The sequence below is a fragment of the Sciurus vulgaris genome (assembly GCF_902686455.1).
Source record: "Sciurus vulgaris genome assembly, chromosome: 7".
NCBI classification, from domain to species: Eukaryota; Metazoa; Chordata; class Mammalia; order Rodentia; family Sciuridae; genus Sciurus; species Sciurus vulgaris.
In genome coordinates this window covers 136,022,511-136,166,689 of record NC_136467.1, presented here as the reverse complement: position 1 = coordinate 136,166,689, position 144,179 = coordinate 136,022,511, and the positions used below count along the sequence as shown (strand labels likewise).

Sequence of the window (144,179 nt, the reverse complement as noted above, 5' to 3'; positions counted from 1 at the left end):
TATGCGAAGTGAAATTCTGCTTGCCGAAGTTAAATTGTCACCATCCGTTGGACACCAATCCTCGCTGCCAGCTCCATCCCCTGAAACTCCAGCTCAAGAATGAAAACACATTCAAAACCAAATGCTAAATGTCAAATGAAAAATATAAGCAAGAATTTTCGAAGGCCTGGGTATGGCAGTGAGGAGAAAAATGAAGGCTTTTTATGACCTAGTCAGAGACAATTAGTTATCGAAAAGTCAGACATAGAAACAGAGTTTTCAACAGCAACATCTCAGAAACTGGCTTTCTTGTATCTTCAGGCTGATTTTGCGGGCTGGGAGCAGTTCCTCCTGTTTGGGACGTACAGTGGACCCTGCTTCCCTGGAGATGTGGTGGTGGTGGAGAAAAGGTCTTAAAAAGGAGACTGTGATTTCCTGTCTGAAAGTGGAAGTAAAGGGACATTCCAACTAGGCAAAACCCTGGAGACCTAACCCAGCTGAGCGGGGAGATAATATCTGAAAGGTGGAGCTGTATGAAAGAGTCATCTGTACTATAAGTGACCACCTCTATTCAGAAAGTGTGGAAAAGCAGGATGGAAAGAAGCAGAGCTGTTCCCACAATGCCCAGGCAGCCTTATGTCTGTTTTGGAAAATAAAACAACTATAACCAAACACCACCGCGCATTCGCCTGGCTGGAAGCAATTACCGAGTTAAAGTCACTTGAATGGACGAAGGACAAGCAAGCGTTGTATAATTGATTGCAGCTGTGGCTCAGGACTTTATGGCATCACCAATGATGGAGATGACAGCTGGCACCCATGTAGGTGGAAAGGCATCATCCCAGGCTGCATGGGAGGCTCCCTGCTGCCTCCTACAGGCCTGCCCTGAGCAGAGACCTATTTCCAGGGAGTCAGGATACAGAGGGGCTGCAGCTTAACTCATGATCAAAGAAGTCCAGCACTGGTGGGAGGAGGCCTGAGTTCAGTCACCCCTCCAAGGGAGGAGCAGGGCTGAAACCTCCCCAGTGTTTGTCTTATGACAAGAAGCAGGTTTTTCTTCACTGCTTCCCTGGGCCTCTACCTTCAGGACAACTTGGAGTGGTCACAACCAAGGTCAGTGCATCTGGTGGGGGACAAGGAATTATTTCTGTGAATCAGAGGCTTCTAATATTTCAAATGTTCTCTCCACCACAGTTGCAGGTGCCCTGGACTTTGGAAAGGGTGTCTGTCCTGAGAAAGGGACACATGAGGAAGGGGTTAAAGTCTTACCAAATCCTCAGAATTCAGTCCTACCAGTGATCCAAGATGCAGCATGTAAGTTGCTCCCTGTACACTGGCTTTCTCTGAAAAAGATGGTAGTGGGGGCTCAGACACTTCACAGCTGGGCTGAACATCTTCCCAGGCATAAATTACCCAAATGCAAAGTGCATGTGAGATGAGAGGATGAATTTGAGGACACAGAGTTCTTGTTTATTTTTACTTTAGAGAACTGTTCAGGAGCACATTTCCACTCTGCCTTTCTACTGTGACTGCTACTTTTGCTCTTATTTATGGTGTCCTCCCATAAAACAAGGTGAAGTGGTTGTAGACCTTTGAAAGATTAATCATTTGGCATTGGGCACACCATTTCTTGGCAAAGGTGCTATGACCAGCACGCCTGATGCTGCCATAGTTGCAACTGGAGGAAGATTCTTCTACCGTGTTGACCCCTTCCTGTGAAGTATCTGTGTCTATTTTGTGTTGACACAAAGAGCCATGGAATAACTCTCGTTGCAACCCATGGGCATAAGATGTGTTTTCCAACACTCCAGCAGAAGTACAGTTATCTCTCTTCCCACCTTAGCCACAATTTTGCTTTCTACAGTTTCATTTACCCAGGTCAACAGTGGCCCAAAAATATTAAATTGAAAATTCCAGAAACAAATAATTCATAATTTCTACACTGCATGTGGTTCTGAATATCATGATGAAGTCTTGAACTGTCCCACTCTGATCCACGTGGTAGGTGAATTGTAGAGACATGTTTAAGCAGCTCTAAGATGGCTGCTGGCGTTGGGCCAAGAGGTGGTGCATAATTAGTGTTAACATGGCGTGATCTCTCATGACCTTTTGCCTGATTGGTTGATGTCTTTTCTGTGCTAGTGGTCAACAGATTCTTTCTTGATTGGTACCGTGGTGCGTGCTCCAATCGTGCTACTTAATCCTAAGCTGATTGGCTGCTTTAGTGTATATAAGACATTGTCTTCACCTCGGAGGAGAACACACCTCTAGATCGCAGAATGAAAGACGCAGCACGCAGGCCACACCACTAAGAAGCACCTTTGATAGAAAGCACCTCTGACAGCACGCACCTCTAGCATGCACCTCTATCACGCATCTCTAGCATGCACCTTTAGGACGCAGGATGCAGGACACACCTCTAAGAAGAAGCAGCAGAACTCTAAGAAATAGCTCCTCTGAAAGCGTAGCCTCTCTGATAAGCGTAGCCTCTCTGAAAGCATAGTAAAAGCAAGCAACCCTCTCTTCCTCTATAAACTAGTGAACAAGCAAGCAAGCAAGCAAGCAGCCCAGAAAAAGATAATAGAAGTAGTTCATTCCCAGTCTGCCTCCAATTCCTTCCTGGGGTATTGTTGCTGCGGGCGGCAACAGTGAATCATACCTTTTCCAATGTGCATATGCTACTCTTCCAATAGTCACTTAGTGGCCATCTTGTTTATCAGATTGGCTGCTGTGGTATCACAGTGCTGTTGTGTAGCTTTCAGTATCATTCGAGGTTTTGGACACCTATTAGAAGTCTTAAAACATATTCCCCATAGGTAAAAGGGATTACTGTAATAATTTTCTAGTCAACTTGCATTGAAATTTAACCCAAGCCTGCTATGAGAAAAGGGAATTGTCAGAGGAAAGATGGCCTTTTTGATCAGGAGAGCTCTTGGGATATGGCTATGGCAATAAGGGTGCTGTATCACCCCTGAGTGATAGAGATGACCCCCACTTGGTAGTGTGAAAAATCCTTATTCGATGTTGCACAAATGAGTATCACCATTTACATGTATGTCTTCTTGTTGTCTCTCACTTACAAATGGAATGATAGGGTACTTGTCAAAAAAAATCCCTTCCTATCTCACTCATTTGGTAGACATTTGTCTTATCTACATGCTAGGAGCTAGTGAATCATTGACCCAGGATTGGAAGTAGAGCCTGAATTATCTGACTACTCTTATTGATATCACTAGTACAGGTTTGCACTAAATAAAATACTTGTTGAGTGGAACATATCTACTAATTAGCCCAGAGATGAAGGTTTTAGTACATCAAGTTCACTGGAAAAAATTTCATAAAATTTTCATAAATAGTGAAATGAGAAATAGAGTATGATCTAAAGTATAATCATAATATATGGTTATACTTTATATAACCATATAAAAATAACCATAATATCAATATAATACTAATAATTACTTAATATCATAAACATTCATTTAAAAGATTTTCTTATCTCCTAATCTTTCTTTTTTAATTTGTTCTTTCTTTTTTTTTTAAATATATGACAGTAGAATGTATTTTAACATATTATACATATATGAAGTACAACTTCCCTTTCTTCTGGTTGTACATGATGTAGAATTACATTCATTGTGTATTTGTATATGAATATATATGAACATAGGAAAGTAATGTCCAATTCATTCTAATCTTTCTTTTAATAGTTCATTCCAATTATAATCCAAAGAAGATTAAATCATTGTAATTGATTGTTATAACTCTGATGTATCTTGTAATTTCTAGTCTTCCTACCACTGTTGGAATATATCTCTTAAAGAAATCTAATTTTTATCCCATAGAACCTGGATTTTTCTTATCACACTCATGTAGTATCTTGTAACATGTGTCTCTGTCTCCTGTGTTTCTGGTAGTTAGATCTTGGATTCAGTTCTTTTGTGGGGTAGTCAAGAATACTTTGCAGACAGTGTTGTGTGAGGAAGTAATTATAGTAGAGTCCATTGGTAGATCACCTGACATATATAATCTCCCTGTGCTAGTCTCTTTTGGATACTGTTACAAAATACCTGAGACCGGGTAATTCATAAATAACAGAAATTTATTGCTCACAGTTTTGGATACTAGAAAGTCCAAGATCATGATGCCAACAGGTCTGGTGTCTGTTGAGGGTTGCTCTCTGCTTCATGGATGATGCCATCTTGCTGTATTCTCATATGGCAGAAGGGACAAACAAACTCCCTCTTTCATAAGGCAGTAATCCCACTCATGAGGTCTCAACCCTCATGACTGAATCACCTCCCTGCCTCTTAATACTGTTGCATTAGGTCTTAGGTTTTAACATATGAATTCTGGGGAGACATGACATTGGACCATAGAACTTTCCTCTTCTGTTTTCTAGTAGAGTCGTGATTCTGCCAAGATATTCTACCTCCCCCATGCAGCCACCTGTTTAGGAAAGATTCCATTTTCACATCCCCAAGGTCCCAATGGGTCTGAGTCAGCTGTGGTGACCTCATATACCTTGCCATTTGTTTAAAGATGAACATGTGATGCATTTTGTACAATGAGACCCAAGGGACAGACTGATGGGATGATTTTAGGAAAGACTTTTTTTCATTCTTAACCAGAGATATAAGGAAGCCATGGTCCCTCTCTTGTTCATGTGAAATAGTCACATCTGGATATTTTACCTGCTGCAGCCATCTTGTCAACACAGGGAGAAGCTAGAACGCTGAGGGTGGAGAAGAAAAAGACGTCGATGATCCGAGTCCTTGGTGACCCTCTTAAACCTTTGCATCAGTGAAGCCCTGGCGAGCCCTGAGCTCTTGACATCAACTTCCCCTGCTCTGTGATTCCCTGAAGGTGGGGGAGCTGAACTCGTTCTCAGAGACAGACAACTGCAGGGCTCTACTTGAGGATGTGCTCCTGAGCTCCTGTGTTCCAGCACCTGGAACAGCCTGCAAAACAGCGGGCACTTAATAAACAGTTGTGTGATGATGAGCGAAGGGACCTAGCCTGTGGGTCACACAGGAGGTAGACAGATAAGCCACTGATGTGTCACCTTTAGAGGCAAAAGGGATGCTGGGTGTCTGCATTCTCAAGAGTCACCAGTCTCAAGGAAGCTGCGTCTAACAGTGAGATGCAGAACACAGGAAACCGACTGGGTAGAGGCCCAACAATGAATGGCAAAGAGTCAGCAGAACGAAGGGCAAATTAGAACGATTAATAGGAATGCAATCAGAAGCGCTGCAGGAATAATGGAGAATAATAGATCATAAATGAAAGTACAGGATTGGCTCAATGAGTGTATTTCCAACTCAGCAGGCAGCTTGCTATATTCATGCTTTACATCCACAATAGTCAGAGAAAATAGATAATGATTTCCCAAAACAATGGGGCTAACTAAGCAGGCGTAGTTAGTCTTTTCAGAAAGAAAGGAGGGAGCCACAGCTGAGTAAAATAATTTGACCACTCTTCACTTCCAGCTGGGGATTTTAGAATAAAGCAAGAACAGATTTTTATCTTTTTCATGTTAACTTTGTAAAACTTGCTATGATCGCTAAAGTTGGGAGAGAATCCTAGGAGAAGGTGCTTAAGCTGTAACCAAAGGTGTGCCTTAGGTGTTAGAAGAACTGCTTAGAAATTTCATCAAGTAGGAAGCAACTTATATTATTTTCCTTTCACGTACAATAAGAAAAGAGAAAGTATTAAAGTCCAATTTATAAGCACTATAGCTTTGCAACCATAAATAAAACTGATAGGGCACAGAGATAAAATAATCAAACACAGTCCTGGTCTTCACGCAGACTGTGGAAAGCAGCCTGCCAAGAAGAAAAATCACATACTTCATCTCCCAATAGTGGCTCTTTTTTTTTTTTTTTAATTTAAAAATAAATGAGGCAAGCAAGTTTGTACAAGATAGATTTTGAGACTTGCAGATAAGAACGGCAGCAAACCTGGATAAGAGTGGGCCCTGGAATCTGGTAAACATTTTTCTTCTGGTTTTCTCACCCCAACTCTGGAGGGAGGCAGGCAGGGTCCTGTCTTTACCACAAAATGGTCCAGTTGGTTCCTTTCTGGAGGAAGAATACCACTGGTGGTCAGAATTCTGGGGCCAGGAAATCTGATGCTTGAAAATTTTACCCAAGGAACTCCCTGATTTTGAGAGTTTCCTTGGTTGATTGGAAAAAAATTACTTGACTTTGATTGGTAGCGAGCACTCTGATTAAAAAACCAGGATCTGGAGCCTGAGTCTGAGTTTGGCTTTCACCACTGACCAGCCTGTGTGACTTTAGACAACTTGCTTAAGCTCTCTGAGCTTTAAATATTTGTAAATTGGGATCAGCGAGAATACTTCTTAGGGGTATTGTGGGAACCTGTACAACACTTAAAATTGTTCATGGCCCATCGTGAGTGCTTACGACATCACCTGTGAGGCCCTAAGCTCGGATTTATGGCACATCCAAGAAGTGTCACAGTACGGAAGGGCCAGGTCCACCTGGTAGGTGTCCACCTCTGTCAGGGCTGCAGGCATCATGGCACAACTGATCTCCACAGACACTGACAGAAGGGATATGATATTGCCCACTTCAGGATTCCTCATTTTATTACCTGAAGAAAAAGTGAGGCAAATCAAGGTGGAAAATGTCAATTCTTGGTTGTTGGTTAGGAAAGTGTGCAACTCCAACTGACACTATCCCCATGACTAGCCTAACCCAGAATGGGTGTATCCGACTCACAAAAGAAGTCTCCAGGTGGCCAGGTCAGAACTTGTGCCGCTGCCCAGAGAGGCCTCCTGGACGGAGTCTCATGTGCTTTCATCCTCCATTCTTAGCTGATGGCATTTCCCCTTTGTGCTTTTCACTTCTGGTCACAAGAGAGCTGCTGTTCTTCTGGTCTTCACAATTGCATTCCAGGCAGAGGGAAGTGGAAAGGATACAGGAGCTGCCTTCTTCTGGAGGGGTGTTGCCTTTTGTCGGGAGAGGGGTTCGCCACTCTAGGGATTTCCACCTGCGTCTCACTAGCTAGAATTGTAGCGCGACCCCCCACCCCCCACCCCCACACCATAAAGCCTACAGAGTCAAGAAAGGCAGGAGGGACAGAGTTGTCTGTGACTTCTAGGAATACAGTCCATAGAATCATCCACATGTGACACTACTACAGAGAAATATACTTGCCTATATTTTATTTTTAAGTCACCAATACATGCTTAACCTTTTACTATGAAGGACTGTCTGGTTGGAGAATGTTTTCGTCCTAGGAAAGGGCTAACACTCTTGTCCTTGGGAGCCCAACATGGAATCCTTACATGAGAAAATATTTCCTCTTCCAGTTTTATTCTACTATGAAAGTTTAAGCTGAAAGTACAAATTCCTTTGACATATGCAATTTGTAAACTTAAATTTAGGCATCATAGAAGAACTTCTAGAACAGAAAATGTCTTGAGACAGGTGTTTAGTTAGGTGATCTGCACTGGGGTGATGGCAGCTTGGCCCTAACTATAAAATCTCCTGCTCCACAATTTTGCCCCAAAGAACATTTTCACCAGCTTGGCAGTAATGTGGATTTATTTCAGGAAACCAGAGATGATCAGAGAGAGTGAGTTGAAAACAAAATAAAAACTTTGTTCAGACTAAGTCTTACAGTAGGGTTGGCATGAAGGGCCCAGTTGTTCTGGTCGATGGGGTTGGGCTAGCATTTCCTCCACTCACCCTTCCCTTCTTTACATCGACCTGGAGTTGGAAGATTCTGTGTTGCTGGTGTGTGTCATTCGCCAACACAGCTATGTGCAGATGCAGAGTGTTTTGAGAAATTTTTTCCAACTCTCTTTTTTTCCCTCTTTTCTTCTTCTTCTCCTCTTCCTCCTCCTCCTCCTCCTTCCTCCTCCTCCTTCTTCTATTTAAAAATATAGTTGTTCCTCTATATTCTCAGGGGATTGACTCCAGGATACCCCTGTGGATACCAAAATCTGAGGATGCTCAAGTGTCTTATAGGAAATGGTGTAGTGTTTGCATATAACCCACATGCATTCTCTGTATACCTGAACTCTTCTCTAGATTGCTTATAAAACTAAGGCAATGTGAATACACTCTGAAAATAATTGCTACTGTATTGTTCAGGGAATAATGACAAGAAAAGGCCTGTATGCGATCAGTACAGATGCAATTTGTTTTTTCCAGTTGGTTGAGTCTGTGGATGCAGAGCCCGTGGTTGGAGAGGCCCACCGCCACTGTGTCTTTATTGAGGTGCTTCCCTGGGAATCCCAGATCCAAGGGCCATGGCAGTTGGTGTTCAGAATCCACAAGTTGTACACGCTGCCTTTTCTCTGAAACAGGGATTCTCACACTTTTAGTGCACATAAGAATCACCTGAGTGCTTGTTCAAAATGCAGACCTTGCGCCTTGTTCCAACTATTCTGGGTGGGACCTGGAAATCCACATTTTTCACAAGGAGCTGAGATGGTTTCAACTTAGGTGATGTAGGAACCACACTTTTGAGAAATCTTTTTCTCTAACCTGGCGTTGTAGTCCATTTGTACTGCTGTAACAAAATATCTGAGGCTGGATCATTTGTAAATAATTGTTTTCTTTGGCACATAGATTCACTCTCTGCTTCTCAGATGCGCCTTGTTGCTGGGTTTTCTGGAGGGGATGAACCCTTTCTTCATGTGGTGGAAAAAAGGTGATGGAAGGGGTGAGCTCTGTCCTGCAGGCCTGTTTGTAGTTCTCTAATCCTACCCATCTGGCAGAACCTTCCTGGTCTAACCACCCCCTACAGGACCCACTGCTCAATACCTTTGCATGAAGGATTTTTTCCAACATGAATTTTAGAGAGACACAAACATTCCAACGACAGCCTCCGGTAATTCCAGTTGCTTCATTTCCTCCATGTGTGGTCACACCATCTAAGTAAGAAATGTGTTGTTTGCTCTATTCCCCTCTGCATTTGTTTGCTAGAGCCGTCATAACAGAACACCACAGACTGGATGGCTTAAACGGCAGAAATACATGTTCTTACATTTCAGGAAGCTGGAAGTCCAAGATCAAGGTGTTGGCGGGTCCTCCTGAGGCCTTTCTCCTTGCCTTGTAGAAGCACTTTCTCCTTGAGTCCTCAAATGGTCCTTCCTCTGTGTGTGTGTGTCTCTGTCTGTGTGTGTGTGTGTCTCTGTCTGTCTGTCCTAATCTCTTCTTCTTGTAAGAATGCCAGTAGATTGGATTAGGGCCCACCCTAGTGACCTCACTTTAAATTCATCACCTGTGTGTTGGTCACTTTTTCTCACTATGACCACAATACCTGACAATGTCCATGGTTGCCGATTCCATTACTCTGAGCCCAAGGTGAGGTAGCACATCATGGAAGAAGGGTGTAGCAGGGAGAAGCTGCTGGGAAGCAGAGAGAGAAAAGGGCAGGTAGGGCCACAGGGAAGATGGCCCGCCTCCTCCTGCCACGCCCCACTGACCAGCCAGTCTGTCCATTCAAAGTAGGATGGACTGATTAGGGTACAGCTCTCATAAGTGAATCATTTCACCCCTGAATATGTCTGCATTATCAGGAGCTTTTGGGGGACACCTCATATGTAAACCGTAATAACCTCTTTAAAGGCCCTATTTCGAAATGCAGTCCTGTTCTGGGGTACTGGAGGGTAGGCCTTCAGCCTATGAATTTGGGGTGGGGGTCATAACTCACTGCATAACTAGCTCCCAGCAGACCCAAAGCTCATGGTAGGCAGTGCAGCAGCCTGGGCTGTGGGCTCCTGGTAAAGGCAGCCCAGCCCTCTGCACAAGAAGTGGACAGAGGTATTAAAAATCATACCCACAGAAGACAGCAGGGAGCAAACAGGACATTGAAGAACCAGGAGAAAGAAATGAAGAGGTGAGCATGGGTGGGGGTTGCTTCCCCCGAGGGCTCCCTGTGAGAGGGGCACCCCTGGGGTACTGGACACAGCTCACATTCTATTCCCTGACTTGCTGCTGATTCTTAGGTGTTTTTAAATTATAGTGACTTATTAAGCTGGACATTTAAAAATTTCAGTCCTTTTTTTCTTTTTCATGTACATTGCCTCAACAACAACAACAAAAAGGTCATTTTAGCAGGGCACAGTGGCACATGCCTGCAATCCCAGTGACTGGGGTGCCTAAGACAGGAAGATTGCGATTCAAAGCCAGCCTCAGCAAAAGCAAGGTGCTAAGCAACTCACTGAGACCCTGTCCCTAAATAAAATACAAAAAGGGATGTGGCTCAGTGGTCAAGTGCCCCTGAGTTCAATTCCCAATACCCCCAAAAAAGGTCATTTTTAAATTTTAAAATGACTGTGACAATGCATAGACTGGGGTTTGAGGGTCAAACTCCACTACTTAGTAATTTAAGTGTTTGTCCCACCACCTCATCTCTTTAGGGGCAAAATGTGGAGTGTCTCACAGGCTTGTCATAAGACATAAACATCAACCTGACGAGAGGCTGGAGGGTATTATGTGCCAGGAAACACCAGTAATAACAATGGATTGCCATTTATTGCGAATCTATTATATGTCAGGCACTATAGTAAGCTCTTTAGTTCTATCTCAATCTGTGTGGTTTACGCCGTTTCATAGATAAGCATGCCAAGTCTCAATGTGTTGGGCTAAGTGTTTATGTCTTTCTAAAATTCATAAATTGAAGTCCTCACTGCCAAGGAGATGGCATTAAGAGGTGGGAAAGAGGAAACCTCCCATGACTGGGATCAATGCCATTATGGATAGAGACCTCAAAGAGCTCCCTGGCTCACTTTCCATCATGCAAGGACACAAAAGAAGCCAGCAGTCTGCTACCCAGGTGAGCCCCCTCACCAGAACCCGACCGTGCTGGCACCCTGATCTTGGATTTCATTCTCCCGAATTGTGGAGAACCGTTGTTGATAAGCCCCCAGTCCACGGCACTTTGTTATACCAGTCCAAGCCTGCCAAGGTACTCGGCCTGGTGAAAGGCCTTGCATCACAGGTAGAAAATAGAGCCAGATTCAGACTCAGGCCCTGTTCCAAAAGCAGGGTTGGGGACCTGTTTCTGGCTGGCTGATTACTCATTGTCCTGAGAGCACCACTTCACTTCCAGCTGCTGCCCTACATTTTCACTCAGTGAATTCAGTCTTGAGGCTAACTTCTAGAATTTGGCATGGCTGCATCGTATTTCCAGTTGGCCTGAACTACATTTATTGGTCACAAATAACTCCCTATAAGGGGGAGGCATTTTTAACTTTCTCTCCTCTTAGGATGAGATTGACAAACACAGTAAGTTGGAAAACAGATTCTATCCCAGTAGAGCCAAAATAAATCTTCATCAAGTTCAGATGCGACTCAAATGTCCATTAGCCTTAAAACAACAAAACCAAATTCAACTGTAAGAGCTTCCATTTTTAGAGCCAGAGTGGAAAGGGCTGCAGGGCAAGCTGGAGATGTGATGCCACAAGCCATCCCAGGGCAGAGTCCAGGAAGCAGCTCCTGGAATGTATTGCAGCTCCCAGCAGGCCCACGAGCCACGTGAGCCCTAATCTGCTTCAACTGGTCTGGTCTGCAGCTTGGCCTCAGGCCCCTGGGCACGCATGTGAGGTAGGGAAGCCAAAGGGGCCGGCACGCTGCAACCCCAGCCAGCCCTGTCTGCGGTGAAGTTTCCATCACGCTGGGTCAGGTGCCTTTGCTCTGCAAGCTGGTCCTTACGTACCTCTGCACTTTATTTTTTGCTTTTGTTTTTCCCTTTAGTTGCCTAGTAAACATTTCGATCGGAAAATTCCAACCTTGCCTCAGATGAACTAAGAGGAAAAGCAGTGTGTCCACACCCAGGCCGCCTAGCCAAGGAGGGCAGAGGGCCCCTTGAGGACGGGCTTTGTCAACGTGGCCACAGCTGCAGCTCAGCTGGACCTCTAAGGAGTCTGTGAGGAGGGTCATGGAGCGAGGTGGATGTTGGGTACCGGGAACTCTGGGGACACAGGCAGATATTCCTCTGGAGAAGCCAGGTTGTTTCTTTTTTCTCCTCCAACTCTTCCTCATTGCTGCTCTTGGAACACAACCATGGCGCTTATCACTTAGGTGTGTATTTACCCGCTCCACTAGACAAGGTCTCAAAGCCAAAGGCCGTTCTTGTTCATTTCAATATTCCCAGTGCCTATGTGGAGATGAAATCATACATACTAAATGTTTCTTGCATGGAACCAAATGGCGCAATATTGAAGTGTGTGTAGGGAGTCGGCATGAACAACCCCAACTGCAAGATCTTCCGTTGTCAGGGCCAGCGTGGAAAGGACTTCAGTGCACAATAGGGATGCGGATGCCATGAAGATTCCAACAAACCGAGGAGAAGGGCTGCTATGGGAGGTCAGGGGTGTTCCAGAGCACCCTCCCGGGAGAGTGAATTCGTGCTTCTGAGAGCTTCTGGTAGACCCAGTGCTACTAGCAAAGGAACTCAGGGTTACTAGATTTTAAATTATTATTTTTAAAAGTTGAAAGAATGTTGTGAAATATACACTCACAATGCATTTGAGTCCTGTAGTGGTTAAGGTGGGAGTGCTTAGCAGGTGAGTCCTCTGGGAAGGATGTTGGGGCCATGCACCCTACCTTGCGAGCCCCGGGGCCTCTCCACCAGGTGGCGCTCTCCTCTCGGGCTTAGTTCCTGCCAGCGAAACATTTGTCATTTTTTAATGGCTGCAGAAGAACCATTATATGTGGACTTCCATTTCCAGAATTAGAAATTTACATGTTCTATTTCCCTGGGACCTGGGACATGGCAAGTGCACCCGCATTTGATATTGAAGTCTGGTGAGACTTTAGGGGCACAGTACAGTACGTCACACAAAACCCAGCTCCCTAAGTGAGCTCAGGCACAGGTATGTGGGCAGTGTCAGTGTGACTGGTTTGAGTGACTCACTTTATAGGACATTTGACCCTAGCTAGGGAACTGTTGTCCATATTCCATGGCTGCTCTGGTCACCCACCACATTGTCCTGGTCACTGTAAACATGCCTGGACTTCTTGTGTTTGGTCAATTTACAAAGGAAACATGTTTGATTTTTTGAGCTTAGTTGAGAGGAGTTGAAAAATAATGAATAATTGTGAGGAGCAACCTCATATGAAACAGGGGAACCCCTGCACCATCTTTTAAGCCTTTACACCTCCCCTTCTGACACAAGGGGCCCACTTATCCAGAGAATTGTTCTATGATCAGAAATAATGTACTCCATCAAGTTGCTTCCCTTCAACACACTCTTTCAAGACCTCCCAAGAGAAAGCTGCCCAGGCATTTTATAGAATAACAAGTCAAATCCAATGGCATTAATCTGGCCTTGTTGCTAGATGGCCAGGATCTTCTAGTGGACCCCAATTCTCACCAGCATTGAGAAAAGTTGCAGTAGGCCTTCCTTACCTTGTGCCACAGGGTCAGGACACTCAGGGTGCTGAGACGTTTGTCATTCTTGATGCAGCGGTTTCATTTCATATGAAGGTCACCGGGGGGGACAGTTCCCAATTCTAAAACCTCTAAAGCAGTGTGCAAACAGGCAATCTTTTCAAATGTCACCAGCAAATGATAATAATCTGTCATGTTTCTGCAGTGTCCTACCATAAGTATGCACTTACATCTCAATGAATCCTGACCACAGCCCCATGAAAGAGCCAGGAGTCAGATCAAAGACGGTGGTGATTTGTACGAAGTCACCAAGCAGGCACATCTCAGAACTGGGATTAAAACCTCTGTCAACTGAGTTCTGGCCTGCTCCTTCCTTCTGGAACTTTGCTGTCTCTGGGTGCTAGGCCCTCTTGCAAATGTTAAGGAATGTCAGTGGCAAATAAGGTCTCTGCTTTAAAGGAAATAAGAAAAGAGTTTATTCTGAGCCAGACACAAGTGACCATGTTTCTGGAACATGTATTCAGTCACCCTGAGTGACATGTTTCACCGCAGACAAGGTTACATGAACTTTCATAGTCATGGAACCTAGAAAGTCACGAATCAACCCATTTACCTATTACATAGGTGAGAACATCTGGTAGGCAGCTACAGCAAGGCAGGGAATCTTTTCTCTTGGTTTCAGATCTGCTATCGTCTTAGCTTTAGGGTTGGTGGAGGCTGGGGGTCTGCTAAGCTTAGCCAGACATTCCGAGAAGCTGATCTATTAGTTACAAGAATGTCAGGTCAGACACAAAAGTTAAGGTAACTGGCTATTAAAGGACTTCAGATAACTCAAGATATTTTTGACTCTGACCTGCGACATCCCATTTCTCCGCAATCATGATGTTCCAGTCAGCCAAGGGCAAGAAGTCTGCAAGATCTTTAATATGGATGCAGCTTCTTTGGAGAACTTCGGTTCACAGGAACAGAGCAGCAAACAGATCCACAAAACTTCTGCTTTTGTGGCGTTTACATTCTAGTTGGGGAATGTGAATACCCGGATGTGAGAAAATTGGTGTTGTATCATCAAAAGGTGGTAAGAGTTTTGGAGGAAAAGAAAGCAAGAAAGTGGGGTGCCTAGGAGTCTGAGTAATATGCTCTCCGTAGTGCTGCCACCTCAGCTAATGGGAGTATTGTCATTCTGTATAGGAGTGTCCCCATCTGAGGTTTTACCTGTGGTCCAAAAATATCAAATGGAAAATTCCAGAAAGAGAGAGACAGAGACCACATTCACAGAACTTTTATTAGAGTATATTGTTATAACTGTTCTTTATTTTTAAAAATTTTTAAATTGTATTTGTTCTAATTAATTGTACATGACAGTAGAATGCATTTATACATTTCAATAGATCATACATACATGGAGTATAATCTCTCATTTTTCTGATTATACATATTGTAGGATCACATTGGATATGCAGTCATATAAGTACATGAGTACTGTTTTTATTATTAGGTATTATTGTTACTCTTTTACTGTGACTGAATAATAATTTAAATGTGGTCACAGGTATTTCTCTGCAGGAGAAAACAGTATACATAAGATTCAGTGCTCTCCGCAGTTTCAGGCCTCCTTTTGGGGTCTTGGAACACATCCCTTGTGAGTGAGGGGGGTCAACTTTATCACTGCTGCAGTCACCTGTCACACTGACCTGGCCACAGAAAACATGTCTGGCTCTTTGTGCTTAAAAAGTATTATTTTCAAGAGAAAGCGTGTGGTCTCTAAGCTCCATGACAGGAGTTTAGATATAAACCACGAGGAGGATCTTTTTATTATCTTTTAGGCCTTTCTTGACAATGGGGTCAACGGGGCGTACAGAGGACTTTTCATGGAATTGTCCTGGGAATGGGATAGAGTTTACATAGGGGGCTGGGCCTCATTTGACCAGAGGCCTAGACATGGGGAGGGAGTCAGGCGGTAAACCGGGGGAAGAGCTTCCAGGCAGAGGGAACACCACTGCCAAGTCCTGCGGTGGAAGTGGCTGGGCATGTCCCTGGGAAGCACGGAGGCCAGAGAAGTGGTGGGTGAGGAGGCCAGATGGGCTGTGGAGGCCATCAGTGGAGGGACTGGGAGGCCATGGTCCTGGTCCAGGCCTTTCTTCTGCCTGAGATGGAGACATTGTGGGGCAGGGACTCAAGACGACATGTGATGCATTTCTTATATCTTAACAGGGTTACTTTGGAAGTTTCCTTTAGAACATAAATTGCCAGTAGAATCCAAGAAAACAGTAACACAAAGGAAATAGTTTTTGCAATTAGGTGCCAATGCCAAGGACTGTTTTGGGGGCTTCTGATGGGTGAGGTACTTGGCAGGGGGCTGTCTTTACCCAGGTAATTTCATTCTATACTTGCAGTTGGCTGCATGACATCATTGCTATTATGCCATTTTACAGGTGAAAAAACTGAGGCTGGCCACTGATGGCCCTTGAGCCTTAACTCTACTCCCTCTTGCCTCTCCTGTGAGCTGAGCTTATCAGTAGAAGCTGAAATGATCTTTTCATAGAAGAAAATGTGACCCTTGCTAGCATGGGTCATAAGAAATACTCTTATAAAGAAACCTGGAATTTTATTTTTTATTTTTTGCAGTGCTGGGGATAGAACCCTGGGCCTTGTGCATGCTAGACAAGTGCTCTTCCACTGAGCTGCACCTCCACCCCCCTCAATGGTATTTTAAAAGTTGTTTAATTGTTTAAAATTGGAGTGTCTTTTTATGCCATTTAAATATGGCATTCAACCTGAAAATCTTATTTAAAAACCTAGTAATATTTAATGATCTTAAGAGAGGTTTTTGGTAAATCTTTAGTCATACTAACAAAATAAATTACATTACATTAAACATTTTGAACAGTTTTTATAAATGTAAACATTTGACTTCCTCAATTGTCTGATTAATACACAAATCTTCCCAAATACCTTGGTAATAATTCCTATACATGTAACAAAAAAATCTGCACATGTTAAGTTTTACCTGAATTATCAATGTGAAATCTTTATAAGTTAATTTTTTAATTGTTCTTTTTAGATGTACAGGACAGCAGAGTGTATCATGACATATTATACATATATGGCGTATAACTTACTCTAATTAGGATCCTGTTGTTTTGGCTGTACATGATGTGGAGTTTCACTGATGACCAGTATGAAATCTTGATCTAAATGATTTGTCAACTATTCGATAGCACATTTTAATTTTAAATTAATATTACAAGTTTGACCAAACACTCTTGCACACAAAATCCTCTTACACATAACAAATAAAAAGACCAAATATCTATAAATTGTTTCTTAGCCCCAAGTTACCAAAATAAGACCATCATTCTTATGCTAAATTCTGTAATCTTTCAGGATTACAGGTCATCTGCCCACTAAGGAAACAATCAGGGCTGGGGATATATCTCAGTTGGTTGAGTGCTTGCCTTGCAAGCCTTGCCTTGCCCTGGGTTCAAATCCCCAGTACTGCAAAAAAAAAAAAAAAAGAAAGAAAGAAACAATCATATCATTCTTCATAAATGTGGGACTGAATTTTCAAGTGAATTTTTAGACACTCCTTATCAGCTCTCTGAGATTGACTCCTGAGCAGAGATGTTAGCTAGGACATATGAGTTAGGGGAGAAGTCCAGGGTGATTTTTCTTGAGTCTGCACTTGTTAAGTCACTGTCTTGTGAATAGATTGGCTCACAGTCCTGGTCTCCTGCATTCAGGTATGTGCCACCTACTTCTGTCCCCTTAGAGATGCCTGCAGGTCTCTGTACTACTTGTCTGGATTGAACAAGGTTATTTCTGGCTTAATTCTTATTCTGAATTTTTTTCATATATCAAAAATTATGCTGCATCCATAACTTGGACTTATTTAAAGGATATTGGATTGGATTCTGTGCTTTTGGAAGTCAGGGTCAGAGCTGCAAAAATGACTCGTGTGTGTGTGTGTGTGTGTGTGTGTGTGTGTGTGTGTGTGTGTCTTGCTGAATGTGGCCACAGCCTCTCCTTATTTGCCTCAGGGATATACAGGAGGAAATTATACAAACAGAACATTGGCATGTTTGAAGGGTGGCATCCTCAGAAAGATCTGGCTAGTGCAGTAATATCATGAAACTGGAATATTTTTCAGTCCAGAGGAGGGGGAAAGAGCTACAAATGAACCTTTAGGGACTGGTCATTATAATGATCTGTTTAAATGGCATTTTCTTTTTACCTTAAAGTACATGCAAAATATTGACGTAGTAATAAAAAAAAAAATCTCATTTTTTTTCCTTTTAAAGCAAGAAGACTCTTGAATTTGTATCTGTTTTGCTATTCAAAACCAAATCCCTGAGGCAAACCAATGCAAATACGAGTTCTTCAGAACTCAACATATTTCTGTGGTCTCACGGGCAACTCCATGGTACCCACCTAGCTTGGGAAGTCCATTGAACTTCTGGGGCTGCAGAAAGTGGGGAAAACAGGAGCATGTTGCCATGGTTCTTTAGTTTGTCAAGGCTCCAAGCTGCCCACACTTTGTGCACACTCATGGGCAGGCCTAACTACGCCGACAGGCCACGGGATGTTCTATCGCTGCAGGCTGGCCTCCAGCAAGGAACTTTTCAAAAGCAGAAGCCATTGGCATGATCTCCCCCTCACCCCTTATTCTGTTTATAGAAGAGAGTTGCCATACACAGAAAATTATAGTTCCCACACATGTGGGTTTGGATTTTGAACAAGAAGTTACTTTACTCTGGAAACACTTTATCATAGCTTAAAATTACGACTTCTTTTCTAGACACGATTTCTATTTGCCACGTTACCAAGATGCACAGCGAGGAAAGTTCTGGCTTTAGGTCTTTAGAAACTCGAAAGCCACATGGGGAATGGGGCAGTCATCAGAGCCAGCATCTTGTCTGGAAATAATTATGCCCCATGAACGAAACAGTGGAAATCTGTAATGCCTAAAATACAACATCCATGCAAACCCAAACAAAAGGAACCAAATTCCCTTGTGTTTTTGGACACAGCTGTGCCTTAGACTCCTGGAAGGTAGAAAGCAAATTTTTACCTAAAACCCTATTACTTTGATTAAAGTCAAAGTCATATTCATTATGCTATTAAATAATGACAGATTTATGAGTAATGGAATTTCTAAGAAAAAATGAAGAATTATATTGTGCAGTTTGGGACTTTAATTCTTATAGTATTAAAACAGCTTCAGATTCTTTGGCATGTTACTTCTGTCTGTACCAGGAGCATGTGATTAGAAAAAAAATGTAGATATGCAGACTCCATTAGTTAGTTGGGAAATTGAGACAAAAGAGGAAAAGAGGGGCATGAGGTTCCTTATTTGGTGTGGGCTCAGTTCTTTTCCTAAATCAAAGAAAACATGCCATACTGCGGATGCTGTGAAAGGGTTATTTTAATGTTTGCTGTGTTTGAGGTGGTGGGAATTACAGGATCCTACAGGATGTCCTATTTCCAACCTGAGTTTCCTCTCTGTTTTGCACAGCAGAGAGACCAACTGGAGTTCACAATGCCAGGCCCGAGGGGAGTAGCTACACAAGTCTTTTAAAGAACAAGCCTAGATGCATATTTAATTTTGAGATGTACAAGACAGTGTCTATCTAGGCTGATAAAATTGCAAGCCTTAGAAGGCAGATAGGAAAATCTTTAATTCTATCTGGTTCTGTTTCTGCCATCATGTACATTTGAGAGCAGAAATGATAAGAAGCCGGGGCCTGGCAGGTACTAGGGGCTGGGGCAGGAGGGAATGAGAGGTAGAGTTTGAAACGTATGGAAGTTCAGAGTGGGAAGATGAAAAAATTCTAGAGATGAATGGTCATGACTGCTGTGCCACAATGTGAATGTATGTAATGCCACTGAACAAAGTATATCCAGATGGTTAAGATGGCACGCTTCCTGTTTGGTATATATATGCATGTGTGTGTTTTTATGCATATACATACACACACATATATGAATGTAAGTATACATAACCACAATTTTAAAAAGAAGCAAGGGGGATAATCTAACTCAAGTAGACAGAATTCCAGACAGCCTCATGATTCCTTCTGCTGGTGCATGTGGTCTGTATAATCTCCCTTTGAATGGGGACAGAACTCGTGAATACATTCAGCCCTCCATAGCTGCAGGTTCTGCATGTGCAGATTTAATTAAGCACACAGTATAGAAAATATTTGAAAAAAAAATTTATCTGTGCTGATCATGTACTTTTTTTTATCAGTCCCTAAACAATACAGTGTAACAACGATTGATACAACATTTATATTGCATTAGGTATACATGTCATCTAGACATGACTTAAAGTGTACAGAGGATATGCATAGGTTTTATGCAAACACTGTACCATTTTATAGAAGGGAATTGAGCATCTGTGGATTTAGGGATGACTGTATAATAGTATTTTATTATAATTCAACTATATAATGGTATTTCACTTCTGTGATTATGTTACTTATATGATAAAGTTAAAGGTATTTAAAATTATTTAAGTCCCTCATTAGTTGACTTTGGGTTAATCCAAGGGGTGATTCCCCTGAGTGAGCTTGGCCTAACCAGGTAAGCCCTTTAAAAGAGAGCTTCCTGAAGAGAGGGATTTGAGGCAGCAGAGACCCTCTCTAGAAGGCCTTGTGCGTTGCATGGTAAGAACTGCAGGTAGCCTCTAGGAACTGACAGTCCTTGTCCTATGACCACAAAGGCCTGAATTCTAACAGCAACCAGTGAGCATGGAAGAAGCCTCTGGGCTGCCACCTGAATTTTAGCCTGGTGATGCACTGCAGGCGACCTTGCTAATTGGGTCCCTTACCCACAGGAGCTGAGAGTTAATACGCTTGTGTGGTTTCAAGTGGCTGTTTGTGGCCACTTGTTGGCGAGCAGTACAAATGAATGCACCTCATAGTTACTGGAAGTTTCACGTCAGACAACTACCTTGGTGTATTCTCCACATCCAAAGTGCCTCCGTAGCATCTCTGCACTGGGGGAAGGGGCCTGATGCATCCACCCACTGAGAGGGAAGCACCACGTGGGAGTCAAGTTGCCCATGACCTTGTTTCAGTTTGATTAGATAAATATAAACCTCAGGGGATCCAAAGGAAAAATCCAAGGGCAGTCAGCTTGTGTTGTACAAAACTCACAGGAAATAAAGGCATGGGTTTTAAAAAGTATTCTTTAACGCGTTATGCTAAGTCTTGCAAGAGCGGGTGCAGAGGGAGAGACCGCTTCTCACGCAGTCAGGCGTGCAATTTCAATTTTACGTGCTTATGAAGACACCTGCCAGGGAGGAGGGAGGGACTGAGCTGTGAGTGTTTGCAGCTGAGAGACATTGAGGTGGAGGCTGGATGTGGGCAGTATCTGTGACCCTGTGCGTTCACATGGTTTCCCGGTTTCTACACCTTTTCAATGTGAGGACCAAATGGGAGCATTAGCTGAAGGGATGGGGTGCACCCAGGATCAGAGGCCACACCTTTCTCATCTGAAAGATTTTCCTCCAGAACTTCACTTTTCAAGGGTCAGACATCTCTGAGGTCCTCGTGGTTGTTGACACTACTCAAGCATGGACTGGACCTGGGACTGAGGAAGGGAAGCCGGACTCCAGATCCTGTGAAACTGATCCCGCGTGTCACTTAACAGCTCTGTAACAGAGTGCAGCTGAGTGAGGGACAGAGTGAGTGAGTGTAAGCCATGTTTCTGTCACTCTAGTTCAGGAGCTGGGAAATGGGGTGAGTGAGTCCACAGCTTACAAGGCAGACACGTTTTGTTCTACCTCCATTCCTGTCTTCCCATAATTGACTCTCTACACAGTCACCAGGGATGGTTTACAAATACAAAGCAAATCATGGCACGTCCCCACTGGAAACCTTTCAACGCCTTCCCAGCTCATCAAGCATAACTCCAGGCCAGGCCTTCAAGTCCGTTGACCAGTTCACCACATGGCAGTGGCCCTGGCTCCAGCTCCTGTCTTTGCTGCTCCCTCTGCTTCCCCTCTCATCTACGCTCCCTCCTCAAAGAGGCCTTCCCTGGTCAACCTATCCAAAGGTGTCCCTCAACTGGGAAAGGGGGAAGGTGAGAAAGAACCTTCAGGTACCTAATTGAAATTAGATAAAATGGCACACGCTTCCATCATGTACAACAGTGGTCCCCTGGTATCTATCTGTAGGGGATTGGTTTCAGGACTCTGCCCATGGACACCAGATTCCATGGATGCTCAAGTCCCTCGAAAATAGTGCAGTATTTGGTTAGAACCTGCGCATATCCTCTTGTACACTTTAAATCATCTCAAGGTTATTTATAGTGCCTTGTAAAGTTTAAATGCTATGTTAAGACAATATTGTATTGTTTAGGAGGTAATGACAAGAAAAATAATCTGTACATGTTCAGCACAACTTCAGTTTAAAACAAATTTTTTGCTGATTGGATCTGCAAATGAAGAACCTACGAATATGGAGAGATAACTGTGTATTTAAAACAAACTTTTTCTTTTTTATAAGTTAATTATCTCAATTATTTTATTATAGTGATGGAAAGCTGAATGATGAAATGGTATGTATGTTAATAAAGAGAAAAGCAATTAATTTTTTCTCTCAGAAATCTTTAGTCTATCTTTTAGAAATCTTAAAACCTAGTCCCTTAGAAACTTAACAGTTTATTCACTTGTTATTAATTATTGATACGTACCTAAACATATAATGTGACATAATTAAGTATATTCATCTGTTTGATGGAATTTGATCATTTCCTTAACGTATTGGTTGAAGGTAACATATTAGTTGAATAGAGCAGATAAACCCCAAGGAGTGAGTAAACATACTCTATTACAGAAACAGACTCAAGAGACATTTAAAAGGATATAGGACAACATTAGGTATTACCCTCCTTGGCGCTGGGACTTGAGATTTGAGCTGCCACATGAACCACCTTGCCTGTCTCAGAATAAAAATGTGGTCTATGAAGAATATTTTCCAGAAGATGATATCCTCTCTTTGTATAAAAGTTTGGGTGAATTTTCAAGGTAGATGCAAAGTCACCACAAGGTCAGTGAAGGGACAGAAGAAAAGTGAAGCAATGTTTGTTTGTTAGAGTCAAATCCATAGGGAGGAAGTCCCACTGCTGGTCACTACTAAACAAATAGAACATTCCAGGGAGGTGGGATTTGCCCCACTCCTTACCTGGGAACGGTGCAGACAGGGATGAGAATCTGGTCCTTATAAAAGGACAACTTCAACCCTGAAGACTTAGGACATGATGCCAACACTTCAGAAAGTGTCTGACGCAGGCCTAAACAGCACTCAGTTTCTCTTTTACTTTTTCCAAATGAAAACACACTGCACAGAAGTTGTTCTTTCCTTTTTGTCTTTTCTTCTTCAAGGTGTCTTCATACACCTTTGCTCTCCCGTAAGTCAAAGCCCAGCCCTGTGATTTCCCCTATTTTTTTTTTCTTGTAACTGGGGAAAATGCCTTTCCCTGACACTTTCCTTTCTGCCTCTCATTCTGAAAATTACCCTTTAATCTGGGAATGTGAATTAAAAATAACATTAGGCAGAAACTAAGAAAGGAGAGCAGCTTAGAGGCTATAAAATGTGCAGAACATGCTTCAAAACTAATATTCCAAAATTTGATACAGCAGAGTCTTGAATTTCTGAAGCATGAAAATTCTCATGTCTCAGAAAGTAATGTGGCTGAAACACCATGAATCTGGCTCCATGTTATATTTCTATGTTTATTGGCCTTTTTCCTCTGCTACATCTTAATTTCTGTCATCCTGTTGAATTTCACATATCCTCCTAGTTTGTCTGAAATTCTGCTTGTATGTGTCATATCCACGTCACCAGCTAATTTAGAAGTAGGCCTTAGTTACTGTTTATTTACTACAGAATCATAGATAGATACTCTTTAATATCAAAATCACTTCCACAAGCCATATGTTGATAATATTCTAGGTCATCTGGGAAGTCATATCTTGTTAAAAGTCAGACACATACAAACCAGATGTCCAATAATGGGGAAATGTTTTAGTAAATTATGATAAACTAAGATTGTGGAATATTATGCCAACATTAAAATTATAATTATAAAACCTATCTTGAGACACAAGACAGTGGAAAAATACACTGTAATTATAACTTTGCTAAATATGAGAATCTGGTCCTGGAGAAAGTTAAGGTAATAGGCAAAAATGATGAGAATATGCATTAAAATTTTTGAAAAATACTTTAATCTTGATGGTACATTATCTTTACACTTTCAAAAAAGAAACACGATTTCTGAACTTTGTGAAGGAAAGTGTGACCCATGAGCATGATCTCCAGCTTAATTGTTTATGCACTGAGTGCCTTTTGGTCATAACATTGCCTGAAGATGCTAGGGAATGTTCTTCCTCTCCGTTTGTCATATTTTAAGTCTGTAAAGAGCTTTAAGTATGTCTGATTTGCCCAGAATTTTAAGTGTGATGTCAATCAATGAAAGTTGGAAAAATAGCATGCAAACAGTATTCATTCAAAAAATATTTATTGAGACACTCACACCCTGTGCCAGAATCCAGGGGACACCAAGGCAACACAGTTTCTCCCCTCAGGGGTTCTTGTGTTAGCCAGGGAGACTCAGTTCATGGCAGATAGATATGTCAAGTTCACATTGCAACTCTACAGTGTTTTCCCGAGGACAGGCATTTAGGTTTCAAGAGCATGGTGGGTGTTTGACATCCTTTCCTGCCAGGCATCTATCCTTCAATTCTGCCCAGCTGCAGGAAGCCTGGATGGGAGGGTAGATTCAGAGGCCTTTCTTCTGGTACCAAAGAGGAAGGGGTCAGATCATCATTCTTTCTGTTGGATGGGTTCCCGGGGACAAGCATGAGCCCCAGGCATGCTCATCTAGACTGGACCACGACTCCTAAGCAAAGACTGGGAGCGAGGGTTAGGGTTGTTTTCAGAAGCCGAGGCAGCAAGCCTGACTGCCTGACCCATGGGGACATGGCTGTTGTGTCAGGATTTCCAAGCCTCCTGTTCTCTGCTGGTTCCCGAGCTTGCTGCTTCCGTCTTTTGTGGATTCTATGAAATTCACTCACACTTCTCACACTCCCCACACCCCCTTTCCTTCCAAAAAATTTCTTTGCTCATCTTGGCCAGAGTCAAGAACTCTAATCAATACAAACAGAACTGCAATCTATTTTGTTTAGTTTGGAATAAGGCAAACTGAAGGTCAAATCCTGCTTCAAACACTTAGAAATCTGGACGAGTTACTGACGTTATGAATGAATGCTATGATGTTATGAATGTTTCCTCATCTGAAACTACAAAGAATAGCACCTGTTTCCTTAGTGAAGGCTCACTGAACAAAGGTTGTGAACTCATGTGAAAGTCTACCAAGAGTTTGAATCACTTTGATCAGAGAGAGAACTTTCTAAAATAGAACCCAGAACTCACCCTGATGGGCTGCACTTGAGCTAGCTCAGAGCTCCTCTGAAGTTGACCCATTAGTTATAGACTCAAGGGCTTTGATGTTCACCTGAATCAAGCATTTTAGGTTTCTCTGTCTTAAACCCAACCCCTTCATTGTTTTCTTAGGAACACGGTTTTGCTTTTGCCCAAATCTGTCTTTGAAATTGCAATTCCTAAGACCCCAATAAAGCTCTTTTATTACTTACAGCCTTGATATTGATTAGTGGTCAGAAATGTAGTCTGGTGGTATGTCTTGCACCTTCTAGGATACTGTAAGGTTTTCTTATTTCCCTCAAGTACATGCTACAAGAAATCCATTGGTTGGTAGAACATTAAAACCAAACCAAGGAAATAAGAACCTGCAGTTCTCTGCTCCCAAGCTCCTAGTTTTCTCTCTCCTAATAAAGTCTCAGGACAATCACTGGTAGGACATTTATATTTACACAACCGGAAAATGAATTTAGAAATTCTCAAAACAGCATACAAATTGATAATGGAATAATACACATATTTATTGACAATAGTAAAACATGTAGTAATGTGCTTTTGCAGACAATATTGAAAACCAAACTGAATAAACTTTTTCATTCACTGTAGCCAATTCAAGGAGATATAGGGAATTTGCTCCATGGTTAAAAGTCAATAGTATTTAAAACATATAGCAACGACAGCAAAAAAGTTCTAAGCTGCCTTACTGACCTGTCAGGGCGCACTGGTCCTACCCTTTAATGTATATCAGAGAAACGGAAGGAATCATTGTGGTTCCACCTGGAACCTTCTCTTAAATTACCGGAGGATTTACAGATTTGAGTTCCTATTTCCATACACTTCTTACTGATGGAGCAGTGCAATCAGTCTGTTTAGGAAAAAATTAACTGGATTTTGTTTTGTAAAAGGTAAATGATATTCACAGTCTCTTTAAGCCTGTGGAGGTCAGTCAGAGCCATAAATAATCAATATATAATCAATCTGAATTTGCATATGACTGAACAAGGGACTGAGACCCTCTAGGAGGGTCATTAATTTGTGTTTTGATCTGGCTAAGCAAAGAGGAGCTGGTTCCTTAAAGTTAGAATCTTATTGCTTTGGAGACAGGGGCTTAGTTCACAAAAATCAGGCTGTGACAGTGGAGACTCACTTCGGAGACGGCATCTTGTTCCACCATATACCTCGGGGGCAACATGCTGTCTATCCACTAATTGAAATGTTATGAATAATTTCATTCCACAAGATAGTTTTATGTAATAAGTAAATAATCATGCTGATCTTCATTTTTCTCTCTTGACTTAGACTCTGGGGAAATGTTCTCAAAGATAGAAAAAGGATTTGCATCTCTGCTTCAAATGGACCAAGTATTCAAATATCAAGATTAATTATAGTCATCCCTGTGTCTCTGCAGGGGATTGGTTCCAAGACTCCCCTGAGATTACCGAAACTTAAGGATGCTCAAGTCCCTTATATAAATACTAGCATGGTATTTGCTTAGAACCTACATACAAATTCTCATACACTTTAAAGCATCACTAGATTACTTATGAATCCTAGTGCTATGTAAGTAATTATAGTGCTATATTGCTTAGGGAATAATGACAAGAAAAAGGTCTGTCCATGTTCCAACAAAAGTATTTTGGGAGGGGATATTTTAGATCCTTATTTGGCTGAACTGGCAGTTGTAGAATCTGTAGAGATAGAGGAGGGTTGACTATACACCTTGCTGGTGAGCGTTTCAAATATATTTGGGAGATAAAATGAAAACAGACACAGATTGGGCTAGTTAAAATGTAAGGAAGGAGCCAGATGACATGGCACACACCTGAAATCCCAGTGACTTGGGAGGCTGTGGCAGGAGGATAGCAATTTGGAGGCCTGCCTCAGCAACTTAGCGAGACCCTATGCAATTTAGTGAGAACCTGTCTCAAAATAATAAATAAATAAATAAAAAGGGCTGGGGGTGTGGCTCAGTGGTAAAGTGCCCCTGGGTTCAATCTTCAGTACAAAAAAAAAAAAAAAAAAACTAATGAGGAAACTAATGGTGGTCAGAGACTGAATTAATGAGCACTGATGGCTGTTAGTTCATTACTCAACAAAAAAAATCAGTTGAGCAGATGACCTTTAAACCTAGTGTCCTTTAAAACATAATAATTATTTATTATCAGTCATGGTTTCCAGGGGAGAGGAATTTGACTTGGAGTCTCTCATGAATCTGTAGTTTTGGGGCAGGCCCACGGTCACCTGAAGATTGACAAAGACAGGAGCATTATGTAGGCCCTCCTCACTTGGCTAGCAAGTTGGTGCCAGCCACTGTTCTTTTCCATGTGCTCTTGTCACATGCTGTTTGCTTGTCACTTCGCTGGGTGGCTGATTTCCCCCTGAGCTCACACACTAAGTAGGTAGATCTTTACCAGGGTGGATTTGTACTGTCTGGAGACAGTTTTGAGTTCTACAACTGAGCAGGGGGTGCAACTGGCATCTGATAGGTAAAGGCCAGGGGTGCTGATAAACACCTTAAATATGCATCACAGTCCCCAATAAATAATTATCTGATCCAAAAGGTTAGTGATGCTGTTGTTGAAAAACCCTGGTTTTGGGTGGAAGCTGCAATGTTTATGGTCTAACTTCAGAAATTTCATATTGTAACTTTCTCCATGTTCTAGTGGCCATTCAAAGCCAGCCTGATCCCATGCGGGAGCGTGCTACGCAGGAGTGTGAGCCTGGGAAGCAGGGGATGTTGGGGCCATCTTGGTACTTAGGGAGCAACACCAAAGATTTTGTGTGGTAGCACTGAGTGTCCCCTCCTTGTGCCTTTCTGCTTGTCTCTGTTTTTTAAATTTTCTGGAAGAGAGACATACTTATATATAATAATACACACACATCCTATATGCACTTTTATATATACAAAATTAAAATGATGTACTAAATCCCTTTAGCACTGCCTAGAGCTTTCTGAAATATTATCTGTTGAGAGTTTCTGGGTCATTGGTCTCAAGTAACTTACAGAGTAGCCTCCCAGGATGTTTTTGATAAGAGGACCAGACAGCAGCCACAAAAGGTGGCTAGGATTCCTCTTGCCCTATTTTCTGGAGTAGATAGAGCAGTTTCTCCCAAGCACTAGAGACCACTTCTTGGAGCTGAGAACTAGAGCTGTTCTTGGAATATATTTTCTCTCTAAATCCTATTTGCCCATAACAACATTTTAAGCAAAGTCAAACTACCAAGCAGCCCTGTTGTAGGCCAGCGGTTTAACTGTGTGTAGACGACACCTTCCATCCTTTTTGTCTCACCTCAAAAGTTTTTTATTCAGCTTCTGTAAAGCTTGTTGATCTCACCCTGGGGTGTGAAGGATCTCAACTCAGCTCACCTCCTTTGGGACCTATCTCCACTGGCCATTTTCCATTCTCTTGTTTTATTCAACCTTTTCATTATTATTGGCCCTTTCATCTCAGCATAAACACAACACTTAAACTTTTCCATCCTTAAAATCGAAAGATGCAATAGCCTTCCTCTTTCCAACATCCACCATGAGGATCACAAGTTCAAGGCCCAGCCTCAGGTATTGCTCAATTTCTCTTCTTCCATCTATAAACTTCTTTAAAAAGACATTTATACTTAACTGCCACCACCTCTTGTCCCTCCTCACCAAGGTAGTAGGCAATGGGTTCTGCTTTTGTTTCCGAGAGTCACTTGAAGGTCTGAACTGAACTCTGGGAGTGGGGACTGACTGACAGGACTGAGGATCTTAAGGAGTGTCCCTGTGACTCTTGTTCACCAACATTTTTCTTTTCTTTCTTTTTTTCAGTATTGGAGATTGAAACCGGGATCCCTTACCCCTGAGTTACAACACCAGTCCTTTTCTTTTTTTGATTTTGAGATGGGGTCTCAGTAAGTTGCTGAAGGTCTTTTTCAGTTGCTGAGGCTGACTTTGAACTTGTGATCCTCCTGCCTCAGCCTCCCGAGTCACTGGGATTTCAGGCATGCGCCATGTATTCACCAACATTTAAGAGCCACCAGCTCAACTTTCAGGGTTGGCCTCATAGATGAGTTGGCCCAGCTTCCAACACACTGTATTTTGGTGACTCATTCAAAGGCAGAACTGGATCTAATTTGCTACAGAAATTCTCATGATGTGAAATCGTATACCATGAGAAAGGAAAAAGAGGGAACACAAACATATGTTTTTGTGCTGAAGAAAATGACAGAGATTTGAGCTCACTTCTTTTTTTCCTGTTTGGCTAACTACTCATAATTGAAATTGAGATTAGTCTGGGCTTCTTTAGACTTTACATCTGAAAGGCGGCAGTGGTAGAGATTTGAATCTCTTCTGAATAACACAGATCAGAATGATCCATCTGACCCAGTTAATAACTGGCACAGGGACGGTGGCACTGAAGGAAACAATTGTGCAAAGCCGGAAGTGGGTTTGGAAGATGAAAGCATTTATCTCTAACTCTGTCACTTCATAGCCAACAGCATCAGATTTTATCGGTGGCATTAGATGGTTGATACAGTCAGAAGTGTACTGTCTTGGAAAATCATATCTCTCTTTAAAAAGAAGCATTAAACTAACATGCGGACCCCAACCAAGGCATTTTTTAAATCTGAAAGTTGTATATGGGGTCTGAGGGGGATGGGGGGATGTGGCTGATGGGGTTCCCAGGGATGCAGATATGGGGGAGACTCAGGAGACGGGAAGGGTGGAAATGTTGGCTGAGGTCAACTTCAGCAGGAAACGCAGACTCTGGGGGACTCTGCTCTGTGAAGGAACCCCAGTAATCCTGCTCTGTCCTTATCCAAGTCTCCTGTGATACTGATCAAGCAGGGTCCTGCGTGCAGAGTGTTGGCCATGTGGAAACCTGCTCCTTTTTCTCTCTGCAAACAGAATTTTGTAGCATGGATCCAACAGCTGGGTCCTTCTGATGACAACAGAGAGTGTTCACTCTTTAGCCCCAATCATAAGGGACCCCCCTACAGGAGGAGACTGCCTTTGTGCAGGCTTCCAAGGCTGTTCTGGGTCCTTGGTTCCCAGGCATCTGTAGGAACAGGGAAAGAATTTATCGCATGCCACCTTTCCTGGCCCAGGACAAACCCTGAAGCTTCCCACTTACTGCTTCATTGAACACACTCATTCAAAGTCACACAAGGGCCTGGTTTGAATATCACCTTATTTTTTCCTGGTAGGTTCATAAAATGGCTTTGGAAGATCTTAGTGCCCTGATTTCTCCTTGTCCCCTTGTGGTAGGGGGACAGAGGCAAAGCTGTCTCTACATACAGAAATAGAATTTAAGCCTTTAACAATGGCTAGAGGGGTAGGGAGAAGGGAAGGATGTTAGAAATAAGAGAAATGCACATTAATGTATGAAGGTAATGATCAACTTAAAAAACAAACCACAAACTGAATGTACAGTTTAATGACAAATGCAGACACTAAGTAAACCACACGTGATTGTGACAAAAATGATCCGAGGGGGGAAAAATATCAAAATAATAACAATTGTTTCCTCTGAGTGGTGTAGAATTATGAGGGACTCATTTCTTTTCCTGTATTTAAAAAATTCTCTACAATAAGCACATATTAGATTTACAATATGAACAAAAAAACTCTATAAACATCAATTTAAAATCATATACAAAGTCTAGAGAAGAGGCCAGGTTAAATCGCACTCCAGGATGGGGAAGCCAGAACTTTTCCCCTGAATCCCCATCACTTCCATCATGTTCTTACTGGTGAATGGACTAATTCATATTCCAGTCATGGCCTGCTCCTCTCCTTCCTGTGTGGGGCAGGAAGTCCTCAGCACTCTTGATGTCAATCAAGTTGCGTAAGCCCACAGATGAGCACATCCCATTTGTGATAGTACAGACGTTAGACGTGGCCCTTTAGAAGAAGTGAGATGAAGCCAAAGCCACTTGACCCAGGGAAGAATAAGGAAAGTGTCAGAGCCCTATGTCTCTGCAGAGAAACAAACAACCTCTGTTTTCAGATTCTCAAGGTCAGCAAACCCCTCCACCGTCCTTTCTGGAATAGGTTTACTCATGGTCATAGAAAGGCCTTGTCCATTGCTAGGACAGGATCCTCTTTTTGAATGAGTCCGCAGTCTAAACAGTGATCTCTGTCGTGGTCCATTTGTCACTTTTGCATGTCAGCTGGTGAGTCCATCCAGATTCAATGAAGTTGTCCTTCTCAGGACTAATCTTAGGTCCAGGGCTGACTCTGTTGGCTACAGGGACTCAGAAGCAAACTTAAGGGCAGTGTGGGGTTAAGACAGTTGCTAGGCGTTTGGGGGTTCCTGAAACAAGAGACTGTCTGCAAAACATGCCTCTGGAAGTTCTGTGAGGAGAAGTTTGTTTGAAAGGGACTTATAATAGAAATTCCTTACCTGTGTTTTCACTTTCTGGGGAAAAAGTTACCCTCTGGTAACCATGGTCTAAAAATATTAAGTGGAAAACTTCAGAAACAAACAATTCATAAGTTTTAAGTTGCATACTATTCTGAATAGTGTGGTGGAATCTCTCATCATCCTGCTGTGTCCATGTGGGACCTGAATCATTCATCTGCTCACTGTATCCACCTTGTATATGCTACTCACCCATTAGTCACTTAACCATCTCAGTTATCAGATAGAAAAATACGGTATCACAGTGCTTGTGTTCACAGAACCCTGATTTTACTTAACATAAGAGTAATGATGCTGATAATTCAAAATAATGCCAAAGAGAAGGCATATTTTTTTCTTTTTTTTATTGTAAACAAATGGGATACATGTTGTTTCTCTATTTGTACATGGAGTCAAGGCATACCATTTGTGTAATCATAAATTTACATAGGGTAATGTTGTTTGATTCATTCTGTTATTTTTTCCCTTCCCCCACCCCTCCCACCCCTCTTTTCCCTCTATACAGTCCTTTTCTTAAAGTGAAAAGTTTGAAGTTCTAGTCTGCGATCTACAATATAATAAGATATTCTGAGACAGACCACGTTCATGTTATTTTTGTTATAGTATGTTGTTTTCATTGTTCTCTTTTATTATTAAGGTTTTTTAAAATTAAGATAGTTAATCTTTTACTGTGCCTAATTTATATAAATTAAGCTTTAACATAGTTATGTATGTATAGAAAAAAACAGTATATTCAGGGTTTGGTGCTATCTTTTATCTCAGGCATCCACTGGGAATCTTAGAACCTTCTCCCATAGATTAGGGGGGATGACTATAGACTTTTCTCTGCCACCATCTGCTCCCTTCCTGCTTTCTACCAGTCGGCAGTCACTGAGCTCCGTTCTCTTTGCATGTTCTCATCTCGTTCAACTAATTGGTCCAGGAGTTGACTTTTCTTTGCAGAGGGTGTCTTTGTGTTTCTTTGCTTTATCAAGTCTCAGAGACGACTCTGAGTTTTGGCTTTTGAGAGCACAGCACTTCAAACTGTGGCTTAAGACACATTGGAAGAGAGAGAGAGAGAGAGAGAGAGAGAGAGAGAGAGAGAGATTGGAATAGGAATTGATGAATTGAATTGATAATCTCAGTTTATTGCATACAGTAAAGGATAGTACCATCTGCCCATCTGCTAGAACTTGTATGAAATCTTGATTTTGTATATATTTTTTGTACTTGACTGGAATGTAAAACATATTAAGGGTCAGGACTAAGCTAGCTTGTAAACCTCTGCTTTAGGTGATCACTGTTTACATGGGGCTGTGATGTAAGAAGAGATATGGAGATGCTCCTTGACTCAGGATGGGATTAAATCCCTAGAAATTCGTGGAAAATTCATTTTTAAGTGGAGAAATATTTTAAGTGGAGAGTGCATTTACTCCACTTCACCTGCGAAACATCCTGGCTTAGCAACACAGTGCAAAGGGGAGCTTGGGTTGTTCCCTGGTGATCACGCTGCTGACTGGGGGCTGTGGCTCTCAGTCACCGTCCAGCATCAAAAGAAGAAAATAGGAAAGGAGAGAAGGGAGGAGGAGAGAAGATGAGATGAGATCACTGTCCGGAGAAAAGATCCAGATTCAGAATTCCAAGTACAGTTTCTACTGAAGGCAGATCAGTTGCCAGGTCAGTTGGTGAATGCAGGGAGGTGCTGAGAGCGGGGCACACTCAGAAGGGACACGGAAGCTGGGTCCCAGCCTTCCCACCCATGCCTCACCCTGTACCTGTCTTCCATTTGTCTGTTCTTAGTTGTATCCTTTATAATTAACTAGCGAATGCAAATAGAGTGTTTTCCTGAGTTCTGTGAGTGAATCATCAAATGAAAGGTGGGCAGGTCATGGGAATGCCCAAATTTGTGGTTGCCTGGGCAGAAGCGCTGGGGAGCCGTGGCACCCATTGGTGGTTGGCATCTGAGGTGGAGGCAGTCTTGTGAGACTACGTCCTTAAACTGTGAGGTTTTTCTGCCTCTGGACAGCGTCAGAATTAAATGGAATTGCAGATCCTCAGTTGATATTGAGAATTTGTTGTGGTATGGGAAAGGCCATGCATTTGATATCGGAAAGGAAGTTTAGGAAACAAACCAACAAAGACAACACAGGGACCAAGAAGGAAGAAGTCTCAATAAATGGGAGACTCAAAATAAAAACCTTCTCAACAAAAGAAACAATCAATAATGTGAAGAGAGAGCCTATAGATAGAGAGAAAATCTTTACCACATGTACCTTAGATAAAGCATTAATCTCTAGGATATATAAAGAACACAAAAAACTTAACACCAAAAAAACAAATAACCCAACCAATAAATGGGCAAAGGAACTGAACAGACACTTCACAAGGGAAGATATACAATTGATCAAGAAATACATGAAAAAATATTCATCATCTCTAGCAAGTAGAGAAATGCAAATCAAAACTACTCTAAGATTTCATCTCACTCCAATCAGAATGGCAATTTTCAAGAATACAAATAATAATAAATGTTGGCAAGGATTTGGGGGAAAAGGTACACTAATACATTGCTGGTGGGACTGCAAAATGGTGCAACCATTATGGAAAGTAGTATGGAGAAAACTTGGAGTGGAGCCACCATTTGACCCACCATCCCATTCCTCAGTTTATTCCTAAAGAACTTAAAATCAACATACTATAGCAACACAGCCACATCAATGTTTATAGCAGCTCAATTCACAATAGCTGAACTATGGAACCAACATAGATGCCCTTCAACTGATGAATGGATAAAGAAAATGTGAGATGTATACCATATATATATATATATATATATATATATGGTATACACACACACACACGCACACACATGCACACACACACACACACACACACACACCATATATGATGAAATATTACTCAACTTTAAAGAAGAGAGCTGGGGAGATAGCTCAGTTGGTAAAGTGCTTACCTTACAAGCACAGGGCCCTGGGTTCGATCCCCAGCACCGTAAAAAAAAAAAGATGGAATAAAGAAGAATGAAATTCTGGCATTTGCTGGTAAGTGGATGGAGTTAGAGAATATAATTCTAAGCGAAATAAACCAAACCCAAAATACCAAGAGCCAAATGTTTTCTCTGATATGTGGAAGCTAATTCACGATAAGGCAGTGGAATAGAGTAGAATAGAGTCACTTTATATTAGGTAGAGGAGAGTGAAGGGAGGGGAAGGGGTGTGGGGAAAGGAAGGATAGTAGAGTGAAACAGATGTCATTACCCCGTGTACATGTATGACTGCATGACCCATGTGATCCTGCAATATGTAGTCAGAAAAATGAGAGATTATACTCTATGTATGTGTGATCTATAAAAATGTATAAATGCATTCTGCTGTCATGTACAACTAATTAGAATAAATTAAAAAATTAAAAAAAGAAGGAAAAAGTACAGAATAGCAGCTCTGTCATGATTTGCTTGGATTTCTCTCTTACTTGACAGGTTGGCGATGGCCATGATTTGCCAGTTCAGCATCTTTCTCTCCATTTTATTTTAACACATTTTATTTAATACAGTAAATAATATCAAAACATCATTTCAACATGTAGTCAATATAAAAATGAGATATTTCACATCAGTTCAGGGTCCTAAGCCTTTGATTCTGGCATGTCCTTTACACAGACAGCATATCTGAGTTCATAGTAGGCGTATTTCAAGTTCTCACGAGCCATATGTGGTTGCTGTCTGTCAAACTGGTGCAGCTCTACAGTTACTTAGCACACAGGAGGCGAAGTCACTTGTCCAAGGCTGCCGGCTGGTATGTGGCAGAGGCAAGATTCACATCTGGATGACCATGCCCTGAGCCCATGTCCTTGGTCATTTTGTTGTCTGCCTGAAGATTCAGTGTGGTCATGGCCATGGCAGGGTGGTTTCCAAAGGTCAAAGGCGGGGTTCTTGCATATGGAGAGGGTCAAGAAGCCCAGAATGCACTGGTGCAGAAATGACCGTAGAGTGAGGCCAGCACTCCAGAGATGGTCCTGAGTGTGAACTGAAGGTCATACGGAAGTCAGATTAGGGAAGGTCAGAGGGCAATCAGAAATGGACATCTTGAAATTAGAGCAAGACAAGTAATGTTGATCTCTAAGCCGTGGATTGCCAAATGAGTGGTTGAAGCAGAGAGGAAACCAAAGGCATTGGAGTTGAGGAGGCCAGGTTGTGAGGCCAGGTATAAGATGCAGGCAGGAGACCGACAGAAAGAAAATATGTAATCAGGTACAGAAGCCCTTCCTTGAAGCTTATTAGGGAGAGAAAACACACTTGAAAACAGAGCATGAGCTTTGACAAAGGAACCCATCAGTGAAGATAATATATGTAAGAAATTAATAGTCCCAGATGTGTCTGGGCTGCCATGAAGTGAGTTTATAGCAGAAGGCAAGAAATGATGGACGGATGGTATTTGTGTAGAAATGAAAAGCTTCAGTACAACAATATAATCACAAACAATGTTAAATATAAACACTGAATAAAACACTGCAATATGAAGGAACTCAAAGGAAAACACAGAAAAAAGGTGAACAGTGAATAGGCATCTCACAGAAAAACTATCTAAGGGCGGAAAACAAGAAAAAGAACGTCAGTTTCCCTTGGAATCCTATTCAGGATTTCAGAATTGAAATTCATCCAGGTATTGAAGTGAATCTTATCACATTGGCAAGTTGAAAAGTAAAAGTATAGGTATGGGTTTAGGAAAAGAGGCACTTTAGTAAGCTGTGGCTGAGAATATAAGCAGGTATAGTCTTTTGGAAGAGCATTTCAGTCATTTTTTGCTGTGTGTGTATCAAAGAACTTCCAAACTTAGAAGCCTACAATGAATGATATTGACACGTGTTTCATTGTCTCTTATGATTCCCTGGACTTGGTTGGATGATTCTTCTCTGAGCATGCTGTTGGCTGGGCTGCAGTCATCCGGTGGTTCATCTAGGCTGGAGCATCCAAGATGGTGTCCTCACATGGTTGACTGATGGCACTAACGGAGGGCAGGGAGCTCAGATGGGGCTCAACTGAAGAATTACACGTGGCCTGTGTGTGTAGCATGGCTCTTCACAGTAAGGTAAGGAGATGTTTAAGAAAATAAGAGATTATGTCTCAAAAGCACATATTGCAAGAAGCAGGAAATGAAACCTTTTAGGCTATTAAAAGCTCCATTCATGGGTTGTATTAATTAGGGTTCTCTAGAGGAACAGAATCAACAGGAAGTATGATTATAAAATGGGGATTTATTAGATTGACTTACATGACTAGAAGCTGGATAGTCCGTAATGGTTGTCTGCAGCTGTAAAGCTGGAAGAACCAGCAGCTGTGCAGTCCAAGAGGTGGAAGCCCCAGAACAGGAAGGATCGACAGTGCTACCGTAGTCTGAGACCAGGGCTTCTGGAAACTACCTGGAGAATCACTGGCAGAGTCCATTTTGGAAGAGTGAAGAAGTGAGAGTCTAATGTCCTTATATGATCCAAGCAGTAATCAAGAACCTGTTCAAGAAGAGCCGAGCTTGCATCTGCATCTGCTTCCTTGTTCTTCCCAACTTTTATTCCATCCAAGCCACCATCCGATTGGGCGGAGCCTCCCACACTTAGGGAGGGTTTTCACTTCAGTTCACTATCCCACATTTCAATCATTCCTAGACACGCCCTCACGGACACACCCAGAAGCCTCTTAATCATCGGCGTCTCTTAATCCAATTCAAATTACCATTACGTGGGTACACTGTTACTACCTCCTTATTGCACTGGCGTTATTGTGATGTTATTTGAAAAATTCAATAGGGCACAAAAGATATTTGGGCAAGGTTTGTTAAAATCTCCAGTATTTGTATATCCTCTTGTCGTGGAGAAGAGATGTCTCCAGAGAAGTGTCCAAGAAGTTCCCAGAGGAGATGGGGAGTTTGACTCAGGACCAGCAGGGTTCTTGGCATATTTGACAGAAAAGAATTTTAGCATGAGCCAGACAAAAGCATAGACAATTTTAAGAAGCAGATACACATTCGAGGGGGAATTTGGGCTATCTCAAGAGCGAGAAGTCCCTCCATGGGTTGGGGTCCAGTATTTATAGAAGGCCTGTAAATAGAGCCAGACTGGATGGAGGTGGTTCAAGACAGAGCTGCATAATTTCAGGCCAGTTTCCCTGTGCTTGGGTGTTTTCCTTATTTTACAAGGGTCTGGGCCAAGGGCCTGTCACTCAAGATTTAAAACTGTGCTTTCTGCATCTCAGTGGCTCATGGGCATTTCTTTTAAGACTCAGGATATTTTTCTCTTTATCCAAAATGTTCCTCTCACTTTGTCCTCAGAAACTCTGCTTCAGAAATTTATGTTAAATACATAGCTACAGATATTTCTAAAGTCTGGGCTATTAGGGTGGGCATTTCAATTTGGGTTTTTAAAATCTTCAGATCTGAAGATCTTCTCATGTCTCCAAATAAGAATTGATTAGTGATGATGGACTCTTCTGTCTGGAAATAATACCACAAAAATAATACTCAGGGTAAAGCATGCCAGTACTAATCATTTTAGGGAAAGAGCATGCTGGGATTTTTTTTTTATAGGAGTCTTGGGCATACATCACTGTACCTATGTTACGTTGTCTGAAGTTTTCAGGGAAACGTGGGCAAACTTGCACATGGGTCAGAGAACTTTCTAAAAGGAAAAGGGGTTAAAACTCGACCCAGTCACCTTTGCAAAATGTTTATTTTAAAATCCAATCAGGTATCCATCACTAAAGCCATGAAAAGTGACTGGAATTTACTTGCTACCAGAGTCTTCTCCCTCATGGAGGACAAACTGCAGAGTGGAGAGATTATCCCCCACTGAAGTCTAGGAAGCCCTCCTATTTAACATAAATGGTAGAGAACCATTTGATTTTATCAGTTATGCCTCTCTTTGCCCCTTTAAAGAAAATCATTAAAAATAATCTGCCAATGTATCTTGAAGTTACCAACCTCCTCCTTGAAAACCAGGCTTTTATCAAACACTTAGGATATGTTTGCAGTTTGTAAAAAAAAAAAAAAAATGAGTTTGAATTTTAATTATGTTTTATATTTTAAAAGCTTACACATTTGTGAGGTTTACAATCCAAAAGGTACAACCAGATAAACTGTGAAAAGTCTCTTTAACACTCTTGTCTCCAAGACATCCTGTCCCCTCCACAGCACTGAACAATAGCTTCTAGAATCTTGTGTGCCCTCCCAGAGACATTCTAAGTACAGCATATTGGAGAACATTCCTGTTTCCTTCTTCCTCTGTCCTCTTTAATAAGGGGTGGCATACAATGCATATTGTCTTTTTATCTTTTTTTTTTCCTACTTAAAAAACATATTTGGAAGCAGAGGCAGTAAGAAAAACTTGGGGAAAACTACCCTCCAGAGAGATTTCTAATAAATGGGGTAAAATTGGCAAAATCTGACTGATAAGTCAGAATCTCTGGAGGTTGCTCCAAGTACTTACAACAAATTGAAAAAGCATATGTTCGGCAAATCTACAGGAATAGATAAGTAAGAACAGTGGGAAGCGGTGGCACTTGAGCTGGGGGCTGAATACCCTCCCACAGCTCTGCATTTTGGGAGAGTGGCTCTAGAGGGCTTGGAAGCCACTGGGCAGCCCCCATCTCCCCCAGCTGCCTGGGGTAGAAGAGCTATTCCCAGGGGATTTGGCCCTCAGTGCGCCCTGCCCACGGCTCCCTGCTGGCTGCAGGAGTCCTGCACTGCATGGGTGCCTCGAGCAGTAAGAGAGGAATCAAGTTTGGTTCCAACAAGTGGATTTTATTCATGCAATGCACACTCAACTTAACATGAATAGCAAGTCACAAATGCTTTGAAGATTCACTCCCTTATTCGCCTAGAGTCCAATCCCCATGGACTTACTCAATGCAACGTCTCTTAGCCAAGAAGTCAATCAATAAGACCGAGGGGATTCTTCTCAGCAGTAGCCTTTCTCAGCACCTCTGATGTCTTCGGATGTCCTCGGGTGTCCGATAAGCCAGAGGTTAGGTGGCAGTCGTCGTCACGGGAGAGGTGGTCAGTCATCTGGCCTCGGTGACAAAGGTCGATCAGCAATCAGCAATAGTGTGGACAGCAGCTGGGGCAGTCAAGAGACAGAGCGACGTGGAGTCCTCTGGTCACGGTGCTGGGTGCTGCTGACAGTTTGCTCCAAAGTCCAGGGGTTTAAGTAGTGATTTCCAGCCCAGTCATGCTCTGGTCTTCATTGATAAAGACCAGAACATGACTAGACTAGGAGCTCCCTCTCAAATCACAGATAAAGGTTCATATCGCCATCGTTCAGGAGCGTCATCCTGCCACACAGCAAGTTTGTCACCAGGCACCTTTTATGATTTTAGTTTTACAAGTCCAGGTAAATACCAAATGCAGCTTATTATTACTACATAACACACAACTATAGCAATTTCTATTATTTCCTTGTCTCATTGCACTGGGTGGTGGCAGCAGGAAGTAGTGACTGTTTTCCCACAGTGCCTGTTTCCTTCCAACACAGAAAGGATCTGGTAAGTCTGATGAAAAGTCCAGTCCCTATTCTTTCAAAGCACCATCTTAGGGAAGAACTGTCTTGCTGAACTTAGTGGTTCCTATTTCCTTCAGCTTCCTGAGTCTGAAGAGCTATTCCAGATGGATTCGGCAACTGGTAGCATTGGCCAATCCCATCCCCAGCTCTGGGCTGCAGATAATCTATACTGGGTGGTGGCGGCACAGTTTTTATCTCCTATACACACAGAGCTCCTGTTTAATAGGGAGGATCCAGGTGGTGCAGCTGGTGATGCATCAGTTCCCCATCCAGATCCACAGTGTGAAGTTTCTGCCAGGGATAAGTTGGGGCTAGCATCAAAACTAGTAACACAGCCAGGCTCACTGTGGTGCAGGCCTGTAAGCCCAGCTACCCAGGAGGCTGAGGCAGGCTGAGGCAGGAGGATCGCAGGTTTGAGACCAGTCTCAGCAATTCCCACCAGGGAACAATTTGTGCCCCCAGGTCATTATTGAAATAATAGAGTAATCAGGTAGCAGTTAGTGGAGAATTACAACTTATTGTAATGCTAATGAGGCAGATTAGCCAGAAGCTTAATGGAGAGATCAAGGGAAGAGTCACAGAGACCTGCTAAACCCCTACCAGATGATCAGGAGCTCAGTGCAAGTCCAAGGCTCACTCCTTTGAAGAGAAAAGTGGGGGAATTCTGAGCTCCTAGTCTCTAACAGATTGTGGGGCAATCTCACAAACTCCCTGAACCATGAAAGCAGTCTCTAAGTCATACATAGATTCAACAGTAAAAGATGAACACCTTTCTGGTTCATGGGACTTAAATACAACCTCTGGCAAATTAGGAGCTTACTGATAACCAGGTTTAAGGATAAAATTGAGGGGAAAAAATTGGAGTAAACATCAAAGGCTGCACATGTGCAAGGAAAACAGATGTCATTGAGTAGCCAAGTCAAGCCACTACACAAAGAACCATCCCAGCATGGGGAAACCACTATCCAGAGTTGGTACAATATATTAAAATGTCCAGTTTACAACAAAAGTTAAGTGACATGCAAAGAAACAGGAAAGTGTGACTCATAAGAGGGGAAAATCACGGACAACAGGAACTGCCTTTTAAGTCCGCAAATGTTAAGCAAAACAGAAAAAGACTTCAAAGCAGTAATTATAAATGTGTTCAAAGAACTGAAGAAGGTGGGGCATGGTGGTGCATGGCTGTAATACCAGCTTCCTGGGAGGCTGAGGCAGGAGGATTGGAAGTTCAAGGCCAGCTTGGGCAACTTAGTTAGATCCTGTCCATAGATAGATAGATAGATAGATAGATAGATAGATAGATAGATAGATAGATAGATTATAGATGATAGATAGATACATACATACATACAAAGGGATAGGATGTTGTTCAGTGGTAGAGGGTCCTTGGGTTCAATTCCCAGTACCAATAAGTAAATATGTAAATAAAATGTCTAAAGAATCAAAGAAAGGTATGATAATAATGTTTCATCAAATAGAAAAAAATAAAAGAGACAGAAGTGATAAAATGGAACCAATTGAAAATTTTAGAGTTGAAAACATTATAATTGAAGTGGAAAAATTCACTAGTGGGACTCAACAATAGATTGGCGCTGGCAGAAGAAAGAATAAGCAAATTTGAAGATGGATCATTAAAGATTAGAAGAGCAAAGAAGAAAGAAAAAAGAAAGAGACTGGGCTTCAGAGGAATATGGGACACCATTAAACACAAAAACATATGCATTACGAGTGTACCAGAGAGAGAAAGGAACAGAAAAAGAAAAATGTTCAAAGAAGTAATGGCTGAAAACTTCCCAAATCACTGAAATAGTCTACACATCTAAGGAGCTCACTTAATTCTAAGTAGAATTGAAACAGAAAGCCACACCCAAACATCATAGTCAAAATATTTAAAGCCAGCAGTAAAGAGACAATCTTGAAAGCTGCAAGAGAAAAATGACCCGGCATACACAAAGGAACCCTAATAAGGTGAGTTGACTCAGTCCCTACAAGCTGATTTCTCATCAAAAACAATGGAGGACTAAAGGCTGTGTTCAAGATTATTCTCTCCAGCCAAGCCTGAGGCTGAGTTTCCCCAAAACCTGGGGCAGAGGAGTCACCAAAGGGACTGTCCGAAACCATCTTGAGATGAGCCAGTGGGGTTCCAGAAAAGAAGCACTAAACGTCGGGGAGATCGTTCCAAAGCATTCCTGGTGGACATTTGCTTTTGTAGTTGTGCTGCTGTTCCCACCACAGACAGCAGGAGGCATGCTTTATCTAGGTGTGTCTACAACAAACCAGCATGGTGTTCACAGCAGCACTTAAGGAATTTGGCTCAGGGTCAGGGTCAGTTTCTTTCAGTGTTTTATGCAAGAACCTGAGCACCTTTAACAGTGGAAATGTTTAAGGACCTGGTGTAGGTTCAAGGCTGTAGGGTAAAACGTGCAACTGGTAGGGTCACAGAACAGTCAAGGTGCTCTGTGTTTTTCAGGTCGGGACAGAAGAATGAAACTGTATCCTCACCCCATATCATATATAAAACGACTCAAAATGGACCAAGGGCATAAGTATAAGAAGTGGAAGTATAAACAAAGGAGAACAGGAGTTAATTCTTCATGAACTTGAATAAGGCAATCATTTCTTACACAAAATATACTGGAAACAAAATGATGAACTAAACTACAATAAAATTAAAAACTTTTGTGCCCACTAACGCTATCAAGAAAGTAAAAATATAATGTACAGAGTGGGAAATGTATTTGTAAAATATATATCTGATATGGTATATATCATATGTGTGTGTGTGTATGTGTGTGTGTGTGTGTGTGTGTGTGTGTGTGTGTATTGAGAACCCCTATGAGTCAATAAAAACACAGGTAACTTGGTTAAAAAATGGGCAAAGGATTTGCATAGACATTTCTTCAGGAAAGATATACAAATTGTGAAAAATACAAAATAAATGCTCAATATTAATAACCATCATGGAAATGTAAATTGAAATCAGGAGATATCACTTAGTCACCCCAAGAGTGACTCTAATAAAAATGATGGGTATTAATGAGTTTTGGTGAAGAGGTTAAGAATTTGAAACCCTTATATACCTCCGCTGGGAATGAAATTCCAGCAGAATTCCAGAGAATTGAAGACATGTTCACACAAAAACTTATACAAAAATATTCATTAACAGCACTGTTGATAAAAATTAAAAAAAAATGGAAACAACCCAAATTTCTACAAACCAATAAATGGATGGATAGATAAAATGTGGAATACACATATATTAGAATATTATTTGGCCATAAAAGGGAATGAAATGTTGATACATGCTACTTCATGGATAAACCTTGAAAATATTATGGCAAGTGACAGAAATCAGACACATAAGGCCAAAAATTGTCTGATTTCATTATATGAAATATTCAGAATAGGCAAATCTATGAACACAGAAAATAATTAGTGGCTTTCTAGAGCTGGGGATGAGGATGGAAGTGGGATAATGTCTGGTGATGGGCACAGGGTTTGTTTTGGGAGTGGCGGTGATAATGTTTGCACAACTGCATGAATAGACTAAACACCCCTGAGCCACACACTTAAATGGGTATAGTATGTGTGTGAAGTCCATGTCAATCAACACATAGTTTCATTACAATCTCTCATGGGGCGAGTCAAGTTCTTGATTGGGCTGTAGTCGTCTGAACACCTGATGGGGCTTGAGGCTCTGATTCCCAGTTTGTGTTGGCCGTAAGTGGATGGCCTTAATTCATTATTCCTTGCCAAGTGGCCCTTTCCACTTTCTGATTATCTGCAAACATGGCAGCTAGCTTTGCTCAAAGTGAGCCATCTAAGGGAGCAAGGTACCTGCATTTTATGACCAAGTCTTCTATGCCACACACAGTCATTTTATCAAACTTCTATTAACTGCATAAGGGTGGGAAACCAAGAGGAAAGAATCACTGAGGGTCCTCTTGGAAGCTCGTTCCCAAAAGTGGGAATTAAATTCTGCTGGCTTCTAAGTGACTTCAGCTTCCCCAGCTCATTAGTCATAACTACTATTCAACACCACCCTAATTAAAGACGCTGTACCACTGTGATCCCTGAGGCCTATGAAGGAGCAGTTTGAGTTTCTGGTGGGGATTCAAATGCACATATATACACACATACGCACATGCATAAACATGTTATTTTTTAAGTTTGACTTAATGGATTCTCCTAGAGAAATAAATTCCCAGCACAAGTTAAAGATGAGAAACCTCATATGGTTTTTCTTTTTCTTCCAAATAACCATTTACTATGACATTTACTTGGCAAACATATTTCTCCATAGGACATGCCTTTCCCTGCTGCAAGCCTCTGATCAGGAACATAGAGGATCCAGTTTCTCATGTTGAGGAATCAAGGAAAACACAAAGAAGAGCCTGAGGCCGACCCCCAAGGAATGTTTTCAAATCAATTTAGTGGCACCTGCTTTTATCAGGCGAATTAAGGGTCTGTCAATTTATCAATATTTCCTGAAGTAACTCAGGGTTTTGGGAAAAGATGGATGATTTTGTGATGAGCTCCAAGAGTTCATATGTAAGTGAATTTTGCCCCACATGATTTTATGGGGAGACACCAAGTTTGAGCAGTTTATCTGCTGACCCTAAGAGTGTTGCTTTGTCCTTAGGGCATGAAGATTACCTTCTCCATTACGAAAAGCAATTGAAAATGAATCAAAGCTTTCTAGTTGGTAGAGGGAGGAGACACAGAAGTACCCATTAATGAATGGAAATGTCAGGAGAAGGAAAGTATAGAGCTGCTTAGATGCTGGGACCTAGGCCTACGACTGATGGATTCCTCTTAGCACCTGACATCAACCTGAGACCTTGACTCTCCTCAAACATTTTTGTGACTCATCAGAAATCTCCCCCAGTGAGACTGCTGGTAAATCCAGTTTTCTTCATATCACACCAGTGTCCCTGAGGTGGGATGATTATGGTTTGGGTATGAGGTGTCTCTCAAAAGCTCATGTGTGACACAATGCAGGAATGTTTAGAGGTAAATGATTAGATAATGAGAGCTGTAACATAATCAGTGGATTAAACCAGTTAACGAATTAATAATTGAAATGGATTCATGAGTGGTTAACAGTAGTCAAGTAGGGTGTGACTGGAGTGTGCCCTTGGGGGTTGTATTATCCCTGGCTCCTTGGTCTTCAGCTCTCTCCTCTTCCTGGTTGTTATGTCCTGAGCTGCTTTCCTCTGCAACACCCTTCCACCACAATGTTCTGCCTCATCTTGGGCCCAGAGCAATGGAGTCAGTCAACCACGGACTGAACCTCTGAAACCATGAGCCAGAATAAACTTTTCCCACTCTAACTTGTTCTTGTTGAGTATGTTGGGTCACAGCAACCCAAAGCTGACTAACACAGAAGGGGAGAAGGGAAACAAACCTGGGCATCAGAGCTGTCTGGTTCAGTGCTGGTTTTTGTTTGTTTGTTTGTTTTGTTTTTTTTTGCTAACCAGCTCTATGACCTTAGACAAGTCATGTCTCTGCAATAGGCCTCATTTCTATTTGGAAAAATGAGAGAATGTGACTGGCTCAGAGGTTTCTAGATCTCCTGAGAATGTCTAGAAGTTCCACGCAGTGATTATTTTTTATTATTGCCAAATAAAGATTTTTTTAACAAAAATTTAGCATCCACAATGATTATAGTTCTGTTATAAAGAATGTTAAAAACCAAAAAAAGAATGAAAAATGCATATCTCTAAACAAATGAATTCCTTAAAGTAGAAAAAAATTATTTTATGAAAGACTTAATATTCTTACTGCTTTTATTTCCTTATAGACCTTTGAAAATGCCACAGAGCAGCATTTGAGAATCCAGGCACAGGCTGCGGGACCCCTTCTGCTTTTACATTCCAGAACTCTCTGAGAGCCTGTGTGACCAGGATGGTGTTTACCTAAGGCTGCAAGGCCTCCTGTGCAGGCTGTGGGGAACAGGGCTCCTGGAGGCAAACCAGGGACTAGCCCATGCTAGGCCCTCCCGCTCAGGGCCCCCCCTGACTCCCCAGCCTTAGCTGCCAGATCATCTCAGAGATGTTAGTAACTAATGGTGCTAAATTTTACTTGTCCAGACTCCTCCATTTTATTTGGAAATTTTCGAAGGTAAAAATCCCTTAAGTCTGTACCCAAGTGCCTTTTCACCCACTGATATGCCTCACCAGCACCACCTCCTCTTCAGGGTAGCATAGTGCTGCCCTCTGCTTTTGAGGGGAGTGGATGATTTACCACTTCCTCTTAAAATTGATTCCATGGGTGGCATGGCTGTATGGCCCAAACCCCTACAGCCACTGATGAGTGCTATTGACTAAGTTGTGTCTCCCCCAAAAGTTACATGTTGAAACCCAAACTCCCAGTGTGATTATATTTGGAGGTAGGGCCTTTAGGAAGTAATTTAGGGTTAGATGAGGGTGGGCTCCCATGAGGGTATTTGTGTCCTTCTAAGAAGAGGCGATGGAGAGCGTCCTTTCTCTTGCTTTTCTCCCTCCCTCTCTCCCTCTCCTAGCACCACACAGCACACAAGGCACATGTGAGGAAGAGGATAAGGTGGGTTACTCAGCCTGAGGTATGGCATACCATTCCTCAGCCACTTGGAGTCACATAGAAGTAACCGCCCTACCTCCTGAGTCACAGAGAGCAACAGTTAGGGCGACATGGTGATTCTCCAAAAGAAAAATTGAGGAATGTATGCCTGAAAGAAAAAAACAGTATGTCCAGTCTAGAAAATTACCCATGGTCATCAAAATGGCTGGACCACAATCTAAATGAAGGCTTGGTACCAAAATTGAGGCAGTGAATTGTAGGGACTTCAATCCTCATCTGTCCTTATTAGCTGTATAACTTTCTGGAAGTTACTTAAGCCTTTCTGTTCCTCATTTGTAGAGTGGGAATAATATAACCTGTCTCATAGGATCTGCATGAGGATAGAATTAATTAAAATAGTTCCTGCCCTATATTGAATGTTGGCTCCTATTATGCATAGTGTTTTGTAAGGTTCTTCAAGCTAAGGATTGGGCAGCTGGCCAATAATACACAAGCCAGTAAGAGTGGATTATGAAAGCAATGCCTGGGTCAGAACACAGACCTTGTCTCAGAGGTGGTGCAGTGACCAGTGTGAGCCTGTGGTGTTGTCCTGGGGTTAGGAGAATGGTGTTGTCCTGGGGTCAGAAGATGGGCTGGCTTCTGAGGACTATTATCAGTACCACCTGAGGAGGTACCTCTATTTTTCTGGCTAGATTCATTTGTAAGGGAGCCACTAAAACTATGTCTCCTATCTACCTCAGTCTTGAAATCTGCTCAGAAAGGTTTGGGGCCATCTGGAATCTGGGCACGAGCCGTTCTTTTTGCGGTAAGGGTATCTTTGGGGAGATTTTGCCTTCCTCCAAGTAAACAGTTTCTGTGATCCAGGCACTCTGGGAGATAGGAATCAGAAAGCCTTGGCTCCTGGGCTCAAGGGGTTTGTAAAGGAACACAGAGATGACAGAAAAAGCACAGCCCAATACAGATCACATGACAAGTACACAGTGCCTTGGAAAATGTATGAAGGCAGGAGGTTTAGTCAGCTTTTTTGTCATTGTGACTAAAAGACCTGACAAGAAAAATGTTAGAGGAGAAAAAGGTTATTTGGGAGCTCAAAGTTTCAGAGCCAGCTCCATAGATAGCCAGCTCCATTCCTTGGGGCTGGAGGTGAGACAGAACATCATGGTGGAAGAGGGTGTTGGAGGAAAGCAGCTCACATGATGATCAGGAAGGGGAGAGAGAGAGAGAGAGAGAGAGAGAGAGAGAGAGAGAGAGAGAGAGAGAGAGAGAGAGAGAGAGAGAGAGAGAGAGAGAGACACTCCACTTGCCAGAAAAAATACATATACTCCAAGGGCATAGCCCCAATGCCTTCAGTTACCACTCAGTTAATCCCCATCAAACGATTAATTTGCTGATTCAGTTACGGCTGGGGTAACCAAATAATTTCACCTCCAAACCTTCTTGCATTGTCTTACACATGAGCTGTGGGGGGGCACCTAATATCTAAACCATAACAGTGCGTGAACTCACATCTGGATGAAGACTTCTGAGAAAAAGAATGAGAAATTGGATGACTCAACAAAGCCTCTGTCTTGGAGAAGAAGCCCAGTTTGATGGGGCACTACTCAGAGCAGACAGCTTACAAGTGCAGAGGAAGTGAGGGGTGAAAAGAAAAGGGAGGCAGAACTGTCCACTCCTTCGTGGAGAGTTGGGGGGGGTTGTCTTTGTGGTTTTCCTTGGTTTAGTGTGATTACTCCTACACTTGAACATCTGCCGAGTTTGTTAAGTAGAACTACCAAGAAAGGAAATGACAAGATTCTGGAGCCATGCCTTTAACATTTTGAGAGAAAATTATTTCTATTCTGCTGGAATTTCAATTATGTAGGAGAGTAAAGGGAAGTAGGGTTTGGCTATTCAAGCTCTAAAAACACTTCTCAAACATCATTGATCATAGAGCAATGGGGAGGTATATACCATCAACCATGATCATCCAAGATCTAGAAAACACGTGATTCAATATGAACACCCAAGATCTAGAAAACACGTGATTCAATATGAACACCCAAGATCTAGAAAACACGTGATTCAATATGAACACCCAAGATCTAGGAAACACGTGATTCAATATGAACACCCAAGATCTAGGAAACACGTGATTCAATATGAACACCCAAGATCTAGGAAACACGTGATTCAATATGAACACCCAAGATCTAGAAAACACGTGATTCAATATGAACACCCAAGATCTAGAAAACACGTGATTCAATATGAACACCCAAGATCTAGGAAACATGTGATTCAATATGCCAGGGGTGGGGGTTCTCAGGACAATAGTGGGGAAAGTTCTAGAGCGTCAACTATGCAGCAAAGAACACCCAACCCAGACTGCACTAAGTCAGAAGACTTCAGAAGATCTCTTTTCAAGAATCTGAAATTATTAGAATGCTCAATGTTCCTAAATATTGAGGTGGGGGGACTTCTGTTTTCCAGTTTGGTATGTAAAGGATTTAGAAGTCAGAAGTCACCACGCCCATCCTAACAACAAGCAAAAAACTGAATGACTTGAAATTCGACAACTCCTAGATCCATCAGAGGAGGAGAACCATTTGATAAACTGCTGGCCCAAAAAGTAGAGAGACAGACAGATGGATAGAGAGTCAGAGGTAGCCAATCATAAACCCACAGTGCCAGGGTAGGAAAACCTGGACTGTAATTGTCAAATTGCTGAAGGTTTGGTGTAGACAAGTCTGCACATTAAGAAACTTCAAGGAGACCCAGTTATGTGAGGGGCCCGCACATTTGTGCTTTACCTCTAAGAGTTTGGCCAGGTCCTCATGGTGGGTGTGGAGGAAAAGGCCCTGCATGCTTCTGAAAATGCCAGGGGAAAAGGAAGCATCTTAAAGTATGCCAGAGCACTCTGTTCTCCTCAACTCCTTAGTTTCTCAACCAGAACCTAACTTGATGGGTTGTCAGAGGCTATCTGACCAGAAGGAAGGGAAATATCCTTAGTCCAGCCAACTCTGGACTCAAAAGTTAAAATGTTGGTCCCCAGTATAGCCATGTTCACAGGAGGGGGGCTTTGGGGAAGTGCTGGATCGTGAGGAGCTCGGAGTCTATCAGTAGAGTAATCCAGTGATGGCGTCTTAATTCAATGGCATCATTGTGAGGTGGTATAAACTTTAAGAGGTGGGCCTAGTTGGAGGAAGTGGTCACTGGGGGTGTCTGGAAGGGAATGTGCTTTCCACAGCTCCCTTGCCCTCTCAGCTGCCATGAAGTAAGCAGTTCTGTTCTACCACATGCTCCCTTTAATGATCTGCCTTGTCAAAGGCTCAAATCAATGGGACCAGGTGACCATGTACTAATATTTCTGAAATCATGAGCCCAAATAAATTTTTCCTTCTTTGATTTTCTCAGGTATTTTGTCACAGTGATGGAAAGCTGGTTAAAACAAGTCACCTTGTCAAACCCTGACTAAACAGATTTAGGCCACAAAGGGAAGGTCCTAAAATATCATTTGCCTCACTTCCTGAGATAATCCTCCATTTCCAATGCTGTCTGTGTCTTAATACAATTTATATAATTCTCTCCATCTTGCCTTTACAAATCCTTGCTTTCCTTTGCCTCCCTGGGTATGACTGTGGCATGATTCACAATGGCACTACCTATCCCAGACTACTGTCACTCACTCCAAGTAAACCTGTTATCTTTAGAAGATCTCTCTCTGTTTGTTATTTTAGGTTGAAAATGCTAAGGGTTTTATTTAAAAGGGATGAAAACAATTGACAGGAAATATGAAGTTGATTTAATAATAAGAACAAAGAAAGTTAATCAAAATAGAAAATAATTCCAGAAAAAAAACAAAAGATTGTTGATAATAAACAAAGCTGCATATTTATAATGATAATATTGTAAACATGTGAATATTGGTCCAATCAGAATGACTGTTGCAAGTTCCTGCAGGGTCCTGAACATAGGGTATCTAACTCTGTGCAGTTGGGGTTCACCACCTTTCCTGCAGTGGATGAGTTCACTACCCAAAAGTTCACCAAATCTTGCTGTTCAGGAGTTTTACTACAGGTTCCACCTCCTTCCTGGAGTTTTTTGGATGAAGCTGAAGTTTCCAGTCCTCTAATCACTTGGTTTTTCTGGTCATCAGCTTCATCCTGAAGGTCATCTTGGTATAAGTGACCTATCCTAAGTCATCTAATTAGCATAAACTCAGGTGTGATTGACAGATGCTCATTATGAACAACATGAGCTTAGGATGTCTATGCTTAGGAAATTCCAAGGGTTTTAGGAGTTCTGTGCAAGGAACCTGGGACAAAGACCAAATATCTTTCTTATTATACCACAACATTCCAGTTGCAACATAATTCCAGTGGTTTAGATCCACTGAACTCAATTTCTGAATCAGGTAAATAATACAAATAATTTGTATTGCTGTGATTATTAAGATGAAATATGGTTTATCAAGTAATCTGACTTATGTGGAAGTCTGAGCATGTATTTAACCCCTTCCTACCCAGGGGTTCAGTCTTGTGGTCTCCTGCTGCACATGGGAGAGAGATCATGTACCTACCATGGCTGTGGCAGTAGGGAGATCTTAGGAGAATTTCAGAAGGCTGGTGTGTCTTAGTGCATCTTGTTTTGCTAAAACAAAATAGCAGTTGCCAGATAATGCATAAACAAAAGAGGTTTTTTAAGCTCACAACTTCGGAGATCCAAGAGCATCATGCCAGTATCTTCTCAGGTCTGGTGATGGCCCTCCTAGCTGTGTCACAATGTGGTAGAGAAGCAGAAAGGGAATTGGACATGTGCAGAAAGGATCACATGGCAAGGCAGAAAGGCTAGCTCCATTTTTTATGACCACCTGCTTTCTGGAGACTCAGTCTTGCACGAGCTACCTAATCGCTTCAGAGGGTGGTGATTTCACGACTTAACCACAAAACACAGAAAGAAATGTACCACGTGTTCTCACTTACACATGGAATCTAGAACAATGGAACTCATGGGAGCAGAAAATAAGATGGTTGATTGCAAGGGACTAGGAGTAAGGGGACAGGGGAGGGGGCATCAAAGGTAGTAAAGCCTCAGTTAGATAGGAAGTATAAGTCTGATTTTGGGGGGACCAGTTGCACAGCATGCTTAATATGGCTAATAATTGAGTAGTGTATATTTTAATATTACTAAGAAGGTAAATTTCTAATGTTCTTATAACAAAAAATGTTAAAATATGGAACCGAACTAGATGCCCTTCAACAGATGAATGGTTAAAGAAACTCTGGTATTTATACCCAATGGAATATACTATTCAGCTATAAAGAAGAATAATATTATGGCATTTGCAAATAAATGGATGGAATTGGAGAATATCATGCTAAGTGAAATAAGCCAAGCCCAAAAAACCAAAGGCCAAATGTTTTCTCTGATAAGTGGAGAATAATATATAATGGGAGTGGGGGTGGGGAATGAGAGAATAATGGGGGAACTTTAGAATATGTAGAAGGAAATGAGAGGGAGGGGGGTATGAAAAATGGTGGACTGAGACAGACATCATTACCCTATGTACATATATGATAACACGAATGGTGTGACTCTACATTGTACACAACCATAGAAACAAAATGATGTACCTCATTTGTGTACAATGAATCAAAAGGCAGTCTGTAAAAAATTAAAAGCTAAGGAAAAAACAGAATGAATCAAACACCATTACCCTATGTAAATGTATGATTACACAAATGGTATGCCTCTACTTCATGTACAGAGAAAAAAGATGTACCCCATTTATTTACAATAAAAAAATTAAAAAATTAAAAGCTAAATAAAAATAAAAAAACACAATTTTTCACCCCATGAATATATATGACTAATTTGTCAAAATATAACAAAATAAACAGCAATAATAATAATAATAATAAGTAGATGCAGGAATCAGACTGTGGTTAGAATATCAACTTCCAAATTAAAGCTGGGTTGAAGAACATGGCTTGGGCCTACAAGTCTAGGGTTAGCATGCCCAAGTCTAGGTCCTAAGATGGCATGCTGGAAGTGCAGGCCAAAGAGCAGACGTCTGGCTAGCCTGAGGTTCCTCCGATCTGAGTATGCATGTGAATCACCACAGGGTCCTGTTGGCACACATGTTCTGATTCAGTAGACCTGTGGTAGAACCTGAGATTCTGTTTTCTAACCAACTCCCAAGAGCTGATTGTGGGCCAAGGATTTCACCTCCAGTAGTAAGGACCTGTTTCCACTGAAGTGAATTAGAATCAAGGGTGTGTCCTGGGCCTGGACCCAGGAGTGCTTGCTGCATGGAAACTCAGGGAGGGATAGAAGGTGTTCAGCGTTTGTCCAACCTGACTGCACATCAGGGGAACTTCAACTCACCATGACATCCACATTCTGTTTCCTGAGATCTGGCCCTGGGTGCCTGGGGATTGAGAAGTTTGAAAGCTTCCCTGACGATTCTGAGACCAACCGAACTTTGGAAGCTGCTCTCCTGGAAGGCCAATGTTGGCTGGAAGTTCTTGTTTACGGTTTGGGGTAAGAACTCTGAGAAGTGTCCCTCCTAGAGTCCACGCTGGGACTAAGGTAAGTTGAGAGAGGTACCTGCCTTGGGCTGTAAGGTTAAAGGGGAGGGACGCTTAAAAACTCAGTAACAGATGAACAATATTTTAATATAATCTTTTTTTAAAATCAAAATTAACACAGAGTCAACAATGAATGAAATATAAAAATTTTAAATGAAGGCAATCTATAGCAGTGCCTTGTGGAGTCAGCCATATTGGAGTGTTTGGCAAAAAGGAAATTGACATACTTATCCTTTAGACATGTGCCCGATTTCCATCCTCCTAATCCCTAGGGCTAACCAACCAGCTAAGGAAAATCAGAGGTGGGGCTGCTGTCCCAGCTATGTGAGTCCCCTCCCATCTCCTAAACACTGATCCTGGGTATAGTGATGGGCCACCTTTGGCCTCAGACATTTCAGAACTGGGTCATAGCAAACCTTTCAATGAAGTAACCAAGACCATAAGAATAGCAGACATTTATTCAGTTCTAAGCATTTTACAAATAGTGGCTTTTCTCCTCACATCAGTGCTCGGAGGTAGGCACTATTGTCATTTCCTTTTACAGGTGGGGAAACCGAGGTACTGGAGTTTAACAAGCTTGCCCAAAAGTACACAGTAAGAAGCAGAAGTGGACAATCAAATCCAGTCATTCTGGCTGCAAAGTCCATCCTCATAGCTTCTTGGCCAAAAATATACCCTTTATATTACTACATAATGTATAACAGGGCCATGCAATGAAACCATGCGACAACTTAAAAAAAAAAAAAAAAAAACTCTAAAAAATCAAACAAGTAACCAAAGAATAACATCAGTCACAGAATGACCAAATTCAAATAATAGAAACCCCTTGTCTTTATTAAATTTCAGGTAAGAAATGAAGCTCGTCAAGTGATGTTAGAAGTTACAGGGTCTAGAAATCTGAGTATTTCCTTTGCAGGTGAGTCCTTCCTGGCATGGGCAGAAGGATGCCAGGGACCGTGGCGTGCCTGTCATCGGATGGTATACTTGTCCCATTTCTTCTCCGGATCGTAGGGCTCCCAGCGGCTGGCCGGGAAGATGTGCTTGTTCTTCTCGTACCAGCTCCGCAGCACCACCTTGCCTGCGTGCGACTCGTCCTTCTCCATGGTGGCGTCGCTGAGCAGCCTCACGTCGTCGTGCACGTCGAAGTTGAAGAGCGGCCCGCTCTTGCCCCGGGCCTTGGCGATGATGAAGTCGTAGAAGGTGTGGTAATGCGGCAGGATGAGGTCCTCCTTGATGTACATGAGCTGCTCCACCCCGGCCGAGCGCAGCTCGCGGAAGTCCTTGCGCAGCCCCTGCAGCGCCTTTTTCAGGAACTGCTGCACCGTGCTGCCCTTGTTCATGCGCACCGTGCGCCGGTGCCCCGAGCCGTCCCAGTAGCTGAAGGTGATCTCCATCTCCTCGCTCTTCACCTTCTCGCGCTTGGCCTCCCACTCCTTGCGCAGCTCCTCTCGGAGCCGGTTCTCCTCCTCCTCGCGGTCGCGATCTGGCAGGAAGCTCGTGTCCACGTCGGGATTCTTGCCCAGGTTCTTCTTGCTCTTGCTGGCCTCAGCCCTGCCGCCTTCCTTGCGGTCGTCGCCGTCGCCGTCATCGACCGCGAAGGACAGGTTGGAGATCTTGCGCTTGCGCTCCAGCCTGCGCTCCTTCTCGCGCAGCAGTTCCAGTTGCAGCCGGCGCTCTTCCAGCTGTTCCTTCTTGGCCAGCTGCATTTCGCGTTCCCTCAGCAGGGCCTCCTGCTTGGCCTTCATGTCGTTCAGGGTCACCAGGCCCACAGTGCTGGACTTGAGCTCGGCCTCCACGGCGTCGTAGTGAGCCGAGAACTTTTTGTCCACCTTCGACTTCATGATGGTCTCTTCGGCGATGCGCTGCTTCAGCACCTCCATCTGCTCCTTCTGCTTCTCGCGCTTCTTGATCAGGTGCATGGCCCTGCCGGCCTCCCGCATGGTGCCCTTGTACTGCGCCATGCCTGGCGCTCAGCACAGCCCAGGCTGCTTTGGGTTCAGTTCCTTTCTCACACCTTGGAGTTCCTGGGCTAATCCATGAATTCTGCAGCAATGAAGAAAAAAAACACATGAACTTGAAAGAAATCCACATAGCATCTTTATTAATGGCCTAAACCAGCACCTTATGAAAAGAACTTTCTGCCATGTGCTGACCGGGTAGGGTAACCCATCAAGTGAGACCACTGTACACCGGAAGTGCAGCTAGAGTCGTCCAGATACTGCGTTTTCTTTTTTATTTCTATTAATTTAAATAGAAATAACCACTTGTGACTGCTGGGCAGTGCAGGGCTCCATTTTGGAACCTGCACGTGGAGAAGGTTGGCCTACAGGGTGCATTGATACCCGTGCAGGTGCCAAACACAGAAAAGTAAGAACCAGAGCATCAGGAGAGCCTGAGCCAGAGTTCTTATGTATTGAGCAGGGGGGTAGGGGTGGGGGGAGAGTTTGAGAGGAAAATGTGTCCCCTGGTGGGAAAGGCTAGCCTGGAGGAAAAGCACCTGTCTCTTCAGTTGAATTGCTCTCCTCGGGGGAGATCATCTGGGTGCTAGCAAGGGAAGAAGAGTCAAATGGAAGCACCTTCCAGAATGCATCTCTGTAGAGGGTGGTGATACTAGCTCAAGTTCCGAGTTATGGGCAGGGCAAGCCCGAGTTCGTTGCTGTCCCTGCTTCTTCCTGAGGAATCCCTTCTACAGTGACTGTTGAGTTTGCTTGTGCAGATGGTAAGTGGACCCAGTCAGTGGACCCAGAGTCACTTGCTATGGGAAGTAGGGTATCAGAGGAATCATCTACAGTAAAGGAGGGCTAAGTACAAAATTGTCTTCTTGGTTTCAGCCAAAGCAGAGTGAGGCCTCTTCAGGATTTTACTGGACTCAACTTGAGCTAACCATCTTTCATCTGGACCAATCTTCTTCACCCTGCAGCTCCATCATCTCTGATGGACTGTCATCCCCAGGAACAGTGGGTGTCCTTTCATCCAACCTGTCCCCACCCCTCCCACACTCATAAACCCCTCCACAGTGCCTTCTGGAAACTCTTGGAACCTTCCCTTTACCTTCTGGTTCTAACTGGAGCCTGGCTGTTCCCTGAGGGCACCTCTTGTTCCTGTGGCTCCCTAAAGCCAAGGTTCTTTTCCTCTGATATTCCACATCTCTAAGTTTAATGCAGGACTAGGGTTGTTGTTTCAAAAGCATTTCTTTTCTTTAGTGTTCTCAGCTCCTCTGAAGCTCAATCACCTTCCTCTCCATCTTGCATGCACTGCGGTTCTGGGTGCCTACAGCACCTTGATCTCTTCTAATAACCTCTTAACTTGACTCACTCCTCTACCCTCGTGGCTACACTCCATTATCACTACCATACGTGCCTCATCGTCAACATCTGAAGTCTTCGGTCCCGTCTCCTTTCCTTTCCATTTCTGTACTCCAGTGCTCCAGAGCACAGCTGGCTTCTGATAGCTCAAGAGCTCCTGGTCGAAAGGCTTGTCCTTCTCCAGGATCATCACTCCCTCATATACTTCCTCCCTCCCTCCCCTTCAAAGATGGAACCTATTCCTAACACCCTCATGCCCCCTTCCCTGCCTTGATTCTCACCTGTAAAACCTTATCCTGGCTAAACCCAGCCCCTGTCTTTCCAGCAACTGAATCCAGGTAACTGACTATTGTTGGAGAAAGCAGTACAAACTGTAGCTGGTTGTTCTCACTTTAAATTCATGACCTCTGCTGCCTAGGGGCTCCCTTTGTTTTTATCTCCTGGTGCTGGAGAGCTGGGGATGGAACCTAAGGCTTCACACGCCCTACCACTGAGCTACACCTGCATCTCAGAGGACTCTGCTGTCCTGCTTTCCAAGACATTGATTTTTGTACTTCCTCCTATGTCTCCTCACATCTTCCTCCTACCCCAAGGGGGCTAATAAACTTTTTGCCAGAACACTACACAACTATTCTTCAATAATGGAATCCTAGCCCCCTCTCAATGTCATAACACTGAGACTGCATTCAATTTGTTAGATCTCTTCTACACAGCAATATCCCCAAATATGTGTTCTGTGAAAAAAGGAATTCTAAACTCAAATAACTATGGGGAACTCTGAGTCACTGTACGCCTTTAATATGTTTGTTTCCAACGTACCTTGCCAAGGGACCCTGTTGGGGGACAGGGGTAGAGAATTTCATGTTTCTACCTGAAAAGTACAGGATTTTTAAGTGTTTCTACCCCTTTAGGATATCTAACATTTGCCAAAACCAATGCTTTGTATGACTGAGAGATTGGAACAACAATATATGCTTCCAGTCAAACCTCTTCTAGCAGTGACGCCTGTGGACACTACCTTGGTAAGAACCTTTTCATCATATGATGATAAAACATGGTACCTACATACCACGAGGAAACCATAGGGACCACTCACCAAATTGTCCAAACTAGAAACTTGGGCATTTCTACTCTGGTACACATATAATCAATTACAGAAAAGTCTTATTAGTTTTTTATCTCTTTGCCTGTCACTTGCCCTAATCCAGGAAATTGGCACTTTTTCTCCCACCTGAAGCCTTCTCACTGTAGGCCCAACAGTACTATCTTCTCATTCTCGCATCTCTTCTGTATGCTGTCTACTGGGATCCTGATAATGTCACTCTCATACTTGAAGATTTCTTCCAACTGTCCCTCAGGAGGACTGAATCAGGATCCCTTTGTCCTACAAGGTCTCTAGGAAGTAAAGCCACCCACGCATTCCCCAGCATTCCATGCCAGGCAGAGCCACATAGAACAACACTGTTCCTGGATAGAAAACGCCTTTTCATTACTGTTAACTTTGCACATATTCAAAGTCCTGTCCTCCCGTGTGCCAACCTTCAGGCTCAAGTCAAATGTCACATCCCTTTCTTCTACCACCACCAGCACCAATCACAGATGCACATGGTTACCAATACTCTCCCAATTACCTTTATTTCAGTTGACATAAGGCAGACTGCCTGGCCACCTCTTTTTCCATTTCATAATCTAGTCTCTCACACTTTCATCTGCACCCATTAGAATTGTCCTTTCTCCAGTAATCTGAACTTGAATGTCAGTGTCGTCCCTAAACCTCTTCATCCCTTCTCCCAATATCTAGCATCCACCCCCTTAATTTAGTCATAGCCTCCAAACATCATAACCAGGACCCAAATTAAAAGGTTTAGCTTGGAACGCTTGGAAAAGTTTAACAAGGGGAAAAAAAAAATATCAAAATGAAACTGAAAGAAGCAAATCTACCCCAGAACTCTGACATCCTGATCTTTAGACTTTTCTCCATTTCCAAGATGGTAAATTCCTCTTGTGGCTGGATTCTCAGTGAAATGTTTCCTACCAAATTAAAAGCTACTGCTTTAAACTGTTTTAAATGTTATCAACAATAACAAGGATGATATAATAGGGGCAGGAATAGCAATATTCTCCAATAAGCAGAAAGTATTGATTAAATGTGCAAATTTTAATTTAGAGAAAATGTGAACTCCTTCAGGCTTAGTCACAAGGTAAAACAACATGCAAACAGCAACTTTTAAAAAAAAATCCCACAAAATGAAAATTTTAAACTATTTTAACAGGAAAAAGGGACTCTGTTTTTGATGTAAGCAAAAACAGTAAATTTTAACAGAGAACTGCTTTGCGATAATCAGTTTTCAACTTCCTATCCACCAACTGAATTCTGTTTTAAAATGATTATTCTCCAAGTGGCAGATTCACAGCGCTATTCTCTCCAGAGTCAGCCTTGAAATGAAACAGCTGACAGCAGGCCAGGGTCTGCCCTTCCCTAACACCCCAGATTGGGTCTAGGGTGTGTCCTGATTGCGTTCTTGCTCAAGGATTCTCTCCAACACCATCACTGAATTCTGAACTCATTGTCAAAGCAAAGCCATAGGATCTCAAATCAACCAGATGCCACAAAGAACTAGTATGTGGCCTCTACAGAATTCTGACATCAGACCAGGAGTCCTTCACAGGATATTTAAAGATGAATATAAAGCTGAAGCTGTTGTGTGCTTTCTGATGGGAGGTTAAACAGACATTCCAACATTTGCTTGGTAGAAAGCCAATATTTTAGCATGCTACAGGGTAGGGGAAGTGCTCTCACATGTTCAGAGACAGGGAAGTACAAAATATACTAGCTGACCAAAGCTTAAATGAACAACCCGTGACTTCTAAATGCATTCTCTGGAGGAAAAGAAATCCAGACCAAGCAAGGGAGAAATTAAACCTAAAAGAAGATGTTACAGATTTCAAAATAGATTCTGTACCATAAATGTCTCTAAGTTTTGTGAGATCAATTTTTTCCTTAGTTTGTTCAAAAGAGTATATGCTTGATAAAAAAAAGTTTTAAGAGAATGCGAAACATTTTGTATTCTTGATTTAAAATGAAAGTAATAGTACAGGGATTAACACAAAGTCAAGCAGTTCTTTTATTACCCTCATTCTTAGAGGCAACCACTTTCAATCCTTTTGGATGTTTCCTCTGGCATTTACCTTTTTAAAAAATAATCCTTATATTGCTATTTTTGTGATGAATCAATTTTAGATTTTACTTATTGACTTCTTATTATGGTGGATGAAATTTTAATTTTTCCCTATGAGAGATAAAAATGTCTGGCCAACTACATGAAGAGGAAGTTATTTATTATGGAGGTTGTCAATATTTAAGCCAGATAAGAAAGATGCACAAGATTAAATTATACACAAGACCTAATTATGAATATAGAGACAGAAGAACAATCATGTTAAGGCAACATTGTTTGCATCTACAAATAATTTATTCATTAATTATCATAGCTCTTATATTCTGCTGGCAATTGTGATCATTACTAAAAATAAAAAAAATAATAAATTTGGTTCTTACATATTTATTCATTCACACATCTTTGTCTATTTTCATAATCATTACTTCATGTCCATACTCTTTTTTAAAAAGATTTTTAAATTCTAATTTGTTGAACATGACAGCAGAATGCATTTATACATTTTGATTGATCATACATAAATGGAGTGTAATCTCTCACTTTTCTGATTATACATATTGTCCATAATCTTTTATCTGCAAAAACACCTTATGGCTTGTTATGTTTTAGAATCCGGTAGTCCAGGCTGGGTGGTTTCCTAGCAGGTTCTGGAAGAATACCTACTGTTGATGACACTAGTATATCTAGAGGAGACCTATTTATTCTTTATATATCTAGAATTTTCTTTTGTGATCTTGTTTTAAAAACCTAAGTAAAATAATAACAGGGATGGGAATGCAACTCAGGCAGAGCACGTGCCTAGCATGTCCAAGGCCCCGAGTTCATCACCAACACCACACACACACACACACACACACACACACACACACACACACACAGATAATATCAAATTGAATATAGAAAGAGAGAGGGATAAGAGAGCTCATCAGTTAATCTTTATATATATCATTTACCATGAATATCTCCATGCTTGCAGATACAAATTTTTTAAAGAACAGCAAACTAGACCTAAAAGGAAATTTCCTTAACTTGATAAAAAGTGTTTTTGAGAAATGTAGGGCAAATGCCACATTTAGCAATATATTTTTATGTCCTTTGTGATTTTCTGAAAAACAAAATCACGGGGAGTTTTGTAGCTAAATGACCACAGACACTCCTCCACTTACCCTGGGGTCATTTCTGGACAAACCAGTAGCAAATTGAAAATATCCTGAGAAGAAAGTGCGTTTGATGCCCCTGACCTCCTGGCACCCTGGCTTAGCCATTCAGCCCACTGAAGAGCATCAGTGGCTCCCCTCATGATCTTGTGGCTGATGGGTGGCTGCAGCTTGCTGCCACTGCCCAGTGTCACCAGAGGGGATCAGGCTTCATATCGCTATCCCAGGAAAGATCCAAAGTATGGTTTCTACTAAATCTATGGCTTTCACACTGCCAGAATGTCAAAATATTAAGTGGAGCTGTTCTAAGCCGGGGACATGTGTGGAGGTGGGGAGGAGGTCATGGGTCTGGGAGCACTGGCTGATGATGGGCAGAGATAGCAGGAAAGCCATGACCCTCTCTCAAAGGGGGCGCGTCTTTGGATTTGAGATTTCAAAGCATCACCTGACACCACGTTGTTGAAAGTATCGCCAGGGAAATGAAGGGGCATGACAGAAAGCAAGGCGCTTGAGCCTGCAGAGGAAAAGTCAGAAAAATGCAGTCGGAGGTCAGCTGTGTTAGGCAGCTTCCCGTCACCGTGACAGATTCCTGGGATAAAACCACTTATACAGAGGAGTATATTTTGGCGCAGAGTTTTGGAAGTTTCAGTCCATAACTGATTGATCCCTTTCTTGGGGGTACCTGTGGCAGAGGAGTTGGGTTCACCTGTGTCCCATCATCCCCTTTGAGGCCATGACTCCAGTGAACTAAGACCTCCCCCTAGATCTCACCTCTTAAAGGCACCACCACCTCCCAGTCATGCCATGGGCTGGGAACCAAGCCTTTAACACATGGGACTTGGGGGCCATTCCAGATCCAAACTGTAGCATCTGCCTAGAAAAGGAAATGTTCTAAACAAGTTAGGAGTGACTCCCCTCCTGCAGTTCCCCTGGTCACTTAAAGGAAGAAGGGGAAGTGTTGCCTAATGGAGAAACAGAAAGCCTTACAGTGTGACACTGGCCAGTTGTTCCCAGGGCCTTTTTCTGTTTATGAAAGTGCAGTGCAAGTGCGTTTTTCATCAGCATTGCAGAGTGAGGCCTGATTCTGCTGACATTTGTTTAGGTGATTTAAAAATGTGCATTTAAGGCAACTCTGGCACTCTGCCAATCTCCTTTTGTTCTAGATATTTCCACCAGTGAAGACTGTGGGTTTCTAAACACGACCATGTCCTTCTTGCTTTGCGAAATGGTGAGAGCAGATGGGTCAGATCCTGGGAAAAGGACAGCAGCAGCCTCACTGCCTAAGAACTTGAACTTTCTCCCAACTTGGAGTGGTCCTGGGTGAAGAACCTCATCAGAGGGGTGATTTGACTGGAGCTCAATGGTGGCCACAGATCATACTGTTTGCAGCCAGTGCTAAGAAGTGTCACAGTCCAGCATGCCTAGGGATGAACTGGGTTTGCAGCAGGAAACCCTGTTTCTGAGGTCATTTTCCAGAATGGCCATCATAGGATTCGTGGATGATGAGACAGGTAGAGGGAAATTACTCTGAGACACCAACTTCTTGGCACTTGAATGGGGAATGATTGCCCAATAAATTCAGGAAATTCAGTGCTGACCTTGAATGAGCTGGTAAAGGACAAAGAAGCCAGCTGTGATGACATGCACTTGTAATCCCAGTGTCTTGGGAGGCTGAGGCAAGAGGATTGCAAGTTTGAGGCCAGCCTCAGTAACTTAGCAAGGCTCTGAGCAACTTAGCTGAGACCCTGACTCAAAATAAATAACAAAAAAAGGAGTGAAGGACATGGCTCAGTAGTGATTCAATCTCTAGTATCAAAAAACATTTTTTTAAAAGTACAAAGCAATCCCGGGGATCCTGAGGATGAAGCAAACCAGAAAAATGCTAACTTCTCATAATAACCCAAGAAGTCTCAGAGTGTGAACATGCACATTGGATTTTTTACAGTGTCTGACCACTTTATAACAATCAACAAAGACTGAAGGTGCTACTTACACCATGTGACCTTGTTCTCCTAGGTTTGTCACTGTAGAGAACTCCCTCACACTAGGGAAAACCTTAAAGCAAACCCTCCAGCTTTTCTTGCTCTTAGTTGACTTAAAAATCACTAATTTTGGAGGTCATACAGCGGGGAGCTACATTGCTGGCCCCCACTGGTTTGCTGTAGGTAACATCTCTGGCGGGCAGGTTATGATGGGAATGTGGTCTAGGTTACTCTCCACTTTTGTAGAACACACCGACTCTTCATGTGGGCCTGTGGATATCCGGTGGGTGACTGGAAGGGTGAAGAGGCCTGGCATCTGTTTTCATATTGTGACTATCTCCTTAGATTCCTTGACCTTTTGTCAGAATCTACTCAGCTATGTGCAGACCTGCGGCAGAACATTTAAGAATGTTTTGTCCCGAACTATAATGCAGGGCTAACTTGACCTAGACTTGCTTAACCTCTCTCCTCCCCATTCAAGGCTACAGACACCTTCTAGCCACCAGGACTGGAAACACCAGACCATGAAAGGAGTAAAAAGAGGTGGCACCCGAGTTCCTGGAAGACCTCTGCCTGTTCCCAGAAAAGACATGAACGTCTGCCCCATCTGTTAGCCCAGTCTCTCTCTCTCCTTATTCCTCTCCTACGTCTGTGATGCCTCAGCCTCCCTGGGACTGACAAGCTGATGTGTGAGCAAAGCTCCCTCTTCTCCATTCTTTGGCCACTGAATAAAGCCCACCTTTCTCCCCAGCACTCGTCTCTCGGACTTTGGGTTTTCTGTGGGATGAGTTGCCAAACTGGGTTGGGTAATACCAACCAGAGTGCCCCAAATGTCCACCCGTGATTGCCTGACCAGGGAATGACCACCCTGGAGCACCCTGGGGCTTTTGAGAAAATTCACTCACACTCAAACTTCATGGAACACCAGGCCAGTTAACTTTCCCAGAGCTATCAGACCATCCAGGGATCTGCCAGTCCCGGGGGGGTTGATATCCTCTGTGACTACTGCTGTGCATTTTACTTGGCTTATCATTGTTAGGACTTTTTTCTTTAAACAGACTGCAAACATGACAGGAGAGTTGTGTGATGTATTAAAAAAACAAGTAATGCTGAGACTCCCAACTGGTCAGACTGCCCTCCTACCTCCTCCATGTTTAACCTCTCTGCAGAATTTAATTTTCTGTCAGGGGTCCCAATGTTTGTGGGGATAAATCAAATCTCAGAAGAAACAACTTCCTGGTATATATCTTAATATCACCTTAATATGTGGCCAGAAAAATGAAAAGGCATGAGCTAGTTGCTTAAAGTTTATCTTTATAGATTTTTCCTTAAAGTTTTTTTCAATGAATTTTTAAATGTTTATAGAGTGCAATTCACTTGTTTTGATGTGCAGTAATGTAAGTTTTGACAAATGTCTACATTTCTATAATTTTTGACAAAGTATAAATCATGCTCATTTTTCACTTCATTTTCAGAGGTGCTGGTTGGGGCACCTGTGGTGGAAAATTCCTGTTACTCATCCCAGTTGACAAGAGGTTCAGAAGCCTCCTCTGGGTCCTATGAGCCGATTTTTCTGATGACGGAATGGGGGGTTTGCCTGCTGAGATCCACAGTACCCAGCCCAGCCCTTAGGTGGCGCTCTGCCCCTCTACACTTTGAGGGTGGGACAGGCACACAACTCTAGCTGATGAGATCCTGGACTCTATGGTCATCATATACTGTGACCCCCAAGCCCTGGCTATAATAGCACATTTTGTGTTACCATTTATTCTGAAGAAACTCTGGCTTATGCCTTCCTGCCTCTCTAGTGCAGTCTCAACAAATTGATTGTTGGCTTAAACTTCTGGGGAAAGGGAGAGAAGTAGGATGCTTGACTGTTGCTTCCCCATGGAAATATGTGTGCAGTCTTGTTGAAGTCCTATAATAAAAAACTCTTCTCAACATCTTTAAAAGTTTTTAAAATTCAAATGGAGTGAAATTGACTCTTTTCTGGTATGTAGTTATCTGAGTTTTAGCATATATAAAATCACATACAGTGGTTCTTCTTTATACATGCTGTTCATGATTTCAATTAAATGCAGTCAACCATAGTCCAGAAAATATTAAATGGAAAATTCTAGAAATAAACAAATCATAAATTTTAAATCTCATGCTGTCCTGAGTAGTGTGATAAAATCTCTTGTGGTCTGCTCCATTCCACCCTGGATGTGAGTTATCTCTCAGTCCAGTGTATCCATGCTGTATACACTACCTGCTCATTAGTTATTCAGTAGTCACTTACTGTGGTGGTATCACAGTGCTCTCGTTCAAATAATTCTTATTTCACTTAATAATGGCCTCAAAGCACAAGAGTAGTTAGTTATGCTGGCAGTTTTATTATAGTATGTAGTTATAATTGTTCCATTTTATTATTAGTTATTGTTGTTCATCTCTAATTGTGCTTGATTTATAAATTAAGATTTATCACAGGTATGTATATTTAGGGGAAAATATAGTATATATATGGAGTTTGGTACTATCCACAGTTTTAGGCATCCACTGGGGGCCTTGGGATGTATCTCCTATGGATAGCAGGGGATGGCTGTCATCATCACAGTCAGGAAGAGAACAGGTAAGTCACCCCAGAAAGCTCCTTGCATTTTCTCTTTGTGATCACACTCTCCCCCACTTCTTCCCCTGACAACCATTGATATGCTTTCCATGCCTTGTATCTTTGCCTTTTCCAGAATGTCACATAATAGAATCATACAATACGTAAGCTGTTGAGTCAGGGTCATTTTGCTAAGCATAATGCCTTTGAGAGTTCCCCTTGTTGTTGCATGTACCAGTGGTTCAATCCTTTTTATTGCTGAGTAGTATTCCATTGCACAGAGACACCACTGTTTATCCCTGAACACAGTGAAAGACATTTGGCTTGTTTCCAGTTTTTGTTGTATGAATGAAGAGTCACTAAAACATTCCTGCAGAAGATTTTCATGTGGACATGTTTTCATTTCCCAACCTATGAACAGGATGGTGAGGTTTTAATAAAATCTACCAAATGATTTTCTGCAGAGATGGAATCATTTTGCATTCTTAATGGTATGTAGGAGTTCCACTTACTCTGCATTCTCATTAGCACTTGGCATTGTGTATTTTTACTTATTTTTAAAATTTTAGCCATTCTACTCAATAGATGTGTAGCGGTATTTGTGGCTTAAATTTATATTTCGTCAAGTGACAAATAATTTGGGGTATATTCTCACGTGCCTACTTGCCATTATACATCTTCAGTGAAGTGTCTTGTTTTAATCTTTTGCTCATTTTTAATTGGGTGTTTACTACTCTAGAACTTTGACATTTCGTATTCTGAGTACAAGCCCCTCATCAGACATAGGATGTACGATAACTTCTATCAATATCTAGCTTCTCTTTCATTTTTCAGATCCAAAAGTTTTAACTTTGATGAATTTCAATTTACCAGCTGTTCATCTATGGATCATATTTTTGGTGTTTATGCCTTAGCGAAGGTCACGAAAATGCTCCCCTGAGATTCCTTCTTAAAGTTTTATGTTGGGATTTATGATCCACTCTGACTCAATTTTCATATTTTAAGTTCAGTATCATTTTCCCGTCACCTAAATGTTAAACTTCCTTCAACATTGTTGGTTTTAACCTGTCACCCAGGTTTCTAAAAAACCAGCTGAAACCTGCCCTCTGTTATGTGAGTCTGTGTTGGAGACAGAGGAGTTTTACACGTCAGAATTTTGAGGTGACGTCAGAGACTGCAGAAAACAATGGGAGACACCAGCCAGGACGTGTCCCTCTGTCCTTGACCCCAGCGCACAGTCTGTTGCATGCTAAGACACACAGCCATCTGCTCTGAACTGTGTTACTGTTCAGACCACCAAGGGCAGCCTGCCTTGGGACTTCCCCAGATGCTTCAGGAGAGGCACTGGTGGCCATTCTGACACTAGGAAAGCCCATTCTCAGTCCCGCTCTGCACAGGATGTTGGTGTGAGGACTGTTCATCTACAGCCATGCTTGCTCTGTGACCAAAATTCACTAGCTGGGGTTTTGCTGAGTCAGCAGGACTATCCGCCATTGTCCCGGGGTTGGATTTGGGTCTTGGCCGGTAGGTGAGGATGCATCTTGTCCTCTCTGGCATAGCGTACAGTGAGTGTCTTAAGGATGCTGAGAGTCCAGAGGCAGATGAGATGTAAGTGGTGGTAGTTCCTTAGGTTTCCTAACCGGGTCTGGAACTGCGGGAGACCAGCACCCGCGGCCACCAGTCACAGGTTTGCACCCAAGCGTGGATCACAACTGAATGTGGCCAGAGGGTCTTCAACAAATTGAGTGTTCTGCAACGATGCGATAATTCTCTGTTCAAGGGTTACCAAGACCTAGGGGCAGGGGTCCCCTGGACAGGGGTCCCCTGGGCAGGGCCCAGCGGGCTGGATAAGGACATACAGCTTGAAACTTTTGCCCGTTTACGTGGTCCCTTTCTGGCGCCACATGGTTTTACTTTTTCTGCTCTAGGACTTAGCCTATTGTGTGTTTGATAAACATCTGATGACGGAATGACTGTGCTGTTTGAGCATGTGACACTGAGGTGCTGCTGTAGTGACAACGTTAGGTATCACAGTAAAAATCTTCACATCTTCACGCGGCACCGCTTCACGTTTCATTCTCTCTTTACTGAAGGTATCAAAGCTCGCTCTTTAGAAATCCCTGAGGCTCTGGAATCCTGCACCTGGAAACGTGGCCATCACAGATGGGGTGTGGCAGCGAGGAAGTCACACTGCATGAAGTCAGGAGACCACCGGGGACCGGATGGGGTCCTCACAGTGGTGCTAATGCAAATCTGTTATGGACTGAGGGGAAGTCATGCAACTGCTCTAACTTTTAGTTTTTCCTCCTCGATAATCAGAAACTCCTTTGCAGTTGGGCAGGACCAAGATTCAACCAAGAGAATGCTCTTGAAACGCCTCTAAGTTGATCACAAGACAGGGATCAAGGGAGCCTCTCGCTGAGGTATTTGTGTGATGCCTCTGGTGACTGGTTATCTAGAGTCCAAACTCCAGTTTCTGGGGGCGGGGAGATGGCAGTCCTGCAAAGCATCAGATCTAGGGTCATATCAGACTCCGTTCACAATAGGGCTGACGTGTCGGCAACTCAGACCAAAGGCCAGTCACAAGGGCTGGAGAGGGTGGGAGACAGGCCCAGGAACCCCTTGCTGGGCAGTGGAGGGGAAGGAGAAGGCCACTGGCCCTCACAGCCGAGGCTGACAAAGCAGCAGTGCCCACTGCTCAGGATCTTCAAGGAGCCAATTCTGAACAGCTTTGGCAGGAGCTTATGTGAGAAAAATGAACAGAAGAAACTAAATCCCTGCTGTTCCTTTTGAACAGGTTTCCCTGTGAAACCTCCCCATTCCTAACTTCCTGGACAGGGGAGATATTTTCTTCTCTCATTCTTCCCTGGAAAGCCCTACCCTCTTCCCACCCTTCCTTCCTTACCACATGTGACAGCACTGCCACCTACCAGGGGCTTCCTTGGCACTCAGAAGCCTGGGAGGGGGACTGCTTTCAACCACCACCCTGGAGTTCCCTCTGATTTATGGATCACTTAATTGTTTATTTTTAAATGAAATATTTTCATATGACATAAATTTTGTAAATACAATATAAATGGTCTCTGTAATCCCACGTCTGAGAGATGACCACTATTAGTAGTTGGCACTTACTTCCAGAATGTAAATGGACATGTCAGTATGTATTTTAATATAAATGAGATTATTCGATGCATCATTTGAAAACCTTAAACACTTTATCACACTTTTTCCCATGGTAACACTTAAAGGTCCAAAGGTCCATTTGATCTTTTTTGATGGCCTCAAAGTATTTCCAGATAAGAATGGATCATAAGTATTTTATCAACTTCCTATAGTTGACATCTGTTTTCTTTTAACTCTATAAAGATCATTCTTATACATATACCTCTGTGAGATTTTTATAGCGCTGGCACTTAATCACTTCAAAACATGTAAGTTATAATTCTGAGTAAACTCACCCTTCCCTCCCTCCCTCTCTCCCTCCTTCCTTCCTTCCTTCCTTCCTTCCTGTGCTGGGGATCAAACCCAGGGCCTCACTCATGCTAGGTATGTTCTGTATCACCAAGCTGACCTCCAGGCCCATATTAATAATATATTTTTTTTAGCCTGATAGCCCTTGACTTTGAATTTAAGTTTAGCATCTTTTATATCTTCTTTGAATTTCATGATCAAACATTTTACCTATTTTTCTATTGAGATTTGTCCTTTTTTATTGACTTACAAGAACTCTTTGTATATAGAAAATACCAACCTTGATCTGTTATGTAACCATTTCTCCCAGTTTGTCCTCTCTCTCTCTCTTTCTTTCATACTGGGGATTGAACTCAGGGGTGCTCTACTGGTGAACTACATCATTGGACCTTCTTTAATTTTCTTTCTTTTTTTTTAATTTTGAGACAAGGTGTTGCTAAGTTGCTAAGGCTGACCTTTAACTTGCAGTCTTCTTGCCTCAGGCTCCAGAGTAGCTGGTGTTAAAGGCCCCTGCCACCACTCCTAGCCTGTTGTTTACATTTTTATTTTGTTTATGTTACTATAGGTTGAGGGGTTTTTTTGCCACCGTATGAGTTTTATATTTTTATTTAGCCTAATTTGGCAGTCTTTTCCTAGGTAACTTGTGATAAAGATATATGTGTGTATATATATATATATATATATATACATATATATATATACACACACACACATACATATATATACACACACGATGATATATATATATATACATATATATATCTTTGTACTTGTGTAGTTTTTTGTACATATATAATTATTCTACTATTCTACTTAGGCTGTATTTCTAAAAGTACTGTAAGGCAGGGATCTAATTTTTTTTTCCTAAAGAAGGAACTAAATTAAAATAAAAACTTAAACTGGACCTGTTGGTGCACACCTGTAATCCCAATGACTCAGGAGGCTGAAGCAGAAGAATCTCAAGTTCAAGGCCAGCTCAGCAACTTAGTGAGGCTATAAGCAACCTAGTGAGACCTTGTCTCAAAATTAAAAATACAAAGGGCTGGAGGATATGCCTCAGTGGTAAAGCATCCCAGGTACCAAAAAACAAAAGTTAAAAAAGTTTAAAAATTTTTCCCAACCTGTTCCATGGGCCACAGGTATTCTTGCTAATTGGGAAAAATAAAAATAATGCAAATGAATGTTTTATATTCATCTATAAGTTACAAAGTTTGTTTGCAAATCTTATCAGTTGAGAGTTTGTTCTATACCAGGGGGGAAAAAAGTCTGACTCAAATTGGCTTCGACAAAATATTTAGTGACTCACTTATCTGAAAAGATTTGTGGTCAGATGAGCTACGTGTGTGGCTTAATTCAGAAGTTGGGCATCTCGCCTTGCCTTCCCTCATTATTTCTTCTTCTTCTTTTTTGTATTTTTATTTTTTGGTACCAGGGATTGACCCTAGGGGCGCTTAACCACTGAGCCACATCCCCAGCCCTTTTCTATTTTATATTTTGAGACAGTCTCACTAAGCTGCTTAGGACCTTACTCAGTTTCTGAGGCTGACTTTGAACTTGTGATCCTTCTGTCTCAGCCTCCCGAGTTTCTGGCTGGGTTTACAAGCGTGTGCCACAGGCCGGGCTTCTGCTTCATCTTTTGTCTAGTACTCCTTAGGGCCACAAGGGGTCCCAGCAGCTTCTGGATGCTATGTGCTGTCTCATTTGATTGCTGTCTCGGAAGGGTGAGGGAGTTCATTCCTAGATCTCCTAAATAATTTCTCTGATTTTTCCAATCATTGTGGCCAGAAAAACGGTAGTCTCTTTAGATGAAGTCACTCAGGACCCACCCTGGAACAGGATAGTGAAACCTGGGACGTGCTGGGAAAAGGTGGATATCCATCCAAAAAAAAAATTAGTGTCACATAAACCAAGAGAAATAGAGAAAGAAAGCTGATGATCAGTTTAGCAAATCCTCACCATATGCATGGTCTTGTTTTACAGACCTAAGAACCCTGTGAAGGTGCTGACCATTAACTTCTCTGTTTCACAGATGGAGATAGTAAGAGTTTGAAGACCATGCATGATTTTCCCTTGGTCACTCACCAAGCTCAAATCTAGATCTTATGACTGAACTCTCTGCTCTTTCCAGTATTTTAAATTACCTCCCTACAGACTGAAAGCCATTACTGAGCATATGAGACTATGTTAATTCTACAAATCATTTAAAAATTAAAAGGTCAAAAAGAGATCTTATCAACTGAATGTAAAGTGAGTCATGAGGATTCGATGCTCTTAATAGAGGCAGGACATTATATAAGTTTCCACCATGGTGGATTCAAGAAAGGAAGTGGAACTCTCCCAAAGCAGAGCATGGGGCCAAGGCTTATGTGTGGATGGTCTGTTTGGGAATGTGGTCAAAGAAGGGAGGGCCAGGGAAATGAGGTAGGAGGCTGGGGAGGAAAGTCTTAAGTAGTCGTATCTATTGGTAACTGCTGGTGTTGGTCAACTTTCCATTACTGTACCAAACACCAGATACAATCAATTTATAAAGAGAAAGCTTTTATTTTAACTCACAATTTTGGATGTTTCAGTCCATGGTCAATTGACTCCAATGCTTTGGGTCTGTGGTGAGGCACCACATCATGGCAGAAGCACATGGCACAGGAAGCTGTTCATCTCATGTCAACCAAGGTCCCACAGTTTCCTTCAAAGGCAAGCTTTCCATGGTCTAAGACCTCCCACCAGGCCCGCTAGGCCTCGCCTCTTAAAGGGTCCAGTATCTTTTAATACCACCACGCTGAGAACCAAACTTTTAACACGTGGGTCTTTGGAGGACTTTCCACATCCAAATTACAGTAACTGCTTGATCTCACAGGATCTTTTGAAAGTTCTCTGAATGAATCTCAAGACCATGGGAAGGGGAAAAAAGGGATCTCCCAACTCCAGTGGTTGATGGTTGCTCCATAGTATATTAACAACCCTACATGAGTAAGAACACTGTGAGTTGCCTCAGACATCCCAGACACCCCCACACTGCATCAGGGACGGCAGTAATGGGAAGGGAGAAAAGACAATCTCAGGTACTCCAGCTTGGAGCCGGTTGGCTAGAATTGCAGCAGTGGCAAAAAGAGATAGGACCAGAGCATTTTAAGAGGGTCACCAGAAGTCTTCAACATATTAGCCATTATAAGCCAACGATACCAAACCTGAGTTAAGGAAGTGATACATAAACAAACCCAAATTCCTATTTTCCTACACATTTGATATTTCACCTCCTAAATAATAATAATAATAAGTCTTCCTAGTTTCTTTTCATTTAACTTCTATAGTAATCTCCTTAAAATACAATAAAATTTTTAAGTCACTTTTACTGAAAGGGTTCATTACTCCCCTACTTGCAGGATAAGATACCAAATGCCTTTGCTTAGCAATCAATGTCCTTGACAATTGGTTTTACATAGTTAAAGGTCTGTACTTCCCATAATCACCACAGCTAGACGCAAGCCAGTCCAATTTTCTTACCTTTCAATGTGTGGATCGGCATGACTCCCTCCTGGTGCTTTTGCTAATATCATGCTCCCTAACAGATGGGGATAATATGCAAAACATTTACCAACTGCTATGGCAGGTATTGACCAATCAGCACGCAGGCTGAGCCCATCAAACTGAAGTCAAGTGTAACTGCCAACTGGAGTTGACCAGGAGCCCGCTCTGCCCCCAGCCTCCGCTCTCCTTCGACTCCACCCCTGAAGTTTTCCTGGACTGCTGCTGCTCGTGTGGGTCTTTCCTTCTTTGAGATTAATGACTACTTTACTACTTTGTGAGCAGAGGTAGCATGAAAGAGGTTCATAAGACAATGTGACAGCCTGGATCACCTGCACCTTTTCACAGCACATTTTTTATGGGAACACTTTCATAATGTTTTCCATAGACAGAACGATATAATTCAGTCTTTCCTATAATTTTGTTAAAATTTTGGTCTTTTGGTTGGTCAAAATAACTTTTCATTATTGCTATTTTAGAAAAAAAATTCAGTTTCACAAATTCAGGACCGACAATGTCATAAGTTGTTAGAATTTTATTTCTAAATTAGTAACTGAAGAAAAAAGGAGAAAGCACTTATTCAAGAGCTAACATTCCCCATCTTATTACTTAGACTTTGTCAAATATGGGGGAAACCTCATAGAATCCTACTAAGAAATGTAGTAGTTTCTATCACGTATGAGCTATAAAATTTCAGAAGAATTAAAGTTGCCATGAAATGCTCTTTAAATGGTCATTAGATATATCCCTGCCAGTCAATCCAACACCACATGGTTAACAATATTTTAACCTGTGTGGTGATTTTAAAACATGATCTCCAATTTTTTTGATGCTTTCGCCTTTGAGAGGTGGGTCTCCATCTCCTCTTCTTGAATCTGTACGGACTTGTGAGTTGGTTGTAATCCACAGAATACAGAAAAGGTGAAGCAGCTGCTGCTTCGTTCCCTGAGATACTCACATCTGGAGTCTTGACACCCCTGTAAGAAGTCCAGCTTCTCTGCAGCTGCCCTCCTTTGAGGAAGTGCTGCACTCATGTCCCCGGTCCAGCTGACAGCCAGGCCCACCCCAAGCATGAGTGTGCACACCTCCATTTGATCCCAGCCTGTGAGGGTTAATTTTAGATGTCAGTTTGACTGGATTAAGAAATACCTAAGAAAGCTGGTAACACTTTAATTCCAGGGTGTCTGTGAGGGTGTTTGCAGAGGAGATCAGAATGTGAGACTGAGTGGACTCAGTGGGGAAGATCTGCCCTCAGTGTGGCGGGTGCCATCTGATTGGTTAGGGGCCTGGAGGGAATAAATAGAGGAGGCAAAGTGACATCTCCCTCTGAGAGCTAGAACACGTGCATCTCCTACTTGGGGCATCAGAATTCCAGAGTTGTGGGTCTTTGGGCTTCAGGACCAGTAGCTCTGTCCCCAGGGACTCAAACTTTCGGCCTCTGAGAGAGACACCATTAGCTTCCCTGGTTCTGGGGCTTTAGGAATTAGACTAAGCCTTGCTTCCAGCATCCAAGGTCTACAGCCTGCAGTTGACCTATTATGGGCCTTCTCAGCTGCCGTAGTCCTATGAGCCAATCCTCCAATTAACTCCACTGCTGTGCATGCATCTACAGTTATGTCCTCTCGGTCCTATCTCCCTGGAAACCCCCAGCTAACACACAACCTGGCTGTAGACTCACTCCCAGCACAGTCTTCCCAATGGGGGCCCTGGACATTATTGAGCAGACACAAGCTGTGCTTTGTCTAAACTTCTGTCCTACAGAATCCACGAGTATAATAAAATAATTTTATCATGCCAGTGTGTTTGGGAGCAATAGTTACCTGGCAGTAGTGACCAAAACAGTTATGAACAAGAGTAACTGCAACCCAGGTGCACTCCTAATATTTGTTGGACCCTGGGCTCAAGTATGGACAAATGGTCTGTATACCATGTTTCTAAATAGATAAAGGGTTATAAGTTGAATATTATAAATGATGCTAGTAAACTGTTAAATAAATATGTTCTCTCCTACTTCCTTAAAAATTGTGCCGTCAGCTAGGCATGGTGGTGCACATCTGTAATCCCAGCTACACAGGAGGCTGAGGTCAGGAGGATTACAAGTTCAAGGTCGGCTTTGGCAATGTAGCAAGACCTGTCTCAAAATAAAAAAATTAAAAAGGGCCAAGTAAATCCATATGCAGTAGAATCACATTTAACCCATATATCTCATCCTGAACAAAACTCAACTCAAATTTAATCAAAGACCCAGGAATTAAACCAGAAACTCCAAAACTGCTAGAAGAGAAGGTAGGCCCAACACTCCAACGTGTCAGCACAGCAACTGACTTCCTTAACAAGACTCCTAAAGCACAAGAAATACAATTAAAAAATAAATAAGTGGGATGCTATCAAATTCTTCTGCACAGCAAAGGAAACAATTAAGAAAATAAAGAGAGAATGGGAGAAAATCTTTGCCACCTGTACCTCAGGGCATTAATATTCAGGATATATAAAGAACTCAAAAAACTCAACACCATAAAAACAAATACCATGATCAATAAATGGGCAAAAGAACTAAACAGACACTTCTCAAAAGAATAAATACAGTAACAAATATGTGAAAAAATGCTCGACATGTCTAGCAGTTAGGGAAATGCAAATTTCACTGAGATTTTATCTCCTTCTACTTAGAATAGCAATTATCAAGAATATAAATAATAAATGTGTAAAGGATATGGGGAAAAGTTACACTCATATATTGCTGATGGGACTGCAAATTAGTACAACCACTCTGGAAAGCAGTATGAGATTCCTCAAAAACCAAGGAATGGAAACAACATATGACTAAGCTATCCCACTCCTGGGTTTATATCCAAAAGATTTGTGACAAAGTTACAACAATGTTTATAGCAGCACAATTAATAATAGCCAAGCTATGGAACCAACCTAGATGCCCTTCAACGGATGAATGGATAAAGAAAATGTGGTGTATAATCACAATGGAGTACTACTCAGCCCTAAAAAAGAATGGCTTCATGGTATTTGTGAGTAAATGGATGGAACCGGAGACGATCGTGTTAAGTGAAATAAGCCAATCCCAAAAAACCAAAGGTCAAATATTTTCTTCAATATGAAGAAGCTAATCCAAAATAAGTGGGGGGGGTATAAATAATGGAAGAAAGATTAGTGGAGCAGATGAAGGGGAATGATGGGAAGGCGAAAATGATGGGATAGGAAAAGACAGTGGGATGAATCTGACCTAACTTTCCTACGTACACATATAAATATACCAGAGTGAATCTCACTAGTGTGTACATCCACCAGACACTAATTTAAAAAAACTGTAAGTAATTAACAGAAGATCAGCAGAATAGAGAGGAAAGGGAACAGGGAGAGGGAGACGAGGAGGGGAAGGGGAAGTACTAGAGACTGAATTAGAACAAATTACATTCCACTCTTTTATAATTATGTGAAAATGAATCCTAGTGTTATGTATAACTAAAAAGAACCAATAAAAAATTAAATTAAAAAGGGCCAGGGATGTAACTCAGTGGTAGAACACTTCTGGATTAAGTCCCAAGCACCCACCCCCTACACACACACACACACACACACACACACACAATTGTGCTTTCATCATGACCTGGAAGGCTGGGTTTGGACTTGGAATTCCTATCAAAGGCTTATTTTATATTATATACTGACTCTATTCTATTCCTAACAGAGTCTACTTTGAACCCTTAAAGAGAGGGAGACTTGTAAAACTTCTCAAATAAGCAGAAAAATGAGAAAGAAAAGGCAAAACTTCAGTCCCATTGATGAATTACTTCAAATTTGTCATGATAACCAAGTTCATTATAATGTTTCTTTTAAATTTATTCATAGGATCTTGCAAAGGTACCTGCCCATCCTACCAAACCCTTTTTAAAAACAAATGCAACATTATGGTGGTTTCTCAGAAAATTTAAAACAGAATGTTTGTGTGATCCAGCAATTCCATTTCTGGGTACATGCCCAAAGGAACTGAAAGCAGGTACTCAAATGGATATTTGTACATTTATATTCATAACAGCATTATTTGCAGTAGCCAAGAGATGGAAGTAACTTGAGTGTCCATTGGCAGATGAATGAACAGACTAAATATAGTATATACATACAATGGAACATTATTTGGCCTTTAAAAGGAGGGAAATTTTGACACATGATAGAATATATATGAAACTTGAAGACATTATGTTAAGTGAAACTTGAAGACATTATGTTAATCTGCCACTCATGAAAGGAAAATACTAAATGATACCTCTTACATGAGTTACCTACAACAGTCGAATTCATAGAGACAAAAAGCAAAATGGTGGCTGGTTTCCAGGGGCTGAGGAAGGGGGAATGTGGATACAGAGGTTCCATTTGGAAGGTAGAGAGTTCTGGAGAAGGCTGCACACTTACAAACGGTTAAGACGCCCTCGGTGTCAATCATTGGATGAATGGATAGATAAAATGTATGTACACATTCTGAATAGAATACTATTCAGCCATAAAAAGAATAAAGTCCTGTCATCTGTGTGACACAGAGGAGCCTGGAGGACCCTATGTTAGGAGAAATAAGCCAGGGACAGAAAGACGAATGTCCCCATGCTCGCTTAGATGTAGAAGCTGACAAAGTCGATCATGAAAGCAGAGAGGAGAAAACCGATTAGCAGAGCCTGGGAAGGTTTGAGGGGGGTGGGAGAGGATGCTTAGTGGGTAAGATTCAGGAGCACAGCTGGATGGGGGATAACTCCTAAAGTCTTACAGTATGCAGGTAACTATGGTGGGCAACGCTTAGTGGTATGGTTTAAAAGATCTGGCAGGGATCTTGAAATGTTCCCAAGAGAAGGAAATGATGACTATTTGAGGTGAGGTAGTGATGGATATACCAATTACCCGGATCTGTTCATTATGCATTGCATACAAGTATTGAAATATCACACTGCATCCCCAAAATATGTATGATTACACTTATTACAAGTCAACTAAAAAAAAGTTGTTTTTTTTTTTTTTTAAATAAGAAATAAAATCGATACCAAAAAATAGTAGAAAAGTTAAAAAAAAAAATTCAGAGTCTGGAATGAGATTTTGCTTAATGTAAGTCAGAGGTCAACACTACATACCCATGTAATTATAGTAGGATCTCCCCCTAGCATGCATCAGAATAAATTAAGATCAGACAAAGGAATGGTTAAGATGGTAAATTTTATGTTACGTGTATTTTACTACAACAAAAAAATAAAGGAATCCAAAACACAGCCAAGAGGTAAAAGGATCACTTATGATCTGAAGGTTTTCATTTCATTTAAAATAAAAATTAAACACAGCTTGTCTCCCCGAGAGGATGTAGAACAGCTGCAGCAGAGGCGGGTGAAGCGGGAAGATGAAACTCAGGTCTCGCAGGGTAAATTACCAATCGGTGGGGGGGACCCCTCAGCACTTTGATTAAAGTCGCTACTGTCTGACCTCTACAGGCCTCACCGGCCAATGAACGCCTCCTCCCCTCAGTGAGACAAGTGCGGGAAGAATCTGTGTTCAGTGATTACAACCTCTTTCAAAATAACTGTTAATCACAGAAGATGCCGAAAAGCCAGTGGACAAACCTGGCCCAACCACCTTTCAGGAAACAGTTAACATTACTCAGTCAAAGTAGCATCACAGCCTAAGACACCAGTGTGTGGAGTTATTACCACGGTAGTGTCAGAAGACTGTTCTGGAACCAGCCAGAGACATGTGCATCAAGTCAGGCACACAGAGCATCTGGGGAGTTAAATGATAATATTATTTGCACACCTGCATGGTTAGATTGTGCATGTATAGAGTCGTTGCATTTCACATTACATCCGTGTGGCTCTAATAAACATATATGTCAGATCTCATGCCCAGTTCTATCATTATAAAATATTCATGGTATTTCTGAAATACATGCATGCCTTTTAATAACTAATAGGCTTACTTATAATATTATATTCTTCTACCACCTGATACACCCATACCCACAGTTGTTCAGAACCTTCACCAGGCTCCAAGATGTTTATTTATCTGACCTCAGGCAAGATGCCTCCCAGTGCCTCACTTTCCTCATCTGTAAAATGTAACAACCACTGTATGCACCTCACATGGTTGTTATGAAGATAAAGTGAGTTAATGCAAGACTCTGAGAGCTAAGCCTGTCATATAGTAAGGGCTCAATCAATTTTGCAATATGTGTGTGTGAGCAGATAAGAACCCCTTCCAGAGTGTCTGAATTGCTCCTGCCTCTGACCCACCTTATACTTTCTTTGTGTATACAAGTCATTGATGTTTTAGTTTTAAATTCATGTGTCTAAATTTTTAGTTCCTTTCCTACCTGAGGACAGGGATAGTGAGATGCAGAGAGACAGAGTCATGGGAAAAGCTGCACTGGAAAGCCTCTAACTGTGATCACAGGTTGCTGTGTACTTGAGAAAAGTCTTAAAACACTCAGCTGGGTTTACTTGTAGGGAAATGTTCCCCTAGAGTGCACACTTTGTGTGTTCCAAGAGTAGACACACACAGGGCCCTGCTACCTTGGCTGGGACCCGGCCTACCTTGGGCACAGTGAGCGTCCAGCTTCTCAGATGAGATCACTACTGTCTGACCTAGAAGCCAAGTGCTCAGCCAGAAAACTCCAAATTAAGCCAGATGGGGTGCTTTCTTTAGAGACTGCAGAACATGTGTTCCATTTTTGCAAAGAAAAAGCAACCCGGGACTTGGTGTTTTGACTCCTATCTCCTGTCACTCCCAACATTTGTGCAACAGGGAAATGAGCTCGGAGAAAATGATAAAGCTGATACGATTCATGACGCTGTCAGGAGGAAAGAAACAGGAAACTGAGCTGAACTGTGATGTCACCTCTTTGGCATGCTGTCCCCAGTCCTGGAAAAATGCAGTTCTCTTTGCTGTGAGGATTTGGAAACGCAGGAGACAGAAGCTATTTGGTTGCTTGGCCAACGCCGGAGTACAATGAACTCAGTCTTGGAAGTCTTGCCGAGAGAGCCAGGGAAGGGTGGAAGTTGGTATGCAGAGCTGTTGCCAAGGACGCAAGAAGAAATAAAAGAAGGAACAAAACCCTGAAGGGTTCCAACGCCAGTGGGAAAACATTTCCTCAAGACAAACACAGAGACGCACAATGTGCTCTTATTGCGCCTCGGCTTTTTAAAATGGGTTTTGGAAAATAGTCTCTTGATGTTTATAAAGGTCCTTCCAACTCAAGGGCAATTGGGAATTTGGTCTCCTGCCCTGGGAACACGTCTCGACTGGTTTCTTGAGGAGGGGGCAAGTGCGCAGGGTGTCAGTGAGCGAGCGGGAGGAAGGGGAGGAACATCATGCGGAGACCCACCCAGGACCAGGAGGCAATGGCGATTGTACCTCCGTTTTACAGATGACAGGATTTTGGAGCCTCGCCCAAGGTCACACACTATAGCCTATGTTGACATCAGAATGGAAGCTTAGCCTCCATCAGCTATGCATTGACGGGACAGAGAAAGAGAGAGAGAGAGAGAGAGAGAGAGAGAGAGAGAGAGAGAGAGAGAGAGAGAGAGAGAGAGAGAGAGAGAGATGGAATCCTGTTCATTCTCTTTACTAAGATGATGTCATTCAATAGCATCTGCATCAACAAATAAACAGGCCTGGAGCAGTGGACGGTGACTCTCTTTGGTCACCCATGACCTCGCTGTGGGACAAAGGTCCAGAAACTGCACTCTGATTACCTCCTGCTTTGGTAAACTCTGCTCTACTGTGATACAGCCACTTTCTTCGCCACCTCCCTCTGAGGCTGCCTTTAGGCTGCAATGGTGTAGTAGCCGTAACAGGGACCTCAGGGCCTGCAAAAGACAAAATGTTTACCATCTGGTCCTTAAAAGCAAAAATGTCCCTGGTCTAAAGCAAGAGAGCTGCCAGGGAAGGGCTCAGTGTCACTCCTCACAGAACCACAGAGCCTTTACTGGCCCACAATGTGGACACGTCCCGGTCCCCTTCCCTGGTAGACTGAAGGCAGTCTGGCTAAATAATGCATCAGCGGTGACCTCTGTTCTCAGTTTTCCTGCAGCCCTGCCTGGGTCGTGCAGCGGGGCTGGCTTTTAATAGGTCCCATAACATCACACTGACCTCCAGTTCTCTCTTTGCTCTTCCAAAATCTCTATGAATACAGGGTAAGCCTAACTCATTTTTGCATTCCTAGAATATACCATAGAATTGGTCCTCAATAAATGTGTTTTTAATTCATAAACAAGTACGCAAACACTGGTTTACTAAGACAGTGAGTGCCCCAACCTGATCTATTGAGACCTTATTGATACAGGCCATCTGGAACCTCAACCTAACAGGGCTGGATCCAGACATAGGGTCTCCCCAGGATGAGGCAGGAGGATTGCAAGTTCAAGGTCAGCCTCAGCAACTTAATGAGGCTCTAAGCAACTTAGTGTGACTCAGTCTAAAAATAAAAATAAAAAGGGCTGGGGGAATAGCTTAGTGGTAAAGTACCCCTGGTTTAAATCCTCAGTACCAAAACAAATAAATAAATAAATAAATAAAATAAATTTACTGTATTTGGAATCGACTTTCACAGTTTTTCCATCTCTTGTGACTGGATTACAATTAGTCATTCACCCACATACAAAGTTGAAGTAACAAAATCTTGTTCAAAATAGATTTCAAAATTATTTTTCCTGACTTCGATTACTCCAAAAACATTTTCCATTTTTTTTTTTTTTTTTTTCTGGAGACCTTATTATCTCTTGAGTTTTCTCTGCACATAACTTCTTGAATACATATTTAAGAGCTGAAAATTTATGCAATAAAACAAATCACTTAGCCCCAGGGGATATCCTATACCACACATTAAGTGATTGCAGAATCTCAGTTCACTGGTGGTCCACTTTGGGGGTCTGGATTTGAGGTTGGTGGTGGGAGACCACCAAGAGTTGCCCCTCCAATATTCCTTCAATGCTTGAAGAATTGACTACTCTGGTGGGTATCAGATGGATTTATGCTTAGCCATTTGGCTAAAGAGTCAGATGTGTGGAAATCTGAATGAATCAACACTGATTGTGATCAATTCCAGTAAGGTTTGTACATCTGTCTCCTGATTTCTAGACAAGGTGCCCAAATGTCTTGCCTTTTACGCAGCTGGGCCTCCTCGCCTACTTCCATCACATAGTCAATTTACAGCCTTTGGATAGTAGATGGCCTGGAATTAATAATGATAATGGCAGCTACTACCATATGGTGAGCTCCATTAAGCAGGGTCCTATCTCTTTTATTGGCTTACTGTGGCCCCTGCAGTCCTAACACCACTCAGAGCCAAGGAAAATAATATCTGGCTAGCAATCTAGCCAGGTGCCATAAACAGGTACCCTTGTGACTTTCTTTCAATACTGGAGATTGAACCCAGGGCCTTGCACATGCTAGGCAAGTACTGCTGAGATATATCTCCAGCCCTCCTCATAACATTTTGTGAGTAGAAGCATTGCTGTATCCATTGAATGGGTGAGAAAATTGAGGTCCTGAGTTTCATTGACTTGTCCAAATGCATATAGCTGATTAAAGGAAGCAGTGGATTCAGTCTGGGTATTTTTGACCCCAAGACCTTTGCTCTGGGAATTATTAGGAAACTAATTCCAATATTCTGACTAGTAAGGCACACAGAACATCCATCAAAGTATTTGCTCACCATAAAATATTTACCCAGGGGATGGGATAAAGGTGATTTGCCCAGCAGCGGGAAGCCTAATCTATTGCAAGCTGCAGATAAAGACCAGCCAGAACTTCCAGCATGTCACTGGCAATGAGGAGTGGCTTTATGTGACTCTGGGCAGGTTTTGTCAGATAGAGGAGAGAAGGCAGTCTAGGAGGAGGCCCTAGATCTTCTTTTAATTTGTGTAGTGAAGTGCTGGGTTTTTAAACAATTTTAAAAGTTGTTCTAATTAGTTATACATGATAGTAGAATGTATTTTGATATATTATGCATATATGAAATATAACTTCTCATTCTTCTGGCTGTACATGATGTAGAATTACATTGGTTGTGTAATCATGTATGCACAAAGGATAGTAATGCCCGATTAATTCTACTCCCTTTTCTATTCCTCTTCCTCTTCCCCTCTAATCCAAAGTACTTCTATTCTTTCCTAACCACCCACCTCCTTATTGTGAAATTAGCATCCACATATCAGAGAAAACTTTCAGCCTTTGGTTTTTCAGGCATGGCTTATTTCATTTAGCATGATATTCTCCAACTTCATCCATGCACTTGCAAATGCCCTAATTTAATTCTTCTTTAAGGCTGAGTAACATTCCATTGTGTATATATACCACATTTTCTTTATTCATTCATTTGCTGAGGGGCATTCATACATTGCTGGTGGGGCTGCAAATTGGTGCAACCACTATGGAAAGCAGTATGGAGATTCCTGAGAAAACTTGGAATACAACCACCATTTGACCCAGCTATCCCACTCCTCAGTTTATACTCAAAGGACTTAACATCAGCAAACTACAGTAGTGCAGCCACATCAATGTTTATTGCAGCTCAACTCACAATAGCTAAACTATTGAACCAACCAAGGTACCTTCAACAGTTGAATGAATGAAGTGCTGGTTTTGTCTAGATGGGGGCCTGCCTTATGGCTCCATGAGCAGACAGGGAGAATCATATATACCATATGTATGTAGCACTGTGTTTGTGTGTACGGACACATTTGTGTTCCCTGTCACATAGCATAAATAAACAGATAAGCATGAAAGGTCACGCACAAACCCCCAACAGCTGTTATCACTGGATACCTCTGTGCAGCCTGTCTTAAAGCAGAATTCAATGGCCAGTGGCACAAAACACTGTGCTGAGCTGGGAGCTTGTTAAAAATCAAGATTTTCAGACTCCAAACCACCCCCTGGCCTGGTATCAAGCCCCAGGATTTGGGTCCCAGGAATATTCGCTTAGTAACAATTTCCCCAGGTGAGTCTTAGATATACTAAATGCTGAGAGCCACCTTCAGGAGGTGAAGCCCAGTTGGAGGAAGTTAACTTCATTGGGCGTGTGCCCTTGAAGAGGATGGGGGACCCCAGCCCTCTCCTCTTTTTCACTTCTCTGACATGAGGTGAGTGGTGTTTGCTCTATCATGTGCTCCCTGCCCTGATGTGCTGCCCACCGTGGGCCCAAAAGCAACGAGGCCAATCAACCATGGTCTGAAACCTCCAAAACTGTGAGCCCAAATAAACCTTTTCTCTTTATAAGTTGATTGTTTCAGATATTTGTCATAGTGATGGAAAGCTGACTAACATACCCAGTCCCTGTCTCTATCTCTGTCTCTCAGATGGTCACCACCACTCAGCAGACACCACCACAGTACCCTCCTCTTTCCAGTCCTCACACAAAACAAAAACAAAAGCAAAAGCAAACTAGTGTCTGTAAGGCCCTGGGTGCTAGAATTGTTTGTCTTGACCTAAAGACAAACATTACATGTTTCATGAGCAATAGGACAAACACAAACCTCACAAGAATTATTTACAAAGTTGCCTTTTTATTGTGAACAAATAAATCTACCATCTCCCTAGCTTCCAGGTGAGGTGATGTGGAATTTCTGCCATGACTCTGTTACATAATAAAGTTTTTTTTTTTTTTTTTTTAATGGTACTGGGGATTGAACTCAGGGCCTTGTGCTTGCGAGGCAAGCCCTCTACCAGCTGAGCTATCTCCCCAGCCCTAAAGATATTTTTTTTGTTTTGTTTTTAAATGAGGTTCTTTTACCTCAAAACTTGGAAGAAGTGCATTCCAAAAAGGAAATTGAATTAAAAAACATTTATTTATTTATTTATTTATTTATTTTTTTGCAGTTAGAATCTTTAAAATTAAGCCACTTAGATCCTTGACTTTATGGCAGGGATAGTACTAAGCAATACTAATATATTAAAACAACACAGATAACAGTGAGGGTCTGGCATTTCCCAGAAGGGATCTAGGAATCCAGATCTTCTAATCTGGAGATTTCATATTGGCAAACAATAATCCTAGCCATCAACTGCTCTCAATTTCCCTGGTTGTTTAGGTCTACTGATGCCCTATTTATGCATAAGACTCCCATTTACTGAGGCTCTCACCTGAGCTTAGACCCTTGGAATGTGCTTCCTCGTACAAAGGTAGATTGAAGATTTTATTTACAGGTGAAGAAGGTGAGGGTGAGAGAGGCTAAGGATTGTCCAAGACCAACAACCCTGTCCAACCCTGCGCTCTGCTTCAGTTACCAGGAGTGCATCATTTGGTCTTAAGCCTGCACCTTCCCTGTCAAACTTCTAGTTGGTTCCAACTGTACCAACAGGTTGAATCCAGCCCCTCCATTGTGAGCCGGGAGTATTTACAGAGCGAATGGAGCTCCCGTCCCAAAGTGCCAGCACCACTGTGCAGAGCAGGGGTCCTCGGCCAGGGCAGCACGTTGGAATCACCAAGGGAACATTTAGAAACATGACCCCAAGCTACACCCCACACTAATTAAGAAAGAAATTCTAGGTAGGGCACCAAGGCGTCAGCTGTTTGTGAAGCTCCACAGGCGATTCCAACGTGCAGCTCAGGTTGAGCCCCGCTGGCTCCTGGCTTCAGGCAGCCTCACCTGCCCATCACCATTCCAGGTGCTACAGGTGGACCACCAGTGTCGACATCACCCAGGAACCTATTGAAAAGGCAGTATCAGAGCCCAGAATGCTCCATGAGAATCCTCATTTTAAGAAGGTCCCTGGGAGATTTGCTCCTACACTAAAATTTCAGGAGTTTGACTTTAGATGCTTACTTCTAACATGCAGCAAAGTTTGAGAATCAGGATATATTCCCAGCCTCCAGATCTCGGCATGCCTTACGCCCTCAGGGGTTAGGAAACTGAGGTAACGGAATGAAGGTGATGATTCCCTCCAAGGCTCCCCTGAATTGCAGCATCCATAGAGATAAGAGGCCTAGGGGTTGGCTAAGTGAAATTACGTAAGGCAACGTCACATCTCTCGCATTTTTGGAAGATCACCTGTGTTAGCAAGTCTTTTTTCTTGGGTCTTGTTATGGTTGAGATATGAGGTGTTCCCCAAAAGCTCGTGTGTGAGACAATGCAAGAAGATTTAGAGGTGAAAAGATTGGGTTGTGAGAACTTAACCTAATCAGTGCATTAATCCTCTGATAGGGAGTAACTGGGTGGTGATGCTAGGCAGGTAGGGTGTGTCTGGAGGAGGTGAGTTGATGGAGACATGCCTTTGGGTTTTATATTTTGTCTTCTCTCTCTCTCTCTCTCTCTCCCCCCTTCCTAATTATCATCTTCTGAGTCACTTTCCTCCACCACACTGCTGCCATGATGTTCTGCCTCACCACAAGCCCTGAAGAGAGGAGCCAACTGTCTATGAACTGAAACTGTGAATCTCAAAATGAACTTTTCCTCCTCTGAAATTTTTGTCAGGTCTTTTGGTTGCAGCAATGAAATGACTAAAACAGATCAAAATGACCTATTGTCATGTCACAAGACTTCCTACAACTTCAGGCTTAAAATAACTATTTGTCCACAATCCTGTGATTCAGCAGTTTGAGCTGAAGTCTGCTGGGAGAGTCCTCTGAGGGTCTCGCCCAGAGTCACTCTTGCAATCGCAGCTGTCTGTGGTCCCTGAGGCCTGATGGTCCTTGATGGCCTCCTTCACACATCTGAGCATCTGCTGTGGTGTCAGCCAAGGATCCTTGGTTCTCCTCCACGTGGCCGTGTGAGTCCAGGTGTGTTAATGCTGTGGCGGCAGCAGCATTCCAAAAGAGGATGCACGGAAGCCAGGAGATCTCTCATGACCTTGCTCAGGAGCTGTACAACTGTTAATTCTGGCATGTCCTATTTATTAAAGCAAGTCGGAAGTCTGGGTCATATTCAAGGGGTGGGGAATAAACTTCATCTCCTGACGGAAGAAGCCGCAAAGAATTTGTGGTATTTTTAATTTGCCCCATTAAACCCACTGACTGTGATGATTTACATCATTTCCCCTTGCAAAAATAGGCTTACCCATCCCAGGACCCCTTTTTTCATAAAAAAGTCTGTGGTTGCAGTTTAGAATCTTCCTCAATCTGCTTTCTGCTCACAAGAATTTGGAAGTCTGGAGTTTTTGAATGGAACTTCTTTTTGTTTGTTTGTTTATTTTAGTCTGAGTTGGTACAACTTTACCAGGACAACTCTCTTAAAGACTCTGTAGGTTTCCCATGAATCCGATAGGGCTCATTCCATGCTCCAAAAGCCACAGTGTACATTTGTGTTGATACAAATCTCTTTTTACTCAGCCGTGCCAGGCCACTCTGGGATAATGTCCTTTTGTTGAGCTGAATTTTCCTTTCCCACCCATTAAGTCCTGAGCCCTCCATATTTCCTCTAAATCTGCTTGCAAAGCCAAAAGTTTCTTCTTAGCTTGTCTCTTCTTTGAAGTGTCGTATCATATGCTGCTAAGAATATTCAACTGACCCTCAACATTCCATGTAGAGAGGTCCTTAACCAGGGCTACAAATTCTTAAATACATTTTTCAAATTATAAGTTGTCACAGGTGACATTTTTTCCACTTGTTCCACCACTACATAACATGTATTGTTGCCTTTTTCCCAACTTTATTTCTTATTTTTTTATTTTATTTTAAATTATTTTTTTTAATTAGTTGTACATCACAGTAGAATGCATTTATACATTTTGATAGATCATACATAGAGTGTAATCTCTCATTTTTCTGATTATATCTATTGCAGGATCACATCCGTCATGCAGGCATGCATGTACATGAGGTAAAAATGTCTATTTCACTCTACTATCATTCCTTCCCCCATACTCCTTCCTCTCCCTTCACTTCCCTCTACCTATTATAAAGTAACTCTATTCTTCCCTATCCCCCTCCACTTATAGTGAATTATCTTCTGCATATCAGAGAAACATTCAGCCTTTGGTTTTCTGGGTCTGACTTGTTTCACTTAGATTGATATTCTCTAACTCCATCCATTTCCCAGCAAATACCATAATTTCATTCTTCTTTAAAACTGAGTAATATTCCATCATATATATATATATATATATATATATATATATATATATATATAAACACCACATAAACACCACAGTTTCTTTATCCATTCATCTGTTGAAGGGCATCTAGGTTGGTTCTATAGTTTAGCTATTGTGAATTATGCTGCTATACACATTGATGTGGCTGTGTTGGTGTAGTATGTTGATTTTAAGTCTTTCGGGGATAAGCCAAGGAGTGGGAAAACTGGGTCAAATGGTGGTTCCATTCCAAGCTTTCTGAGGAATCTCCACACTGCTTTCCAGAGTGGCTGCACTAATTTGCAACCCCACCAGCAATGTATGAGTGTACCTTTTTCCCACATCCTCACCAACATTTATTGTTGCTTGTATTCTTCATAATTGCCATTCTGCCTGGAGTGAGAGGAATCTCAGTGTAGTTTTGATTTGCATTTCTCTAATTGCTAGAAATGTTGAACATTTTTTCATATATTTATTGATCAATTGTTTATCTTCTGTGAAGTGTCTGTTCAGTTCCTTAGCCCATTTACTGATTGGATTATTTGTTTTTTGGCATTAAATTTTTTAAGTTCATTATATATCCTAGAGATTAATGCTTTATCTGAGGTGCATGTGGTAACAATTTTCTCCCAATCTATAGGCTCTCTCTTCACATTGTTGATTGTTTCTTTTGCTGAAAATAAGCTTTTTAGTTTGAGTCCATTCCATTTATTGACTCTTGATTTAACTTCTTGCACTTTAGGGGTCTTGTTAAGGAATTCAGGTCCTAGTGTGACATGGAAAAGATTTGGGCCTGCTTTTTCTTCTAGTAGTCATAGGGTCTCTGTTCTAGTTTCTAAGTCTTTGATTGACTTTGAGTTGAGTTTCGTGAAGGGTGAGGGATTAGGGTTTAATTTCACTTTGTTACATGTGGCTTTCCATTTTTCCCAGCATCATTTGTTGAAGAGGCTATCTTTTCTCCAGTGAATGTTTTTGGCACCTTTGTCTAGTATGAGATACCTGTATTTCTGTGAGTTTGTCTCTGTGTCTTCTATTTTGTACCATGGACTACGTGTCTGTTTTGGTGCCAGAACCATGATGTTTTTATTACTACAGTTCTGTAGTATAGTTTGACATCTGGTATTGTGATACCTCCTGCTTTAATTTTCTTGCTAAGGATTGCTTTGGCTATTCTGGGTCTCTTATTTTTCCAAATGAATTTCATGATTGCTTTTTCTGGTTCTATGAAGAATGTCATTGGGATTTTAATAGGAATTGCATTAAATTTGTATAATGCTTTTGGTAGTATGGTCATTTTGACAATATTAATTCTGCCTATCCAGAAGCATGGGAGGTCTTTGCATCTTCTAAGGTCTTCTTCAATTTCTTTTTTTATTGTTCTATAGATTTTATTGTACAGGTCTTTCACCTCCTTTGTTAGACTGATTCCAAAGTATTTTTTTTTTTTGAGGCAATTGTGAATGGGGTAGTGTTCTTTATTTCTCTTTCAGTGGATTCATTACTGATGTATAGGAATGCATTTGATTCATGAGTATTGAATTTATAGCCTGCTATTTGTTTAATTCATTAATTAGTTCTAGATTTTTGGTGAAATATTTTGGATCTTCCAAATATAGAATCATATCAGCAAATAGTGATAGTTTGTGTTCTTCTTTACTTATTCATATACTTTTAATTTCTTTCTTCTGCCTAATTGTTCTGGCTAGTGTTTCAAGGACAATGTTGAATAAAAGTGGTGAAAGAGGCCATTCTTGTTCCAGTTTTTAGAGGGAATATTTTCAATTTTTCTCTGTTTAGAATTATGTTGGCCTTGGGTTTAGTATATATGGCTTTTACAATGTTGAGGTAGTTCCTACTTATCCCTAGTTTTTCTAGTGTTTTGAATAGGAAGGGGTACTGTTTTTTGTCAAATGCTTTTTCTGCATCTATTGAGTTGATCATTTGATTCTTGCTTTTAAGTCTATTATATGATGAATTATGTTTATTGATTTCCATATGTTCAAACAACCCTGAACCCTGGGATGAACCCCACTTGATCGTGGTGCACTATCTTTTTTTATAGTTTTTGTATGTGAGTTTTCAATGAAGAATTTTATTGAAAATTTTTGCATCTATGTTCATCAGGGATATTGATCTGAAGTTATCAGAGTCTCTTCACTGTTTTTCTGTTTCTTTTTGGGGGGAGGGTGGTACAGGGGATTGTGCCCTATTTTGTATTTTATTTAGAGACAGGGTCTCACTGAGTTGCTTAGGGTCTTGCCGTTGCTGAGTCTGGCTTTGAACTTATGGGTCTCTTCCCTCAGGCTCCTGAGCTGCTGGGATTACACAGGCTTGTGCTACCATGCTCACTTCCTCACTGGTTTTCCAAACTCTATGAACAGTCTGTTTGCCGTTGCTCCAACCATTCCTTACAGCCTCCTCACTTTGCCGGACTCAGCTGAAGTATTCTAAAAGATGATGTCATGGGTTTGCAGTTTTTTGTTATTTTGGTACCTCACTTCTATAAACAATTTCTCTCTTATCTATTAATGCTACGTACCACACCACATCAAAATTAAGTAGCATAAAGCGACCATCATTTATTTGCTGAAGATTCTGCTATTTGATCTTGGCTCAGTTGGGTGGTTTTTACTCATCTTGTGTGGGGTCACTCATGTAGCTGAAGTCCCCTGGGGTGTCCACAAAGTCTGATCTAAGATGGCTTCACTCCACAGCTGTTCATGAGCTGGGGCTGTTAATTGTTTTTCTAGAATAATCACTCAGACTTCTTACATGTAACAGCAACATTCTAAGAGACTACCAGTGGAAGCCAATAGGTCTTTTGAGGTCTTGGTTGGAAGTTGCACATCACTTCTATCATATTCCACTATCAAATGAAGTCACAGATTCAAGGAATGGAGAATTTTTTCCATATTTTTGTGGGTTCCTTATATACAATGGTGGGATTCATTGTCACACATTTGTAAATGTACTCAATAAAACAATATAATTTGGTCAATATCATTTCCCAGTATTTCTCCTTTCCCTCCTCTCCTCCCTCCCCCAAGGTCCCTTTCCTCTACTGGTCTCCCTTCAATTTTCATGAGATCATCTCCTTTTGCTTTTTATTTCCTCTTTGGCTTCCACATATGAGAGAAAACATATGACTCTTGACTTTGCAGAAAGAAGTTGTGGTCATTTTTATTCCACCAGAGTTAGGAAATAGAATTATTTCTCAATAAATATCATTTGGTAGACAAAAACTTTCAAATTGTGGAGTCCAAGAGAGTAAATGACTTTCAGCATGCTTGATAATAGATGTGGAGCCACAGAAATTCAGAGAGTGGGGACAGGGAGCTCCTCCTAAGGAATTGGTCAATAGGGGAGAGGGCAGGACATATGCATGGGAAGTGGATTAATCCACATAATAACAAGAATAGCAGCACCACCAACAGCACAATAATAGCTGCTGATATTCATTTAACACTTAAGCTGTCTCAGAAACTATGCTAAGTGCCTTTATGTACATAGTCGCGTTGGAGTCTCATAACAAGCCTTACGTTTGCATGGTACAGATGAGACTTAAGTTTACCCGCAAAGTCCCAAAGCTGTTAAGTGAATCACTGCCTAGCTAATGTTCTTCTCAGCACACCATATGGTAAAAGCTTCTGGTGGTTGTTGGTCTATGACATATTTGCTATATGAGCAAAAAGTGTTCTCAATGATTTGATTTTTGATATGAATGAAAGAGAGCTACAATCTTACTAGGAAATGTGATACGTATTTCACTGGTTCTGGTCAAAAGATCCTTCTGGAGACCAGGGTTTGCCATCTGCTAGTAAACATTCTGATAAAATTCTCTCTCCTGTGTATCTAATCTGTAAAATAAAAGGGCTATGGGGCTGGGGATATAGCTCAGTTGGTAGAGTGCTTGCCTTGCAAGCACAAGGCCTTGGGTTCAAGTCCCCAGCACCTCAAAAAAAAAAAAAAAAAATAAAAAAATAAATAAATAAATAAAAGGGCTATGCTCAGGTGATGCCCAAACCTATCCAAGTCTTAATGTTCTCTAGTGTGCTTTCAAGAAGTCCAGATGAATAGGGTTTCTGTTCCAAATCTGCAAATTCTGGCTTAGTTTCCATAGACACTGTGGCCAGCAGTCAACGCAGAACATGGGCATGGATCTTGATCCATCAAGAGCACCATCAAGAGTCAGGGAAGGCAGGCACCATGGCACACATCTTTAATTCTACTTAGGAGGCTGAGGCAGGAGGATCCCGTTTGAGGCCAGCCTGATGAACTTAGGAAGAATATATTTCAAAATAAAATTTGAAAGAATATTAGTAAAAGGCCGTAGATAGAGCTCAGTGGTAGAGCTCTTGCCTAGTGTGTGTGAGACTCTGAGTTTAATCTGCAGTCCTGAAAAAAAAACAAGTGTTCTGGATTTGGAACAGAAATGTTAGGGTTGAAATGTGTGTGTGAGCATGTGTTTGTGCACTATCCTGATATATTTAAAACTAGAAATATAAAAGTGTTATTAAAATTGTGACCTAACTTATTTTGTTTTTAAATTTTATTTTATTTTTTCACAATTCTGGTGTTCAAATCCAGGGCCTTGTTCATGCTAGGCAAGTTCTCTACCACTGAAATATGTCCCCAACCCTAAATTTATTCATTCATTTATTTGCTATTTTATTTTTGGTGGTACTGGGGATCAGTCTTGCATGTGCTAGCTCAACCACTTAAATACATGCCCAGTCCCCCAAATTTACTTTTGATTCATAAAAAATAAAAATTGTGAATATTTATGGGGTAGCCTGTGGTGTTTTCATACGTGTATACATTGTATAATGTATAAATCAGCTTAAACATATCTATCTCCTCAATTGCTTATTATTTCTATGGCGAAAATACTCGAAGTCCTTTCTTCCAGTTTTTTGAAATGTACAGTGCACTATTGTTCTCTAGAGTCACCCTGTGGCACAATAGCACACCAGGGCTTCTTGCTCCTGTCTACCTATAGCTTAGAACCTATTAAACAAAAATGAATGAAAGTGGTCCCAGATTGCTCAAGTTCGAGGCCTGCTGATTCAGTAGGAATGTTTCCTCTCAGCAGACAGGCAGAAGCTGGTGCCTCCATATCTCTTGGGACTTCCTCTTCTTCACCCATAAATTGAAGAAGGCCAGCAGTGCTGTCTCAGCCTGGGACAGTGGTAGAATGCAGCCTCTCAGGCACAGGCAGATCCAGGACTCAGAGTCTACATTGTTACAAGACCCCAGAGGATTCTCTGTAATGAGGCTACAGCATCTGAGGACCATGATCTAAACCATTTCTCAGGCAACTTTCAAGCAAAAATGCCGGTCATTTTAAAACAAGGGACTGCTGCACCCATCTGGATAGAAGCTGGAAATCCACTTTGGGAGCATTATCTTTGGGGCGGCCTCAAGGGGCCAGTCTTCCCTGGCCTCTCTGCTCCCAGGAGCTCTCTCTTCTACTGTCATCAGTGGAATGCGCCAGGGCAGGAAGCACCTGTATCCTGTGGGCTGCGGGCTGGGAGGCGGTTACCCCACTGAGTGGGAGAAGCCTAGTTCCTAATGGTGTCTACACAGGAGAAGCCCTTCATAAAACCCCATGGTTGGATCTATTAAGCAGGAAGCGATGTTTGTTTTTCCCATTCCTATACATCCACTTTCTGGAAGATACTAAATGGTAAGAAAAGATCAGGGAATTCATTTATCTTTAGTACATCCGAGTGGGCCTGGGAGTAAATGCAGAGTCTCTTACCCCAAGGAGAGGTGTGAGGAGGACAGGACCAGAGTAGGAGTATCAGTGGTAGTTCTGAATTCAAAGGGTGTGACTTTAGGTAAGCGCTGGGACCCCTGATCCCTTCACCTCTCTCCCCATATGCTGCAAACATCAAATGGAGCAAACCTTTTGCTTATTCATCTGTTTGTCGTTTAATTTTTAAAATAATAAATCACATGGTTCAAACTCTAAATTTTTATGAAGTTGTAAACTGAGAAGTATCGCTCCCACCTTTTCCTCTTTCAGATAAAGATTTTTATTAGCTTCTTATATGCCCTTCCATCTAAGTACAAGCAAACACAAATACACGTTCTTTTTTTTTGGGGGGGGGGGCGGTGCTGGGGATTGAACCCAGGACCTTGTGCATGCTAGGCAAGTATTCTACCAACTGAGCTGTATCCATACATGTTCTTATTTGTTCCCTTTCTTAACATAAAAGCACTACATTGTGTGCATTGTTCTGTACTTTTTCTTGTTGGATTAAAGTTGTATACAGTTGTCCCTCAGTATTTATGGGGATTGGTTCCAGGATCCCTCACAGATAACAAACTCTGTGAATGCTCAAGTCCCTTATATAAAATGTAGGGTCTATATAGAACCTACGCACATTCCCCATGTAGTTTAAATCATCCCTGGACTGTTTATAATGCCTGATCCAAAGTAAATGCTACATAAATCATTGTTATACTATATTGTTTGGGATAATAATGACAAGGGGAAAACTCTGTACATGTTCAGTACAAATTTGATCATTACATAATTCATTACATCTTCAATCTGTGATTGGTTAAATTCACAGATGTTGAACCTGCCGATATGGAGAGCCGAGCATATTTCTCTCTGCAACTGCCCAGAGAGGCACGTTCAGCTTGAGACATTCTTTCCCACTTAGTCGCCAGTGGCTGGCTGTACCCTAGTTTGGCACAACTGGAGCCCCAGGAGCTCAGACCTGGGAAAGTCATCTACAGACCACACTTGCTCCACAGGCAGCTCCAGGAGCTGAGCACATGTTCAAAACAAGTGCCATTGTGATTAACTATGAGAAAGCACCCCCTTGCACATATGTACCCAAACACACTCACAAGTCAACTCTGGCCAGCATGAGGTACCACCACCTGAACAGAGCCACCCTGCTCCCTGTCCAAGCAGCTGTTCTTGCAAGAGCTGACAGGGCCTCCGCTCAATGCACCCCAGTCCTGCAGCTGGTTCAGTTGCTTTTTCACGGTTCCACTAAATCGTTCGTCCTCTGGAGTTCTGTTTGACCTGAGAGCCATAATATATAAATAGTGCATTCTTACAACATGGTTAAAACTCCTTCATCTGTGGCTCAGTTCTATGTAGCTCGTTGGCAAACCCTTCCAACTCACAGAATCAAAGCTGAAAGGGCCCAAAGAATGGTGACTGGTCCAAGTCCTCCTGTAACATAAGAAGACCAAGTCTCTTCAATGCAGGATGCAATAGATCTTTCTATCCATTCCTTTAAAGACAATAAATCACACTTTCTAACATGAGATATTATAACCCCGCCTAGGGGTTATAACTTGACTCATTCATGTAAAATGACCTCACCATCTTGGGCACTCCCAGCTCAAGACTCCTCAGCCCACTTGTTCTGTATGCATTTTTCAATCTGTTTTCTTCCACCTCCACTCTCCTGGAATCCTGCCATCGCTTCCCTCTTGAAATGGTCGTTCCTTTTACTAACAACTTCCTAGGTAGGGCTGCTGATTCCAGAATTTATTATTTTAAAAAAAGAAAAGAGTCATTCTTACTTCATCATTTTGGCAAACTTAGGAATATTCTTTATGGCAATTTCTTCCATTAAGAAAGATATGCCTTTTGAAAGCTGTATCTGAGTGAGAAAGTTCAGAACTTTGTTCCTTATGAAACTGTGGGGATGGGGAGCTACAGGGAGGACATGAGGGAGGAAGTAATGGCCCCGTGGTGGGATCTGAAGGGCAGTGGGTCTGTGAGCCCCAAAATCACAGTTATACTAAGAGTATAAAGACCTGGGGTTGACTTTGATTCAAAGTTTCTTAGGAAGAACTTGCTAGGAAATAAGTATTGTTCCCTAGAGATAGTATCACATAAATGGAGGCTGAACTTTTCAAACAAACGCACAGGAACATATTTAGTCTGTTTTTATTAATTATCTTTTATTGTTAGGGCAGTCTGAGGAGGCTGGACGGAGGCAGGGCATCAGGAAGCCCGCGCATGTGCGGGGAACAACCAATCAGGCGCTGACAGATAAACCCTGATGGCGTCTCCCAACAGCCTGCCAATCAGCAGAGTCCCCAGCCAATCCTAGAAGGACACGAGTCCCTGCAGGGTCTCCAGTCAACTCCAGGAGGACACTAAACCCTCACCACCACCCATCCCGTACTATAAAAACGCTGCTCCACAGGAGCGACTTCCTGGCCCTCCAGCCGCACCCTCACCCCAGAGGACCAGTGAACCTCGCCTGAGAGTCGTCCCAGTAAAATTATTTTTTAAATTACATCTGGCCTACCTGTCCTTGGGTTACCTCCACCTGATCTTACATTTATTACTATCTTCTTTTTACTACTCAATTACTGTGTCGAAAAAGGCTTTAGATGATGTATGCCTCAGTTTCTTCTTCTGTAAAATGGTGGTGCCATCACCCGTCTCAGAGGGTCTTGAGGAGTGATATGGTGTATTAACCCATTTCTTTTGCTATAACAAAATACCTGAGGATAGATAATGCATAAAGAAAAGAGTTTACTCAGCTCACAGTTTTGAAGATTCAAGAGCATGGCACTGATACATGCTCAGCTCTGGTGAGGGTCCCTCAGCTGTGTCATATCATGGTAGGAGAATATATGAGACAGCAAAGAGAGATCACATGATTACATGGTGAGACACTAAGCCTCAGAGCAGGAAAGGGGGCCAGTTTTGCCCTTTTATAACAACCTACTCTCTAGGGAACAAACTGGGGTACCATAAGAACCATGTTAATTGCTTTTGAGGGAAGCAACCCACAACCTAATTAAGATACACCTCTTAAGGGTTCCTCCACCTCCTGGCATTCCCACGCTGAGGACCAAGCTCCACATATGAACTTTCACATGGGTTTATGCATGTAATCAGGGTCACAATTACCACTATTATTAATATCTGTAGCAACAATATGCTGTGCCTCAGCCTCTCTGCCCCTGGAACCCAGCTGAGTCTAAGGCATACTGAGGGCCAGGGTCTGGACCTCTCAGCCAACCAGGTCCTGAGGCAGAGCTAAGGAGGAAACTGCAGCAAAGAGGACCAAGAGAGAAGTGGCTGTTCCTGCCAGGGCCATTTGCCAGTCATGTCCCTAGGGCAGAGTCCTCCTGGATTCCCAGGGGAGGCCAATCTTGGTCAGGGACTTTAGAACAAGATGCTCCTGCATGGGGGGAGAGCTGGTCTTGCTGAGTGTGAGCACAGGCACTCCTGGGATCAACGGGGCACCCGGAAGGGCATGGGGACCAGGGCTGTCTTCCCAGGGTTGTTGCCCTGGCCTTCTCCCATCCGTGCTTTACAAAACCCCAAAGCTAAAGGCCTTGCATGGCACAGTAGGAGAGTTCTTTACCTCAGTTGGTTGCAGACAGATCTACCCACAGCCAGCTAAGAACTACTGAAAACAGGCAAAGACCTCTGGGTTCCCCAAGTCTCTTTTACGGCCCTTACTTTCTCCTTCCATCTATATGTGTAAGAGATCACAAAGGAGACAGGCAGGGAAGGAGGAGGCAGTCTCCCAGGGGAGAGAGCACAGGGGGAGAGGCTCCACCTGGACAGGAGGTGGGAAAGAAGACCATGGCCAGGAACATGAACTTCTGTTCCAGTAGTCAGTCAGTTGTGGCCTCTGAGCCACCTGGTCTGCACCACAGGGCCTGTCCTCACAAATCATCCCTCTTGCTGGTGTAGATATTTTCCTCTGAGCACTATTGTTATTAATTTTTGACCCCAAAAGCTGGGTCATTTTTCCCTCTTGGAATTGTGGGAACTAATATCAAGACTGAGCACTGACTGTGCAGTGAAGGAGAATTTTATTCTTGGCCGAGAATAGAAGTGGGAGGTAACACAAATTTATCTCTCAACCCACCAGGGACTGGGAGGTTATAGATAGATGGTAAAAGAAATGACAGGGAGGTATAGGCTCAAAAAGGGGAAGAATATTCATGTCTTTTCTGGCCATGAGTACAGATTTTCTGGGTATTTGGGCACCAGCTCTTTTTGCTCCTTTTATGGTTCTTTCTGGACATCTTGTGGTGATGGTCAATGGTCACAGAACTGGGAGGTGTCATTCAGTGTGCAGATGGAATTATAATGAAGCTGGAGGTTGTCTGGTGGATACTCTGGCAGCCACCTTGGATCTGACCAGTTTCAGCCCACCCACCTGAAGAAGGACTTCTGGGCTTTGGGCTCCCCATCCCCAAGGATAAGCAAGATTAGGGTGGGGTAGACATTTAGCTGGGTCACCTGGGCGGTACAGGATGAGGGCAGGGTAGCACTTCCTGCCCCATCAGCTCCGGCTTCTCATATGTAACTTACATCCTCTTCACTATTGTCTTAGGAAGTTTATAGGGTGAGCATTATGCAATTATTTGTATACATTTAAATGTGACCCGAGTAGTATTTTATACAGTTCACACACATACACACGCTTCTACTCTATAATCTGCTCCATAGCAGTTCATACTCAGAAACCCTGTTTCCATTTCCTGGAGGAAATGGAGTCAAGTCATTCTGAAGGGTTTTGAACAGTAAGGGGTCCTTGGGGGCAAGGATTTTCCTCAGAACTTCTCCCTGAGACACTAGTTATTTCACTCCACAAGCCTTTGGTGAGCACCTCCTGGGTCACCATTCTGGGTACAGGTGATACTGTAGTGAAAAGGCAAGTTCAATCCCCAAATGCATAGAATGCCACAGGATTACAGATGTAGCAACATTTCCCAAACTACACAACATGGAATGGCATTTTGTCTTTGTTTCTGCTCCCAGCCCTGTTAGTTTTTGTTTGCTGTAGGTATTGACAGAAATCAATGGTTAATACTCACAATTTTAAATAAATGCTTCTTGGCTGGGCATGGTGGGACATGCAGCAGTTCAGGAGGCTGAGGCAGGAGAATCAAAAATTCAAGGCCGGCCTCAGCAACTTGGTGAGGCCCTAAGCAACCTAATGAGATCTTGTCTGGAAATAAAAAATTTAAAAAGGGCTTGGGATGTGTCTCAGTGGTTAAACACCTCTGGGTTCAATCCCCAGTATCCAAAACAAATAAATAAGCAAACAAACAAATAAATAAAAGCTTCTCATTTCCTCTTATGTCAAGTTCTTACTCATCCCCCCCCAAAAAAACTTCCTGGCACTGGAGAAGCCATTATCATCACAGTAATGATTCAGCTGCCTAATTTAAGGTAAGGCCAGAAAGAGATTAAATGGGCTAATGAAATTAACAATGGTTTGAGAGATATACTCCAATAAGATATGATGAAGTCCTCATCAATGTAAGATGTTTGCTTTAGATCAGGCTTTATCCACCTCGGTACTACTGACGTTTTGGACTACACGTTCCTGTGTTTGGGGAAGGTTCTGTGCATCGTTGGAGGTTGAACAATATCCTTGGCTGCTACCCTCTAGAGGAGAGCAGTACCATGACTGCCTTCAATCACGACAATCAAAACACCTCCAGATTTTGCCAAATGCACCCTGAGGGGGAAAGCATCCCCTTGGTTAAGAATCAGTGGTTTAGATAATCAGGTGGCCGGCATTTGACGTGTGTCTTGTGATAAAGTTTTGTGATTATGAACAGTCATTGTGAAATGTTGGCTTAGCCTGGGACAGAGAGAGCAAAATCATTGTTGTGGGTTGAATTAAGATTCCTAAAAAAAGTAGGCTGAAGTCCTATCCTCTGGTACCTGTCAGGGCAGCCTTATTTGGAAATAGGGTCTTTGAAGAGTTCATGGAGTGGAGGAGGTTTTACTGGAGTGGTCCTCAGTCCCATGTGCCCTATGTTCTCATGAGAAGGGAAGAGACACAGGCAGAGACACACAGAGAGAAGAAGCCATGTGGAGATAGAAGCAGAGATCCAGGTGACCCTGTGGCAAGCTGAGGAGAACCAAGGAAGCTCAGCCAACTCCAGAAGCAGGAGCTAGGCCTTCTCTGCAGCCTCCAGAGGGAGCGAGGCCTGCTGACACCTTGAGGTCAGACTTTTAGCCTCCGGAACTATGGGAGAACAACTCTCTGCTATTTTAAAGCATCACAGTTTGTAGTAATTTGTTTCAGCAGCACCAAGAACCTAGGCACTGGAGAAGAACCATCCCTCGGCTGAAACAGCTCACTGGGGCTGATGCTCAGGAGTTTAAACCTCCTGCTTACTCACCCCAGGTAGGGACAGTGTGAGCCATGGGAAGATTCCCAACCAAGATGAGCAATTGCTCCTTTCAGGTGAATTCCACACCCTGGCGCTGAGTCATAATGACAGCATGGCAGTGGATTCAGAAAAACCTGATCACCTCCCGCTCCATGCCAACGCAGGGTGTGGTGGCAGACGCCTGTAATCCCAACTGCTCAGAAGGCTGAGGCAGGAGGAACCAAGTTTGGGATCAGCCTTGGCAACTTAGGGAGACTCTGTCTCAAAACAAAACAAAAACAGCAACACAACAACAACAAAAAGACTGAGGATACAGCTTTGTGATATAGTGACCCTGAGTTCAATCCCCAGTGCCAAAAAAAAAAAAAAAAGAAGAAAAAAAAATGATACTCCAAAATATGATGCTGACATCCTTTGAATTAAAGAAAATTGGAAGCTGGCTTAGAAGTAAGATCTCTTTGATCTCCTCTTGTTTCTTCCCCTCCCCAAGACATGAGGGTGGGGCTTTTCTCTAAATTCCTTTTTCTCCCAAAGATCACCCAAAGGGACACAATTGTCTTTGATCTCCTACTTGAGATTTCATTAACCAGAGAAAATTCAACTCCTGCTACAGGACAGGAGGCTAAGGAATGTCCCATCAAGACACACTTGGTCACCCATCCGTGGTCTGTTCTTTAGTCCACACAACTTCCAAAGAGAATCGTTCACAAACATGCATCTTTTCTTTGGGCCCACTCAGCTCTCCTGAAAGTCATTTACTTTCTTCAAACATGCTTACATTCTCCCATTTCCCACTCCTACGAGGAAAGGAAGGGCATATACATTTCTGAATCTCACTGGGTTAGTGGGTCGTCGCCTTCCTGTGACACCCTCAGGCACATCATTGACTTTCTATGCCCTTTCTCCTCTTCATCTGTCTATTATCAGTTCAGCTGAGCAAACCTGCCTTGAGAGGGTGGTGGAAAATTCTCCTCACCCAACAGCAGTTAAACCTCTGCCTCTCCCAGGCCCTGGCTACCACTGCTCTCTGTCACTCTGTTACTATAGCTTTGCTTGTTCTAGAACATTATATAATTGGAGGTATGTAGAATGCAGTGTTTTGGGTGTATTTTCATCTTTTAATGTATTTTTGAGGTTCATCCATTGACCTCCAGACTTCATATGTGATAATGAAGTATCTTGAATGCTTAGTTAGGTTAACCCTGTCAGCGAAGGTTTCCATCCCTTATAGTCACTAGTAACTTTCGACTGATGTTAGGATGGACATCTCTTTTGAAGTTCTACTCATTCTTTAAGATCTCAATGACACTTTAAGGAGATTTTTGTGATAGTTCCGCCTCAGACAATCACGATTTCTCCCTTTTGAATCCTTGCAGCATATTATATCTCTGATGGGGAATTCATACGCATCTTTATAATGCAGATAATTGTGTCCTGGGTTAATCTAGCCCTTCACTTCCACTCATTTAGACGTAAGGCTTCTTAAAGTCAGGAGCTACCCTGTTCCGCCATAACGCCTCAGTGTTATGTAAGTGGTTAGTTACTGGTCTCATTTGGATTCCCATTACTTTTCTGGAATGCTGCTCTCTCTGCTATGGTCTCCCTGTCCTGAGCTTGGGTCAGGCTCACTTTAACCCAGTGACCTCACAGGGGTACACCAGGCCATGGCATTTGGGAATTTCACAAATGGCAGTATTTGTAATGGCAAAGCGTGCTAGGTGTTTGTAGATGCACTTTGGCTAGCACAGTACAGGTCAGGCTGACTCAAAATCCTTCTCAGAGATAGCCAAGAACTCTTGCTTGAATCCTGATTTCCATCCGTGGTCTCCCTGCATTGCATTTTGGTTTCTGGAGGAACATTGGATTGTGTAGAGGGAAGTGAGGGGAAGAAAGAGGGCAGGGGAAGGAAAGATGGTGGAATGAGTCAGACATCATTACCTTATGTACATGTATGTATGATTATGCGAATGGTATGAATCTACATTGTGCACAACCAGAGAAATGAAAGTTGTACCCCATTTGTGTACAATGAATCAAAATGCATTCTGCTGTCATATAGAACAAACGATTAAAAAAAAAAAAAAAGATGGATTCCCTTGAGAAATCAAGGAATTCAATCACATGGCATGTAGGTATTATAGAAGTGAGTTTTAAGTCACCCCAAAACAGGAATCTTGTTATTTTGCTACAAGACTTTTCTGAATCTTTGGAATAAGCTTGTGGTTTGTGGGAAAGAGCACCCAAGCGTTTCCCGGATGTATTTAGCCACAGACCTTGCCCCACTTCAAAACCTTTATTTTGAAGTGACTATAGACTCATAGGAAGTTGCCAAAACAGTAGGGAAGTCCTGGCTTGCGCCCCACTCCTATTTTTTGTTGTAGTTTTTTGTAGGATTCTACAACATTCAGAATTACACAGTACTTTTTACTAAAGGTCTTCTGCTTCCAGAAAAAAGAACAAAATCCCTTCCTGCCAGATACCTGAGACAGCTTCTCTTTGAGCGACTGCCTGCGTTCATTTGTGAACGTGCTACAAAACTAACTGCATTTTCACATTGAACTTCTCTATTCCCAGGGCCAGAGCCAGCACGTACATTTTTTAAATCTTTTGCAGCTGCCCTGGGCGAATGAAACCCAACCCAAATACCATATTTCAGAGTAGCGCTTGTTAAACAGCCCATTCCTCTTGAATATCTTGTCACTGACCTCGGCAAATCAGGAACAGGTAAGCAAGCCCTAATTACAGAGAGGCCATGAAGTGGGAGTTGGGGAATGAGTGAGGAAATCCAGCTGAATGTGACTTCTGCCCCAGGAGAGGCTAAACAGATGGCATGCCTGCCCTGGACTTCAGGAGCACCCACCTGCAGTCAAAGCCTATGGCCACTGTTCTGGGCTCTCCCGCCTGCCTCTTGAGTTGTTTCTCTTTCTTCTCCTTCTCTGTAGGAGGTCCCATCATGTCAGCCTGGCCTTCTCTCCTGACCCTCCACACCCTCCACACCCCTCCTTCCCTTGCCTAGCTGCCAGGTGTGCCCTTTCTTGCCTTTTGGTACATGCCCTCTTCAGCCTTCACGTTTTTAGCTGAAAATTCCAGCCCCTCCCTTCCTTCCTTCCTTCCTTCCTTCCTTCCTTCCTTCCTTCCTTCCTTCCTTCCTTCCTTCCTTCCTTCCTTCTTTCCTTCCTTCCTCCCTTCCTTCCTTCTTTCCTTCCTTCCTCCCTCCCTCCTTCCCTCCCTCCCCCTCTCTCTCTTTCTCTCTCTCTCTCCTTTCTTTTTTGAAAGACCAGGAATCCAACTCAGACTCTCTTATGCAAAAATGGGCAATTTTGTATTCTCAGAACCAAACTGGGAAGAGCAGGGACACCGGGAACAGGGATTTGTCAGCTCTCTCGGCTTCTCTCTGAACATCCCTGGTCTATTGTCTCAAACTCTGTCCACAGGAAAAGCCCAAGCAGGGCAGAGTCAAACTCTAGTCTACAGCTTCACAGCTGGGGGGTCGGGGGCTTTGCAGTTTCAGCATCAGTTTAACAAGCCCTGGGAAAGACCCTTGGACTCTCCTGGGGCTGGAAGCAGGAGGCAGTCAGTTTGAGTCGGGGAGGCCGGGACAGCAGCTTCCACTCCAACAGCAAGGCAGGGCAGGGGTGCAGGAGGGCCTTGGGGCCACTGGTAGAAGAACTGGGAAGGTGTGAAGGAAAGTGAAACATTGGTTACCAATGGCAGGATGATTCTGTGCTACTGAAAAGGGATCACATTTGACTTATTTGGACATTGAACTCGTCCTCTCTTCACTGGATTGTGAGTCTGGGAAAGGGTTAATATTTACTGTTGCTAAAATTTCTTTCTCTTCAAAAATTTTTATTTTGTCTTGGGAATTGAGTTCAGGGATGCTCTACCACTGAGTGGCCACACCAGTTCCTTTTATTTTTGTGAGATAGGTGCTTGCTAAGTTGCTGAGGCTGGCCTCAAACTTGTGGTCCTCTCGACTCAGCCTCCCAAATCACTGGGTTTATAGGTAAACACCATCACCCTCAGGTCTTTTTGGCTTCTGCCACCCCAGAGCAAGGCATGGGCATAGCAATGCCTTATACCCAGTGGGCCTCAATAATATTTATTGGATAGAATAGTCATTAAGGTTATTTTGCATTCATGAACTTCCAGGGACACAATTCACAAAGATTGCTTTGCTTGGGTTCTTCGCACATTCTCACTGAACTTCCGAGGAATGGTTTAAAGGGGAGACAGTTAACAAGTCCCCATGGTCATCTTTCTCCGAACAGCTTTACTGACCTAACTTTAACCTATCGTTAATTCTCTAATTAAGATAAAGAGATAAAGCAAGATTTACTGTCAAATCACCTAGCTGCTGCTTTGCTCATTTTTTATGTATTAGAAGATTAAATTATCTGATAGGACTTTATTTTGGCCAAGTATAATCATGATAATGATCATGAAAAACATTTTTATAGGTTTTAACTTGCCAAGTTAAATGTTGCTCTATTTATTAAGGGGATGTCCTCATTTTGATTCCTAGGGCAGCTTTAAAAAGAACAGTTAATATTCTGGTAAACAATTAACTCAAAAAAAAGAGATGTACATTTGAAACATATTGTCCCAGGTGTTCTGGAAAACATAAATATGTATAGAGGAGTATGTTTGAAAAATATATAGTTTGTCCTATTGCCGCATACTCAAGGGCCCCGGGGTTGGGCAGGAGACAGATGGAAGCAGAGGTCCCGCCCTCTGAGCTGCAACAGGTTGAACTGTCCTTGTCCTACCCACCTCTGCAGCCCCCTCCCTGCCCTGTGGATTCCACTTCCTAAATTTCATCCAACCCCATCTCCTCCTCTTTATTCCCATGGGCATCTTAGTCTGGGTCTGCATCGTCTCTCCCTAGAGTAGAGGTGGCAAACTTTTCCTCTCTGGGGCCAGATAAATGCAGTCATGCACTGAATAATGACATTCCAGTCAAAGATGGACCACATACATGGCGATGGTCCCATAAGACTAATAGAACTGAACAATTGCTGTGACCTGGTGCTGTCATGGTCATCCTGACACCAGAGCACAGCTCATGACTCACGAGTGTGTGGGGATGCTGGTATAAATACACCTGCCAGTCACATAAAAGTGTAGCACATACAATTATGTTCAGCTCATAATCCCTGACTTAACAAACAACTAAATTACTGGTTTGTGTATTTCCGATGCTATATTTTCATCATTATTTTAGAGTGTTCTCCTACCTACAAAACATAAAAAAGTTCATTGTAAAACAGTTTGTGTAAGTAAACTCTACAATGTTTGCACAATGTCAATGTCACCGAAGATGCATTTCTCAGAATGGATCCCTGTCATCAAACAGCACATGACTGTAGCTGTTTGTCATGTCCCTGTTCCAACTACTCAAGCAACAACAGACTGTGGATACATGAACAGGTGTGGCTGTATTCTGGTAATCCCCCTCAGTGTGGGCTGGGGTCTCAGGAGGACCTTCGCCAACCTCTGGATAGCATCCCTCAACCCAGATGTTGGCCTGTGTTTTACTCCCCCAGGCCTATACAGAGTGTCTGGCACTTAAGAGACATTCAACAAAAGTGCGTACTACAGAAAGTACTATACAGATTTAATTCAATTCCTATTAAAATCCCAATGACTCTTTATAGAAATAGAAAAACAGTCATGAAATTCATTTGGAAAAATAAGAGACCCAGAATAGCCAAAGCAATCCTTAGCAAGAAAAGTGAAGTAGGAGGCATCACAATACCAGATTTTAGGTTATACTATAGACCTATAGTAACAAAAACAGCATGGTATGGGCACCAAAACAGACACATAGACCAATGGTACAAAATAGAAGATACAGAGACAAATCCACATAAATATAGTTATCTCATTCTAGACAAAGCTGTCCAAACATACATTGGAAAAAAAGATGGCCTCTTCAATCAATAACGCCCCAAAACTGGAAATCCCTATGTAGCCAAATGAAATTAAACCTCTATCTCTCACCCTACACAAAACTCAAAGTGGATCAAGGACTTAGGCACTGTAACAGAGACCCTGCAACTACTAGAAGAAAACGTAGGACGAAATTTACATCATGTCAGCTTAGGAACTGACTTCCCTAACAAGACCCCAAACACACTAGAAGTAAAATCAAAAGAATCAATAAATGGAATGGTATCAAACTAAAAAGGTTCTTCACAGCTAAGGAAACAATTAAGAATGTGAAGAGAGAGCCTACAGAATGGGAGAAAATCTTTACCACCTGCTCCTCAAATAGAGCACTAACCTCCAGAACATATAAATAACTCAAAAAGCTTAACATAAAAAAAAAACCCAATCAATAAATGGGCTAAGAAACTGAACACACTTAACAGAAGAAGAAATACGATCAATCAACAAATAGATGAAAAAAATGATCATTATCTTTAGCAATTAGAGAAATGCAACTCAAAACTACTCTAAGATTCCTCTCACTCAAATCAGAATGGCAATTACCAAGAACACAAGCAACAATAAATGTTGGCAAGGATGTTGGGGAAAAGATTCACTCAAACAATGCCGGTGGACTGCAAATTGGTACAACCACTCTGGAAAGCAGTAAGGAGATTCCTCAGAAAATTTGAAACAGAACCACCATTTGACCCAGCTATTCCACTCCCCAGTTTATACCGAAAGGACTTTAAATCAGCATACTATGGTGACACAGCCACATCAATGCTTATAGTAGTTCAATTCATAATAACCAAGCTAGGGAACCAACCGAGGTGCCTTCAATAGATGAATGGATAAAGAAAATGTGGTATATATACACAATGGAATATTAGCCATAAGAATGAAATGATGGCATTTTCCAGTAAATGGATGAAACCAGAGACTATCATGCTAAGTGAAATAAGTCAATCCCAAAAAGCCAAACACCAAATGTCCCCTCTGATATGCAGATGCTGACTCACAATAGGTAGGGGTTGCGGGGGTAGGGAAGGTTCACTGGATTGCACAGGGTGGAGTGGGGGGAAGAGAGAAGTGATGGGAATGGAGAAAATAGAATGAATCGGACATTACTATCCTATACATACATCCTGCGTATGAGTACATGACCAATGTGATTCACATCATGTACAACCAGAAGAATGAGAAGTTATACTCTATATATGTATAATATGTCAAAATACATTCTACTATCATGTATAACTGATTAGAAAAATTTTAAAAAGCAAAAAACGTTGAACCTATATTTTGGCAGGTGGACTTCAAAAATAAAGTGCATTGGAAGAATGAATGAGGTCCCTAGCCATCTATGCATACCTCTGATACCATTCTATAACTAAGCTGCAAGATATTTCCAATTTTATTAAGGTAAAAGATTTAGAAACCAGGTGCAGTGGTACATGCCTGTAATCCCAGTGGCTCTAGAGGCTGAGGTAGGAGGATCTCAAGTTAAAAGCCAGCCTCAGTAACTCAGTGGGGCCATAAGCAACTCAACAAGACCCTGTCTCTAAAAAAAAAAAATTTAAAAGTCCTGAGGACGTGACTCAGTGTTTAAAGCCCCTGGGATCAATACTGGAACCAAAAAAAAAAAAAAAAGTTTGAAACCTTTTGAGATTTATTATAAATTATAAGAAGTCTGTCTCCCTTCGAACAGCACAATCTGCATATTAACTTATTGCTCGACACACAGTCATTGGAGAAAGAACTCAGCATCTCTAATTGTGGCATTTTACAACACATTCCTCTTAATGAGCGTAAGTGTGGTAAGTCGGATCAGGGCTCAAACAAGAAGGGTTTTGTTTTTGTTTAAACAAGAGCATCTCAGACATAGGAGAATGATGAAAAGGTCTACAGCTGGCAGGAAGAATATCATATCATTGAACTTGGAGTTTGGTCAGACATATTTTGCATACCTTTAAGGTTACTCATTCTTGGGAGAAAGAAGATCCTTACCTAATTACTCTAAGTCACAGTAAAAGGGCTTTGCTTTTGTACTGAAGGGTTGCCAGGGACTGCTCAGGCTTCCTCTGCGTAAACATAACCTGATGTTTTCTCCTCTGGGCTGCATGGAGCTCAGGTGTACCTCACTGGATGGGCACAGCCAGAGCTAGGGTGCACCTCTGAGTCACAGTAAGATTTGGGTAAATTATCCACCAGCCACTTAGCAAACTTAAGACACTGTGATTTTTGCTCTGTGTGTGTGGTGGTGGTGGGGAGTGATGCAGGGATGGAACTTGGGACCTTAAGCATACTAGGTAAGCACTCGACCACTGAGTTATACCCCCAGATACCCAGTCCAGCACCGTCACTGTGTTTTTATCAAACTGTCAGAGGATCACAAAGACAAAATTCCACCCAAGTAGGCAAATTAGGTTTGGGGCTAGACTCCTAATATATTCATCTGCAAACCACAGTAGCCAGTTAGGTGCAGGAACTGACTTTTATCATGGAGTAAGAGCCATTTGCACACATCTCTTCCCAGTGACTTCACACTGGTGGCTTGAAGTCAGTGATGGGGGGAGTAGGGACACATGGAAATAGGTAAGTGGTAGGCATTGGAGCTTTTGATCTGGAAGACTGATGGTTAACACTTCCTAGCACACCACTGATTACCTCCTTGTCATGCAGTTTTTCTGCATCTCAGTTAGAAGCCCCCTAACCTTTCTGCATCTCAGTTTTCTCATCTACAACATGAAAGTTGCTATGGTTTCGATGTCCCCACCAAAACTCATTTGAAATTTAATCTCCATTGGGAAGTATTAAGAGGTGGGACAAAGACTGCTAAGAAGCAATTAAGTCCTGACAGTTTTGCCACTATAAATCGATCAATCCACTCAAGGATTCATGGATTCATGGGTTATCTCTGGAGCACCTTGGTTATAAAATTAAGTCTCTGGCATACTTGCTCTGTCTCATCATGCAGTACCTCCAGCAAATCATGAATCAGCATGAAGACCCTTCCAGATGCTGAGTGAATGCTAGTTCCACACTCTTACTTTCCCTGTCTCCAGAACATGAGCTAGATAAATCTTTATATTTTATAAATTAACAAGTCTGTGGCATTTGGTTATAGCAACAGAAAACAGACTAAGACAAAAATAATAATACTTACTTTGCAGAGAAGATAGGATTAAATTGTGTATAAATTACACCTAGATTATATGCACCTAGATTAATTACACAAGATTGTATGCACTTATTAAAGGTGGATATTATTATTATTATTGATTAACTGAAGTAGATAGGGGACAGGGATGAGAAAGGTAGCAGACACCTAAAATTTAAAGCAGTGGTTTTAGTCTAGAGACCATCAAATAACTCAAGGGGGCAGTGTCAGGCATCTGGTCTACCATCAAAGCCTAAAGAGCTTAAGAACCTGGACAGGAGAGGTTGGTTCTGCTTGAGTCTCGCATCACCTGAGACTTCAGGCTTCATTCACACAGCCTCATCCATCAAAGAACTCAAAATAGAATCAGAAGAGGAACAGCTCTTACCCAAACCTACTCCACTGATTCCCACCAAGTTCTCAAGAACCTCTGCAGCATAAGGCTGGTGTAAAGGAAGAGGGTAATGACACATGGAGCTTACAGTGAAGTTGATGTCTGTAGAAGCAGGGATGAGTCATACAATGAACACATTCTGAGTTGGCTGGCTCACTGCTGCACCTTGAAAAGGAAGTGCTTAACTATGGAACTGGGTCACTCTGGACATTCTGAGCAACCAGAAAGGAGAGAAGAGCTAAACTCTTATTAGCCCCCAAGAAGTAGAAAGGATTGTTCTGTGTGCATTTTAGGGAATTATTATAACATTTAATTGACTTTATATTCCCCTAATCATGGAAAATCTAAATTCATGAAAGGAAATTTGTTCTGATTATTTTAGATACCAGGTCTTAGAGTCGTAACTGTATATATACCCAGAAGAGATAGCAAGGAAGAAGTTTACTAACAGTGGAATTCTTTCAGATAGTATCACCCATCATGGCCATTGGATTTGGGGTTTTGATTCAGTCAGGATGCAGAGCTGTAAGCAACAGTCTTATGGTTTGAATGTGTCCTCTCCAAATTTCAGTGTTGTCAATATGTTAAGAGGCAGGCCTTAGAGGTGACTAAGCCATGAGTTTCTTCCTGGTGGATGGGATTAAGGTCCTTATAGAAGAGGCACAATGTTTAGTTAGTGTGCTCTTCTGCTCTTCCGCCATGTGAGGACACAGCACTCCTTGACTCTGGAGAATGCAGCCTTCACCAGACAATTGAACTTGCCTCTACCAGAGTTTGGACTTTGCAGTCTCTAGAACTTTGAGAAATAAATTTCTGTTCTTTACAAGTTACCCAATCTCAGATATTTTGCTATAGTAACACATACAGACTAAACAAACAAAAAACAATTTTGCTAGCTTAAACAAAATGGGAAATGATTAAAAGGATATTGAATCCCCAAACTCTTAGATGGTGGGGATTCAAGCTTAGATATTATGCAGTCAGGAACCCCTCTCTGCCACCTACTGCTAATAATACTGCCACGTACTTTCATGGCTACTGCTGGACATTTCCAACTCCTGTCACTTTTCTGATTTGGGGAATTATCAGTTCCTGCCTGCAGCTGCAGCCATAGTCATGTTCACTGCTTCCCATGTAAAGTGGACATAGCTCCTGCCTCCTTCACTAGAATGGATTCTGCACCATCTGTTTCTATATACCACTAGTTTCTGACTTAAGGTTTGGCATGGGTAAAGGCTTGGGTAATATGCCCATTCTGAATTGCACAGGAAGTTGGGAAAGTGAGCGATTGGCACCGGAAGGTGTGCTCTACCATTTAAGGTAAAAGATACCACAAACATAGGAAAAAGAATCCAGATCAGTAGATAGGCTTTTGGCTGCAAATAATTAGAATACCAACTAAAAGTGGTTTAACCAAAAAGTACTAAGGACTTATTTTCTCATATAATGAGAAGTCCAGAATTAGGTGTTTCCAAATATGGTAACTTTAGCACCAAATAATGTTATTAAAGATTGATATGTGTCCTTTCTGCTCCACCATCTGTAGAGCAATGCCTTTCATCTTTAGGCTTTGATTATTATGCTTACAAGACAATTGCTCTTTTCATCGGTTTTTGCATCATTGTGACCAAAATACTGACAGGAACAACTTAGAGGAGAAAAAGTTTATTTTGGTTCCCAGTATTAGAGGTTTCAGTTCATCAATGACTGACTCCATTGCTCTGCTCCCAAGGTGAGGTAGCACATCGTGGGGAAAGTGGCCCAGAGGAGGAAAGCTGCTCATCTCATGGTGGGATCAGAAAGCAGAGTCAGGAAAGAGAAGGGGCCTACAGGAAGAATAATCCTTCAAGGGCATGCCCCCAGTGGCACCTCCTCTAGTCATGTCCCACCTGCCTACAACTACTGCTGTTCGTTTGAGCTCAGGTGGTCTGATTAGGTTATAGCTCTCACATTAAATAATGTCACCTCTGAATACTCCTGCAGAAACATGGGAGCTTTTGGGAGATACTTCATATCCTAACCATAATGATGGCAACAGTTCAGATACTACACCCTCACATAAGCCAGTCCCAATTGCAAAAAGTGCTGTTTCTTCTCACACATGAGAAAATCATCACCAGAAGTTATGCAGCAGACATCCCCCTGTGTCCCACTGGTTGGAATTAGACATGTGATCATCGTAACCACAGAGGAGGCTGGAAAGTGGAACACGTGGCATTCTAAGCCTCCATAGTGCAATGTAGATGCTGTCAAGAAAGAAGAAGAGCACAGCAGAAGAAGAGAAGTTATACTCCATTTATGTATGCTGTGTCAGAATGCACTTAATTGTCACGTATAACTAATTAGAACAAATAAAAAGGGAGAAAATTCGACCTCTTCCCTCACTCTGGCTTTCTTTCTGTCAATATATGCTCTTACATAGCACTCCTACCATTGTGATGCCATCCACCATGAACTGATGCTGATATTGAGAATTGTGTCCTTAATAGGCCTCTTTTTAAAGTACTGAGCCTCAGGTATTTCATTATAGTAATGAGAAACTAACAATACAATTGGTTATAGGATTATTTTCCCTTTTTATTTCTTCTGGAGTCAGTTTCAATAATTTTTTTTTTAGGAATTTTTCCATTTTGACTTTTCTATTTTGACTTTTTAAGTAGATTTATATAACATTGATGATAGTATAATCTTATTTTTAAAAATATGGGCTGATCTGTATTGAGCTTAAAATATTTAAAAATATTTTAAAATATTTTGCCTTATAATTCTTTACCTTGCTAAATCTTAAAAGGCATTTATCTATTTTTGTTACTATTTCTTCTCTATTTGTTGATTTATGCTGTTCTCTTTACTAGTACCTTTCTAATTTTCTGAGTTTATTCTTTTCTTTATCCATTTTCTTAAGTTAGATACACACCTCATTTTTATCCTCTTTTTCTACTGTAAGCATTCAAGGCAATACATGCTTTTTATAAGTATGATTTCTAATATAAATAGAATATAAGCATCTTTTAAGATATAACATTTTGAACATGAGCACTTTTCTCATTTTAACATCAGCTATAGAAACAATAAAACTCCTTTTTAAACATAATATATATTTCTAATATAAGCATTTCTTCCAATGTAAGTATTATTCCTAACAAAGGTATCTGTTCTTAACTTCTGTGACTCTTCTTATTTTCCTTCTGCTTTATTTTTCTCCATAGCATTAATATAATTTAATATAATATAATTTGATCCATTTTATTCTGTTTTATTTTGTTTTGGGGCTTTAAAAATTCCTTATTTATGTGAAGTTTCATTGGTGTGATTAAAATCATATTTTAAAAATTAAAAAAGAGAAGAAGAGCAGGATAGTAGCTACGCAATAGGGTCCACCATCGCCATCACCCTTGGGATTGTTGGGTGAGTACCAGGCTGATATGGGGTGGAGATATTAGGTTTCATCATGTGTGGAAACTCCTATCTTTCAGTTGCACCTGCCTGGTCTTCTTTGTTGGGAAGGATTCTGGATGCAGCAGAAACACAGAGTATCATCAGCTAGTGATGTCTTCCATGGGTATGGGAGAAGGTTGTGTTGCCAGGTAAGCCATGATTTATCATACCCAATCTGGAAAGGGACCACCCTGTTTTATGAACCCTTTATTTCTTTACAAATCACTACAATCTGCTCTTGAAGAGCTGGGCAAACCAGCACAATTCCAGTGTTTGAGCTTCTCTGGTGTCTCACCCACACACCAACTGGATTGTTCTGTTCTTGATATTCATGCTGTCCCTTGGCTACACTTTTCCAGCTGAAAAGATTGGCATGAGTCCTTGACTCATTAATGCTTGTTGTGCCAGTACTCGCTAGGGGAGAAAAGCACCTGTGTTGTGGGAAGATCTGAAGTTTTCTTCAAATGTTTATTTCACCTGCAGTGGACACTCTGGGTGAACTTGCTCTTATCTCACCCAGTGTCTGCTCTTGAGAACTGGGGACATTTGGATTAAATGTATGTATTACAGGCCAAAAAGTAGCTATAATTGCATATATATTATATATGCATATAATTGGAAAGAAAATTGTTAATAGTAAGCACTTGTCACAACCCCAACTATTACCACTGTTAATGATAAGTAACAATAGAAAGTAAACTTCACAGTTTACAAAACACCTGTGTATATATGTCACCACTAAGTTTCAAGAGTGACAACAGTCTTCTGAGTTGGTCAGTATGGGTAATAACAGTAGTTAACTTTTGTTGAGAATTCATGGTCTTCTAGTCACTATTCTAAGTGTTCACATGTATTCATTTAATTCTTGATTCAATAATCCAAGGGAAATACTATTGTTTTCCATTTGTCAGATGAGGAAATTGAAACCTAAAGAACTTTAGTAACTTCCCCAATGTCTCGTTGCTTATAAATGGTAGACACTGTCTTCAAACACATATGTGTCTCACTCTAAAATCTGTTTCTACTTCTCCTATTCTAGTAATCTTTAGGGTTATTTAGATTAGTGTTATTATTATTCCAACTTTTGGTAAACTGAGATCTAACAATTGGGAGTGATTAATCCAAGGTCACCAGTTGGTAAAAGGCAGTCATCTAACACTTCTTATTCCCTTACCACAAAAGCTAAAGATAGATGATTGGTGCTACAAAAAAGTAGGGTTACAGCTTTCAGAGAAGTTGAGCTATTGGGGTATGATTGCTGGATTGCCTAGTTCATCAAATGTTGCTCCTTTATCAAGCTTCCAAACAGAAGGCTGGGAGGCAGATATACTTAAATGGGAATTTTAGTCAATTACTTAACTTCTCTGAGTCTCTGACTCATAATTGGGGAATCCATCCTATTTTGTAGAATCTTTGGGAGGATTAAATGAGATAATTGTACAAACTAATGCCCTTAATGCCCAGTAGTTAAGTGCCCAACCATTCTTTTTCATCCCCACGTTTCTCTTCTTTTCTCCTTTTTCCAGAAGGTCTGTACTTCCCACACCCTCCAGGGAATGCTTCAAGAGTTCTTTCCCATGGGCATTGACAGGAAGCCTGGACACTTTCACTGTCTTGCAGAAAATGCCTACATAAAGGCTTTGTGCTTGTTAAAAAAAATATTACATTAGATTTCCATGTCTCATATCTGATGTTAAATCACAAGTCTGAACAACATTTGCACTTGTGTTGAGTACGTGTCTGCAATTTGAGGAGCTCCTATCAGACTGTGACTTTATTCTTGGTGCCTCCCAAATGTCTTTGAAATCAGAGATGGTTTCTTAAATATTAGAAGATCTCCAACTTAAAACTTTGCTTGGCAGGTGGAGACAAAAAATCTGAGTGACCACCAGTGGTTAATAGGTAGCCAATCATTTATTATTTACTTTCTTGAAAATGAACTTTGAGATTCTTAAAGAGAGCTATGATTTAGTCAGGTCTTATGTAGACTGCTGGTAACTTAGGAAAGTGTTCCTGATTGTAGCCTACAAATAGCTATGTGAGTTGGGCCCTTCATCAAGTGACTTAGATGCTAAGTCTAGACCCCAAGTTCCCTGAGGGAAAGGACCTTCTAGCTCAGTCCATGGTTGGTGCTCAGTAAATGGTGATATTGGGTGTTGCTTGTAGATGGATGGGTAAATGGAAGGATGGAAGGATGGAAGGATGGATGGACAGACAGATGGATAGAAGGATGGATGAATGGATGATCCCAAGTCCCTCAATAGTGGAAATAATATAGAATGGAGATACTGTAAGTACAGAAATAGAGACCACTTCCCTTTGGGTTTTTGGCAGAGAAATTTCCCCCCAAGAGTTACATAAACACGTACGTAAAAGGAAAACCTGGATAAAGGAAGTGAGACTCTGGGATGACATTAGCCTTGGCCACAGCAGAGGCGAAGCTATCACCAGGCTCCAGTGTGGGCCGCAGCCACAAGAACAAAGCCACTTCAGCTTTCTCTGATGAGCTCACACTCACGCCCCCGGTCTCCTGTCCTTGGTTAAAAAGGAAGTGGCACCAGAAGCCAAGAGACCCATTTTAGGTTTTTCTTTTTTGACTGTACAAGATGAATAAACATGAAACAAAATTTCCTTCTCAACCTTGCAACAGCCTTGGGCAATTAGTTGTAGCTTCATTTCAAAATCTACTTTACATACAGCCACCACAGGCATTTTTAGTGACAGTTTGGAGGGAAGAAGAGAGCCACCATCTACAAAAGGCCTACTGTGCACTAAGCACAAAGCTGGCTGGTATTTCAGGTAGTTTCCCTCATCCCCACAGTAGCTATAAATTAGGTGTTTTGTTTTGTGGTTTCTGTTTGTTTGCAGTAAAATCCATGGGTATGCTTATATTTAACATTTTCACACAAGTTAACGTTTTGCTAAGTACATCTTGGGTAGGAGTATGTTAGATTTTATCTTCATTCAGGTTAAATGAAGGAAAAGTGAAGCCTGAAGGAGGTCATTGGACCATGACTCACATAAAAGTACAGAGTTAACAGAGTCAAATCTAGCAGTAAAATAAAATAATTAGGTCTAATGAGAAATATCCATGAGAGTTAATAAGGAAGTAGAAGTAGAATTCAGGATGGATTTACTCTGCATCAACCATAAATAATCCTACAGTAATCATATAGGTTTGTGCTTTGATTTGCTGACACACAGTCTCTAAATCATGTGCTTTGGCTTATTGTGTATCCTGCTACTTAGAACTCAGTTCATTTCAACATATTTACCATCATTCATCTAATTGCTCTGATACCCAGGATGCATGACCTAACATTTACCATTCAGCATCTCCCAAACAGGTGACTTGTAGAATATTTCTCAACCAGGTATTATGAAATGGGACTCCAAAAAAGTCTTGCACAAATGAACTTAAGCAAAATTAAAATTAAGCAGATGTATTTAACGCAGGACTTTTCAGTTTTCAGGGTCTTTCATCTGTAAAAATGCATAAGGAATTGTCAAGGGGCACATAGTGGACAATATTTACCAAAATGATTTGAGCCCCATTCCAATTTTTTTATGTCATACTGTTTGAGAATATGAAGTACAATTTGGGAAAATTCAGACTAAATGGATTTGTTTTTTGAAAATCAAACCCGTAGAGGCAATTTCTGCCTGAGTACCTTGTCTGCAATTTGAGGAGCTCCCATCAGACTGTGACTTTATTCTTGGTGCCTGGTGCAAATGTCTTCCACTGACAGGACTAATGTAGGCTGATTAGGCATTTGAGAGTCCCAGACTAATGCTTTTGGGGATTTTTATAATCTGCTAAACTACAGCCTTTCCACAATTGTCAAACAATAATCACCTGTCATGCAAAGTACTTCAGCGTCCCTGTGTTCTTCCTTTCACCCATGCACCAGGCCGTAGTCATTTACATGTTGAGGTTTCTTTGAGAGCAGGGACTGTGTCTTGCTTACCTTCCTATCATCATTGTTGGCCCATCATGGCTGTTGGAATGGTCCTGACTCTGCAGGTGGGGGAGGCCAGCACTGATACCTCCAGCTGACACCCAATGAAATGGAGGCACAGAGAAGCAGATCTCTCCAGCTGATGGAAGCTCGACACAGCAAAAGCAGGACTGGAACTCCTGACTTAGGAACTCAGAGCTTGAAGTATTAGAGATCCTCCTCATGGCATCCTGAGGGAGGTTCTAAATGGTCATTGAATCATATCTTAGAGGGGAAAAGCAAGAATGAGGTTGAGAGAATAAGCACATTGGCCTCTAACTCAGCTTAGTGCAGACACAGAAGACCCATGCAGCAGGTGCACATGGTCCCCGTGCAGCCCCTCTGGTCTCACCAGGCTTTCTGAACAGACCTCCATGTTAGTTGCTATGGGGCTGAAGATGTTAACAAGCAAAAACAGTGAAATAAACTCTTCCACGACTGTGTGAGGGAAAACAGTAAATCAGAGCTTCCTGTCAGTCCGTGAGTCAAACATGCATATTGAAAACATTCCCACTCGGGCCTTTATTTAAAACTTGCCTCTGCAGCCTAACTGTTCAAAGCTGTGCCACCATCCATTGGTCACATTCAGCCCTTTGCCTGCTAACTCTGTCTGGGGAGAGGCAGTTCCAGGGATATAAAATAGCTTACAAATTTAATTTAGAAAAAAAAATTATCCTGTGTATCTCTGCAGCACACAAGCAGTAGGGAGACCTCCTGCTGACTGGGCCATGTGGGGTGATCTTTTTCCTGGGTTCTTTATCACAGCTCCCAAGTTGGCCTGCAGAGACTAAATCTTTCTAATGATCTGTTACTGCACCTAATCAGAGATGAAGGAAGGAGCTTAAAAACTATCTGGACAGTTAGGACATTGAAACTCTGGGGAAAAAAAACAAAAACGAAAACCTCACGTCCTCTAAGTATTATTTTGATAAAATACTTTTCATCTTGGAAAAACTTAGAATTAGGAGCATTTTCCAAGGGAATATATTTATTTCACGCTTGTGATTTGCCAAGATCAGAAGTGAATCACATGATCTCCATGAGGACAAGGGAAGGGTCCTTCTCTGGAGCCATTTCAACACTCCCACTTAAGAGTTGTAACCCAGAGAAAAATCCAGGCAATGACACCATCACCCATGGGCATGAATGACCCATGAGGCCAGCCTGGGAATATTTAGTGACACAATTTGTCTCCAGACCATGTCTAATGTGAGTGAGCAGGTCTGAAATTACAGTCACAGGATGCCAGCCTTTGAGCCTGGAGGCCTGGACCACCTTCTTCTTACCGAGCTGGCGACACTGGGGCCCGTCGGCTCACACAGCTGAAGAGCATCACTGGGAAGGAAGTGGGTTCCGAAGATAATCTGATCCAGTGCTTCCTGTCCTTTTATGGGAAGCAATAAACTCCTGCAGGGAGGAGCGTGGGTCATGGAATCAGATGGCTGGGGTGGAACCCTGGCTGCGCCCTTACTTGCTGTGAGCTGAGCCAGCTCCCGGCAACCTCTGTGATGTGGAAATGACAAGACACGGAGACACGGAGGACAGAACCTGGCTCGGAGTGCCTGCTCATGAACAGCAGCTGTTGGGAGGGAACCTCTGACCCACACGAGGGGCCCCTGCCTGGCCCCAGGCTTTATAGGGCCCCCTCTGGACCCCACCAGGGCCCATGTGTCTTTCTCTAGACCACATTTCAGGTAACTGGGACCCAGATTTCCTGCCCAAACTGAGCTGTTCCCACTGTAAGGGCCCACATGGGTCTGTTCCCTGGGGTCTATCCTCCAGGTGATTGTACCCCTGAACCCAAGGGGTGTTGACAGGTGGGCTATACATGGAGCATGGGCATGAGTGGGGGGAGTCCATGTCTATGTACAAGAGGCCACTGAGGTGCTGGAGAAGAGGTGAGCAGGCCACAGGCCGAGAGCTAGCTTCTTTCGTCCTACATCTTGCCTATGCTGTTAACCTCAAAGTGTTCCAAAATTCTAAATTTGTGTGTGTGTGTGTGTGTGTGTGTGTGTGTGTGTGTGTGTGTGTGTGTGTATGAGGGATTGAATTCAGGGACACTCGACGACTGAGCCACATCCCCAGCCCTATTTTGTAGAAACAGGGTGTCACTGAGTTGCTTAGCGACTGCCTTTTGCTGAGGCTGGTTTAGAACTCGAGATCCTCCTGCCTCAGCCTCCCGAGCCGCTGGGATTACAGGCATGTGCCACAAGGCCTGGCAAGAAATTCTAAATTTGAACCTACTCTTGAAGTCATTATGTAAGTCAGTTTGCAAAGCGGGGAGGATAAGAACCCATTTTAACAGCTTGATAAAATATTTGGGCCTATGAGGTGTGGACTTCCATTTGTGCTCTCATCTGAAACCCCACAAACATGAAGGGCAGAGTGACAGCATATATATTTCACAGTATCAAGCACTCTACTGAAGACCCCATGGTGGACACGAAAGTCCACTCTGGCCTGAGAGGCACATATATGGGGCTTATTTTTTATATTATTCCTCAAGGGAAGTTTGGACCAAACCTTAAAGAAACACCAGCCTGCAGCAGGAGTCGGCCCGCACGTCAGAGCGTAGTAGTTCATTGAAACTTGTTCTTAGAGTCAGCAGAGCCCTCATGGACTCTTTGGCCCCCTCAGAAGCAGGAGTTGACTGATTCCTGTTCCGGCTCTGTCATTGGCTATACTCTCTTAGGTCCCTGACCTCAGCCTCTTTCTCTGCATCTTTGACACAAGTGATTCCCCTTCTAGAAAACCAGCAGAACCCAAACAAAATCTCAGGATGAGGAGGGAGGCCACATCTGCTTTGCTCATTTCTGTCTGCCTTTTCACACTGGCATGCCTGGCACGCAGCAAGTCATGGTTAAACATTCGTGACGAAAGATGCTTACTGAGACATTATGGGTAATGGTGAAAATATTGGGAACAATTCAAATGTCTACACTTAGAAAAAATGGTTAAAATTTTGAACATATGATAGAATATTGAGCAGTGATTAAAATGATACTTTTTAATAAAGTCCAGTGACACAGGAAAATTCTCACAATGTATTTTTTAAAAAGCAGGATATGAAACTAAATACAAATTATTCAGTGCAAACCCAAGTGTGTAAGAAGCACACACATCAAGAACTCAAGGTTGTCATCTGTACTCTGAGCTTCTGGAATTTTGAGTAATATTTGTTTTTCAGTTCATCCTATCTTGCATGTGTGCATATGCATTCCAAAGTTTTATTTATTTGTTTGTTTGTTTGTTTGTTTTTGCAATATTAGGACTTGAGCCCAGGGACTCTTTACCACTGAGCCACAATGTCCAATTCTTCTTATTTTTCTGTTTTTAAGTGGTATCTCATTAAGTTGCTGAGGCTGGTCTCCAACTTGAAATCCTCCTGCCTCAACCTCCCAAGTCACTGGGATTATAGGTTTGCATCACTGTGCCTGGCCCATAGTTATTTTTACAACAGAAAGTCCCATGAACAAATTCAAAGTGAAAATTTATACCAAGGAATAATTTGTAATAGACACAAGTCATAAGATTATTCTCATTGATGTATAAAGAACCCGTGTGTCAAAAACCAAAAGATGAATACTTCCCATGGAAAAATGGGTAAGAGATCTGCTCTCCAACAAGCTCTACCTCTCCTCTGCAGTCCTGGATTTGTGCTGGGTCAGCCTATCCAGTTGCACTGTGCTTTCCTGTGTCCCTTGGAATTACGGGTGGCCTCAGAACCACATTTTCTCCAGTTAAGGATGATGGAAGTGGTGTGTACAAATTTTATGTCTGGTTCTACAACCTTCTGGGGGCAGTTGATGAAACAATAGAATCCTATGTCCAAAATGTAGAATATATAGAGCTATTGACATGTGCTCAGCCCTTTACAGACAGGATCTCATTTAACCCTGACAACAACCTTTGAGACAGGTATTATTTTCCCTACTTTCAAGATGAGGCTAGAGATAAGGCCCACTCTTGGCATGCACAAGATATATTTATGGAAATAATTTGAAAGGCAATACATTGAAGCATGATGGTGGTAATTTCTGGATGTTTAGACTACAAGGACTGTGTATACATATGTCTTCTCAGCAAACATACATTATTTGTATGATTTTTAAGTGGTAAAAATATTTAAATGACAACAACTAATATGAATTTCAGAGACATAGACTGAACAACTTAAAACAGTTGTCAAAGAACTTTCAGAGGCATTTAGATAAACCATCCTCCCCTCTTTGTTTCTGGTACATTCTAGACACATAAAAAAAATAATGTTCACTAATAAAAAATTTAAATCAAGTCTGAACATTTCCAAAGGAGGTAGGAAGTGCTGATAATTCCTGGGACTTCAAGATCTACCCTGACCTTCTGTCCATTATAGTGACACAGAGCTCTACTTTATTTTAAGCTTTTCTGACTTCTGAAGATTCCTACAATGCTTTTGACAGGCAATAGGAGGCTCTCAAAGATGGACATTCACTGCCATGGCCAAGTCAATAGTGTTGCTGCCCATTAGGAAATGTGGTGAATGAGCAATGCTACCTCTCATAGGGACAGGCAGGTGGCTGCTTCTGTCCGGCAGGGGGAGACCCTCTGACTCACATCCTCTTGCAGTGACGCAGCCTGCCTGCCCAGGTTTTTGTTTCCAACATATGCCAGTATTAGCATGTTATAAACCAGGGCCTGCAAACTTTTTCTATGAAAAGTCAAGATGGTAAATATTTTAGACTTTCTGACCATAAAATCTGTTGCTACTGCTCATTCCTGACATTGCAGCATGAGTAGGGTACGGTTGTGTCTCAATAAAATTCTTTACGAAAACAAGCAGCTGGTACCAAGCTACACTACACACTCACCTTTCCTACTCAGAGTGTGTTCCCTGGACTAGCAGCATCACTTGAGAGCATGCCAGGCACACAGAAGCTCAAGCCCCTCCCCCAACCTACTGAGTCAGAATGTACATCTTAGGAAGATCCACAGGCGATTTGAGCACAAATCAAAGTTTGAGAAGTGCTGTCCTAGAACCTGATTTTCAAGTCTGGCTGCTCATTGGAGAAACCTGGGGAAATTTTTAAAAAATGTACTGTTATAGTGTGGACCTGGAATGCCTCTTAAAGGCTCATGTGTTGAAAGTGTGTTCCCCAAAGCAGCAATATTTAGAGGTGGGACTTTAGGGAAGTGATTGGATAGTGATTGGATAGTGAGGATTAATCCATTGATGGGTTCATAATTGGATGGATTACTGGGAGGTGTAGGAAACTGTAGGAGGTAAGTCGAACTGGAGGAAATAGATCATGGCATGCCCTGGAAGGGTATATATTGTCCCAGCCCCTTCCTACCCGCAACCCCTTGTTTCTTTGCTTACCTGCCACCATGAGGTGAGCGACTCTGCTCTGCCACATGTTCCCTGCCATGACATTCTGCCTGGACAAAATCCCAAAGTGATGGCACCAAGTCACCATGGACTGAAACCTCTGCAACAATGAGTCAAAACAACCCTTTTCTCCTTTAAGATAATTCTTTCAGGTATTTTGTCACAGGGATGAAAAGCTGACTAACTTCAGTAACCAATGCCCAGAGATGCTCATTTTGGGTAAAGTTCAGGCACTAGAACTCTTAAAAGTTCCCAGGAGATTCTAATCAAACAGCCAGAATTGATAATCTATAGAGATGAGCACATGAACCATATCCAATTCATGATGCAATAACAAAAAATTCTACTTCTCAGGAAGACAAAGTGCTCTACAAAACACGTGGCCTCCCTGTTGCAAAAGAAATTACACTTATTTATACATGGGCAGCCCTCAGGCCTGTTCTGCTGATTCATGTTCTCTGGAGCCAGTTCCTATGTGGATTTCTGTTGTGGTTTGGATATGAGGTATCCCCCAAAAGCTCATGTATGAGACCCTATAAGAAGGTTCAGAGGAGAAATGATAGGGTTGTGAGACTCTTAACCTAATCAATGAATTAATCCCTAATGGGATTAATTGAGTGGTACTTGGAGGCAGGTGGGGTGTGGCTGGAGGAAGTGGTTAATTGGGGATGTGGCTATGGGGTATATAATTTGTATCTGAAGAGTGGAGTCTCTCTATCTACTTCCTGAGCACCATGTGAGCGTCTTCCCTTTGCCACACTCTTCTGCCATGATGTTCCTGTCTCATATCTCATATGGGGCCCTGAGATGGAGCCAACTGTCTATGGATTGAGACCTCTGAAACTATGAGCTCTCAAACAAACTCCTCCTCCTCTACAGTTATGCTGGTTGGGTCATTTAGTCACAGCAGCCAAAAAGCTAACTAAAACACTCACAGCCTGTCCAGGGAGGCCACAGAGACCTGGGAGCCAGGCGGAGTCACACAAAGAGGAAGAATCTCGGGCTATGCTTTAGCTTAAGGAGAACCTGGAAATACTTAGATTTCATCAATCCAGATGAAATCACAAGTCAAGTCAGATGAATCACATGATCAGAAAGCCTAACTCCCAACCGCATCCCGGAACTTATTCATAAAAAGAACAAACATAAAGGCGCCAAACACCAGATGGAGTCCTTCTGAAATTTCCTCGGAGGCGGGAGGCACGTAGCACATGCTGCAGTCATTCGATCTGTTGGTGGGGGGGACCACCAAAGGCAAGGCATCCTCGAGAGCTTAAAATGTATTCGAATATGGAATTTGTGCAGAAGCTCTCACTGTGGAATGGGGAACCCAGAGGCAGTAATGTGACATTGTGGTGACATATAAACCTGTCTGTAATGGAGCCTGAGAATGAATTTCTGTGACACTTAGATGAGGATGGAATCAGGAATCCCTGGGCTTTCCCTCAAACCTAAAATCTGCACCCAAAACCAACCATGCAATAGTACAAAAGGAAGACATTTTCCACCCCTTCACCTTGGGAAGGAACCATTCAGCTTCACTGGCAGACAGTCTTCTTAGTTGCCAATGGTCTGATTTGTGGTCTTTAGCTCAGACACACCTTTGGGCCTCTGAAATCAGACAGTGAAGCCTCTAACTATCCTGCTCATTCATGAAATAACATCCATGAATTTAGCCTGTTTATTTCTGGAGAGCTGGCTTTGTTCTTTTACACGTCCACAGACGGAATACTTTAAGTTTCCTGCCACAGTCGCATAATTAGCCCAAAATGAAGGCTATGGATGTTCTCACTTTGGAAAACTTACCTGGCCTGTTATTTTCCAAGCTTGGGATTGGGAGTGACTTGAAGGCTTTGAGCAGGAAGTTGGTGTCCCTCCCCTGAAATTAGTTAGCATGAGAAAAACAATCGGAACCCAAAGAGTGGTAACCATGGGCTACATCATTCAAGTTGGAACAACAGGCACACTCTGGAGCTGCTCTAGACAAGCCAGTCACTCAGTGACCATGCCACTTCCCGATGCCACATTTCACATTGTAACTTTTGGCAGAATAAAGAGATTAGAGTGCGTTGGTTTGGCCAGGAGGCAGTGCATCAAACAAATACAAGACTTTGATTATGTATGTATTTCTCTAACAGTCTTACTTTGACACATCTGTTGTGCCATATGAAAGTCATTCCACCTTATTCTATGCAACTTCATTCATAATAAGTGTAACACACTTCACAATTGTTAAGTTATGGAGCCAACCTAGGTGCCCTTCAACATATGAATGGATAAAGAAAATGTGGTGTATATCCACAATGGAGTATTACTTAACCATAAAGAATGATTTTATGACAATGGCCAGTAAATGGAAGGATCTGGAGACTCTCATGCTCAGTGAAATAAGCCAATTCCAGAAGACCAAAGGTCAAATGTTTTCTCCGATATATGGAAGCTAACCCACAATAAGGAGGCGGGGTGGACAATTGAAGTTCATTGAATTAGACAAAGGGGAATCAAGGGAAGGGAGGGGGATAGGAAAAGGAAAGACATGGAATGAATCTGACATAACTTTCCTGTGTACGTCTATGCTTATACCAGACTGAATCTCACATTGTGTACATCCACAAAAAAATTTATTTAAAAAATAAATAACTATGGGTAAATGGCAGAAAGATCAATAAGGGAAAGAAAGTTGGGGGTGGAAAAGGGGAAGTGAAAGGAGAGGTCCTGGGGTCTGAATTAGAATAAGTTATATTCCGTGTTTGTATAATTTTTTTTTTTTTTTTTTTTTTTTTTTTTTTTTTTTTGCAGTACTGGGGATCGAACTCAAGCACTCTACCAGCTGAGCTATCTCCCCAGCCCCATGTTTGTATAATTATATCAAAATGGATTCTACTTTCATGTATTACTAAAAAGAACCAATTTTTAAAAGTGAACCATACTGTCAAGCTGCTGTCTCTCAAGGATGTCCAGGTGCATTGCACACACAGCTCAGGAAATGATTTACAGCGGAGAGAGACCTCATGTTGTAGGCCTCCATGTGCATACTGGGCTGGCCCAGGCAGCACTAGGGGCCATTTAGGTATGTAAAGATGCCCCTTCAAGGGCATACAAGAGACCATGGCACACGTGACTTCCTGTTGTGGAAGGTGCTGAGTGCATGCCCTTAACTTTGCTTTAATAAACTGTATGCTTTGCTGTAGGAAGACTGAATAACTCAGCTCCGAGGACAAGCTGTAGATCTGAGGCAAGCAACTGTTTACTAGTATAAAGAGCAGGAAGAACAACAAACCAACTAGACAAAGGCTCCTGTGATATTTTCACAGCAGCAATATTTCCCTCAAGAGACGTTGTTAGGGATCACTAATAAAACTGAAGAATTAAAGAAGAAGTTTCATCCACTTATTTGCTATAGCGACTTGGTCACCCGCCTGACCTTCTCATCGGTGGACTTAGAACAGTGATGCTATGCCCATCTCCTAGATGCAAAATCACCTGCACGCAGGGCTTTCTTGGCGCTGTGAGGGGCACATGGTGTCATTCAGTTGCTTCCATGGGATACATCCTGGCAAAAGCACACAACTTGCCTTATTCTGAGACAGTCAGGGACCCCCACGAAAACCAGCATCCCTTAGAATGAAAGAGTATAAACTCTGAGGGGGAATGCGGGAGTCAGGCCCCCACCCCCGGCCACACTTCAGAAAGGACAAATCCACTTTAGGGACCTTACTTCATGGCTTGTTAGCTATTAAGAACATGATATGTGCCCTTCCCTACCCTCTTGCTCACTACCAAAGTCTCATTTTCTGTTAGACAATCAAGCTCTCTCCATGACTGGCTTGCTCTGTCTCACTCACCACCAAGTCTTATTGACCTGAGAAACAAGGTGTTCTGGTTTGGATCTGGAATGTCCCCTGAAAGGCTCAAGTGTTGAAAGCATGACTTCCCCATGCAGTAAGATTCAGTGGTGGGGCTTCTAGGCAATAAGGGGATCATGAGGACTCTGACCTCATCAGTGGATTGATACATTCAGTGGATTAATCCATTGATAGCCGAGTGGACACTGGGAGGTGGGACCTAGTGGAGAAAGTAGGTCCCTGGGGGAGCATCATGGGAGGGCTTATCTTCTCCCCTGCCTGTTCTTTTCCTCTTTTTCTCTCTTTCTCTCCTCCCTCTTCCCAGCTACCGTGAGAGGAGCAGATTTCCTTTGCCACACTTTTCCACCATGATGTTTTTGCCTTGAAGCCAACCAACCATTGGCTGAACCCTCTAAAACCATGAGGCAAGTCTAAGTGGATCCTAAGTTGTTCTTGTCAGGGTACTTTGGTCAAAGTGATGAAAAGCTAACTCACACACCAGGTAGATGGTTAAGGCCAGGAGACCCTTGCCATGACTCTCCAAGGACAGCAACATAGAAGATAAAGCAGCTGAGGACTCAATGAAACAGCAAGTTCCCAGGACCCTGAATGTGTCACTGGCATGGTTGTGCTTTCTTCCACCCCCACCTTGGTGTTCTCTGAACAGCTACAACAGCTCATCCTTACCCCAAGGCAGGGATCACAATACAGGATGCAGCATCAATACGAGAGATGGCATACGTGGTACCAAGATGACTAGCTACCAGTGCTCACCCAAGAAAAGAAAATATATAAAAAGTCAATTAACATTCCTAAACTCTAGTTCACCCCCGTCACCCTTTCCTAGGAACAGAACTAGCTCTGTCCTCTGTCTTGGGAGCCAGCGTGACATTCTCTTGGCCAATGCTGCGTCTTCCTTGCTGGAGCAGGAAATCCCAACAGTCTTGTGCCCCTGCAGTTGTGCCTCTGATTCTTCGATGGAGAGGGTGAGAACCCACGGAACTGGTAACCATCCCTTCCCTGGGGATGCTGTCTTCTCTGACGGTTGAGCCACTCCTGGGACACTCTGTACCCCTTGGCTTCCCTGGCTCCCCACCACCCTTGCAGGAAACCAGTCCCACATCATTCCTTCCACTCTCCTCTTCCCTTTGCTTTTGCCGAAAAGTCATCAGGTGTCCCAGCGTTTCTGCTATGGTGTGTCCCCTTTGATTCATGGTGGGTTCATCATGGCAGTGTCAGCAAGTGGAGCCTTTCTGAGTGGAGGAATCCATTCCTGGATTAATGGGCTGGCTGGGGCATGGCTTTGTTATCCAGCAAGCTCTCTCCGTGGATGGCTTGCTCTGTCTCAACATGTGTGCCCTCCGCCCTGAGCTGAAGCAGCACAGGCTCTTGCCAGAAGCCAACCAGAAGAGGACTTCCCAGAATTCAGAACTGTGGGCCTAAATGCACTGATTTTTTTTTTTTCTCTAAGTTATCTAGTCTAAGGTATTCTGCTATGGAAACAGAAAATGAACTAAAGCAGGCTCATCATGAGCTAGTCTCCCCAAGATCACCTTCTTAATAAAGCTCCGGCCTCAGGTTCTGCTTCTGGGGTGCCCAGGCTTAGGCGCCCTTGACACTCTGGTTGACCAATCTCAGTGGGTTCTGAGCTGCGTTTCCTATCGCTGTTAATTTACCCACTGTCCTTAGTGCTCCAGAAGGTTCCAGAAGTGCTGCCCTCCAGGACTCGCTCCCTGGTCTGTCTGCCCTCTCTCTGGGTTTCTGCTCAGTGAAACCTGCTGCCCACTGGGGCCCTGATTCCACTTCCAGGGCAGCTATGACCCGAGGACCCTGGCATTTGGTCTGCACTCAGTACCAGCCCAGCATATGAGGGAGGGAGGGAGTGTGAGACCCCACCCTCCCTGTGTGTGAGGCTGAGGACACTGTCACTCACCTCTCCACTGTCCTCTGCAGAGCTCCAGGCTCATCTCAGTTGCTCAGCAAACATCTTCTGAATGGAAGTGGGTTAGAGAGTGAAGAAACCAGAGGCCTGGTAAGAGCTGGGACTGAGATCTCCCATGTCCCCTCCTAGTGAGGCCATGGAAATAGTGACAAGGTTGCAGTGCTCTCTGGCAGGTTGACAATCAGCCATGGGTCTCTCCCCTAATGCCCCTTTCTGTGCCCTGGACATCCAGGCCCTCCCAGCACCCCCAAATCCTCCATGATCCCCCATCCAAAGAGTGACCTGGGCAGAGCAGGCAGACTCCAGGGTCCTGCTCCAGCATTTCAGCAAACGGCCAGTCTGTCCTCTGGTGCCTTTGCCCAGTCTGAGCATGTCCTCGAGCATATACTCATACACATCAGAGTAAACAGTGCTAAGCGATTTTGAGTTGTGCAACACACCTACATGGTCTGGGTGCATCACTCCACGTGGCTTCTCGATGCAATCAAGACAAGTGATAAACACGAGATGGACAGGGTAGCAACCAGAGTCCCACTGCAGACCGGTTTATAGTAAACCTTTTTTTCTAAGTAAGAGTACTCCACAATAACCATAAATACCCACTGCCAGCCACGCTGTCCTTTCTTAGCATTCTTGAACACCATGCACAGTGTCTGATTGCACGTGTGTATGCTACTCAGCTAGTGGCACAGGGATTTGTTGACACCAGCGTCTCCATGACCAAGTGAGGAATGTGCTGTTTTGATGTTGTGAAGGCTACCATGTCATTGGAAGATAGGAATGTTCAAGGCCCCTATAATCTTATGGGCCCATATATACAAAGTCTTTTGTTGACCAAAATGTCATCAGGCAGCACGTGTCGGTATTTTGTGATGAAGTCCTGTTGCATGTTGATAGTTTCAGGTAGGAGTAAACAAAAAAGGAGTGTGTGCCCACCACCCCAGGATCCAAGGCGAAGAACACACTGGCCTCAGATGCTAGGCCCTTCCATGGTGGTGTGTGCCGCGTGCCCTGGCAGGTGAATGGCAAGCACTCACGCCCCATGGCAAAGATGAGGCTCGTGCAGAAAGAGTGGGCAGCAGCCTCCAGGGCACGGAAGTGCTCTTGGCTCTGTGACAACCAGGAAGGAACAATTTTGGCAAGCTTTCTACTCAACACCCAGGACAGCTTTGACAAGCGTGATCTGGAGTCTGAGCAAACACGAGTGAAGGAGCCCGCAGGACATGGAGCAGACCTGACAATATGCCTGCCGAGCAGCCTGCAGAGAGGCAGACATGTCGCATGCAGCGACTTTTTCAGGTAGTGCCAAAGTTATAGCATGTTTTTTCCCCCAGCAGGGCAGGAAGGATGTCTTAGCATTCCAAGAAAGAAATCTTCGCTATTTACCTTCAAATGCAGACATCCCCAGTAACTTCAAGCTGGTTGGGACATGCAAGATTTGAAGCAGAGAACAGTAAAATCATTTACAGGATTAATTAGGGTGTGAGTCAGTGTAATTTGTCAGATACTAGGACATTGCCTTTCCTGCTAATTTTTAGATGGCAGAGGTGATGGGGGCTGGGAACCAGTGCTCCATGACCCCGTGCTAGGCAGAGAGGAATAACATCACAGGCTAGCGATCAGTGCCACAGCCCACAGGAGGCTGCCTCTTTGGAGCTGTTATTTGTTGTCCAAATCTCAGCAGGCGTGGCAGGACTGGGCTTTTGGTTTCTGCAGCTGTGAAGAGTTTGAGTACCCTTGGAGGAAGGAGACACAGAACAATGCACACACACACATACACATGCACACACACACACATAACGAGAGGTACATTGCTGATGTGTAAAAATAATAATGTAAGTGTGGTTTCAAAAGTAGATTTCAACTATGAGGAAGAGACTAAAAGCTGGAATGCTTTTCCTGCCAGCCGAGCTGGGTTCACTTAAACACACACGGCTTTTCTTTGCAAGCAGCGGCCTCAGAGGAGATGAGCTTACGCTTTGGCACATGCTTAGCCATGCATGTCATTACACATCCTTGCTGATTTCATCTCATTTTGTTTTCCTGGAAGGGACTTCAAGCTGGTGCATGAAAATTACACGTTCGTGGTGGAAAAAGAAAATAACAACAGAGAAGCCACTTTCTTGACCAGTTTTCAGTAGTAGGGGGTGTGCTGTAGAGTTGGAAATCATCTCTTTCTCCTTTGCTGCCAATTACCACTTATGGATCTAGTATTTATTTGGAGCAGAAAAGAGCAGACACAAAAGGCTGTCCGTGGAATTCTCTGCCATAGGACAAAGCGGAACAGGGCCCTGTGTGTACCGCCCTCCTCAGCCACCCTCTGCAGGCCCAGGGAAAGAAGTGGCCTCCAGCAGTGTATGAGCGTGATGGCAGGAATGACCAGCATGTGCAGTTCCTCAGGGCTTGGTCCAGGGTCCTGGAGGGTTTGCACAGACCCCAGAGAAACCGCACCAGGGACCTCCATGTTGACACTCCTCCCTGCCCCAGTGAAGCGCTTCTCCCCCGAGTCCCACTCTCTTAGACAACATTTCAACTAGTATTTCTTTGGTATTTTAATTAAAAAGAATTGAAGTCTTGAGTTTTCAGGTCCTTTGGACAAAAGTTCTGTGCCTCGAACTCAGCCAAACCCAAAATTTGGCTTCTCCCTGCTCTGCTCCTGAGCCCGCTGCCTGGGTTAGAGGTCAAAATGCATCAAAATCTGATCATCGTAATATTATATTTGAAACGTTTTATAGGACTTCCTTTGATATACTATTGATCTAACATAAGTACTAAAGTTGGGAAAATGTTTGGTTAGTGTTGTATGTGAAAGGGGTACATGGGTTGGAAATAACATTTTCCCCTAATTTAGTGTATTCTTCTGTTTTCTGTTTCTATAACAAAATACCTGAGACTAGGTCCTTAATAAAGAAAAGAGGTTTATTTAGTTCACACTTGTGGAGGCTGAAGAGCATGTTGTCAGCCTCTGCTTATCTCTGATGAGGGTCTCATGGCAGATGGTATCACAAAGATATGAACACATATAAGAAGAATACAAATAATAATAAATGTTGGTGAGGATGTCGGAGAAAAGATACGCTCATATATTGCTAGTGGGACTGCAAATTGGTGCAACAACTATAGAAAGCAGTATGGAGATTCCTCAGAAAACTTGGAATGGAACCACCATTTGACCCAGCTATCCCATTCCTCAGTTTACACCCAAAGGACTTAAAATCAGCACACTACAGTAATGCAGCCACCTCAATGTTTATAGCAGCTCAATTCAGAAGAGTTAAACTATGAACCAACCTAGGTGCCCTTCAAAGATGAATCAATAAAGAAAATGTGGTATCTATACATGATGAAATATTACTTATCCATAAAGGAGAATGAAATTATGGCATTTGCTGGTAAATGGATGGATCTGGAGATTATCATGCTAAGTGAAACAAGCCAGTCCCCAAAAACCCAAAGGCTGAATATTCTCTCTGATACACAGATGCTAACACACAATAAGGTTGGGGGGTGGGGAGGGGAGGATAGAAGTTCACTGGATTAGACAAAAAGAAATGAAGGGAAGGGAGGAGGAATGGGAATAGGAAAGACAGTGGAGTGTATCAGACATCACTTTCCTATGTTCACATATGAATACACCACAAGGATGGGATCCTGATTAGAATAAGTTATACTCCATGTATGCATAATATGTCAAAATACACTCTACTGTTATTTATATCTAAAAAGAAAAAATTCAAAAAAAATTTAACTAAAGGAAAAAAGAAAGAACAATCAGACAGGAAGACAGGAAAAAAGACACCAGAGAGGGGTTAGACTCACTCTTTTTCTTTTCTTTTCTTTTCTTTTTTCTTTTCTTTTTTTTTTTTTTTCAGTCCTGAGCATTGAATCCAGGGTGCTATACCACTGAGCAACCTCCTCATCTCTTTTAATTTATATTTTTTGTCTTGCCACAGGGTCTAGCTACGTTACCGAAGCAGGCCTCGAACTTTCTATCCTCCTTCCTTAGTCTCCCATGTGGCTGGAATTATAGGCATGCACCACTGCACACTGTCAGATTAAATTTTGTAAAACCCACCCTCATGGAAACCAACTCATTCCAGGGCCACATCCCCAATAACCTAATCAGCTTGCACTGGGTCCCACCTCTTAAAGTTCCCACCACCTCCTGTTGCCTGAGGACCAAGTCTCTGCATATGAACTTTTGGGGTACATACTCAAATCATTTCTGAACCATAGCACTTGGTCACTTACCAGAATCACACAGAAAGCTTGTTAAACAAGGAGACTTCTGATTCTCAACTAGGTTCAAGAAACAGTCTCCAAGAGAGATGCTGGGCACCTCTATTTTTAACAAGCATCTGAGATGATAATGAGGATGAATCTGGCGTGGGAAACACCCATCTTGTCAGAAAGCAGATCCCTTAGGCAAGAAGAAGCCAGAAAAGCGGGTTTGCTGGCTGGCAAAGCAGGAGTCCAGATCTGAGAGTGGTGCTACCCTGGAGGATCCTAGAAAGCTGGAATAAAAGGAGAAGACCTGGAAGGAAAGGATCAGAAATTAGGCAAGGATTAAAGATGCAGGTTATCCCTCTGGAAAGCAGTATGGAGATTCCTCAGAAAACTTGGAATGGAACTACCATTTGGCCCAGTTATCCCACTCTTTGGCACATACCCAAAGGACTTAAAACCAGCATACTATACCGTCACAGCCACATCAATATTCATAGCAGCTCAATTCACAGTAGCTAAGCTATGGAACAAATCTGGGTACCCTTCAACAGATGAAAGGATAAAGAAAATATGGTATATATACACAATGGAATATTACTCAGCCATAAAGGAGAATGAGATTATGGCATTTGCAGGTAAGTGAATGGAGCTAGAGACTATCATGCTATGTGAAGTAAGCCAGTTCCCCAAACCAAAGGTCAAATGATTTCTCTGATATGCAGGTGCTGACTCACAATAGGCGGGGGGGTGTGGATAAGGGAATGGGAAAGGCAGTAGAATGAATCAGACATAACTTTCCTATGTATATATGAATATACAACCAGTGTAACTCCACATCTTGTACAACCACAAGAATGGGAAGTTATCCTCCATGTATGTATGACATGTCAAAATACATTCTATTGTCATGTATAACTAAAAAGAACAAATAAAAAAAGATGCAGGTTATTACAATTGGACACACCCAATTACTAACCTCAGATCTATCTCCTACCAGTGACGTTAGGATAGTTACTGGCATTGGTTTCCTCATCTGTATAATGGGGACTTAAAAAAAATCATCTACCTAGAATTGTGGTAAGGTTTAAGCAAAAGCATCCAGGCAAAGCATTTGAACCCACAGCAGTGAACCATAGAAGAGAGGCTGGGAACAGCTTTGAAGAGTGATTTTGACTCTGCCTTTGTCCTATCTCAGAAAAATTATTAGTATATGTATTTTTGAAATTGTAACTTTTCTATTGTTCTATTCTTTTAGGTATGGGCAGTTTATTCACAAATCCAGCCAATCTGGGTACCCATACCATTTCGCTCAGTTGGTGCTTCAATCATTAAACACTCTCTCCAAGTTTGGAAATTATTATTCTTTGCGGTGGTCAAGTTAGAGCATTTGGTGACTGGGTTTAATCAGTGTTATGTTCCAAATGTAGTTTCTCTGAGGTTTTATGGGAGAAGATGGATGTTCTAGAGAAAGGGAATCCTATAACATAAACCTCTATGGAGTAATCAAAAAAGCCAAGTTGGGGGTTATGAGACGGCCTATGCTGAGATTTTTCATTCTATTCTCACTGAAAGCGTTCTTCTACTTAACATCCTTCAGCAATGGAAATGTAATGGTTAGCTTGGCTTACAGATTGGAGGTAGGATTCTAAAGGCTGTAGAATAACTCACTGGAAGCATACAGGCTGGTAATGAGATTAGAGGCTCCATTCTCAGACATCACACAGAATAAAATACATATTCAAATGCCCTCCTCTACCCTTCAAGAAGCCCGGACATGCAACCAAGTAGATGTTATGCAAATACAGTGGGTATGTATTAGTCAGGGAAGTGATGAAAATAGAAAGTAATCTCCAGACGGCTCTTTTCCTTAAAGAAAAGATGTGACAGGCTCAGCATTGCCCCCCTGAGAGGATGCCTCCGCCTCCTGTCCGTCTGTCCTGGCTGGCTCTGTAGAATACCCAGTGGCAGTGCAGCTCTGGGAAGCCTTATGCAAATGAGCCCCCGCCTGGCTGCTGAGCGTCCAGGGCACCTGGGATGCCTACAGAGCTGCGGCAATCAAGCGAAAAAGAAGAAAAAGAATGAAATGATTATTTTCCTCTTTGTCCCTTGTGGTGAGACATGGTTACCCTCCATCTATTGTTAGAGCTGATTATATTTTCCTATCTCTACCTTCCTTACAGACACAATGCTCTTAACTGTTTAAAACTATTAGCATATTTCAGCAGAAATTCTGACAGCAGACCCTTGCCACACAGTGATCGTCTTCAGACAGAGGAATGCGGAATGAGGACATTCTTGTTTATAAAGTTATGTATCCACAGATTTCTCTCCTTGATGATTCTTTTCCTCCTAGTGGATAGACTGATTGAAAGACAGAAAGAGTAAGTGAATTTTATAAGGAGAACATGAGAGATCTGCTATGACAAATCCAATGTGCTATTTAAAATTTACTAGAAAGATCTGAAAGGAGTGCTTCTCACATCGTGAATGCAATCTATAAGTAGGCTCCTTACCACGGAGAAAGCAGGCCTTAAAATGGGTGAGAAGATTCAAGCCAAAATAAATGGCGTGGCTGGGGTACAGAGCACCTGCTTAGCATGTGTGGGGCCCTGGCTTCAATTCCAAAAAACAAACAAAAAAATAGAAATAAATATTATGATGTCTGGGTGTGTAAACACACACATACACCCCTCAAAACTAATTATTCAAGTAATAGCATTCTGTAAAAAGTAAAGCTGGCACGGACACCGATGAAACGTAAAGCAACATTTGAAGAATAATAATTTCCAAACTCGGAGAGAGTGTTTAATGATTGGAGCTCCAACTGAGTGAAATGGTATGGGTACCCAGATTGGCTGGATTTGTGAATAAACCACCCATACCTAAAAGAATAGAACAATAGACAAGTTACAGTTTCAAAAATATATATATACTAATAATTTTTCTGAGACAGCAACATCTTCCAATGGCCTCAACCCAGGGTCCGAGCTTTTAACACATGGACCTTTGAGGAGGGGACGTTCCAGAGCCCAACTACATCTGCTGACAAATCTAGATTTTTAAAAGATCAACCATAATCCTGACCGCCACAGTTTCTTCTCAAGGGTAGAGTGATCATTTATCTTTCTTTAAGGATCAACCAACAATAGGAAAGAATTTTAAAGAACTGACTTTGATTACCATCAGGGATGTGGTAGCTATTGCTTACATCACACTACAAGTTTCTTCTACTCTGAAAACAAAACCATGCTGGAAATTAAACATTGATAATGAACTTATCAGAGACATCAGATGATCAGGTTCTAGAATATATCATCTTTCTTTTCCTGCAGCGTCCAAGAGCCAGGTAATTCATGATCTCTTAGGCTGATGTATTAGTCAGTTTTATGTCACTAAAACAAAGATCTGAAATAACTTATAGAGAGAAAAGTTTTATTTGGTCTCCGTTTTGGAGATTTTAGTCCATGATTAATTGTCCCCGTTGCTGTGGGCTGGTGGTGAGACAGTGTATCGTAGTGGCAAAGGGTGATAGAGAAAAAACAGTCCCCTCATGGTCAGGACTAAGAAGAGAAATAAGGGATCAGATCACAATCCCCCTTGAGGGTCCACCTCCAATGACCTGAAGACCTCCCACTAGACCCCACTTCTTAAAGGCTCCACCATCTCCCAGTGGCACCAAGCTGGGGACTGAGCTTTTAACACATGGACCTTTGGGGAGGGGACGTTCTAGAGCCCTACTACATCTGCTGACAAATCTAAATTTTTAAAAGATCAACAATAATCCTGACCTCCACAGTTTCTTCTCAAGGGATAGAGCGATCATTTATCTTTCTTTAAGGATCAACCAACAATAGGAAAGAATTCTCCACTAACATGGGCATTGCTCTCGCATGATTAGCCATCTCGTCATAAAAATTGGTTGAATAAATGAATGAATGAGTGGCGAAAGTTTGGGGAAGGTGTGAACAAACTTTTATAAGGAGAGAGTGCTTGACAAATGTATTTAGATTAAATGGAAAAATTGGAAAATACACATGTAAAATACATATGCTTATTTGGAAAAATAGACATCGGTTTTGTGTCTGCATTTGTAGCAGAAAAAAACAAAAACCAGACTTCTCTCAAGATTAGCAATAACGTTACAGTGGCATGTAGTAATCTCATGTCCCTAGGAGGTGTGCTGCTCACACATGTCATAGAACCTTTTTTAAAATATTGGTCTCCGGCCATGTTGTTGTTCCACTGAGGAACCAGGGAGGTCACCAGCATCCGTCACACTGTACTTCCCACCTCACTGTCCCCCAGCAGGGAGACCATGTCCTTCCTTTGACAGAAGAGATCCTAGAAAGTCCTTTTGTTTGAAAACACTGGCTGCCCCTCATGGTTCACAACCAGTGCACCACACAGAAACACCTAGCTATCAAGGAATAAACCTCACAAGGCAGAAGCCAGTAGCAGGCTTCAGGAACACCTGTACAGTCAAGTATCTAATTTGGGATAATTTGGAGTATGCGGAAATATTTCTATCCACCTTATTAAAATGCTTTGAATTCAATATTTACATGAATTAGTTAAATGGCAGGAAAAATAGCCTAAAGAATATCCTTAGGTCTATTTGTTTTCCTGAGTCTCTGATTTGAACAGGGTATTCCCAGACTTAAGTGTCATTTTCCCCTGACCAGTCACCCTTCCTCATTTCTTACACACTGTGACATGAAATGAGAAACCCAACAATAGGGAAATGAAATGAATCAAACGGAACTAGTTTCTGTCCAATATCCCAAGCTATTAAATGTATTCATTTTTTTTTGAAGCTACTTCGATTCCTTCTTGGAATGAAATTAAGTGTAGTGCTCCCTCCATGTCTGTGGGATCCATATCTGTGAGTTCTGCATCCAAGGATCTGACCAACCAAGGATCAAAAATATTCAAAAAGAAATTGCATCTGTAATGAAGAGATACATTTTTTCCTGTCATTATTCCCTAACCAATAAAGTATAATAATGATTTACATGGTATTAGAAGTCACCTGGAGATTATTTAAACTACATAGTAGGATGGGCACAGGTTCTGTGTAAATACTACACCATTTCATTAAAGGGGCTTGAGCGTCTGTAGATTTTCACGTCCCTGAGGCATCCTGGAATCCATCCTCAGAGGACACCAAGGGACAACTGCAACTGAACAGTATGTGTGCAGTTACATTCTAGGAAGAATGACATTTTTCTAATGTGGGACTCAAAATCACTGGAATTAATTTATTTGAAAATACTGTCCTCAATTCTATTTCTCTCTGTTGAAAAATACTGACTATAGGTCAAAATCTGCTTCCCTCAAGGGGGCCCAAAACAGCAAAATTCATCACCAAGAGCTCTTCTCATTGAGTATAAATTACATAAAGGCCTCTGAAGACCAGACAGGCTTAAACTGCACCTGGGTGTGGTTGTGGGTGTGAGAAGCGGAGAGCATGTGAACCTTGGCTGTTGGCCAAGCACTCCCACATGGCCGCCTAGGGTAGACTGGCTACACCAGAGGCTTGACTTGAAGTAAAACCATTTTCCATGTGGCTGGAAGGGGCATTTGGGCTCTGTCAAGGCAGCTGCTCTTGTGTTGTCAGTCTTTCAAACGCAGTGCATTTGCAGACCAAGAAAATATACTGTCAGACAGGGATTTGCTGATGCTGAATTTGGAGTGGAGTTTCAGACGGAAGTATAATCAGAATCAAAAGAGATGCCAGTCTGCTGAACTTCGAAATGGGTTATTAACAAAAAACAAAATCTGTGGAGTAGTCTGCAAATGCTTAGCCTCTAAACGATACCTGTAGTTTAGTCCAAGATTGGTCATGAAAACCAGCATTCATTTTCTAGGGAAAAAAAAAAAGAAAAAAAAATATGTATACATATACACACATTTGGGGTTGGCAAGAGTAGTGGCAATAAAGACCCCGGAGCATAAACTTTGTATGCATCCTTACACACACACACACTCACACACTCTTCACTCAGGGGCCCAATAGAAACATTATAAGCAATTAAATTTATTAGATAAATAGGAAATAGATGTTCCAGTTTTTCTTAGTTGTCCTTCAATCTGGGACCCAAATTGGATTTTTGGAGAGAAGACAGTGCTTTTTCTAGCTCTTTAAACATTTATTCACTTATTTTTTCAATCTTGGCCTATGACTTCTGTTCTGGACCGAGGCCAAGTTGTTTTGAATGTTTGAATTGCAAAGCTCTTGGGAAAAGAAATTTCAATTATTGTGCTGCCTGGGTAATTGTCAGAACAATTCATCATGACAACTAGTACAAATGCACCGAAGTCTAGGAAAGTCACTCCTTGAATAAGACACTAGATTTTGTTTCATTGCCCTGAACTTTTTTCTGGTTTCAGTTCACCAAACCCTTCACCTGAGCAGAATGTAAGTTCCACTGAGAAGGTATACACAGTCACAAGACAATGTATAGCAGAAATTTGACAAACAGCTGAGATACTTGGGATATGCAGACAACTAAGGTAAGTAATTTGAGCCATACTTCAAAATAAATATTCTGGCCAACTAGAGATGAGGTAAAATTATAGATTTTCCTGATGTAGTCTGCATTGAGCAAACCCAGGTACAGATATATTAATACAATAGTTTCCTCCCCATCTGTAAGTTTGCATTTCAGTTTCACTTACCCATAGTCAACTATGGAAAAATATTAAGTAGAAAACTCCAAAAAAAAAAAAAAAAAAAGAAATGCAAACTTTTAAATCGTACTCTATTTTGAGTGGCATAACAAAATCTCACACCATCCCGTCTGGGCTATGAATCATCCTTTTTTTCAGTGTATCCATTCTGTATATGCTACCTCCCCATTAGTCACTGAGTAGCCACCTGGATCATCAGATTGACTGTCAAGGTGTCACAGTGCTGTGTCCAAGTAACCTTTACTTTACTTATCACTGACCCCAAAACATAAGACTAGCGAAGTTAGTAAATGTATTACAGTATACTGTTGTAGTTGTTCCATTTTATTATTATTTACTATTGTTAACCTCTTGCTATGTCTAATTTTTAAATTAGACTTTACTACAGATACGCAGGTATAGAAAAAGTATAGTATGTATCAGGTTCAGTACTCTCCGTAGTTTCAAACATCCATTGGAATCTTGGAATGTATCCTCTGCAGTAAGGAGAGGTGTAAACAGACTGAATTTGGGGATCCCTCTCTGAAATTGGGAATGGTTTCTTCATGCTGAGAGAGGAGGCTGGGCGGGGGACCAGATGGGCACCAAAGAAGCTGAAAATGGAAACTGCCCCTGGCCCCTGCCCGTGCAGCACCAGCTGATTAACTCTGCATGTATACACCCCTTGCCATTTGTCTTGCTCCCTGGTCTCTTCTTTTAAGATTCTGCTTAACTTCAGGGATTTCTGGTTGGAATTTCTGAAGCAATTAATTTTCTTCTATCTCCCTTCAAAGATGGTTTTGAATAACACTTTTTTTTTCCCTACCAACTAGGCTGAATATTTCTGGAGCAGCAAGCCTAGTCTCTTCCTCCCTGGGCTGGTACTGGTACCACCTGGTAACAGGGAGACTACTGTATACATGAAAGCCAAATGGAAATCAGAATGTGATTATTTCTTTACGTAAGAGGGTCACCTGGAACTCTAAAGTCCTCTTGGTTGGTAATAAGCTATCTCCAAGCATTATGTTGATGTAAAATTTCCCCACTTCCTTAGACCAGACTTCAAAAAGAATCAGAATTATTGTGTCAGGAATACAGAGAAAGTAGAGGGAAACAGACATTATTACCTCATGCACATATATGACTGCATGACTGATGTGATCCTACAATATATACAATCAGAAAAATGAGAAATTACACTCCATTTATGTATGACCTATCAAAATGTATAAATGCATTCTACTGTTATGTACAACAAATTAGAACATATTAAAAATAATAAAAATTATAAAAAAAGAAGGACTGGGGATGTAGCTCCATGGCAGAGAGTCCTGCATTCAATCTCCAGTACTGCAAAAGCAATAAATGAATACATAATCCAAATTAGGGAGAGAGAGAGAGAGAGAGAGAGAGAGAGAGGAGAGAAACCAAAGTTTCTCCCCTTGGAATGTGAGATTCCAAAAGGAAGGCTCTTGAGATTCCCAAAGGAAGATCACAGGAGATCAAGGAACAAGAGTTATGCCTTAGAAAGAAAGGAAAGGAAATGTCTAGAGGTACCTGGAGTGTGTGGCAGGGAACATGGTGGCAGGTGTGCCCTTGGTGCTAGACAGGCAGGGAAATAAGAACGAAGAGGACCAACTGGTGGGCTGCCCATGCTGCTCCATGGAAGCCAGTCACTCTCGTGCACTGCAGATGGCCAGGATCTGCTTTCCTGTCCTTGTTGGTCCAAGATCTTGATGGCTCAAATGCCTTGAGGAGCACACCCGGCATGGCTGCACATGACCTCCCTTGAATGGCCCAACAATACAATTCCTCCAACACAGTGGGTTCTTGCTATTCAGTAATGCTGTTGGGCACAAGTCCAAGCCCTCTTAAGTGGGAGGGGTTAAGTGGTAAAATACATACCTATTGCAAATACTTGTCAATTCCGATATATGTAAAAGAATGAAATCTATCCTCATCTTTTCAGTAATGCATCTACTCTATGAGAGGCACTGGGATGCATCCTTGTTCTTCCACACCATGAGCTTTTGCTCACTTAGTCCTAAGTGTCTGACCACGTGATTAGACTGAGACTGCAATGGACAAGATGCTTGGTGTGTAGACATGAGCAGATGTCAAACGAAGTGAGCATCAATCCAAATCTCCAGCCACAACTCCTTGAACAAGCCTGAAGGAACTACATCCCCTTTCATTGACTCATAAAATAAAAAGCTTACTGAGTACCAGACTCAAAAGTCTTCAAGTTATATGATACAACTAATGCATTCAGGACAATATCTCTGCCCTGCAGAGCATGAATAATTTTACAACCAACATTTACTACAGTTAAATGATGATTAAAGTCTCTTTCAGCTAGAAGGTTAAGTGATTCTGTTAAAGTTTAGTTGACTGTCTAACTTGGGGGATTTTGGTATAAAATGCAATATTCTAGACTTAATTTATTGGGGGCTCTTTTGTTGAGGAAGGTATGCAATAATCCTGGACTTATCAGGAATAAAGAGGCTTGAAATACAGCAGCTGCCACATCTATCACCTTGTGGCTAACTATGAAGCTGTCTTACGTGCTCCATGAGTACTTTAGGAAGTTGTCATACCTGCTCTGTAAATATTCTATGAAGTTGTCCTACATGCTTTATGAGTACTGCATGAAATATTTTTAAGGAAAGTTCATTTTATTTTTTAAAATTTTCTGTGTGTTTTAAAAAATTTCTGATATTACAGAATTTTAAAAAATTATATACATAATGTAATGTTTGATACATATATATATTATATGATGTTTAAATTAAGTTATACATATTTATTTCCTCAGATATTTATCATTTCTTCATGGTAGAAACTTTCAAATTCCTTTCTTCTGATTTTTTTGTAATATACACTGTATAATTGTTATCTATAATTACCATACTGTGCAATAGTACCTTGATGCTTCTGTTCCTATCAAACTGTAACTTAGTACCCATTGGTTAACTTTTCCCTATCCCTCTACCTCCTGCTCCATTGTGGCTTGTCTCTAGTAACCACATTCTACTCTCAACTTTTATGAAATCAATGTTTTAAATTCCACATATGAGGGAGACCATGCAGGGCCTGTCTTTCAGTGCCTGACTTATTTCATTTAACACGATGTTGTCCAGTTCCATCCATGTGGTTGCAAATGACAAAATTCCATTCTTTTTATAACTGAGTACTACTCCATTGTGCATATGAAACACATTTTCCACTTTGCAGCTGATATGCACTTAGATTATTTCCATTTCTTGGCTATTGTGAATAGTGTTGCCATGAACATCGATGTGCAGATGTCTCTTTAACATGTTGACTTCATTTCCTTCAGATATTTACCCAGAAGGATCATGTGGTAGTTCAACTTTTAGTTTTTTGAGGAAGCTCTATTCTGTTTTCCGTAATGGCTGTACTGATTTACATTCCCACCAACAGTTTGCAGGGGATCCCTTTCCTCCCATTCCTCACCAGAAGTCATTTTCTTTAGACCTTTTTATCTTAATCATTCTTACTGGAGTGAGGTGATATCTTTTTGCATTTTTGATTTGTATTTTCCCTATAATTTGTAATGTTGAGCTTTTTTTCCCCATGTACCAATTAGTTATTTGAATGACTTCCTTTGAGAAATGTTTATTTAGATCTATTGCCCATATTTAAATTGGATTGTTTTGAATGGAGTTTTTAGAATTCCTTATATAGTCTAGATATCAATCTCTTGTCAGAATTGAACATTGGAAATATTTTCTTCCATTCTGTAGGCTGTCTCTGCGTTCTGTTGAGTGTTTGCTGTGGAGAAGTTTTTTTTTGTTTTGTTTTGTTTTATGTAATCTGCCTATTTTTGCTTTTGTTTCCTGTGCTTTAGGGGTCTTGACCAAAAATTCCTTCCTGTTCCAATGTCCTGAAGCATTTCCCCCTATATTTTCTTCTAGTAGTTTCATAGTGTCAGGTCTTACGTTTAAGTCTTTCATTCATTTGAGTTGATCTTCATAACTGGTGAGAGATAGGAGTCTAGCTTCACTTCTATTAAGTTATTGTTCATATTTTATAAATACTCTGAAGTTATCTTACAAATTCATAACTCTCTAAACTTGTATTACATAGAAGACACAGTATTGATTGACTTCGTTTTTCTTTTTCCTTGACCTTTGACTCAATGAATAGTCATTGGTTTAAGACTAATTTTAATGTGATGGATAAAATCCCATGACTCATGCTCATAGAAAATTTGAGCCTTAATATCACAGTGAAAATATCAGCAGAAATAAAAGGTTTTCAATGCAGAAAGTAGGAACTTTTCCATCTCTTTTCAAAAATGTACAGCTTAATAATTTGAAATATGCTTATATTATCTGAATTCTAAAAGAAGTAGAAATATATTATTTTTCTTCCCCAACTTTATGCATAAATATTTTCACATATTCAGAAAAGGTGAAAGAATAAAAAATAATACAATGGGGCCTGAATCCTTTCTTTTATATACCACAATTATTAACATTTTGCTCTTCATATATCTATATATCTACCTATCTGTATTTATCTATCCATCAATAGATCAATTGACTGATCAATTGCAGGGCCAGCTGAAAGGCAATACAACATAATACTTTAATATTAAGTACTTCAGCCTACAAAGCCTTAAAAAACATTTCTATTACAAAGTACCATTGATACACTGCCTTAGTCAGTGTTCCATTACTATAACATATACCTCTGGTAGATAAATTTTTTTTTTTTTTTTTGGGTATTGGGGATTGAACCCAAAAGTGCTTTACCACTGAGTTACAACTCCACCACTTTTATTTATTTATTTATTTATTTATTTATTTATTTATTTATTTTTGAGACAGAGTAATGCTAAATTACTTAGGGCTTTGCTAAGTTGCTGAGGGTGGCCTTGAAATTGTGATCCTCCTGCTTTAGCCTCTTGAGTCACCAGAATTACAGGCATGCGTCACCACGCCCTGCTTTGAGTTAAATGAACTTTGAAGAGGAAAGGTATATTTTGGTTCACAGTTTGATGGTTTCGGTTTATGGCCACTGGTCATTCAGTTCATGGCCTGTTTGGGGCCTGTGGCAAAGCAGCACATCATGGTAGGAGCTTATGGCAGAGGAGGCTACTCACCTCTTGGTGGTCAGGAAGCAGAGAGTGATGCAAAGGGGTCAGTGCTTTTGAATGTCCCCCAAAGGCCCATGTTGAAGGTTTTTCCCAATTCATAGCACTATTGGGAGGTGGTAGAACATTCAGGATGTGGGGGCTAGTGGAAGGAAGTTAGGTCATTAGAGGCATGCCCTTAAAGGCGATTTTGAGCCTCTTGACTACCACAAGAGAAGCAGCTTCCTCTACCATAAGTTTCTGCTACCATGATGTTCTGCCTCATTAGAGACCCAAAAGGGACTGGGTTAACCAAGGACTGAAATCTCAGAAAACATGAGCCAAAACACCTTTTTACCCATATGAGCTATTTGTTTCAGGTATTTTGTCATGGTGATGGAAAGCTGACCAACACAACCAGAGTCCTGACTTCCCTTTTAAGGTGCACCCGCAATGGCTTAACTTCCTCCCACTAGGCCCTGACTCCTAAAGGTTACACCATCTCTCAATAACAGCACAGGCTGGGGATGAAACTTTTAACACATGAGGACATTCTAGGCCCAAACTACAACATACACATAGAAATATAAACAAAAATTCTGAAGTATCATCTAATATCCTGTTTATATTTGTTTTCCTAGTGATCTAAGGTTTATTATTTATGCTCATTATATGGTTTTATTTTTACATACCAGGAGTGACTATATTGACACGTAGATCATTCTAACTATTGCCAGAAAGCAGGGCTTAAGGGACTGTTCTAATGCTGAAATTGTCATTTATACTTCCAAACTCAGTTACTTGAAGGCATATTTTATTTGAAAACAAAG

General features: G+C 42.0%; 1 protein-coding gene across 2 annotated transcripts; it reads right to left on the bottom strand.

Moving 5' to 3' along the window:
* Positions 1-53,347: 53,347 nt before the first annotated feature.
* On the bottom strand, positions 53,348-127,693 carry FAM50B (family with sequence similarity 50 member B). 2 transcript variants are annotated; one of them, XM_079147585.1, is made up of 2 exons: positions 127,344-127,693; positions 53,348-54,915 (listed from the first exon to the last, which is right to left on the bottom strand). In XM_079147585.1, exon 2 carries the CDS (start codon positions 54,831-54,833, stop codon positions 53,841-53,843), a length of 993 nt encoding a protein of 330 aa, XP_079003711.1. In that variant the 5' UTR covers positions 54,834-54,915; positions 127,344-127,693; the 3' UTR covers positions 53,348-53,840. The 2 variants fall into 2 exon arrangements, with proteins under 2 accessions (XP_079003711.1, XP_079003712.1); XM_079147586.1 differs by lacking the exon at positions 127,344-127,693 and adding an exon at positions 79,445-79,545.
* Positions 127,694-144,179: the final 16,486 nt, after the last annotated feature.

Coding starts and splice junctions, on each gene's coding strand:
- FAM50B (XM_079147585.1), bottom strand. CDS start 54,833: ATGGCGCAGTACAAGGGCACCATGCGGGAGGCCGGCAGGGCCATGCAC.